The sequence below is a fragment of the Cyrtonyx montezumae genome, unplaced genomic scaffold (genome assembly GCF_038088225.1).
Source record: "Cyrtonyx montezumae isolate F1298 unplaced genomic scaffold, pur_monq_1.0 scaffold_34, whole genome shotgun sequence".
In the NCBI taxonomy this organism is placed as follows: Eukaryota; Metazoa; Chordata; class Aves; order Galliformes; family Odontophoridae; genus Cyrtonyx; species Cyrtonyx montezumae.
In genome coordinates this window covers 1,534,608-1,656,503 of record NW_027072039.1, presented here as the reverse complement: position 1 = coordinate 1,656,503, position 121,896 = coordinate 1,534,608, and the positions used below count along the sequence as shown (strand labels likewise).

Sequence of the window (121,896 nt, the reverse complement as noted above, 5' to 3'; positions counted from 1 at the left end):
CTTTGCTCTTTAAATCGCCGTGCTGTAAAGCGGCTTTGCGGCTGATCTCCGCCACGTGACGCCGCGCGGGGGGCAGCAGCCGTCGCCGCCGTCCGCACGCTCTCTCCGGCCGGGCCCCAACTTCGGGGAGGCGGAGCGGGGCCGGGGAGCTGGGCAGCCCGGTGCCGGCGCGCTGGGCGCCCGCGGAGGGTGTCCGATGCCGGGCGGGCTGTGAGCGGCGAGGCGTTGCCGGGCACCATGCAGAAGAGCGTGCGCTACAACGAGGGGCACGCCCTGTACCTGGCGCTGCTGGCCCGCAAGGAGGGCACCAAGCGCGGCTACTTGAGCAAGAGGACGGCCGAAGCCAACCGCTGGCACGAGAAGTGGTTCGCCCTCTACCAGAACGTCCTCTTCTACTTCGAGAGCGAGCAGAGCGCCCGGCCCGCCGGCATCTACATGCTGGAGGGCTGCAGCTGCGAGCGGGCGCCGGCCCCCAAGGGCGCGGCTGCGGGCAGCGCGAAGGACGCGGCGCTGGACAAGCAGGTGAGCGCGGCGGGAGGGCGGGAACGTTGCGTAACCCGCGACGGAAGGGCGCGACCAGCGGCTCTCCCCGCTCCCGACCCGCGCCGTCGGGTGCTCCTTCACGGGCGGGGATCCGATCCCCCGGGTCGGGCCGCCCCGCGCGCCGTCTGCTGCCCCGGCTGCTTGACGGACGCCCGTTTGTTTTGGTAGCGTTGTGAAAGCGTGGCTTGTCTTGAGGTTGCGCTTTGTAGGCGATGGATGTCGGAGCCGCTTGTAGTTAGGTTTAGTGGTGCGCGGATAGGGTGAGTCCTGGACGGCGTGCAGCGATTTGCTTCCCTCCTAGCGTCGGTTGTGCTTACATTGTTGTAAGCGCCGTCTTAGAAGACGCGGTGGGCTGCCGGATTGCTGCTGAAGATGCAGAACGCCGCTTCGTTTTTTTTTCACTTGAGGTCTTAAGTGTGAATTTCTCGGGCAGACCTGCAGACAGTGCCTTTCTCTCATTCATCTTCCGCTTGATTTTCACGGGAAAAAGCTTCTGAGTGCTGGCAGTTTTTTCCCAGATGGTGACTCTTCAAAACACACCCTTGCCTGCATCTTGCTGTAGACACGACTGTTTTCTAAGGTGTGCCCTCACAGTGACCGAAGTTAACCCAGAAGAGGAAGTGTCTGAAAACCTTTAGCTTCTTTCTGTTAAAAAACAGTGCTTGTCTTCTTCCAGGCATAAAGTTAAAAGACGTGAGCCTTCCGTTTAATAACAGAGGAAGACACATCTATTTTAATCAGATGCTAATGAAAACTCAGTGTTGCACGTTTTAACTGCTGGCAGTGTAAGAATGCCGCCTCGATTTAATTTGCTTTGATTTAGCCTCACAAATGTAATAACAGAATGAAAAAGAACATCAAAGTTGGACCAAATCTTTTCACAATTAAGATCAGTCTTCTCAAGGGGCAAAAGTAAAAATAAGCCCTTGGAATTTTAATTGGTGAGATAATTTAGACACCAGAATTATTTGTGCAAAGGAATTACACGAGTGTAAAAACAATTACACGGATCTTTCATCATCATCTTTTGAGTTAATATTTGGAGCTACAACATGTTTCCTGTAAGTTACATAGCCAAAGATTGCAGAAAATGCATGTGGAAAAAGTATATATTTTATTTTCCATAGTTTTCCCATCCTTTTCCTTTTAGTTTGACGTGCTTTAGTCTTTAGCATCACTTGGCAATTCATGTGTCAGATCAGAACTCTGCTGAGAAGTGTTTGGAGTTGAGTGGGGAGAATGCTGGCACTGTGCTTTGGTATCCAGGAGCCTGTATTTTAGGCAACAGATGCATTTATGCTGGAATATCTGGCTCCCAGCAGGCACAGCAGCTTAATTATTTCACATTGAGCCATACTGGTGCTGTTAGCTCATCCAACGGTCCGTCACGAGGGAACATAAAGTATTACCAGAATGGTCATGCTGCTTTGCAAAAGATGCCAGTAAGATGGTTTTTTTTAGGTAACCGAAAATAATCAGAACCTTAAAAATTACAAAAACAACGGGATTTTTTTCCTTTTGCTTAAGATATTAGTGTATTTTTTGCTTTGGAGTCCTTCAGGATGCTTGTTTTGAAAGTACAGTGCATTTCTCAATATTAAGAAATTGCACGGTTGATAGTCTGTGGGTATGGCGTTGAACCAAATGTGCCGTAGATAGTCATGATTTTCAGGGAGAGCTTTTATTTAAAAACAGTGTTTTAATCTCCCTCAAATTTTAGGAGAGATTTAGTAACTGCTAAGCAGTTGTTGCTATCCACTCTGATTTTACTTCAGAATTATTCCAGGAAAAAAAACCCTAAACAAACAGATTGTTATTGAGAAAAGAATGTGGAAGGAACTTTGTTTCAAGACAGCAAATTGTGACATGAAAATACTACATTTGAAGAGCTTAAATTCTGATAGCTAAAATGCTTCTCCCTGCAGGAATAAAGCAGACAAGTGCAGGTCCCAACAAGTACTCCACTGTGACAGTGACTGAGATGATGGGAATGAGTTTCAGCTTTTCTTTCAGAGATTCTAGGAAGAGGTTGGTTTTGTATCAGTGAGCAGCTTGTCTCTTTCAGAAGTAAAGTAACATCCCTAAAAAGTAAGCTTTCTCCGGTGTTTCATGGGAAGCTGTTGCTTGTTATCTAGATGATCTTTTTTTTTTTAAGACTATCAGAAACATGCATACTGGAATACAGCTATTTTTGACTGCATAGGAGGAGATAGTGTTTATTTGTTTTGTAGCTGTAGATATAATAAATTAAAATATTTGGTATAGTAATTAATAACTGTCCTAGTGCGTTTAAGTTTGTGAATTTTGATTTGAGCAGAGACTATTGCTTGTATCTTGCCTAATCTTCCTCCCACTTAGCAAAATTAAATGCAGCATTAAGTCCACGTCCCCACAGATTAACAGAATCCAATTATTTGAATTTTTGCTGCTTACTGTGGCTGCATATTTATTTTATAAAGGACACTGCATGTTCTTTTCAATGTGTGAATCCTCACTGTTTTACATACGTTCCTTGAATTAATGCAGGTGTATACTACTAGCAGCTTTTGCTGCACCTCTCTGCTAATTCAGTGTACATTAAAACTGCAAATGGCACTTAAAGGTCGTTTTATACAATAACTTAAGAGTTCATCTCTTCCCCTTTAATGGGACAAGAAAACCCCTCTGTCACTCAGCATCCTGTGTCTGTCACACTACTCCTCAGGCATGTGTAAGGTGTTATCTTTTTGACAAGACAGGTTACCAGGTTCAGCTATAGTACATCCACAAATCTTACTGCTTGTGTGCAGGCACATGGCTTCTTTGGAAGTTCCAGAGGAGAGGTCCAGCACTAATGCCCAAGTTTTAGACATTTCCTATTGTTCGAAATAATAGATGAATTTGTTTTCTCAATGTCTGGCTAGTTCAGTGGTTCTTGTAATAGGTAACGCAGTTTTAGCAGAGGTGTTGGTTTGAATAAAAGCATTCTTGCAATGTAAAATTTGTTGGCCTTTTGTTTGTTTTCTTTGGGTTGGTTGAGGGTTGTGGGTTTTTTTTTTTTTTTGTGGATTACCTTTGAAAAAGTGAGCAGTGGACAAGTTTTAAGGTACAGAAACACTAATCCTGATAGCATTAGTAAGACCTTCACATAAAAGGCTCTTGCATGAAGACAGTTTTCATGTAACTGGCTCTTATTTTTCCAGATAAACTCGATTCCTCCCCTTGTCATTTCTGGACCATTGTAAGTCCCTGTGGTTTGTGGACATAAGTGCAAAAATCTTTCAGATACAGATAAACAGTAACCAAGAAATGAGTTGCTGACGTGGCTTCCTACTTAAGGCACACTGCATTGTAGTAGTTACCTCTGGCTCTTCGTGGAGAGTTGTGAATTGGATTTATGGCATGCTTTTTGGCCTAGGGCAACAGGCAGTACATAAATAGAAAAGTGTAGTGCTTCTGATCTGTAAATTGATTGAACTTTTCTACCTGATAGGATTTCTGTTTGCTTGAGAATATTTTGAAGATAAAGAACAGAAAGTAAGTACAATGGCCATACTTACTTTGGCATACCGCTGAAGTGTAGGCATGTTTATGCATTTAATTATAACCCTTAGAATGATATTAGTAGATGTAGTATTAAAAAAAAATAATAAAAAAAGCTACTTGTAGTTATGCAAATGTGGGGAATGTTCCTGTGAAATGAATTACAGGTAGAGTGAGGTTGTTTTTGAAGTGCCTTCCTCTTTAAAAGTTAGCTAATCCACACAGGCATAGCTTGTAGAATACAGATGTCCTTCAGTAGTTAATATTAAACTTTTGGCTACCTTAATCCATGATAGGTGACTTTGGTTTGGAAGGTGACAATGGTCTGGTGTTTTCTGTCTTCAAATGTCAGTCACACTCAGAGCAAGAGACACGTTAAGAACATTGGGAGTGTGACAGGAAGACCAAAATTAGTGAGTATGAAGAACTATTGAAAAGAAATCACAGCATGAGGGCCATAATAACTCTCTGTGAGGTACTGTAACATTCTGAAATACTGCAGGACATTATAATGGAAAAGTATCCTCAATTAAAGGATTGGCAAAAATAAGATCCCAAATGACAAACATCATTTGGCAAAGCCTTGTTAAGGGAGATGCTGGGAATTCCCTGTAGCCACGCTGTAACAGGTGAAATATGAACAAGTGAAAGACTGGAAGCATGTAAAATTAGAGTTTCATCCCAGAGCATCATGAACATAATGTTTTACAAATACTTATGGTGTAAGAATGCGTTCCACCTTTGCAGGCTTCAGCATCACACAAAGGCCATACAAAATGACTGGTACTAATGCAGGTGCAGCAGCATAATTCACATTTAAAATGTGAATAGTTTCATATCTGTTTAACATGAATTTAATTCCTCTTTATGGTGAATACTGATACTTTCTTTTTCCTTATTTTATCTCCGCATTTCTGTTAGTAGAATTGCACACATTTCTCTTGATAACGTTTGATTCCTCAAGAATTTTTAGGAATTTGCGAGAAACAAATTCTGAGCATAAAAATAGCAAGTCTGTCCCTAACCTACTGGATAATTATGTTCCGTCCATGTTCATTTGACTTCATTTAATTGTTAAAATATATATTGATTTCTCCATCATTGTCCACACATCTGTAAGAATGTAACTTGCTTCCCAGCTGCATGTTGTCCATACCGATTTCTAACTGCTTACTTGAGAAGTCAAGGCAGATCTTCCTCTATTTCTGTAGTAATCAGACAACATTATTACAGTATTTTCATATTCATGTGTTATGTACTGCAGTGTCATCATTAGCAGTGCTTTTTTTGATCAACTTGATGAAGATTTTCAATTCTAAGAATATGTGTGTATAATAAAATCTGCTAGAGTTTCTCACTTTGGCCACATGTATTATAATCACCAGTCTTGTTTTGTCACTCGCAATATGTCTGCATTACCAACTAGATTGTGCAGAGAGGGAAGAGACAGGTCTTGTTCTAGTGCATCGTTTTGTCATTCCTGGCGCACATACCCACAGTGCATCCCTACCTGCAGTGATGTCCTATCCAGCTGGTAGTGAATACTGTCTGTGAGGAGAGCTGATTACTACAGGGCCTTCAACCCTCACTAAAAGTGACACTCTGGGTTATGTCCTGTTTTGTTGCCTTATCCTATTTTGCTTGGAGGATGGCTACTCTGGGCATCTGTGCAGAGCTTGTTCAGTATTCTCCTCAACTCCACATATAAATGTGGAGCAGATTTACACAAAAAAAAAAAGTGCTCTGGTGCAGTAGTAAATAGTTAATGTAGACTGCATGTGGCTGGTGAAGATAACGAGGTCTGAAAATATCCATCCACAGCTTTTGACTGCTCTTAGCAACAGATTTTGCTGCTAGCTGTGGTGCGCTTCTCTAGATCCACTGTTTTGAAGCAAGTTTGATGCAAGCATTGAAGCAAGTGGCTGCAATGCTAACCCGTTTTTCAATGTGAATGTTCTAAGCTTTCTCATTTTGTGCTTACAAAGTGGTGATGTTAAAATTCAGGTACTGTTTGATAGATCTGATGGAGTGCTGTAGGGTTTGATTTCGTATGAACTGAAAATAATACGAATACTTGTTGCTTTCTTTTTGTCTGTGATAACCATTTAGGAAGACAATGTCATTGCTCTGCTCATAAAGTTAAAAGCGAGTGAGATTCCATGTTGTACCTCTTCTCAGCTTTTCTGTCTGTCAGCCATTACCGATTCTGACTGGAGGATGGGATTTTATTTAGCATACTGCCTCTGCACTAGGTGCCTAGGAACATATGCTTACAATTGAGCTTCCAAATGCTTTTTGACTTGCCAATCCCATAAGGATTTCTGTTTGAGATACAAAATCAGTATACGTAAAACCTGAGGCTTTCCCAACTCCATCTAGCCATTTCAATGTCTTCATTATCTTTTCCACAAGTTCAGAACTTAGCATTTTGTTAGGAAGTGATTATAAACTACCAACTCTGAATTCAGCTCTATTGTTGTAGATGATTTTACTTCCACTGTATTGTAGTGGAAACATTTATAGTGACAGCTTGACTCACTTCCAGTTCTTTTGTAAATATGCATTGTCTTCAATTTTAGTGCCTTATTTATTGAAAATAATTGGAGTTATTTTCCGTCTCTCATAGTTCTCCCTTTTCTTCTCATGATGCTGTTGCATAGTAACTTTTGTACATTTTTGCCTGTTGTACCTTTGGCTGCAGTATGATGCCTGATTAGTGGAAATAATCTGCTTTTTAGTCATCCTGTGTTGTGACTTAGTGTGACTGAAGTTCCTAAATGACTGCAAGATTTCCATTGCACAGCTGCATCTCTTGAAGTTTACCAGATCATTATGGTGCTTTTGTTAAATACTGTCTATTTAGCATTCTTTGAAGAAATTATAAGCACTCCACAAATGTCCGTATATTTAAATTGGCACAGAGTAGGATGCTGCTGGTGTAACTCTAGGCACCCCATGTGAGCTGACAAAGGGAGAGCTAGAGAATGATTCACCCCAGCATAAAAGAGTCATCAGCACTGGTAAAACTGAATGGACTCCACTGGCAGTGTCTGAGTTGGACCTGGCTGTAATATCAACTTAGATGCCTGGCATGCAATCACCTGTATCCCAGGCATGTTACACGATGTGTTCTGCTGCTGGCATGAAGAACAGGCTTTTTATTTTTATTTTTTCCCTAGCCAAGCACGAGATTTTAGTGCTTGTGGGTGTAGACAGAGTTCTGAAATCTCCCATGTTGGGTGCTAAGATATACAACAATGCTGCTGTTTTTTCAATATTTTTGTGATGTGCTGGATTCTCACATGTTGAAGGTTCAGAGAGATTGAGTAGAACAGTATTCTTCCATCAGCTTTTCTCGCTCTCCTTTACACAAATTGTTTCCTGTTTCAGCACATGCTAAAGCATATATATACTTCCCTGGAATTGTGGAAAATGTTTAGTGATTGTGACAAAATCTCTGTGATGTCCTCTAGAATTTGGGAATCCATTTTTAACCTCATGCATTCAAGCGTGTTCAAGCATGACAAGAGAATTGCCACGTTCTTTTATGCTAATTGTATCCTCTTCCATTTGGCACGAAGAGCAATTTTTGAGAAATATTAAAAATGTTTCTTCCTAATAGATTCTTTGTGGGGCAGTTCACAGTTGTGGACCAACTGCAGAACTCTCTTAAGAGAAAGAAAGAAGAAAAACTCTCAGAAGAGTGGAGGAATCCATCACTGGTTGCAGTGCAATATTGTCAATAGTCATGCAGGTGTTTGTGTGTACAGATAAAAGGAAAGACAGTATTTGAGATGATGATACTGCTACTGCATTTGATGCAGAAGTGTTCTTGCCTGTTCCTAGATCTTGACCAGGAACATCAGGCAAATGAGGGCTGTTGAATCATATTCCTGGGTTGGTCCTTAACTGTGTCACTTGTCAGTTATCAGGAATCTTGTGACTTTTGGTTGTAGCTTCCTTGACATGCCAAGTATGTGTTGGTTAAAGACAATACAAGCTGAGCTTGGTAATAGTGGGGGGAAGAGGACAAAGAAGAATTTGTGATTTCAGACTTTTTTTCTTTGAGCTACATACTAGCGTGCATGCTTACATAACTAGTGGGCACTGGAATCTATTGTGTTTTGAGTGCAAATAGGGCCAGAGTTTGGTAACAAATCTCCCTCTTCTTCCCGACTGGTCAGTTTCACCATGGCACCTAAAATTCAGATAACAAGGGAGCAGCAGAACTGATGTAACTCGATAGAAACGCCTAGTTAAACAGGCTAGACAAGAAGAGGCTGTAAGCACCAAGCTGAATGCCCTTCTGATTCTGGTTGGGATAGTTGTCAACTACTGCTACCACATTGTCAGCTCAGTTTGAGTCTCTAATTCTGTAGCTGTTAGAGTATGTTTAGGTGAAGTGTGTCCTTTTGCTTTTCTGTGAAGCCCAATGAGTTGTATTCTCAGATCGTATGAACAGACATTAGAAATCCAATGTCAAGGAACCAGTAGTCCAAAGAGAACAGAGCTGAGGCTTCTTGAGCAGCCGAGTAGTCACACTTTCTTCTATGTTGTGATGTGATCTGTTCCATCAGATATGTTTCTTTCCTTGGACTCCTTTCTGAGAAAAGTATACAAAAAGAGAAAAAATGGGATTGTGCCCCAAAGATCATTTTCTGTTAGGCTTTCCTGTTTTTTCTCCTCCTTCTCTGAGCAGTAGTATGAGATGTGAGACAGAATCACAGAATTCCAGGGGCTGGAAGGGATCTCAAGAGGTCATTGAGTTTCAACCCCTGTCCTAAAGCAGGTATTCTACAGTAGGTCACACAGGAAGGTGTCCATATGGGTCTTGAATATCTCCAGAGAAGGAGACTCTGCAACCTGTGTAGGGAGCCTCTTCCAGTGCTCTGTCACTTTTACCATAAATAAGTTCTTCTGTATGTTTGTATGGAACTTTCTATGTTAAAGTTTTAGGTCATCGCTCGTTATCCTATCACTACGCACCACTGAGAAGAGCCAGACCTCGTAAGGAAAAGATGGTAAGATCAGGAAATCCCCACGGGAACTGGATCTTTATTGCCTAGAATCTCTGTGAAATCTTGTGCAAATCACAGACATGAGGTGCTTTACAAGGGGTTATTAATTATTCCTTATTTGGTTTACCTGACGTCAGACAGGAGCTTGGCAGTCAAAGGTAGAACTGATTTCTCTGTAAGTTGATTAAAACCAATAGAAAATGTCTTCTAAACACAACAGGCTGTTGGTTTCTCAGATCAACATCAAAACTGAGTTGCTGTTTCTGAAATGACTGATTCTTGTATTGACCATTTTTGCGTTGCTGCTTTCTTACCTCACAAGCTGCTGTGAAAATAAATGTGTTTATTCTAAGAAAGCATCTGAATGATGTAATGAGGAATGTCATAGGAAAGCATGTAAACAGTTTCTGAACTCTTCTAATTAGTCTGCAATAAGACTGGAAGTCATACATTCAAGAATTAAAGAGAAAGCAAAATATGAAATAGTGTAGTAAAAGATTATAATTACTACGCTTACAGATATGGTACTAAACTAGTAATGCACAAATCTGCTTCAAATGTGGCACTTCTAACCTCTGTTTTGGCTTTGTAATCTAATGACAAAGACTGAAGTGCCTCAGCACGCCTTAACCAAGAAACAAATCTAAAGCACGAAAATCATGTATAAACAGATGTAAAAGACGAAGCGTTTTGATCCACATGGAATTGAGCAGACGGAGACAATTCATTTTGCTGCAGATTTGTTATTGTGATGGGTGTGAGCTTGCAGGTCGTAGGCTAATTCTTTTCAGATTTGTGTTGCCTGCTGCAGATGGAAGTTTCATAAGTGCATTACTTGGTGGCCTGAGGGAAAGCCGACTTAGCTCGTGTCCAGTATTGTACAGTCCAAAATGTTCAGCGACCTGAGAGAGTGCTGTCATCAGCAGTATGAAAATTGCTTCAGACCTACAGAAAAGTACCGTCTGCACAACATATACTAATATCAGAATGCTTTAAAGGGAGACATTCTTCCCTTAATGCTGCACTGCATTCTTGTAGCTTAGCAGCAGTATGTTGGCTGCATGCCATCCAAGTGAACCAAGTAAAGGCAACTACTCAGATTGACAATTTTAAGTAATGCCAAGTGGTTCCATGTGGAATAAATAAATAGATTTACCTTCCATAGAAGGGCAGAAAATGCAAGTACGTTTCCAGCTTTGGTTTTAAATAGGTTTTCTTAAAGCTCATTGCCTTTCTGCAAATACTGCTTCAGGTTTTTTTTTTTACTTTTTTTTTTTTGAGGACATCTAAATGCATACATGTCGTATGTGTGCTGATAGGCTGGGTGGTAAGGAGTGGAAGGGTTCATTGGAGTAAGTATGTCCTGTGTGCATTTGTATACTGAAGTTCTTGCTGACCATGGCCTCTGCTAAATCAACTTCTTGACTGCCCTACTTCCTCTGTGGTACAACAGGCCTAATAGTGCTTCCCGTATGTTAGCATATGGGTAACACCATCTGCATGGGGATATTTGTTCATCCTTGCAGTATTTTAAGGTATTCATCTGTGGTTTATTGGGAGAACACAAAAGTAGTTAATAAGTTAATTCTGAAGTAGTGTGTGTTATACCTAATTGCAAAACATACAGCTGTGGTCTAATTGTAATTAATGACTTCAGTTCCCTTTTCTGGATACACCTTGGCAATAAATACTGCAGGCAAAATGTTGTTATTGATCTTGTTGACCTGAATTGCATGACCTCTTGTTTTGTTTTTTTTTATGCACTTAATTAAAGTTGGAGAGTTTTTCTCTCTCTCTCTCTGTTTTATTTATGTATTTTCTTACTACTGGAACAGTGACAACTAATGATTAAGAACTTTAGTTTTATGTAATTATAGCATAGTATCTGTTAATGGTACATATACTAGCAGGATGTTTCTTCTCTGTTGAGTGTGATTTTTTTCTTTTGTCTGTTTTGTCTGATTTCTGCCTTGTGAATACTAAGGCAATGCCTCTAAGTTGCTTTGTGGGTACAGCTATAGAAGAGTGCAGTGTGAGTTTGTGTAGTTTCCATACTCATTCATGTTGTATGAGAAAATGCATCAGCATGCTACCACGAGGGAATACATGTACAAAACCAAGGTACTGCATATTTTGTTACTTGTGGCCTTCCTCATGGGTTTCCAAATGCTTTGCATTTTTTTTGTACACCTGTTTTGTACACCTAGCTTCCATGGCAAAAACATTTTATTTTTTAGTTGGCTGAATAATTCTGACTTTCTACTGTTGTTTCCAGGGGCAGTGGGGAAGTGTAAACAATAAAATCTCTCTGTTCTGACAGTGGTGTGGTGTACTTTGCATTACTGAAACGAAACAAAGGATTTCATTTGATTTACTCATCTTGCATGAAATAAGCTTGGAAGAAAATAGTGCAAGACCTAAAAAGTGTGGAGAGTACATTGGAGAGTTTAGGCTCTGCCTCACAGAGTACAGCTGTAGTATTTGTAGTTTCTTTGGGAGCTTGTTTTCATAAAATCATAGAATTGCTTGTGTTGGAAGGGACCTCAAAGGTCACCTAGTTCCAACACCCTGCAACAGACAGGGCTGCTGACCACTCCTATCCCATGCCTGTGGGATGTTTCCCTGTGGTTGGGCTCCCTGGTGACCACAGTCTGTTTTATTATTCAGCCCATTACTTTCTTATTTCATACCCTGGCTACTTGGTTATGCTATTACGTTTCCTTATCTTTAATTGTCTAAGTCAGGTGCTATGTAAGTACAACCAATACAAAGAACTCAATAACGCTTTTTGATAGAGCAGATTCTCAGCTGTGAAATGGTATTTTTCAACACAGTCACCATCGCTATGTATGCATTTCACCAGTGATGAAAAACCTGCATGTTGCTCTTGTAACAGTCTGCACCAGTGCAAGTGACCTGCTGTCACTATGTATACTACTGAAATGCACCAGTCACTGCCTCACTGTGCTCACGTCCGGTGGTTGGACCCTGCAAATGTTTAGCAAGAGTCAGGAATGTCAGTGGGTGCCATTTTTTCTGCACGGAGGAGTTCAGTGATGAACCTTTGCTCCAGATGCACTTCCGCGCCAGATGCCATTCTGTCAGACTGCCCCTCTCGTGCCATCTGTCACACAGCAACAATGCAATGGGAGAGCAGGGTGAAGGTTCAACCCCTGCTTCCATACCACCACCGTCTGCTTCAAACGCTGTGGGCCAACATCGTAAAATAGGAGGCAGTACATTCAGAGCAGCCCTCATCCATACTTGTGTTACTCTCTATTACTATTTCCCCTTGTCCTTTACTTACCTGTACTGTTTGTTCCAATGTTTTTTTAATTTTTTGTTTGTTTCTTAATGTTTCACTCCTGAAGGGAATGCCTACTGTATCATGTATACAAAGCTAGAACATCCCTAGGCAGTTAAACCTCATGAGGCTTTATTCTTAATGTATTTATTTTTACAAAGATGAATGAATGATAACTCTTCATGAGAAGCACAGAATTAAGTATTTCTCCTTTACATTGTGTTAATTCACTGTAATTTCACTGGAGTGGGTTATTTAAACTAAGTGAATCCTCTAAATATACCAAGTAGGACCTGGTGCCTGAAGATGCCTGATCTGTGCTAATAACATGTACCTTTTATTTAAGGTTTGATCAGCTTCCATTTCCTTTTTTTTTTCTTTTTTTTTCCCCTGGTGCTCTTTCTTGATTCAAAGTTATTTTTAAGTAACCTGGGTCAGGAAGGATATGATTGGGTGGAGCACTATGGGAAATACAGACAATTAATGGAAAATATTTGGGAAAGAGTCTGGAGAGATTCCAAAGAAGAAAATCAAATGCAATTAAGTCACTTGATTACAGATGCTTGTCAGAATCAGATTGGCCTCTTACCCTGTTGTGGAAAAGAAAAGAATAAAACACTCACGTAGATACAGCAAATTATTTTATTTATTATTTGTATCACTAATAGTATCCAATTCTGCATTGATTGTATATATGAAACCTACACCTTTTAGTGTGAGTTACTCATGTCTTGAGGATGTCAGCATATGTGAATTTTTCAGTTATTATTTGGGATCCTGAAGTATGTCAGATCTGCTTCAAACACAAGCAGTTTTCCATGATTTGCCTGGGAATAATATAAAGCTGCTAAGGCAATAATATGGATAGTAAGAGTCTAGAGCTGCTGGCATTCCCTCATTTTTGGGATTAAAATTTAGCAATACAGATTACGAAGCATCATCATTTCATGGGTGTTTTTCTATTTTTCAAAGTAAGGAATTAAAAGTGAATAACCAGTTTAAAACCCATCCTGTCACTAGGGGTGGGCATATGTGATTACAGTGTTTATGTTGAACAAAAACTGTTTCCTAGCACCAGTTTTGATGTTTATAGCTGTGAATAAAAACAATCAAACAAATTTTATTTTCCTTTCTCCCAGCAAATAAAAACTGTCACTAATTCTTCTGTCTCCTGACCTGTCCCTTCTCCCTTATCAGTTAACTGCATTAGGCATCTTGGATCTGTCATTGGCTTGAAGTGCTATTTGACAGGAAGTGCAGAATTTTATTACGTAGGTGTTGATATCTGTTACTTAAGCTGTCTGCTCTGGTATTTGAGAAAATACACAGTATTGTAAACTGTTTTGAGATAAATAATTTTGTGTGTTGGTCAAAATGTTACTAACACGTTTTGTTCAGAAGTCAGAATTGTGGTGGATAACATTTGAGTTCATCTCTGTTTCTGGGTAGGAAGAACTTCTTACATGTTTCATCAAAAATTCCCAAATATCCTTCCTCTCAGGTGACAGTAGAAGAATCTTTAGTGGGGTTGATGCATTTAAACCCATAGCAGCCATTTGGGTGTACAGAAATTTTAGTGGCCTCTCTCAAATATTCAGAGAAGCTAAATTAGAAGATACTGCTTGCATGTGTTGAAGCTGGAGTTACGTAACTGTAGGCATCTCAGAGCTAGGTGTGCTTAGTTTATCATACACAGACACAGGAAGATACAGCAGACATGCCAGATTGGATTAAATGGAAGTGTTTGTTAACGTAATAAACACAGTGCATATAGCAAAAGTCCTTGTGGTCACCAAAACAAAATACACTATATAGATTTAGAAGATGCTTAGCTTTTTTTTTTTGTTACAGAAATTGCTGCGAGAATATCCTTAAACATACCATTCAAGATGCTTGTAAAAACTTACGCTGAATTAATTATTCTCATGTACAACTCAAGCAACGTCAGCTTCATTTTCAGAAACATTTGCTAATGTTAATTTTAAATTATTTATGTATCAGGAGCACACTCCCTGAATTCTGATGTTTTAAAAATCTTATTCTGTATATTATTAAATTAAATTTAATGCACTTTGTATTGTTGAATATTGAATATTCTCATATTTAGAGCAATGTAGTATGCTCCAAAAATTTAGAAAATTCCTAACTTAAGTTTACAGTTAATAGGACTTCTGAAATTTAAATAGCTCACCTAGAATGGTTTGTTTTTGCAATCCTAAATGTACTCTGTGAAATTTACTATATAAAATGTATCCTACATAACTGCTGTTGTCAGAGTTTGAAACGTGGCTGTAATAGTTTACTGTAATAGTTTAATATGCTTACTTAGCACTGAGCAACTTTGAATGTACCCTGAGTAACTTCTTAAACAATATGTTATCTTTCAGTCCCTAGCACGAGTAGTGTTTTAAGTCTTAACACTTGCATGTCTGTAGTTTGCTTACTTGCTAGTAATGTAGCTAGGTTTTCCAGAATCAGCTGGCAGTTGGCAAGTAAGATGTAATTACTCTAAGTGCATACTATCTAATGTATTAAAAATAATTCTTGAAAACTTGAACTGAAATTGGTTTCCTAGTCACACACCCACACCAAGATCTGGAAAGTGATGTCAAGTGCCTTGCCTAGAGATGTTCTGCAGCCATCAGAACACTAGTTAACTAATAATTACGATACTCTTATCTAGCCAAATATTTCACGATAAAGAACACATCTTTCAGGTTCTCCTAGTTTTCTATATTCTAGCAAGTATCTTTGTCCTGACAGAGAGAAATCTTGCTACCTGTCATTAGTTTAGTGTGAACCCTCACTGTTTTCCTGAGAATGTGTTGTTATCCTGGTGCATAAGGTAATTACACAGAAATGAACCTCTCTAGAGAGCCTGTGCCAATGCTTCATCACCCACACAGCACAGAAGTGCTTCCTGGTGTTTAGATGGAACCTTCTTTTGTTCCATGTTGTCTTCATTGCCTCTTGTTCTTCCATTGGGCACCACTGACAGGAGTCTGGCTCTGTCTTCTCTGCATTCTCCCTGATGGCATTTTTAGATATTGGCGAGATCACCCAAGTCTCTTCTCCATGCTGAGCAGCCACAGGCTCTCTCAGGCTTTCCCCCCTGAAGAGGTGCTCTAAGTCCTTTGTTATATTCATGGTCCCCTGCTGTACTCTCTCCAGCTTGTCCATTTTGTTCTTGTGCTGGGGTACCCAAAGCTGGACACAGCATTTCAGGTGTGGCCTCAGAATTATTGACTAGAAGAGAAAATCACCCTCCTCATCCGACTGGCAGTGCTTTTCCTGGTGTAGTTCAGGATATCGTTAGCTTTTTTGGCATTGGGAACATTGCTGGCCCATGGTTGAGCTGATGTCCACAAGGACCCCCAGGACCTTTTCTGATAATCTGCTTTCCTGATGGGTAGCATTTGCCTACTTGGACTTGTTCCTCCCTAGGTGCAGGACTTTGAATTTCTTGCTGAATTACATAACCACTGTTCTGATGACTCTTAGAGCTCCACACAGATGCAGATGAACATACAAAATCCTCTCATCCAGGAAAATTGTTAGAAATTAAGTTTAACAGGCATGTGATAAACTGTGATTGTGAAGAGGACATTGGCAGACAAGTGTGCTGGCCAGACTGGCCCTCTTTTTTTCCTTTTCCACCATTTTTTCCACAATTGTTCCTCCTCAGTCCTCCTTGATTCCTCACTTGCAATGCCTTCATTTCTTCCTGTAATCATCCCTTAACAAGAATTGCAGAGTCCCAGAATGATCTTTCCTGCATCCCATAGGTGTAGTAATCCATGTAGGTAGTTACTTTCCATAGCTTGAAGAGTTTTGAAGAGATTATTTCCACTGAATACTTTTGATGGGTTTCTCTCTTCCCCCCCTCCATTTTTTTTTTGGGGGGGGGGAGGGTATCATATGATACATCTGCATTTCAGTCACACATATGACTGTTTAGTAAATCAAAATCTTGAAGTAATTCTAGTAACCGTCCAGTGACGATGATAATAATAGATTTCCTGTGACAAACTGCCTGGCCATTCATTCAGTGCAGGTATATAGTTCAATTCCAGATGCACATTCTCTGAAAAATTTTTCTTTTCTTTTCATTCTTTCTTACTTTTTTTTTTTACTTTTTTTTCTTTAGATACCAATATTTGGCAGAAGTCCACTGTGAAAAATTTCATGAATCACTAAATCTCACCACTGAATGAAGGAGCTACTAACTTGTAGTTCATGTTTCTTAAATGAAAGATAGACTAAATTGTTAAATGAAATTTATCTTAAAAGTGAATGCCTCTCATTACAGAACTGTTTTCTATGTTTAAGTCAAGATTTGGGGAAAGATCTGTGAAACTGACATTTCAGTTTTATACAGAATACCTGATTGACGTAACTAAGTGGAGCCTTTTTGTATCTTTGTAGTTCTAAATAACAGTCTCATGTATGCAGACAAATATTGAAGTGATTGATGGTGATCCTGTGTCAAAAATGCATCAGTAGCTTGAGTGCTAAGTTTTAGTAATAATCATTCCTAGTGTAGGAATTATAAGACATAATTTTAGTAAAATGAACCCAAGTCCTCAGGTCATAAATTATGTGTGTATAAATACACAGACAGAAAAGAGCTTTGTTTGAGGGTGTTAGTGAGAAACCTGTCAAATTTGGACCAAGATGATGATGTTTAAATTACCTACAGTAAGAATTTTATGTTAAGCTGAGCTGAAAAGAGCTCCCTTTCACACTATCTTTGGGGTCCAGTCTGTGTTAATGAAGGTTTTATAGTATTAAAAGCGGTACTTCCCCCTCCCCCCAAAAATGTTCTCTGAACTCAGCTGCTCTGCTCATCAGAGTGCGACAGCATTCCTTTCTGCAGTGGCATGAGGATGTGCAGAAGTGTTCCATGCTACTTTGTCAAAATCATGCCCAATGCATTTTCGTCTAGTGCAGTATGTATTTCTTTTATGCTTTTGTGCTACTGATATGTGGGTTTTTATGTTGTTTTATGTGCTACCGATATGTGGGTTTTTATGTCATGTTTTTATGATCTTTGGTATTGGTATTCCACATCATAACTTCATGTAGTGCATTGAGAATTAACGAGTTAATGCTCCAGCTCCGTGGATCATCAGTAGTTACGGGTATACCTTTCTCAGAACAGAAGAACTGTGTTCCCCAGAGGACTTTGTGTTGCTTTGTTATGTTTTTCCATTCAGAGGGAAAGATAAAAACTGTTTGTGTGTCCAAGACACTCTCCTCACTCACTTCTGTCTCGCGTTCAGCATTAGTGTAAGGCCTTCGGTTTATTGGACACTCTCTTGCTCATTTTATTTGTTTTATTACCTTTAATTCCAATTACATTGTATTGTATTGTGTTATTTTACTTTCTGATATCTTATTTAGTAAGTTAGCTTTCCTCTTCAGATTGTTGCTCCTTTTTTGTTTCTAGGCTCATCTCCCTTTATCCTTTTTCCTTTCCCCTTTTCCAGGGCATGGATCCACTGGGTCTCCTGCACCAGTTGTCACAGAACCAGCCCGTAAACCATTGACTGGGTCGTAAATGGAGTAGGAGCATCCAATACAAATGCTAAATTGGATGGAGCCCTGGGCAGCCTGGTCTAGTACCAGATCTGCAGGTTGATGGCCCTGTCTACAGCAGCAAGGTTGGAACTTGATGATCCTTTGGATCCCTTCCAACCCAAGCCATTCTGTGATTCACGTTCCACAAGTTTCTCCTCAGTAGACTTTCTGCAGAGCCCATGCATGTGGCTAGCACTGTTAGCCTGGGAAGTACCACAGATGTGACCCCAATCAGCAGGAGGAGATTAGTCCTGGATCTTGGGGTCTCTCTTCCCAAAACTAGAAAGTGCAATCTTCAGTGCCTTTGAATAATAGATTTTCTCTTCCACAATCCAAATAAACAGTGTATACTAGGCATTGGCAGTTTCTTTTGAGTCTTTGCAATTGAGCACACAATGTGAACCACAAGCTCCATGTCTGCTCCTTGAATTTGTCTACACTAATAATTTTGAAACATTTTTAGATGGTGGCCACATAGAATGAGAGTGGTTCAGTGAAGAATATTAAGGAGCTGGGCAAAGAGAAGAACTGATTTTATGTTTTTCCAAGCCACATCCTTATCTTCACAATGGAGGGTTATGAAAGCTGGACTACTTGGTGGATAAATAATTTGTTAGATGGTCTTAGACAAAGGGTTATGTTTAATATCGCTATGTCCAAATGGAGGCTGGTGATTAATGGTGTTCCCCAGCAGTCTGTCTTGGGACTGGTGCTCCTTATCAATAACACACACAGTTGGATCAGCAGGTTTGTAGCCAACCACCCTGTGTGGTACAGCTGATACAATGGAAAGAAGGACTCACATCCGGAAGGGCCTGGATAAGCTTGAAAAGCGTGTCAGAATAAAGTTGATGAGATTCTACAAGGGCAAGCATAAGGTGTTGCACTTGGGTCACTGCAATCCCAGATAAGGGTGTAGCCTGGAAGAAGAACTTGAGAGCAGCCAGTCAAGAAGGACTTGGGGGGTTCTGGTGGATGAGAAGCTGGACATGAGCCAGCAGAGTGCTCTTGCAGTCTAGAAGGCCAGCTGTATCCTGGGCTGCATCAACAGAGAGAGGCCAGCAGGGTGAGTGAGGGGATTGTCCACCTCTGCTCTGTTTTCATGAGGCCTCATCTGGAGTGCTGCACCTTGGCCTGGGTGTTCCCCAGCGTAAGAAAGATGTGGATCTGTTTTGGAGCAGGTCCAGAGGAAGGCAGCAAAGATGATAAGGGGGCTAGAGTACTATGAAGAAAGGTTAAGGGTGCAGGTCATATTTAGCCTGGAGAAGAAAAGGCTTAAGGGTGATCTTGCTGTGGCCCTGCAGTAATTGAAGGGAGCCTGTGTGCACGAGGAAGGCCAACATTTTACATGGTCTGATTGTGACAGGGAATTATTTTAATCTAAAAGAGTTGACATTTAGGTTAGATATTAGGAAGAAGTTCTTTACCCAGCGGGCAGTGAGGCACTGGCATGTGGTGCCAGAGAGAAGCTGTGGATGCCCCATCCCTGGAGGTGTTCAAGCCCAGGTTGGATAGTGTCCCCTGCAGCATGATACAGTGCATGATTTACACAGAATCACAGAACTGTAGGAGTGAGAGGAGACATCTGGACCAAGTCCACCCCCTCTGCCAAAGTTATGTTCCCTACTGTAAGTTGCAAAGCAAAGCATCCAGACAAGTCTTGAATGCCTCCGGAGAAGGAGACTCCACAGCCTCACTGGGCAGCCTGTTCGTAGTACTGTGTCTGTCTCCCAGTAAAGTAGTTCTTCGTGTTTGTATGGATCTTCAGATACTTCAAACACGTTTAGTGGATAGCAACCCTGCGTGTGGCCTGGGGGTTGGAACTGGATGATCTTTAAGATCCTTTCCAACCTAAGCCATTCTGTGATTGTATGATTTGTGTGCTGTGACCTTCATGATGTGACATTTTCAGCTGTCTAGAAACTTGCTTGGGCATTCATGCAGCAACTAAGTAGACTTAGAAGAAACAATGGGTGATGCTAACTGTATCAGTTTTACCTCAGTGTGATTTAAATCAGAGTTCTAAAGAATTCTAAAGCAACTCTGCACGATTGGAGTTGTACCACTTATTTCAGTAGTCATGAAATTTTAGCCCAGCAGTAATAGTTTATCCAGCTAATTGTTAGGAGTTAAACTTCTGCTAATTTTTCTAGTAGTGCTACTAGTGCTTTATGATCTGTGTTAAACAGTAGTGTCTTGATTATCTTCATTCCAGCTCTCTGCCTAGCTATGTAAGTAGCTGTGTTGGTATTATTGACCTTCTTAGTAGGACACGGTGTTTTCTTTTACGCAAGCCTTAAATTATACACTGGTGCATTTGCCACCTTGTTATATTGCAATGTTGCCTTCAGCTTGTTTTGTTAGAACACTGGTTTATAACTACTTCAGCTTAATGGCATTATGATACAGTTTAGTAGAACAAGAATAAACTGCTCTTTGGTGTTTCAAGTCTAAAAAGCAGTAATTTAGCTGGAGAAATTGTATAGATTGGTACCAGTGCTGTGAAAGTTTAAAAATTATCTGATATAAATATTTACAAGAGAGAGGTCTCAGGGGTAACTTGAACGATCTAAAAAGCAAACCTTTAAAGATTTAAACAGGTATCTACTTTCAATGTTAAGTTTTGATCAACAATCTAAATTACTGTTGTAACTCAGAAAAACATTGCTTTGTGAATGTGAAGTAAACATAGTTATGCTGCAATAAAAAATGTGCATGTACATTTTAAGTGAAGAACCATCTACTTACAGAGCTGGTAATGCAGATAAAATATTTACATGCTGTGAGTTCTAATAGGACTTGCTCTTTATAATTTAAGAAGGAATATAACATACATCCCAATCAGACAGTAGCCACTGACAGCAGCCTCTAATAGCAGTCAGCAAGGATTGCATTTTGCTAATTGGATTGCCTATTTTCAGCAATAATTTGTTCTTCCCTCTGTTTCTGAATCATTTAAAAACTGAGAAGGGGTTGTGGTGACAGGATAATAGGTAGGTGGTTTGAATCCATAAGCAGAATGTGTAACTGTCTGCCTTGCCTTCAGAGTTATGTTTTGGTTATACAGAAATGATTTTGTAGCACTGTCATATACCATGTTTTTAGCTCAACAGATTTAGAGAGGCAATAGTAACCAATCTTCAATTCTCTGTTGTAAAGAAATGCACTCGAAGCAGAATGATCCTGTGGGTCCTCTTGAGAAAATTCAAATTAGGTTGTCAGCTTAATGGTTATGTTTTGAATAGGTTTGTGGTATAAGATCTGAAGCAGGCTTTCATATGTCACTGTTTACACTGGAGCTATTCAGGTTTTGCATCTTGTTTCAGTGCTTATCCAAGATTTGTGTCACTGAGTCCATGCTCTTAACCTCTCCATGCAGTCCATTTGTCAATCCATAAATGCAGCATGCTTTCAGCTCTGTACATTACCTCCTTTTTTATTTTTTTCCTCCTCCTTTACTCCAGCTGGCTATGTCATTCAAGTCTCTGAAACAGCCAAACAGATTTTATGCCATGTATATTTTTTTTTCCACGGGAATGAAAAAAATATAAAGTATTTTCAGTGCTATAGCTCAGTACACCTAATAATGCTTAATAAACATTTGCATGTTACTGAAGAAGCAAATGTTTCTCCAGTTGTATTCAAACTGAGAACTTTGAAACTCTTATCTTCACTTACTGGAAGCACTAGCACACCTCTTAGATTGCTTTATCTTTGGTAAGGATAATTTTAATGATCTGACAGGGGCAGTTTATGGCTAATTTATTTTATATCAACCTGGTTGAGGCTGTTTTTCTGACACTGTCAGGCAGGAAGGTGGCAGTCAGCATGGTTGCTGCAATTTCTCCATGAGAAATAGCATCCCATTTTTATGAAACTGGTAGAACAAGTAGATGTTCGTAATGTTTTACATTGCAAATGTTAGAGTGGAGGTGTTAGCAATAGAATTTTACAAATTAAAGCAAGTAGGATGGGAATGTGGGGAGGGGAGGGTTTCAGCAGATACTGACCTTTGAGCTTCTGATAGGATAATTATTTTGCATGGCCATGTAATTTCAAGAGACCTGAGTATCTTCCATTTAATTTACTGCAAGATTTTCCTGTGTGACTGAGTAGTTAGTTTTAAATTGGCTTCAGTTGATAAATCAGATAAATCAGTCTTTCAACTTGCACATTGTGAAATGCTTGTTTTTGAATGCAAAGCTGTTTTAACCTTTGTTGGTCTGCAGTGTTTCAGTGCCTCAAATAAGCTGTATGTGATGCTCCATGGATGTTACATGAAGGCATGTGTATGTTACTTTAAAGCAGATCTCAAACCTGTTGATCTATCACTGTTGACCAATTCAACACAGATAGATTTGCACTGAAATATTTTTTTGTTCTTTTGAGTATGTTTCTTATTTATGGGCCAGAGCACTGTAATTTTCTATGGGATACGGAAGTATTTTTTGCCTTACAGGTACCAGTCCTGCCCCCGTTGCCCAGTGCTGGTGTAGAAGATGCAAGCAGTATTTTTCTTCTTATTGAAAACTTTCCCTCAGAAAAGATTACTTAAGCAATGTTTTGTCCATTCCTGTAGAAAGAATACTAAGTTTTTAGCAGGAAAGTGGGTGAGGATTTTAACAGATCTGAAAGTCGCAGTAGATCCCTACTGTATTCTGAACATGGCTTTACATGCCTGTTGATGCAGACTATTGTTCTCTTATGGCTTCCATAGTACATAATTTCTTGTTGTCAGTGGCAAAACTGGGTAACTTTTCAATCCATCCATTGTGTTCCTGTGGCTTTGAAAAGGATAATACTTACGTGGGCTAGAAAGCTCCAAACATGAGAGATCTGTGTGCAAAGAAACTGAATTTCAGGCATAGTCTTCCCACAGTAAATTCCAAGAGTTGAAAACAAACAGCAACAAAACTCATCAGAATGTATTTAATATGCAGCTTTGGATAATAAACTGTTTCTCATACGTTTTTGTTGAAAACTACCTAAATATGTGGTGGTTGTAGTGCTTTTTTGTGTGTATCGTTTTTTAAAAAAGGATCAATTTTAGTTGTTAAAAAAACAAACAAGAAAAGGGTAATTTCTATTTAGTTGAGAGGAAAATTAATTCAATTAAAAAAGTGGGACATCTGTGAGCAAATGCAAAGAAAAGACATAAGGCAAATTTAATTTCAGCATTTATTATGTGAATACTTACTTGACATTTACACGCAGTTATTACCTTACTTCAAGGAATGTGAATTATTTTTATTATTTTGAGAAACTTTGGTAAAATAATAGCATCATAACTTCTAAAACATGACCTTAACTGCATTTGAAGTGTAGTAATGTTCTTTAAAACAATTGTATTTGTATTCAAGCTGATGCTGATTTACTTGATCTACTTTAATTGCCATTTTAGGCTTTTCAGTCATGTATTGTTGAAGATGTTGTGAAGCAAACAATAGAAAACAGGAAGGCTTCTTTGATTTTATGGCAAGTTCAGCACCTAGTGAACTGCTGTTTTTTGTCAAACTGTCAAGAAATCAATAACATTTGGCCATTAACTGCTGCAAGAGAAAGACCAGAATGCTGTTTTGCACTTCTCAAGCCAAAGCTCTGTAGTATTTCTTGTGCAATACCAACATTGCTACCATCATGCAAAGGTTTTTTCTGTTTGAAGATGATCTCTCTCAGAAGTTCACTCCCTGTTCAGGTGAGCCTGAGAAATCTATTGTTCTTGAGGATGCAGTTAGACATAGCAAAATGTGATGTTGCTTAACAAGAAACACAGAATATTCTATGCGAAACAGAAAACCTCCTGGTTTTATGTAAAACCTACAGGTGTTTTTTGGGAAAGTGATACTCGTGGTTTTCTGCCCTTCTCCCTCCACCTGTCCTGTGACTCCCAATCTGTTGTCAGCTTAGAACTGCTCTTAGTTCCCACAAGAGCACTCTGACTGCAGGGAAGCGATGTTTGGCCAGCAATCCTGTGTATGTTTTGACATCTTCAAATCTGTGGGCAGCAGAGTCAGCCTTTGCTGCTATGCAGAGTTTGTGCTGGATAGCCTAACAGCAGGCTGGACTGAGGTGTTGTGGCTGTGGTTACTGAGCCTAAGCAGTACCTGTGAATCTGAAACAGAGTTCTGATGTGCCCCTAGCAGCTTTGCAAAAAGCGTATGCTGGCAGTTGCAGATTTGCTGCAGAAAGCTGGTAAGAGAAAATGGTACTAATATAAATAAATGTAATGTTAAATGCTCTAATGAGCTGTGTTGTTCAGGAAGTATAACCATGTTGCCTACCCCTTATCCTGAGTAACAAAACAATATAATCTGTGAATTAAACACAAATATTAATCCTGTCCAAGAGTTGTGGAACATCTGGAAATGTATCCACAATCAGAAAGATGCTTCCAAACATCTATATTAGCCAGTGCAGTGCTAGAAATCTGTCATGGTTGGAAAACGAAATGAGTGCCTAGCATGAATAAAAAATTCTTCAACTTTTCCCTGGGTTGTTATATTTTAGTACGTTACAAAAAAAAAAGCATCACAGCTGTTTATTTGACATCACAGTTCCAGTGAAAAAGAGTTGATGGAAGTTATTATCACTAACATGGATACTGAAAAGTAGTTCTGATAGCTCCTATTGAAATATTTGCTTTAAATCCTTTTTATTTCTACACATAGTAAAAATCAGCGCACAAAAGATAATTCTGATTTGCATTTACTAACTTGGTTCATGTCGTCTTTGAAGATAGGAGATGGCTGCCTGCCTTCAAAGTAACTAGCTGGATGAAGACAGCACTTGAAGTCAGATGTAAAAGATCTGTTTTACAGAGGAGACACTGATAATTAAATGATAAAAATTGATATTTGTGGACAAAAAGGGGACCACTTATTCATACACTGGAACAAGTAATGTTTTGCTAGGATGTGTATCTTCTGGTGCCTTCATGCACTTTAGACACGATATCTTTTAACATCTTTTTTATGCAAAAGATTTTGTGAAGCCTTCTCTTCCATGTAAACTCTCCTCAAAGAGAGAAACTCTCTAGAAAATAGGATCCCTGCATGTGAAGCTCGTATACCGGGAAGATTCTCCTTTCCTTTGTCAAGGCAGTCCTATATAATGGTGGGTTTGAAACACTTGAAGTGGAGGAGAGAAAAAATGTTTTCTCATATCCAGAGGCTCAGCTGAGGTAGTGTTGGTGTTTGAGTGGGTAGAAAGTCCTGCAGTTGAATATTAACATTTTTCCAGCAAAATCTCTGGCTGTGTGTAAAGAGAAGTGCTTTTTCTCCCCTCTATGCTTAAATAGTAGGTTATGGTCATTAACAAGTGACTTCCTATTGCTCTGATTGTGCACATTATATTGTTTGATTAATAGAGGTGGAAGGACAAGTATGATTAAAACCATTAAAACCCTTTGCTCTCAATTTTTAGGGGAACCAATATGCAGACGTTTCCTAAAAGTCATGAAACATTTATATCCTGTTATCAGAGAGTACCAGTAGATGCTGAGTTACTCAAAAAATAAGAAACTTCAACATGTCCTTTGCTGCATGCATGACACTCATTGGGTTAAAAGACAGATACAGTTTCTTAAGTTTTAAAGTGTTTCACGTTGCATGAAATCAAAAACCTTTGTTACTGACAGACAACCTATTGTGTATCACAGTTAAAAGTAATTGAAAGATCTTTATAAAAATCTGAGAACATTTGCTATGGGTGTAGTTGGTGAACTTTTGAAAACTGAGTATTTAAGTGTGTCTTTGACACTGGATGTTGTGAAATGTGGGTTCTATCTCTAACGCTATTGGTTTTAGCAATCTCCAGACAAATTCTGAAAAGCAATTGTTGGCTCTCAAGTTCCATAGTACAATCCAGTTCTCTCTCTCCCATTAGTAGATGTCTTACCAATCTGAGGTTTTCATATATAAGTGTGTGGTGGGTTAATTGATTGTACTGTGTAAGTTTACTGTTAAATAGGGTCTAAACAGGTTCATCAGCTTAATGAAACCTCAGTAAATCCTTGCACAAAAAATTTGTTGACAGTGGATAGCTTGAAGTAATGCTACTGAGGTTAGTAAAATATTATCTTATGGAATAGACTGAGTCATTATAATTGGTGTTTCAGCAAAGTAAGCTGCATTGGATTTTATTTATTTATTTATTTATTTATTTTGCCATTGATGAAATCTCAGAGAACTGAAAAGGCTATCCATTGTAAGAGTATATATAGACATGTCACAGAAATCTGATCCAGTCCTTTCTAAGCAGTTCTGCCTGTTCTGACAGAATTTGTCCATGGGATGTCTGGTACCTAGGGACTTGGAAAACTCCTTGAACTGTGAGCATGTTCTGTGTGCTGAGGTCATGCTGAGACCTTTGTCAGTTACTGCTGTGGTCCTGGATGTCCAATCTAAAGGCCTGGTTTTAGTTTCCTCTAAGGAGAGAAGTGCTTCTTAATTACTTAGAGTCTTTGGGAATGAGATCACAGAGTATGACTTCAGTGAAGAATTTTTCTGTGGATTAACATTAGAGAGGCTCGGTTTTCAGCTCTACAGAGTTCACAGAATTCATGAATGCAGTTCCCTGGCATCCTGAGTTTGGATCAGTCAGTGCTCCTGTTGGTGAAGTATAAGCAAATGTACAGAAGCTGTACAGGCAGTAGAGTGTTCTTCTCATGCTGGAATAGGCTCTTTTTGCATAAAACAAGATTCTGTCTTCCAGAAATTTCTACTGGCTCCAGCCCTGAACTAGTGAACTACAGAATTGTTCAACCCTAGTGAAGTATGAAGTAAAGCTATTGGTTGGCTTGGTGATTCCAGAAAGACATTTTTCTATGTCATAAAGTCATTCAGGTTTGTTAGGAAGTTTTGAAAGCATTATACATGACTGTTTGCAGTGGTCTTGTCTTCCATCAGAGCTTTGGCAGGCTCCCATTCTAGAGAGTGGACTATACCAGTCTTGCTCCTCATCTCACAGAATGCTGCAGCTGCTTGAAATTTTCAGTGTTTGTTTTCCCTAAATCTGTTTATATATAGAAATGGTTATATATAACAGAGATGTAACAAGGTCTAGGATGAGCTGACTTCTGATTCTTGCTTCCTTATCATATGTTGGCTCACTTTATGAAGAAGAGCTCTGTTTATAGCAATCTTGTGTTGAATTTGTTCACAGCAGATCTATATTTGGGCATCTATGCACATATCCTTATGCCTAAATTAAGCACTATAATTCTTACCTTGTAGAGGAGTTAGAAGATTAGAGATTATAGAGTCTCATAGAGCTTCAAAAATGACAGATTTTCTGTGTATATTCATAATATAACTAGAAAGCCTGCCAATTGATCTGCTCATTAGAAATTAATACTTCAAAATAACACACTATGTAAAAAACTGTTTAGGTGTCTCATATTCGGTATATACATTTTTATGTGTGTGGTGGCGGTTTTTTTTAAGTGATTGAGTTTGCTGAGAAACTTGCTAGTACACTCTCTTTTGAATGGAATACTCAAAACTGAGACTTATTATTAATTTCATTATTTAGCTGCTCATTCATTGTTTTAAGTAAGAGGCATGTTTCGTAGTAAGTGTAATTTGACATCTAGAACAATTAAACAAGACCTTAGGTAGATTTTCCATTACTTATTATGTTAGCATTGATTAAGGAGGTTCTGTGGCTCACTGTGAGGCTCTTCCATGCAGAAACAGTCTATTGAGTTTTTTCTGGCATTACCCAAGAGTTCTCACTAGAAGATTATAAATGTCCCTTCTGGCCTTTAAAATCTTACCTTCTGATTAAAATACCAGGATTAATTTTGTGGAGCAAAACAAAAACAGAGGTTATATACAGCTGAATTTATCTGAAAGATAAATTAATTATCAGATTCCAGTCAGAAAAGTTGGGTGACAGGTACTTAGGATATTTGTTGGACAAGGAGAGAATGGCTGTCAGCACTTGGAGAAAGGTTACGCTTGCTAGGAATGAGATGCCAAAAAAGAAAACCTCAAAAGGTCTAATTTCTGAAATGTATATAAAGCCGTCACTGACTGTAGTATTCTCTCGTGTCTCTTTCTAACCATTTCTCCCATCTGTCCTTTCTTTATCAATCTGGACAGCACAGTTTTCTGCTGTTCCATGCTAGGTTACATGGTAGGGCTGTGCTCCTTTTCTGTTGCTTGCATTCGTAGTGCAGGTGATGATGGTTTCAACATAGGTTTCTGCTGAGCTACACAGAGATCGAATGTAAACATACTGAACATGTCTCAAACTATGAGTAGAAGGAACTTTATCAAAGCAAGTGATGTTTTCCTTTTGCAAGGGAATTAGGGAATATATTATAAAGAAACTGAGGTCTGGAAGCGATGAGAAACAGTGCATGTTAATATGGTAGCTAAAATTTAGAGGTTAAGAGAGAGAGGCATACCCGAGTAATGTTTCTTTTTTCCAGTGCTTGCAAGGCTGAGAATCCTTTGCAAGGGGTTCATGATTTACAGTGAGAAGCAGAAGAATATCAAAATCAGTAAGAAAAAAACCTCTTCCTATCATTTGGTTTTAGGTGGATTTTATTTGTGTGACATGTACAGAAAACAGTTTTCACTGTATAGGTATTTGTTTTATAGAAATACTGTCAGGGTACTGCAACCCCCAGAAGTTAGATAGAAAGGCATATCAATGTCAGTCTCTTGAGGCCTTGCATGTGGGAGGAGAAGCTAAGGATAAGCAGGAAAGCAGCTGTTCTGGGAATGCTGTGAATATTTACTAGTGAATATGGTAGCATCACAGTGCAGCCTTTCAGCACCCTGAAAACTTAGGTGAGTGGCTTTGTAGATTGCTTTGCCAGAAACAGGCATATTGATATGGAGTTCAAGTTCGTTGCCAAAAGGCCTTAAGAGCTCTGAGTTATACACAGATTTCCCAACAAAATGAGATGTTTAAAACGATTGTCCTGAATTCCAGTCCTTCATTATAGACCTCTGTTCTGTGCCAGGCTCTGGGGACAGCAGCAGTAGAGAAATGACTGTTGAGAGGGGAGGAAAGATGTCCTGCTGCTAGGTAATGCACAGCCTTACCAGGTAACCAGCCTGTGTCTTCTGACAGGAAATTTCCACTGGACAGGGACAAATGAATTTTGAGAAGATGGTTACTCTGCTGTATCAGTTACTGTAGTCTTTAAATGTGGAAATCTCCTTTTGTGTGGCAGAATTTTTCCCTGATGATGATGTGTTGCTGAAGTACAAATGGTCTGCACTGAAAATTTAGCAGATGGGGCCATATTAGCCTGATTCTCTCATCCGTGGAAACAAATGCTATAACCATTATAATTTGGCATCATTTTTATTCAAGTTAATGCATTTGCAGGACTATGGTCTTCAGTAATGATTATGCATTCCTTTTTTTTTATTTTTTGTTTTGCATGCTAGTTAGGTATATTATTATTATGATTGTTATTATTGTTAATATTTATTCATTTTTAATTTTTTTTAAAACCGATATAGAAAGAGTATATAAAAGAGAGTAGACTTACGTATATCCTCTCTACATTCAAACTACTGATTGTTTGTTTAAACATACTGCTGCTGCTTTTGGCCTAGGCATTATTTGCAGAATACCTCAGATGTGATTAAGTGACACAGGCCAGAATAGATTTTATGCTGCAATTTATAACTTGATTTAATCCAATATTAGTTTAAGAGGAAAGACAGCATAAAATGACTTAATTGTCTTTTATAGCATTGCTGTTTGTATTTGACTGGTGTTTAACCAAAAAGTGGGATAGATACTACAGCCCACCTCTGAATATCTTCAGTGTGAGAGGTGGCATTCAAAAAAATGCCTTCTAACTTGCTCTTGATCCAGTGGCTTGCCATGTTCTTATATTTGCCTTTATTTGCTATGAATTAGCAGATTCCTAAGCCTCTTTCTTAGTTACTTTCTGAAGTTTTTTCTTCTCTTGTGTTGTTCAGTACCAGATTTCTGTCTACCATGAGTGATAAAGTGACATTTAAGATGATATAAAAACCCTAATCCCTGGTTGTGTTCTGCAAAACGGTGCCATCAGAAAGAAACATGGAAGTTAAAATGCTGCAGTGGCTCTCTACCAGCCTTACACATTTCCTCTTAATTTCTTTAAAGAATTAAAATCAATGTGTGCAGCTGCAAAGATTAAGTATGTGTGTAACTGCATACATTACTCAAGATGTTTTATAGCCTAAAAGTCTTGTCTGCCCTGTTCTGGTCCTTCCCTAATCATCCCTACCATTCTCATTTACTTTCTTGGCAGCTGCTGAGACAGGGCTGGTGTGTTCATGGCAGTATTTGTCATTATCCTAGGTTCTCACCCCTGAATGGTGGTGCCAAGCACAGAGCTCATTTTTTTTTCACATGTGAAGCTTGGAATATATTCCCTCATGTATGTCACTTTACATTTGTGTACCACAAACTTCATCTGCTGCTTTATTGTCCAGTAACTCTGGCATGTCAAGTCTGCAGTTCTTCACAATGGTTCTTGTCATTACTATCTTGAATCATTAACAAACTTTGTCATCCTTTGTAATCTGTTTTTCCAGTTCTCAGAGCAATTCTCTGTGGAAGTCCTTTGGTGACCTTGTTCCATTGTAATAACTGACAGATGGTCCAATATTCAAATTCTTATCTTTCTTTTGATTAGATGTATTTTTTCTTTTTATTTGTGAAAGGACCTTCCTCTTGGAATTCCTGGATGCTTAATTCTTCTAAAATCTGTCAAAAACATCTTGGAAATTTTATCATTGTAATCCACATGCTACTTGAGTCTGTTGAAGAACACTGAGGGCATAGAGTTGATGACATCATTATAAGTATGTGATACTGGATTTTCCAAAGTACACCATATTAATTCAATTATCCACTAATTCTGTTCTCATTATAGCTTTTAGTAGTTGATGTGATACAAATACGAAGTGCATTGGCTTTGTAGATCTCCCTGGAAGCTTTAAAAAACAAATTATAGTAATTCTAATCCTTCTTACTGTTAGTTCATTTTCATGCTAATTTAACAGTGAGCTACGGATTTCTTGCCAGTGTTAGTGGCACAGCAAATTTTGAGACAGGGAAAAACCCAGCCTTGGCATTTGATTTCTTTTGTTTTAAAGGAAAATAGCTACCTTTATGCTCATCCTGATCCAGTCCACTGTCTTCCTCACCTCCATACCCTCATCCTTCTGTACTCTTTCGTTTTTAGGGATACTTCCTTGTTCCAAAAAGACTTCTTTCCCCTGCTATCCAAAGGATTTAAGAAATAGAAAATGCAAGGGCTGTTTTATATTTGAGAGCTTGGGCATAATACTGACAGTAGGAGATATCTGGAAACTTTACGAGTTCATATGTCCTTGTATGTGCTGCTTTGATTTAGAATGCAGTTTAATGCTTTTCTTCCAAGGACTGATGAAGAATCTTAGATCACTGCAGTGATTGTGCTCCTCTGTCCAGTGCTTGAGATGACCCCCAGATTTCTAGATCCTGAAATAAAAATGCCCCTAGTAGTCAAAAATGAGATATATTTCTGACCTGTTTCATTCAGTCTCAATTAGTAGCCATTTCTACCTTTTTTTCCTGTCAAAGGATTTTTACCATGCTAGTGCAGTCCTTAAGGATAAGGCAGTTAATTAAACTTCCTCGTGTGTAACACTGAAATCAGCTTTTGTTAAGGCTCCTAATTTTTTGTGGTAATCTTCATGCTCAGACTAACTTTTGCCAGCTATTTTGCATTGTTATTACTATTCCTTTCAATATGATGGCTGGAATTTTTTTTTTTTAGATTCTTATCAAGTTACTGGCTTGAATGTGAACAGAACTGCATAGTAAGTCATTGACAGATCAGGAAATAGCATTAGGTCACTCCGCACTCAAGTTCTAAAATAATATATTATGAAGGGAATAATTTTGTTTTATGTTTAATATGGAAAGCTTAGGGAGAAGCAGTGCATATACAAGTATCTGTTGTCATACTATAATCATTTACAAGCCCACAGTATTAAAAAAATTGGTAGTCACCTCAGAAACATACTTCAAATGTTTTTTATACCATGCTAATGAAAGGATTAGGTGCCAAAAGCACATGCATCCTTTACCTAGTACTAGTTTTTCTATCCAGTCACTAAGAGCTGACCAAAATCTTGAAGGAGCTGGACACAGGAGCCTGTAGTAGGAAATGTCAAGCAGTATTATCATCTGTGGGAGTAGCTTTTTCAGTCTTTGATGTGCAGCAGCACCACTATGGGAAGATAAGTGCTTATTCTTCTTGTTCCTTTCATCTTGCAGTAACTCGAAATTGTTACTTCCTTTGTGAGCATCAGCAGTAATTTACTAACAGAAAAGATTTTTCAGATTGCTGCATTAGTAGGGGGTGGAAAGGAGTAAACAGATGATAGAAGCATGGTGATGAGATACTAGGTGACAAAGCAGAGATGTCCTTTGCAAATTCCTTGTGAGCTGGAGAGAAGAGTGAGCTGTGGTACCATCCCTGTTTACTGGAAGTGCTGTGTCTGTTTGTGTGACTCTCACTTCATAAACAGCAAATTCTTATGTCAGTCAGAAGGGAAACAGCATGCTGTTGCTGAGAAATTTAGTCTTAAGGGTGTTTGAATTGATGGAAAATTGACCCTAGTATGCCACAAAAGGGATGTTTATACAGGGTATGGGTTTTTTTTGTTATTTTCCCCAGAATAAAGCTTGTTTTTCTCCTTAGGAAGCATGGCAACATTAAATTTTTTGCTGTCTTATTTTGAATACAGCTGTTATCTGGGATTTTACAATGTGTGTACATATACGTATGTATCAGACTGTCAGTGGAGAGAGCTCAGCATAATAATGAGTGGCACTAAATGCTCTGGGAAAGTACTTTCCATCTTAGTCTTGTTCTGGTTACTTCTCTGAAGCAGAGGTACCAATCAGCTCTCTCCGTAATCTTTCATTCTTTCCTCAGTGAGGAACTTTGGTTGATACAGGCTGGAGAAGTGATGCACAGTAATGTTCTTGTTGCATCTTGCTCCTGTTTTTCTTTCTTTCATGGTCAGTCAAGATAGTGCCTTCAAAATTATGCAACTAGTAATAACTTTCCCTTTTTTTTTCAGGCTGTGTTTTAGAGAATTTCCCCATCCAGATCTGCTTGTATTAAGATAAAGACTTCTGTTTCACTTGTGCATACATGAATACTGAAAAGACACCTTAAAATGAAATGAACATGTATGTTTTACATCAAAATACAGAATGTTCATTTTATCTTCTGTGAGACTGAAGATTTTAGAACAAACAGAAAAAAAATCCAAAACATGCATTTATTTTGAAACATGAGTGCCTACTTGCTAGTTCAACAGACACGATAAATGATGATATTGGTACCTGGTGTAAATGTGTCCTGTAGTGCATAAATATTTACTGTCATCAGGAAACCTTTGGATGGATGCAGAAAAGTGTTGAAAATATAGTAAAGCATCAAGGTTACCATCATATTTTCTTACAATGCTGCTTGAGAAATGTTAATAGAGGAGATAAAATTCAAGCATGATGTAGAGATTCTCTTTGGAGGTATGTTAACGATAATTTGCTCTTTTCTTACCATAGAGTTGACTTCTGGCTAAGTCAAGTGATAGTTGATGCTCGTGTTGGAAGTGCAGTACTCCCACATCAATGTGTGATGGAGCAAGTAGGTGATTTTCTGAAAGCAGCTTATGGAAACAAGTGCCTTTTGTAATTTAGTTGTATTTTTCATTGAGTACAGCCCTTTGGCAGTAACATTCTAAAATTTGAATTTGTGCATTTTCTTAGTCTAATGAAAAAGATTTAGATCTGTTACAGCAATAACTGCATAACTCTAAGTCTAAATTTTGTGAAATGAGATCACTGCAAATCTTGCTTAAATGAGGTCTGAATTAGATGACTTCTAAGAGATAGGGAGGACTGCAGTGCTGTCTTTTCTGTTAACTTGAAACACAGTGGGATCTTAATCCCGTGCTTGTCTATACTTGTATCTGTTCTTATTTATATGTCAGTTAGCAGCTTTGTGAATCACAAATAACTTGTTATATAAAATATATCTCTGATTGGTGTGATTTATCTTTAAATATACTTTAAAAGAAAGACATATCCACTCTATAAACAAAGCACATTTGTATGAAATCGTGCTACACTTTTTTCCATCTTATCAGATATGGAAAATCTTATGGATGTCATTATTTTACTTTGGTTCAAGGCATTCAGATTTGAGGGACACACATCATTGGAAGACTCATAGGGTTGTCCTTTGAGTGATTTATTCATTCTTGACTGTAAACAGGAGTAGTTTTCTTTCAGAAACATAACTGATGAAAGCCCAAGCTTTCTGTAGCCTAATATATGTGAGTATTTCTGCTTATTTTGCCTTGCCTTGCTTGTTTTGATTGCCTGCTGCTAATCCTGCAGTACTTGTGATCTTCTGTATGAAAAGCATTTTGTATGCATTTAACAACTTGTAGTAAATAATAGAATGCACAGGCAAATAGATTTCTCTTTGTGGAATGACATTTTGTGTATTCACATTACCTGATATGAAATTAAACATAGAACTGTACTCAGAAGCACAGAAGCAGTTGGGTTTTATAGATGTGAGGCCCAGGCACGCACCTAGATAAAAGCACAGGTGTGCACTCAGCCCTAGTGCCAGTAGTGAATGCAGTTCATGCTGGGCTCTGTACATGCAGGCTGCCAGATGTTTCAGAAGGGCTCAATGAATGGATGAAACCCCCTCTCTTTTTATATGGACAAAATTCATTATAAATGTTGATTGGAAATGTATGCAGCCACTTCTCTGTAGGTAAAATTTAATCCCTCTGTTTCTTTTTGTGCTTCTGTTCCTCCTGCTCTTGAAATGGTTACTAATTCTGAAGTGGTTTATATCTGCTGCATCCACAGCTTTGTGCTTGGCTCTGAGAGGTATTTTCAGCTTAACTGCAGGGTTGACAAGGGAAGCAGAATGTTTGTTGAGATCACTTCAGGTCACTTACTGCTGTAAACAATGGCTAATGGAGTGGTGGGAGAATGTAAATTACATACCTCACTTCCTAACCTGTGTGAGTTTGGAATTTGCCATTAGAACGTAGGAAATAATTGCTATCATATAGTCACAGTCAGTTTCCTGTTAACGGGGATGATGTTGGAAGACAAACTGAGAAATTTTAAGTAATAAGAACTGAATGATCTGGTATGGAAATGCTTTTCTCCGAGTCCTCCTGAATGACACAGCCTAACTACTGGATGGCTCTGTGCAGGGTCAGATCCAACAGAGCTAAATCTGCTTGTGAAACAACTGACTACCTAATGGCTGCAATCAAGGCATCTACTGAAATTAAAGGTGTGCGTTTAGTTAGAATATTTTCTCACTTATTTTCATCTGAATTGCAGGAATACTGTTTGCAAGTAGCCTTATGAGATGAGTTTTGAAATAGATGATGAGGTTCTCAGGTTCTTCTAGATATTGATATTATTATTGGTATTACTTGATTGTGAAAGGAGGAAAAAATTCCTGGAAATTGTACATTCCACAGAACATACTATGGGCAAAATCCTTCATGTGAAAAGGCCATCAGAAATATGATGCTTCTTTTGTAAGTTTTCTTATTTTCTTAAGAACATGAAATGTGCTGTAATGATAATTATGGCGGAGGCTTCTTGAAAAAGAGAAGTGTTCTGGGAGTGTGAAAAATCTGAAGGAACACTTTTCTTACTATTTTGGAGTAAAGAAGACATTGTCTGGACCAAGTGCATTCTTGTGATGAAGTGGTGGCATCACCAGATTTGGTATCCTAAGAAAAATGTTAGCTGAAAAAATGCAAGGAAAAAAGAACTACAGATAATCTACTACAGTTACAGTATTGTAGTCAACTGTAGAAGCTTGTCGCCTTGTGTGTGAGATCTTAAGAATGATCTTACTGTATCATGAAAGCTATTACCTTGATTCATAGGGGAGTATGTTACAGTTTCAACTTCAATCCATGTTTCATGACTAATATAAAACAGATCATCACAGGCTGACAACAGTTTGGGCTGAATTTAAAAAGATACCTTATATACCTTTTTAACAGTAAACGTTTTTTTTTCTCATTTTAATTTGCAGTATTACTTTACTGTTCTATTTGGCCATGAAGGGCAGAAGCCACTGGAGCTCCGTTGTGAGGATGAAGCTGATGGAGACGAATGGGTGGAAGCTATTCACCAGGCTAGGTATGAAACTTGATCATTAATCTTCACCTCTGTTTCACTGATAATAATTCGAAAATCTAAATTCACCTTCTACAATAGAAATACATTTTACAATGTGTTAGATGTGTATTACTTGCAATTCATGGATATGCTCAGTTCATGCTTACAAAGCTGTATTTTATCATTTGCAAGTGATTGTATTCTAGATGAAATACACTACAGAACACCCTTTTATTAGAAACAGCTCCTTGGATTAGTTTCTGCTAAAAGCAAAGTGTTTTATATGCATGAAGAAATAAGTGATCTTCAAATGAATAAATGAATGTTTCTTCAAAAGCTCTTATTCAGGAGTAAATGTAAGAAAAAGAAAATCAAACAATCGGTATGATAAAATATAATGAAGAAAATTCTTCTCTAATTTGAAGTTCTGAACAGTGCCTTTTGAAAAGGGCATGTTAATACTTCCAGCACTGCAATAATTTCTCAGAAAAAATTACAAAAAAGGTCTGATGGGTTAGTATTCAAGGTATAGTATAGTTACAGGTTATAGTATATAGGGTTATAGTATTATTATTCAAGATATAGTATAGTTACAGGTTATAGTATATATATAGTACAGGTTATAGTGTATAGGTTAGTATACAGAAAATCAGCCAACTGAAGCATGGAGAAACGGGTAGCAGAGGCAAATGTCTGCTGAAATGTGCTTTTTCCAGCCTCTTATATGCTAACCTCAGCTAATCTACTATACCATGGTAACACTTTGAGGAAGGAGACAGTTTCTGAGTTGCTCACAACCTAAGCCATGTAAACAAAAGTCATTGGGCTTCATAACGAAAAATTAACAACACCAGATAGCAGTTTAATTTAGACTTTCTGAAATTAGTCCCAGAAGATCTAGCCCTTATGTCCTCTAGGCTTCTACTGTTTTTGTTCTTATCATTTTCTTAGCATTGGTGCCTAACTGAACTGTTTTCACTCTTTCTTGGAGCACCTGCTGGGCTGTGGTATTAGATGAGCCATATTTTGCATGGCAATCCTGTCAGTGAGCAACACATTTCGGGAACTGAGAAGCTATAAGATTTCTTCCCATATCACCTGTGTTATTAAGGGGAACTGTTCAATTTGTTATTGGATTTAGGACAATTTCTGCTGTAATTCAAGCTAAAAAGGAAATGAGAGAAGAAGACTGATTTTTTTGCTTTCTGGTAAGGGCATTCAGGGTAACCAGGATCCTACACTGTGTTCCTTATTCTGAGAATTTTCTTCCAGCTTGTTGCCTGGTGTAAAAGGCACATATGCAAGAAGAGCTTCACAACACTGAGTTTAAATTTCTTATTGGAAGGTTCAGTTCATAAACACTTCCCACATGAATTTCCAGGGTAGCAGTTAGCAAAACATTAAACTAACCTTAAAGAACACACAAATGAAAACATTGACAAGCTTTTCAGAAGAAGCTAATCTTGAATTGTTGCTTGCACCTATCATCTGGAGTGACAGGTATAGTAACTTGGAACTATGGACACTGACTATGAGGGATACCCTTAGGACCTTGTGTCACCTGAGGGATTTTTAACTGTGCTTTTCTGCATAGGTTCTGTATTTCTTGGCAAGGTTTTCGATGGACTTGGACACTGTTTCATGTTCTAGTGACAAAAAATACGTTGAAATTCAGCTAATTCAACACAAAACATAAGACAGTACTGTTATTACATCATTATTCTTGAGTGTAAATTACTTTTCTTTGCTTTGTGCTGTGCTTAGCAAAAACACTTGTGGATATACATCTAGTTGTTTAAGCACTGGGTCTTTTACCAAAGATACGGGAAAGTGAAAGATAGTAGTTTTAGGCTGTCACTTAAGACTTTTCTTGCTGTCTCAAATAATACAGTGTTGTTACAGATTATTTTTTTTCCCTGCATCACCAACGTAGACTTTTTTTGCTTGAATTTGTCTATATTTTTTACATATGGGGACAAGCTGCAGCAACTGCTTGAGTCTTACTGCTTGTCTGACACTAGTCTAAGACATTCGTGACCCTTTCATGTTTTTGTTTCGGATTGCTAGATGACAGTTTGCGCTGCACTTTGAAGATACTTTTCTCAGAATCTTAGATATCTTAGGTAAAAAACTGAAGAGGTATTAAGAACATTTATCCTTCCCTTAAGTTTAAAGCCTGGGTTATCTTCTTTTGTGTGAATGTACTAGAAATATTTATTTACTTTCTGGAGGATGTCTTTGTTATCAGAAGCTATGATAATCGATGTTTTAGGTAAGACAAAACAGGCTTGGAGCTTTTTTTGTTTCGTTGTTGGTGTTGGTTTTTTTGGTTGTGGATTTGACTTCTTTTGTTGGGTTTTGTTTTTGATTGTTGCACACAAAATGTGATTTTTTGAGTGCTTTCTCTGACTTTTTTCTAAATGCATATTTACAGTAGTGAGAATCTTTTCTGTGCTTTATTTAATTTGGAAGCTACAAGCATACAGCTGAAAAAATAAGTCATTCCATCCCAGTACACACTACAGCGCTCTTTGCGAATTAGGTATTTGGTTTGGATGCAAATTATTGTTAAAACAATTTCTATTGTGAAGGGCTAAACATGTTCCTTGTTTCTTGGAAGATTTTGCTGTGGTGGAATGCTACTGCTTATCATTCTGGGGAGTGCTGTACACAGTCATTGAGAGCTGACATGCTTTTGTGTGCTGCAGCTAGATGCTGCAGTACTTACCCCTCCACAGTACTTCCTCCTCATCTGAGAATGGATGATCTTGCAATGGCATATGCAACTCAGGATATTTTACTGGGACACAGTTCACTGTGAGCTATATGCTCATACCTATTTTTCATCTCATTTAGTTTCAGTTCTCAGTGTTCTGAGTTTTCAGTAATAGAGTGGCAGAGAAAGGTTTACTTCTTTGGAGTTACATTTCTGGACTGGAGGATTTATTCTTGGCAAATGCCAGCTCCTCTGTCAGTGACTGCTTCTAGGATTTCTATCTTGGGCTTTTTTTTTCTGGAACTTGGTCCCTTTTGAAAATATATTTCTCTGTCAATAGACTGAGGTTGATTTTATATATATGCATATATAAATACTTGCACATGTAACCTTATCTTATTATTTCTTCTTTGATTTTAGGTTGTTTTTTTTTGTTTATTTTTTCACTTAACTCAAAACCTGTTAGGTTTCTTTTTTATTATTATTATTATTATTTTAATGTATGAAATACTCATCAAATTTCTACTCTAGCTTATTTGAAAGTCTTAAATAAGTACCCCAAGCAGCAGTTTCTTGTATGTTTTAGACCTGCACAAGCATACACTGCTGCTGGAAGGAGCTGTCATTTTTGTACATCAACTGTTCATTCCCACACCTTTGCCAACTCTTCCCTCGTGCTGCCACAGGCATGAACTTAATTGAGAAAGTGATTTGCACTAGAAATGATAATGTTTTGCATTTTTTTTGCCAGTTTAGTTTTAATCTTAGTTCTCCAAGTCTGTTGACTATACATCCACACAGTAAACATGCATTCACCACACAAAGGAATGGGAAGCACATGGTTGGAAAAACTTATATAGGGAAGAAGAGTGGAGTGTTTCTTCCAGCTAGATTGCTGTTTAAAACAAATGAAGTGCCATCCAATCCACAATCCTCAAAGAAAAGGCTCACTTTTCAGTCATATCACCTGCTAATGCAGAATGTATTTCACATAGGATTTTGCAAACAGTTGTTAGCTCAGTGTGCTAGCACAAAGCTGCCTGAAAGCTCAGAGCAAGTTCCTTTGCTGCTAATACCTTAGTGCTGGAAAGGCAATAACAACCATGATTTTGTACTTTCCAGTTGGCTGGGAATGGGCCTGAAAGGATTTGAGTAATGCTCAGAACATAAGCAAAGCAATCTCATATCTGCTGTTCAAGTAATGTGTGGCTAAATGCGCAGAACAAAAGGACAGGGGATACCAGATCTGAGGCAAGGCTGCCTCTGTCCCTGTACCCAGACTGAACCAGAAGTGAGCCTCAGCATGTGTTCTCAACACAGATGAACTCAGATGCAAACATAGCTGGCCACATAGATCAGTACAAACATTCAGTAGACTTGCAGGCACAGACATCACCAGCAGCCTTATCTTATTCCCCTCCTGATTGATCAGATTGGAGGCATACTTCTGTAAAAACGTACATATGCACAATATGGAGCCCTTCACTAAATATCCTAGATATGCAGGCTGTCCAGGAACTGGCCCTGGATCCTTGGACCTCCATTGCTGGCAACTGGAAGCATGACCCAAAACCCTCAGTCCCTCTTCAGCTGCTGGTCTTCAGTCCTCCTCACTCAAAGGTGAGGATGTCCTGTATCAGGCCTCACACACTCAGCCTAGCTGATAACTAGCTGGTGGATAAGCTCATTTCCAGAAATCATACATACAGATACATATTTCAGTTAATTGCCCAGCTTTTTATGGTCTTTGCAGTGAATGAACTGGGTCTTCTGTGACTTCCAGAGGCCACCTCACTGACTCTGATTATTGTAGTTCTTGCACACCCATCAGTACCTGGCTTCCAAGGGGCTAATTGTACCCACTGGCTAGTTAGGCTTAATACTCATTAGTGATGACACCCTTAACATGCAAACCCACACCACATGCACATACTCCTTCTCTCCAGGTAGCTCCTGGAACTGCAGGCACACAGGGTCTTATTGCCTGTTGTGCCAGCTGCTGGCACTTAGAGCTCCATGAACATGTGTACAGAGTCCTCTCACTCAGGGAAAGAGTAAGAAATTGAGTTTACTGAGAAGATAGAACATACTGTGGTGATCAGGTGTAGGGCACGGCCAGACAACCTTACTGACAGTGAGGCTGATGACTTCTGCAGCTAGCTGGAGTCTTTTTCTTGTCTAGGTCATTGGTTTTCCCTGCCTGTTGCCTGTGCTTGTGGCCATTCCTGTAGAGAATGACCTTTTATGGGCTGATTTGTTTCCTGTGATAGCTGTGGGAGTAGCCAGACCAAGGGGCTCATTTATCTGCTTAGATTATTTGTGTTTGTTAAAATTAGTCTGTTATCACACAGCCTAACATTCCTAGTCTCAGTAATAGAGCTAGAGAGATCTGCATCACCTATGCTCCTTGCATGTAGAAATTTGTTTTCTCCCCCAGGAGGGCTGTGTTCTTGGAGCAGACATCTAAGTGCTGCTGCAAACTACTTCTTTAGCCCATTAAGGAGACTTGTACATCTTGGCAGACAGGTTCCTATTGTGTTTTCCTTTTCTGTCATTCCCACATCAGCACAGAGCACATCAGATAGACACAGAACTCCAGAGGCAAACATTGTTTATTGTTGTTATGGCTGTCCAGGTGATTGGTGTGTTAGTTGTTTTCTAAGTGAGTATTTGAATTTTCACCAGTCCTTCCCCCCTCCCCTCCAAGAGGTATTAGCTGCAAGTTCCCTGGAGCTCAGTGAATCCTCAGCTCACACAATGAAGAGTTTCTCTTCCCTCTGTAGTTGGACTTCTCCTCAAAAACTACTGTTGAATTCTGACTTTTTTTTTTTTTTTTTTTGCATAATGGGGTAATGTGCCTCTCTATTTGAATTCGTTACAGATTAATTTCTTTTGTCAGATTTTTCTGAATAAGGGTGCTGGGACAATTGAAATAGCTTCCCTTTTAGTATGAGTTGTAGTGGGTCCTGTGTTTTGGAATTTGATGGATAATGCATTGATTAACGAGATGGGTTTTCGGGATTGTCTCATTGTTCCATGAGAGGGTAGCATTGACCTCTAACATATCCTTCATCCAAAAGAAAGCCAATCCCAAAGTCCATTGCTTGGGTGCACTAAGCTTTCAGGGGCTCTTGGGGCTACCTTTTTGAGAGATTGTTTCACTTTTTATTTTTATATCTCAATTAGAAGGTTCTTGTACTAAAAATAATGAGCCATTTGAGGTGCAGACTAACCATGTTTCTGGATATATCACACATCCTGCTATGCCACCTTCTCCATCCTGATTACTATAGCCATACATAGACCAAATGCCATTTCCCACCTGCATGACTGGAAATCAACAGACATTACTTTTACAGCCTTTCTAAACAATTGTCCATGTGTATCTTTTAGTTTTATATTTCCAATAAACCACAGCCCTGTAAACTCTCAAAGCCATTGGTTGTCTTTGAAATCCCATATGATCAGAAGTTCATTAAAGGTTAACGGTACTTATGTACATGTGATCTCACAAAGACACATTGATTCCAATCATAGGGATGGATTATGTAGGTTCTGTTGTAACTCTTATCATCCACAATGTGGCTGCTAATATGACAGTAAACTTCAAAGCCTGTCTGAAAGCTGTTCCTCCTTTGATGAGAAGTCTAATTGCTTGAAGGTAGTTCATATGGACAGATGTGCAGGCAATTTCTTTTGCATGCCACACCATTAAAGCCATCTTGCCTGCTTTTCATGCGTATTTGAAGAGGTTGCATTTTGCATTTCAGATCTTAGGGGCGATTTGATACGGCCATAAGTATTTCTGGCAAGGTTCACTGCATAGTGCTTTTGGCTGCTTATGTAGTTGTTGTACAGTTAGCATACTGAAGCTTTTATCTTCACCTGCTACCACAAAAGGAAGTTCCTAATAATGAGACACCTCTCAAGTTGCTCTGTTTCTGATGTTTCTGAGTCTTGCTACTTATTGTTAAAACCTTACAGAATTACTTCACTCATTAAATAACACTTTATAGAAAACAGTGATTCACAACAGTTTGTTTTTTTTCTTTTAAACAATACCTAAACAAGAGAATGAGATCCAGACTGTTTATGCATTGTTTTATGATTTTTTCATCTTCTTCTGACAGTTGAAGGCTTTGGTGTCATTTTCTTTGTAAATGGATTTTGTATACATATGTAATCAATTAAATTAATTCATTTGCTGATTCATTACTGAAATCATGCTGTCTTTGAAGGCTCCAGAGATTATGCTTGGTACACAGATTAGCAATTTAAATGTTATATCTAAGTCTTAAATGTAGAGACGGATGAGAAGTGGAGAGAAAAGTGTTGTTGGAATTAAGTGAAGTTTATTCCAAGATCCTGTAATTTTCATTTCCCAGAGCAAGTGCAGATTTGAGAAGGAAAATGGTTAGCCCATTCTAAGTTCAGTAGTTACATAGGCTTTTCCAACTAACATTTCCTTGTACTGCCAGTTACAGGAGTGAAGGAAATGTTTGGTTTCCATCCTGAGACTGACATTTCATTCAATCAAAACCACTAACTAGGCAAAACTGTCTATATACATCTCAAAAAAAACCCCAAACTTTTCAGTCTTTCATTGTAAAGTTCTCATGGCCTTATAAAGTAAGACTGCAAAGGTATAGCTTAATGCATTTTAAGAAATTGAAAAATTTAGATGAAGTTTCTTCCTCTAAAAGTGGAAAATAAAAATAACAAAAAAAGTAGACAAAATTATTATATGTACTAATACTCCTGAATCTTATGTCAGTTAAGGCTGCAGGAATTGTTTGCTCTTCATGATTCTACATCTTGATGTTTTCCCTGTCCTTAAAAAAAAGCAGATACAAATTTATGAAGGTTTTATTGGAAACATTTTGTAGTGAGAGAAAGAAAGAAAGAAAGAGAGAAAGAGAGAAAGAAAGAGAAAGAGAGAAAGAAAGAGAGGAAGAGAGAAAGGAAGGAGGAGAGAAAGGAAGGAAGGAAGAAAGGAAGGAAGAAAGGAAAGAAAATAATTTTGAAAAGGAAAGATCCAGAAAAAGAAAAAAAAAAAGTGCTTGTCACCTGTCTGGATCTAGTTCTGGGTAGAAAAGGCCACTCTTCATATTAAATGTGGATTCCTTGGTGCTGCAGGCAGTAAGGACTAAATTTTCTTCTCAGTTTCATTTGCTTTTGTTGTTGTAATACCTCTTAATCATTGTAAATGTGCATGTGCTGTCTGTTTCTAACTCAGACACTTCTTATCATAGTTCTTAAGGTAAGAAGAGATTAAGAAGTGTGGTTGCTGAAAAAGTGGAATTCTGGTAAACCGAAAAGATAATTAACAAACATCTGTAAAGCACTAGATCTCATACTTCATTACTGTTTATTTCACAAGAAATGTATGTTCTGCTCCATTATGGGTTTTCTTAGGGATTATGTTTTATTTGTTAGACGAGATGTCTAGTACCCTTTTTTGGCTATTTACTTTTTACTACTGAGTTAGTTAAAATATTTTCAAAACTGCGACAGAATTGAATTCGCTTCTTATTCTTCTCATAATGCATACAAGGAGGATAAACTTTTGCTTTTTAATAGCTATGGTAACTCATTATAACTATTTTAAATCTAAGTTTCCTTTCCAGGTTAAGCAATAAATTTAATCGCTGTACTAAATGGTCTGCACCTCCACTATGTGATTACACTTATACTGATTGAATTAGCAGTAAATAAATATATATATAAAAGATTAACTGGAGAGGATGAACGTTTTTAGGGCAGCATTTAATGGCAAATATTCATTTAAAAATAAATACTATAGCGAGTAGAAAGAAGTTTAAAAGGAAAACACGTGCAGTCCAAAAATTCCTTCTGTCAAATCCTGTGCTAACATGACAGTAGGAAAATGTGATAGTCAGCATTTTCAGTGATTGATTATAGATCATAAAATAATAAAAGACCCTTTGCCAAAGATTTGCACCTTAGTTCTGCCATGTTTTTACAATTTGGTCTTTGTCTTACAAACCATAGATCTGTAGCATGGGTTGAGTTGGAAAGGACCTTACAAGTCATCTAGTTCCAACCCCCTGCCACAGACAAGGGCACCTCACGCTGTGCTCATCCAGCCCAGCGTTGAGCACCTCCAGGGATAGGGCATCCACAGCTTCTCTGGGCAGCCAATTCCAGCTCTGAGTGAAAAAATTTCCTCCTAATATCAAATCTAAATCTCCCCTGCTTTAGTTTAGAGGCATTACCTCTTGTCCAGTCATTACACTGCCTGATAAAAGACTCCCTCCTTATGTTTCTTGTAGGTCCTTTTAGGTACTTGTAGTCTACAAGGAGGTCTCTGCAGAGCCTTTTCTTTTCCAGGCTGAAAACCCCCAACTCTGTGAGCCTTTCCTCATAAGAGACATGCTCCAGCCCTCTGGTCGTGCTTCTGGCCCTCCTCTGAACCTAACAGGCCCCATATCCTTGTTTTGGGGACCCCAAATCTGAATGCCATACTCTACATTGTGTCTTGTGAAGGTGAGGGGAAGGATCACCTCTGTTTCCCTTCTGACCACACTTATTTTGATGCAGACCAGGATGCACTTAGTTTTCTGGGCTGAAAGCACACATACCAGGTTATGCTCACATTTTCATCCACCAGTACTAAGTCCTCCTGAGTGTTACTTCCAGTCCATTCACTGCCAAGCTGGAACTTGTGGTTGAGATTGTATTGTTCTGTGTACAGAACCTTGCACTTGGCCTTCTTGACTTTATGAGCTTCACGCAGCGTCCATGTCATATCTGTCAAGATTGCTCTGGCTGGCATCCATTCCCCCCAGTGTGTCAACCACACCAGTCAGTTATGATGAGTGGTTAATTATTTAACTCTTAGGGGAACAAACTCCTTCAGACCTAGGTAAATAGGCTGTATGTGTCTCTAAATTTTACTACATTGTTTCTAGCAAGCAGGCACTTCATAGGACTGTGCTTTTTATGCATATTTAAATTATATTTATCAGAGAGATTGAATCGTGAAAAAAGTCTGATTAAGATGTTGTAAGATCTGATTTCTTCTTTAACTGGAGTTCATGATTTGGCAAATGAGAGTTAAAAGAAAGGACTGATATCATAGTTCCTAAGTAAATTAAATACACTTATTTAAATAAAACAATGAAATAGGTATTAGCAAAGCAATATAATGGTGCTGAAGATGATGATGGGAGCTCTTTCATAGAGAAAGAATTAGAAGTATTTCAGATGAGGTGCTAAATGCTGTACCCACATGTCCCCAAGTAACAGAAGGAAATGCAACCCTTTAAAGTAAATTAAGAATTTGACTTAAGAGAATCCTCGAGCTTAACTTGAGAATTAGAAGCTTTTAAAAAGATGAGTGCAGTTGTCTTGCTCAAGGGAGATTTGGTACACTTCTATATCTGAAAAGATAAGCGAACATTTTGTAGCTTTGAATTATTCTTTATCAAGCTATTCATTAAATATTAAGCCAAACAAACAAGGTTTTTGCTGATTTCTTGTCATTCTTTGTGATTTTTACTCTGTCAATATCCCATAAAGGGATATGAAAGAAAGAGCAAATTCTGCTATTTTTACTAAATTAATTGTTTTCCTTTCTAGTTATTCAGATATTCTGATTGAAAGGGAAGTATTGATGCAGAAGTACATTCATCTTGTTCAGATTGTAGAGACTGAAAAGATTGCAGCCAATCAGCTTCGACATCAACTTGAAGATCAAGACACAGAAATTGAAAGACTTAAATCTGAAGTATGTGGCAAAGTCATCAAGTAATCAATAAATTGCAATATTTTGCTCTGTGCATTATAATAATTTTCAATATTTCTGTAGTTTTTGTGAATGATTATATATTTCTCCTATGAAGCTAGATTTTTGTCTTAGAACTGGTAAACTAATTGGGTTACTATTTGGTCCAAGAGTTTAAGATGACACATTGCTTTGCAATAAGAGTACCACTGATAGTATTATTTCTACATGTCTTTGGACAATTAATTTGTTCCAAACTACTGTATTTCACTGAGTATTAGAAGTTTTGTTGCAGTTTTGATCTGAGGAAGTGTGAAAGGCACATTTCACTTTGGGAGGAGAACCATCTTTCCTCTGGCTCCTCTTCCATATGGATCAAGAGCCTTTTTGTTTCCTGAGAATTGTTATTTATGTTCCTTTTATCAAATATTTGCTTGTCATCCTGTGAAGCTTAAACAAACTTAAGAGCCTTAGAAGATAAGGAAATTATTTTACTGCTAGTTCCATAATGTAACCATTTCATTACATCTGGAATGCATTTAATGAGTGATTGTTTTTGTCAGATTATAGCTCTAAATAAAACAAAAGAAAGAATGCGACCTTATCAAGGCAACCAGGAAGATGAGGATCCAGATATTAAAAAAATTAAGAAGGTAAACATGCACTGTTCTGTGTTTGAGAGGAGAAAAATGGAACGGGGAAGGTGTTCTATTTTAGTCTGTCTAGTTTTGTCTTTCACTAGTTTTGTCTTCAGTTACTGTTTAATTAAGCACACTCAACTGTCAAGGTATCTAATATCAATTTCTATTTTTCAGAGGTGTATTTATCCCATAGTATATTTCTTACTTACTTAAGTGTTTGTTTTTACTTTTGTATATATTTGGTTTATTGGAGAATTTCATTGAACTGCTTGTGAGGATTGATGTTAGGTCACAGGCCACATCCTGTAAGAATCAAGCATATAGTGAGTTTATATTCCTGTCTTGTAAAAAAGTTTGTAAAGAAATAAGAGAATAATGTACACTCTGTCACTGCATATGGAATACTAATACTGAAAATGCGGACATCTGTATTATGTCAGTTTTTCTGCTGGTCTGTATTGGTCATCCTTGGAGAATATGGCCACTGTTTTTAATACAGGGGAAGAATTGTCTCAGTTTATGTGGTCTTTACCTGTGGAGGGTATTGTAATACTGCTAAAGGCTGTATATAACTGCTTCCAGAACTGTGTCCATAGCTGACTCCCACAAATCCTAATACATGAGTATAAATGGAAATCATGCTTGAAGATGTGGTCCTGTATCTGTCACCCAGATTTTCACAGTGCTTGGTTTCTCAGATTACGTAATTTCTTTTGCATGGACTTCATTTCACTAAGCATTTCTGTATCAGATAGTCTGAGTCAGGCTCAACACTGAGCTGGATACCCTTATGTGAATATTCTTTTTCATTGTAATAAAGCCAGAAATGTCTCTTTTAGTACAATGAGAGTTCTCATTCTGATTCACTGCTCTCTACATCATGATTGTTTTGACAGTTGGGCCTTTTTTAAGTTGTTTTTTCAGTGTAATCTGTTACCAGTGAAATTTTCAATTTCTCTTTCAAGACAAATGATTGTCACAGTGAAGTCAAGGTAACTGAAGTTTTCTGTGGCTAGAAGTAGATGTTTAATCCACTTGTAACTTTAATGGATATTATGCTTAAGTAGGATTTTCTGTAACAAAGAGAATCACTTTAAGAATGTCCCAAATCTGCCTTTTCTGGATAATGGTACTGCTGGTCTAGGTGTCTGATATTAAACAGAATGTGTAGCTTTAGATACAAACACTAAGTGCTATCTGTACAAAACAGAAACCAGACTGAGCTTAACAGCTTTTTCAGAAATATGTTAATGCTGATATTGAAGTCTGTCTTAAAATACCTTACACAAAAATGTTGCACAGTATGATCGGTAGTAAAGAAAGTGAGAAATGTGTAAGGAGAGGTCAGAGGAGTTTAAACAAGCTGTGTGTAGGATAATTGTGGTGACAGGAAGAGGTTGAACTTTTGAGACTGTAGTAAAATCTTGATGGGTACATGACATATTTTTAAATGATTTTGGAGCAACAAATATCATGAATATTACCAAATGCTTGTGGGATTTAGATTAAAAATAGATATCTAAAAGAACAATTAAGGAACAGTTATAGCTCAGTAATGCTTTAGAGGACGACAGATTTTTCTGACAGAGTCTTTTCATGTAGAAGATTATTTATTGAGAGAACTTACAAGTAATCATGAAAGTTTTCTTCTCATCTGTTTTTCTGCCTGGTTCCCTTTTAGGTTCAGAGCTTTATGAGGGGCTGGTTATGTAGAAGAAAATGGAAGACTATTGTCCAAGATTATATTTGCTCTCCCCATGCAGAAAGTATGAGAAAAAGGAATCAGATAGTTTTTAACATGGTTGAGGCTGAATCTGAATATGTGCATCAACTTTATGTTCTTGTGAACTGTTTTCTGAGACCTTTAAGAATGGCTGCAAGTTCAAAGAAGCCACCTATCAGTCATGATGATGTTAGTAGCATTTTCCTCAATAGGTATGTTTATTTTTTCTTGCTTTTGGAGGTTTCTCTGACCACTCCTTTTCATTCTGTCTGTATTTGCAGTAATGAAGTTTGGCTTTTGTTTATTTGTTGTGATATAAGTAATGTGCCTGAGTTGGACCTCATTCCTTTGGGGTAAGAGGTAAGGTGCAGTCTGTGATTCTGTTTGAAGCCATTTAGTCCCCTTTGGCTCCTTGCGTTCTATAGCTGCTGTGCTAGAGGAAGAAAAACACAATTAATGCCTTTTGGAACATCTCTTAAATTTTCTGTCATCTTTCCTGTTTCCTTTTTGTTTAAGAGAGTGAAATTGTATTTACTGGCCTTGTATGATTCAGATAAGACCCTGAGGATGAGTATATCTTATTTTCTTTTTTCTCTTGTCGTGCTTAAGGAGCCTCCTTTTCTCTTGCTTGTCTTTTCATACCCAGCAAAAAAAGAATTGTCCTTTGCATTAAGCATCCTAGTGCTATTGTAATGAGTATGTAAAAACAAGCCAGCAGCCATCTAGAGTTTGATACAGGATTGGGACCACATCCAAGACTGCCCCAAACTTCTAAGAGAGCAACTTGTGTTCCTTCAGTTGTGAGACAGACTTTCATAACATCTTATTCATGATCACTGCACTCTTCATGATTTCACTTACTGTAGGGATGCCTCTAAAGCTTTTTCTGCTAAATACATGAGCTCAAGTACAGCATTAAAGTTTATGCTATAGAAAAGCTTTCAGCTTTAAATATTGAAGAATACAGTGTAAGGCTGGAAGCCTTTAACTTCCATTGCTAGAGTTGTTTCTGAAACTGTAGATACATTATCAAAGATACTCTCGAAACACTTATTTCATAGATTATTTTATTTTAAAAATTAAGTAATTAAGAAATGCTTTCTACAGTGTACACTATGTATTTTGTAAAGATAGTACACTAAGAATTCTAAAGTGTATAATAAAATGAATTGTTTACTTCCATAATAATAGTTGTATTCTATTTTCCCTACTGAAGTGAATAAAAAATGCTGAAAAATGTACCAGTGTACAGGAAGGAATGCTTCTTTGTGAATTATTAATTGACAAATGGATCTGAATTGTCTTTTTCTTTCTTTAAATACTTGTTTTTCAGTGAAACAATCATGTTTCTTCATGAAATATTTCATCAAGGTTTAAAAGCAAGAATTGCTAATTGGCCTACCTTAATTCTAGGTAAGTGTATTTTTCTATTACTGTATTTTTACAAGTTATTGTACTTTCTCAATTTTTGTAATTATTTTTTGAAATTACTGTGGGTTTGATTTTTATTTTTATTTTTTATGACAGTTTCCTTTCTGAGTGAAATGATTTTGCAGAACTAGTACCATGCAGTTTGGTGCAGTGAGTGTACCATGTGAGCAGTGGTATGACACTCCTTATATCCAGATATGAAAATGCCTTTGACTTAGCCTCTCTGCTAAGTGGTGTTTACACGTGGGCCCCTACATTTTCAGTGAAATTATCTGATTATTAACTAATCAGAAAACTATATTTTGACAGGTGAAAGAACCAAGTATAATGTTTCTGAAATTTCAATATATTGGAAACAGAGCTGATTACAGTAATTCACTTCCATAGAACATAATAGTCTTTTGTTTTTTTTTAAATACATTCCAAGACATGGGTAGCTGGAAAAAAAAGCATTTCTTGACTTTTTCTAGCTGACTTATTTGACATTCTGCTGCCAATGCTGAACATATACCAAGAATTTGTTCGGAATCATCAGTATAGTCTACAAGTACTGGCAAACTGTAAGCAAAACAGAGATTTTGACAAACTCTTGAAGCAGTATGAAGCCAACCCAGCATGTGAGGGGCGAATGCTGGAAACTTTCCTTACTTACCCCATGTTTCAGGTAGTCTCTGTACATCTTTTTCACTCTTTGTTTTTAATGTTTTATTGAATCATTTTGTATTACTGAAATGATGATTGATAGAAGGTATTTCTTGCTTAACTGAAGGTAGTCTCATGCAAACTAATTTAGTTTTTGAGTGTTTCATTATTATACTGAAACTGCTTCTAGAGATCTTTTTTCTGATTACACTGACTCAAATCTATTAAGAATCCTGTATATGTGCAAGGAGAATGCTGGTTGAGGACTAGTAACAGAAGAACAAAAAAGGAAGAGTTGAGAAACAAATTCTTGACTTCTGTCTGCTGCAGGAATGTGCAACAGTCCAGCCAGGGGCAATATGACTGGTATAGCAAGGTAGAGCAGTCACAAACATGAGAGAAATATTTTGAAACCTTCCTCCTACTTTTGTTCTTCAGTGACCTAGTCTTTAGAAAATGAAAAATATACTGCAGAAGTTTTGAAAACTTCATTAGCTTTTTGATATTTTGTGTTAATGTCTGGATTAATTAGTTTTAGCTGTTCACAAAGGTCTTTGAAACACTAGTATGATGTTTTTGCAACTTTTATGTTTGACTTACTTACTGTGACAATGGTGAACCCCCTCAATTTTTCCAGTAATTCGCAAATGGAGTTCTCCCCCCCCAAAAAAAGGGTCACTGTCTATATGCTAAAAGGGCACCTGGATTAGAAAAAGATCAAGATGCTTGTAACCTATTATAGTTTTAGTAAGGTGTACATGGACCTCCCAGAATGTTTTGAAAATTATCTGTTAACACTTGAATTGTAGCAAGAAAGTAAGATATTAAGTGTTATACTTGTCACTGTCTGTGATCTGAATTTTTTCATAGGATAATGAAGTGAACTTACGTTTCCGCAGACTGAAAGTATATGCATACAAATTCAGCCTCTGTAACCTAAAAGTTCAGTATTTCAGCAGTTTTGTTAGATTGTATGTATAATCACCTAGTTGTGGATATTTATTTTAAAAAGACAAAAACTTTCCCAACCATTGTAATAGCTCATATTAAAAAAACAAACAAACAAACAAACATAAAAAAACCTCTATTGGAATAATTTCTTTAAGGATTTACTGATTCTATACTTAAATTGTTTTAAGATTCCTAGATATATAATAACACTTCATGAACTCCTGGCTCACACACCACATGAACATGTTGAACGAAAAAGCCTTGAATTTGCAAAATCCAAACTAGAAGAGCTTTCAAGGTGAGAATTTTCACCCTTTTATTCAATAATTCTGAAGCAAAGACTCTGAATTGTAAAATTAATTTTCTCTCTTTTGTTTTGGTTTTCTTTTTTAAAAAGTTATTTTAAAGAAAAGGATCAAAACAGAACCAAAGTCTTCTAGCCTTTTGTTTAACAGAAATCTACAAGTACCTTGTATTTTGGGTAGGGGAGAACAGAGTTGCTGTAGAAACCACCTACCCTTTGGTTATGAGCAGTTTTCTTTATATAAAGAAATGTATATGTTTTTTTCACTTTTTTTTAATATTCTATAGCACTGGAGATTAGTCTTGAGAAGTACTGAGTTCTCTATCTGTGTTACAGTTTGCATGTGTTAATGAAATAACTGATTTTCACATATGCTTTTAAGAATGCCAAATAAACAGGAGCTGAATATATATTTTCAGAATTGGTACTTGAGATAGAAGCCTGTAAAATGAGTATCTTCCCAGGAAGTCCAGGCCTATCTTAGATGCTTCTTTTGTCAGCCAAGTAAGAAATTTGGTTGCTGTCTTACAAAACAGATCTTACAAAACAGTCTACATGACCAAGAATGTATGCCTTGAAAATCTGGAGTATTCACCAAAAATGTCCCTGTAAAATATATAGCTATGAATACATGATTATGTTTTAGTTCTTGTTAATTGCATTCTTTTGACTAGTCAGATTTCTAATGCTTTTAAGACTTAGTTTGGAGCTTATTAATTTTTCTTTTTTGTCCTGCTACATCTCCACTGCTGTCAGCTTTCTGAGTCATCTAAATGTCATGTCCTGCCACCTTTTAAAGCTCTGGCTTCTTTTGAAGAGTCTTTTGAAGAAGTAGCTGTGTTTGCTTCTTGCAGTGTTAGCAGGTTCTGCCATGTTCTGAGGACATTTGAATCAGGAGTAATGTCTCCATTCCCCTTAGTCAAAGCCAGAAATTTCTGTGGGTAGGGTTATATGTATATGTGTATAACCAGATCAAATAGCTTTGACTCCGCTTCATCTCTTAAGTTAGAGTTCATCCAACTAATTTATCTCTGAATGTTCAGAATTGGATCATATTGACTGATCCTTCTCTGCCCACAATAATGAATCACATGTATAAAACTTCATGGGTCATTTGTTGTAAATGTGAGGGAAGAGTAGCTTCCAGACAGTGAGGTCAAGTCACAGTTCAGGAGCAACACAGCACAATATAAGCTTCTCAGTTGAGCTCAGTCTTGGAAAAAAACTATGCTATTCTGTGTAAGAGGAGGATACCTACAAGAAGAAGAGGAAGAAAGTAAGGGATGAACCTTTAAAGCTGTGATTGTTATGGGAAGCGATGAGGAAGTGAAAGGTACATTCAAAAGTAAACTGAAGCAGGACAGACTGGGAACATGAAATCAATGTCAGGGAGTCTAAAATGTGTTATATAACACAAAGAACTAGGAAACATTTCTAGTTTTGTGGATGCTATTAAGCATCAAGAGGTACTCTTCTAGTAGCTGCGAAGAGTTTTCCTTTTGGTGGCTTCTGTCAGATGTGTTCAGGAATAGTCTAAAAACAACTGGCAAAATAGGTTCAACTGCTGAAAAAAATAATCACAACTATGGATTGAAAGAAGAAAAAATAAAGCAAGGCAGTTGCTCTGGAGTAGTCGCGTACTTTATGTATATGTTTGTTTTGTGGTAAAGGACAATTACCAACTCTTTATACATGCACTGTCAAATTTCAAATAAAATTAGTTAAAACATTGCCAGATACATTTCAGGGAGCTTAAAGTACAATTTGCACTGTGTCTAACAGGGTGATGCATGATGAAGTGAGTGACACAGAAAACATCCGGAAGAATCTGGCCATAGAAAGAACAATAGTAGAAGGCTGTGATATATTGCTAGATACTAGTCAAACTTTTATACGCCAAGGTAAGACTTCTCTTTTCAAAATGCCTGTGTAATCATGAAGATGATTTCATTACAAATGTAAGGGTTCATGTTGCCATCATTGGGCAGGTCACTGCATTGGGCACAGCTAACACCCTGGAAGTCTGTTGGAACATGTAGGATAAGTTTAAAAAAAAAAAAGCTCAGATAACTAATCTGAGACTATGGTTGAGTCCCATTACTGAACTGTTTTATTGAGGAGCCATGAGAAAGAGCAGCATAGTAATGGTAAATCATCCATGGCACAGTGTTACACACACCTACCAGGCTGTGATCTTCATTTGAATTGTAATTACTTGCAACTGCACAGAGACCAAGGCTGTCTGGTCAGCCAAAATGATAATTCCAGCTGATGCATCATTGGACAAACGTGCATGAGAAACTTGAGATTTTGTCAAATAATAAAGCAATTGCTAAGAAAGAAAAGAGATGTCCATTGTTTCCATTTTAATCAGTTCTTCAGAACATCTCAAATTCATGGTGCCAGATTCAATACCTGATATACTAGCTCTGTCCTGTCTCTTGAGAGGTACATTTTTGGACTTCAGCAGAAGTTCAGGATAGATACAAAATCACTTCTACAGGAAAGTCACAAAGAAAAGAAAGGCTTCTTTTTTGTGCCAGAAGTGTAGGATTGTGTCTAATAAAATGCAGTTAGCAAAAAGAGAGGGGGAGAAGCATTCCATATTCTTTATGCGTGGTGGTTTTGGAAACTTTTCCCACTGAAGCTTAGGAGAAGTGGGAAGTGATCATTACATCCCTACTCAGTATCTGTGAGGCTGCATAGTATGTCCAGTTCTACGCCACCCAGTTGAAGAGTAACATGGTCAAAAATGGAGAAAGTCCAGTGCAAAGATGCTGAAAGGCCTAGATCACCTCTCCTATGAGAAGAGCCTAAGAGAGATTGTAGGTTCAGGGAAGATCTTATCAATATGCATAAGTAACCTAAATGAGGGTGCAAAGAAGACAGAGCCAGACTCTTTTCACTGGTGCCCAGTGCCAGGAGAAGAGATGCTGAGCACAGCTTGGAACACAGATGGTTCCCTCTGACCATCAGGCAGCACTTCCTTTCTGTGGGAGCCCTGTCACAGGGATCCACAGGCTGTGGAATCCCCTCCTTGGAGATCTTCAGAAGCCATCTGGGTATGGGCCTGGGTGCCCTGTTCTGGGTTGCCCTGCTCGATCAGGAAAGGTTGGACCAGATGAACCCAGAGATCTGTTAACCGTTCTGTGATATCAGTAGATAAATTTGTTATTGAATTCCATAAAATTGTAATATAAAGTAAGTGATAAATTTAACCAGAAACTGTAAACATGTTGCATTTCTTGGTGGGGCTCACTGTAATGGTAAATCAACAGATGTGAAAACTTCATAATTGAAGCCTGTTTTTCATTTATATGAGAATTTACTTCTGGATCTTTTGTAACAGGGTAGTAGCTTTGTATGGAGTAGCTACAGGTCTGTAGTGGAGGGTTTTAACAAAGTACAAGCTTCTTTTTCTGGAAACGATTACGTATATTTAGGGAAGGTTGAGAATTTAATTTAGGTATATCCCTTCATGAGATCTTTAGATAGCATTATCAGAACATTTGGTATTTAAATAGAATTACTTGCAGAGCTGGCAGTTTAATAGGCTTTGTATACATTTTGAAATCCATTCTGTAGTGTTCCCATAGTTATTTAGCCAAACTATGACACTTTCCATAATAACTTCTAAGATTGTTTGTACAATGGTCACATTTAAATTACTCTGTTGTTCTTTAAATGTACGTGTTTGTTATAATTGAGGTGTTCAAGGAGTTATGAATGTGTAATATAAACACAACATTATTACATTGCAGTCACCTCCAGAGAATTGCAGGGCCGCTTCTCCTTTGCTGACTTGGAACATGAAATTTTCTTAAACTGAGTATTTTTTTAATATGACTACGGTATTTTGTATTTAAATGCATATGATGTTTTTACCTTAAAATTGCCTAATGTCATTTTGTCTGTGTGTGCAGTGTTCCGTAAGTAGAAACCTATTATTTTTTAAGTGGGAATCCATCTTAGAAGGTCATTGTTGGAAAGCAAGACCCAACAAGAACGCGTGATTTAAGTAAATGAATTTCAGGTTAAATTCTGAGAACACTTTTAAGAACAGTGGGATAACCTGAGTGTTATGAAAGACTGCATCACAATTTACCTTTTATAACACCTAAAGCATATTACTTTGTATGAGTGCAGAAATCTGACTTGAGCTAACGAAATAATGCCAAGCCCATTTTCCTTTCACTTCTCATTGTAAGATCACTTTAAAAGGGTTTGTCCACTTCTTCTAATTTCAGTTAAGCTCCTTTTCTTTGTGCTGATTGTAGAGAGGTAGAGAAAACTTGTTTCTGACCATTAAAAAAATAATAAAAATAAAAAATAAAAAAAAACCCCTAGTCTTTATTCAGGTTTATTTCTATCAAGCATTTTTTGTGAAGGTTCACTTCAACTTTGGCACCTGTGTTACATACTTTATCTTTCTAAGAAAAGATTGATTCTCTTAAGCTATAGCTATTGAGATCATAGAACCATTTCTGACAGTGCTTTGCACAGTAAATTATGAATTCCCCTTCAGATTTCAGAGTCTCCTTTTATCTCTTACTTTGGTACAGACATTATTGTTAGGCCCTTTGTCAAGGCAAACAATATCTTCTTTAATAATCCTAAGGCAGTGGAGACCTTGATCTGCCATCTAGCATTGGCTGACACCCAGAAAACTGGCTTCTGGATGCCCCTCAAAATCCATCAGATACGTTATCTGATCTTCGTATCATCAGCTGCACTGAATTTACCTCTGCTAACAAATATATCACAATTTCAAAGTTATGGAATAGTTGAGGCTGGAAGGGACTTCTGGAAATTGTCCAGTCCAGTTCCACCTACTCAAACCATTATCAACAGGAGCCAGTTACTCAGCATTGTGTCCAGTCAAGTGTTGATTATTTCAAAGGAATTGAGATTTTTTTTTTTCAAATCATACTATTAATGAACATTCCAAAATCAGTCTCACTTGGTTGTGGAAATTATACGCTGGCCAGTCGGTACTTTTTTTTTTTCCTAAAGAGGAAATCCGTAGTAGAACTTATAGCAGGCAAATGCTGTTTCTTTAATCACAAGAGCTTGAGGAAGTGCAGTATGTCCTTGCTAGATTTCAACGGTATAGAAATCTGTTTGGTTTTTTTTTCTGTAAATATTGTTGAAAGGCGATAATGCAGTCTCTTTTTGTGCTATTAAATAGTAATATTTCAGATCCATACAAAACAGTGTTTAGCCTTCTGCAATTTTAGCAGAACAGAGTATGGCATTTCTGAAACCATCATTAAAAAAAAAGAAAGAAAGAAAAAAAAACACCAAAAAGTTGAGTTGCAAAGCTCTATGTACGCGTGTATCTTATTTATAGATAGCTTTTTTTTTTTTTTTTTAAGAAACAAAGACAACAAGTAGAATGTTGTTACCAAAACGTGTGGGAGGAATATCAGGAGAGAAAAGTAACACTTAGGAGCTTTGGAATGGGAATTTGTTTGAAACTGCTTTGTGTATACTACTTGGCCTAGCACTGTGAGCCAGAAGGCAGCCAGCAACATGCAGAAAAGTCACCATTCCAACACTGGCAAATGAGCTCTTTACCTTTTACAGTAGAAAATATTGGATAGTTTCTTTTTCAATATAATTGTTCAACAAACAGTAGTAGGGTGAGTTGTTTTTTATTTTTCTTTTTTTCTTTTTGTAGAATATAGGTGAACCCAAAAAGTTTTGCACGTTTGCAAATTTCTAGAGTATAACTTTTCTTAGTGTTTTATTGCAGTGGCACAAATCATTGTGTACTCATTTGTCTGAAAATGTAATGGTTATTGAAGAACAATAAAATGTAAGTTGATCAGTATATATTTTGCTCTTTCAAATATATTAATAACTTAATTATTAAGCGTAAATAAGGAAATAAATGTAGGAAAAAAATAATGTGGAAAAACAGTAGCTATTTCAGAGAGTAATCTTAATTTCTGCATTAGTTTGTGTTTATGAACTTCAAACTGTGCTTCACTATCACATTTGATTCCAGACCCAAAATCAAAAGCAGTAATGATGCAGAATTGGTCAGAGAATAGTTTTGAGCTATGAAGCAATATGGAAGCATAGCTTTCCCTGCTCTATAGTTCTCTAGAGAGCAAATTCAAACATAGCGTAAGGAGATTCAGTTTAGTCCTTTACTGATAATACATTTTAGTTGAGCTGTGTAGCACTGACACACAGTGCAAGATGAGATCTGCTTCATTTCCATCTCTTTCACATAGACATACATATATACAAACCTTTTTCCTTCAGAGCCTTTGTTTTTCTTCCTCTGTCTCTTTGTCTTGAAACTGCCATACCTTCACAAGTCCAGTAGTTGTCATAAGTTGAGCAAATGGAGCTTGCTGTTCAGCTTAGACAGATAATCATTTCATGCAACTCTAATGAGCTAATGATACTTTGACCTGTATCTAACCAGCTATTGGTTTAGACTATGCTTGCTTTATTCTAAGGCTGTGGTTACAGAGATAGATTTACTACTTACATTAAAAAAAAGTACATTTTTCCTAAGTCCCAAAATGAACTGGTACAAAGAAGATAAATGATTTATTTTTTTTTAGAGGAAACTGATGTGTATTAATGCTTACTAGAATGGAAAGTTGTGTGATTTAATGCCAAAATGTTTAGTGCATTAACACTTCAAACACTGCTTACTAAAAGTTATAGTTACAGCGCATTTTTTATTTTGATTATTATCAGGTTCCCTTATTCAAGTCCCTTCAGTTGAAAGGGGAAAACTTAGCAAAGTTCGTCTGGGATCATTATCTTTGAAAAAAGAAGGAGAAAGGCAGTGCTTCTTATTTACAAAACATTTTTTAATTTGCACAAGAAGTTCAGGAGGAAAGCTGCATCTACTTAAGGTACAGATGTTACGATAACTGAATTTATTAAATGAAAATAAACCATCAGTGAAAATTTAATACTTTTTTTTTGCTCTTAACTCTTTTTTTTGCTCTTAACTGAGATTTTGTGTTATTATAAACAGAAGTGAGGTAGTGTATTTCTCATTGCAAATAGCAGAATTCAGCTAAAGACCTTAGTAACCATTTTTATTCCAGAAGTGTGTAATTTAATAAACTTGGGGCTAGAAACAGTAGTGTCTATGTATAAGCCAGTAGTAACTCGAAGCCCATTTACAGTGCAATAATCAGCCAGTACTCTGCCACAGAATTACGAGAGAACAACTTTCAGAGCTGTAATAAAATTGGTATTTAAAGTCCTTGTTTTCCTGAGCAGCATATTGTGTTATAGTGAATGTTCCTTAAAGAACAACATAGTTACACTGGTTGAGAATCAGCCTTTCTTGGATTGGTTTTTGAATCAACGTGGAATGGCTGTTTACAGACTGATGTATGTTGAACAAAATTTTAATGTGACTAAGACATATCTGAGATATTATTAAGAATGCTTAGAAAGTCTCTTTTGTTACTTTCTGTATGCATTTTCACTCTGTACTCTTCAAATACTTAATGTATTTTGCAAAGTGAATTAAGCATAACTGAGTCTTTCAAAAAGTCATGTATTAGTTTTATTTAAATTCAGAATAAAATGATGAAATTATAGTTACCATTTCTAAAACTTGTGAAAAAACCTCTACTGTGAGACAAATTATAGTATGGTAAAAATGAAATAAATCTTGCACATTTAAATGTATTATTGATTTGCTTGCTTAAGGAAAATGCAATATCTAACCTAGCTGGTTTTAGTTCTAGAAAAACATACATCATGAAACTGATGTATCTTCCTACAACCTCTGGATTGTATAGAATCTTACTGTAAGGTGTATCAGTATTTTTAAAAAACTGTAATAACAAATCGGAACAGATGTGTACATTTTATGAAAAATGTGCTTTGTTTTCATAGACAGGAGGTGTTCTGTCATTAATAGAGTGCACATTGATAGAGGAGATAGATGCAGCTGAAGATGACTGTAAGTTACTTTCAACTGCTTGCACTAATTACAGTTCTAAGTATGTTAAAAAAAAGTTTACCCTTGGTTTGTTTTTCATAACAAATCAGTATATTCTTCCAGTTCATGAAATCAGAGAAACATCTGTTAACTGATTGAGTAGAATAAATGGTTTAATAATGGATGTACTGGCTTGCATAAGGATTTGTTTTGCTGTGTTTGCTCTTGCTGTTGACATCCCACATAAGATTTCAAAGTACAATGGCTGAAGGAATGTGACAAATTATTTGCTGACTTCTGTATACCACATCACCCTGAGGATCTTAGAAAGAAAAAAATGTCCTGAAAGACAAAACAGATAATTGGGTTTCTTCTTTCATGGAAGTTGAGAGAGTTGGCAGAACCTAGTGGACAGTTTTTGTTTTGGACTCCTTATAGATTTTGACTACAGCTCTGATCAAGTGAAGTAACTAAGCACATTCCTAAGCTGGATATTTTGTTATTCATTTTAGCTTCCACCCTGTAGTGTTAGACTAGTATTACCCATTAATTGTGAAAGTAGTTTCATGAATTTCAGTGATCCTTCAACATACTGCAAGTGTGTGAAACATAGTAGTGTTAGAAGGACTTCAGCCTTATTTGGCATTTTAACACATAACTTACATCAACTCCCACTGTTGTATATTTGTAACTTTTTTGTGTATGTGGAAAACCAAAATGAATGTTTTGTTTTGAATTCCCAGTTGCATTTGCTCTTTTTCAGAGAAATGTTTTAATATAACTTTCACTGTCAGTGGAAACAATATTATCTTTATGGTGTGGTTTGAAATCTTACGTTCGGTCATCTTTTTCTACTCCTCTCACTGTAAAGCAAAAACCTCTGGACAGGTGTTTGGGCACCTTGATTTCAAGCTGGTGGTTGAACCGACAGATGCTCCTCCTTTTACTGTTGTCCTCTTAGCCCCTTCACGTCAAGAAAAAGCTGCATGGACAAGTGATATAAGTCAGGTAGCTTTCTGCATTCTTTGTCTTGAGATCTTATTTATTCTATGTTTCTGAAAACTAACACGAGAAAACTCATTTCTTCAGAGCTGTTTGACTGCAATGTATTTGAAAATCCCCTAGTGTTACCTGTTAATTTTGCTTTTGCTTTGGAGTCTTCAGTGGAATGTGTGTCTCTCTGTGAGCTGAGAAGCTGCATGACTGTGTGCTGCATGCCTGCAAAACTTGAAAGTGCCCTAATAAGGTATAGGTAAGCACAGCAGCTGAGAGAGGATAGAATGAAGCAGTCAGACTACCAGAGGAAAGCTGTAAGAAACTTTTCTCCTTTGATTATTCCCTATTAAGTTCTGAAGAGATTTGAAGACAACAATTAAGATGAAAATTATGAGTAAAAGCCTGGGAGAACAGATATTTTAACAGTGTGAGATTGAAGATTAAGCTTCTTAAGAAAGCAGAGAAGCTGAGTGATAGAATCACCAAAGTTGGAAAAGACCTTCAAGATCAATTAGTCCCACCATCAACCTAACACCAATATTTCCCTGCTAAACCTTATCCCTTAGTACAACATCTGAATACTTCTTGAACACCTCCAAGGACAGTGAATCAACCACTGCCCTCTGCAGCCCCAGCCTGTTCCAGCAGCTCACCACTCTTCTGGCGGAGAAATTTTTCTTAATGTCCAACCTGAATCTCCCCTGGAGCAACCTTTCTTGTAGTCCTACTGCTCGTTATACAGCAGTATATAGTCCTTTCTTGTAGTCCTATTGCTCGTTATACAGAACAAGAGTCTGACCCACACTTCACCACAACCTCCCTTCAGGTAGTAGTAGAGAACTATAAGGTCTCCCCTGAGCCTTCTTCAGACTAAACAATCCAATTCTCTTATCTTCTCCCCATAAGACTTGTGCTTCTGTCCCTTTACAGCTTTGTTGATCTCTGGATGCTTCTATGCCTCACTGTTGTGATGGGCTCAGAACTGAACACAGCACTTGAACTTCAGCCTCACTAGTGCTGAGTATGGGGTGTCAATCAGTTCTGCTCCTGTTGGCTACACTACTTCTGATACAAGCCAGGATGCCATTGGCCTTCTTGGCCACCTGCACACAGTGCTGGCTCATGTTTATCCAAGCATCAACCAGCCCAGGTCTGTTTCTTGCACACAACCTTCCAGCCACTCAGCTAAATCTTGTAGTGTTGCCTGATGTTGTTGTGGCCCAAGTGCAGAACTAGAATTCTAGTTCGCCTTGTATTTCATCCCACAGGCCTCCAGCCATTGATCCAGCCTGTCCAGATCCCTCCGAGGTGTCTTCTTACCCTCAGACACATTTACACTTCCTTTTAACGTGATGTCATCTTCAAGGTAGACACCACCTTAAAAGAAAAGGGACTCAAGACCCTGTGCAAACATCATGGGCATTTTAGAAGTGGCACTGCTGAACCTCTAAAGAACTGAAACCATTGGCCTTCTGAAAACAAGATCTCTTTTCTGACTGAACTCATTACTAGAAACCTTGTTATAAAAAATAATGAGCTGCCTGCCCAGAACCTTTTTTTCTTGCTTTTTGTCCCTAGCTGCAGTATTCAAGGACAACACAGGAACTATGTTAACAAAAGAAGAATGTAGAAAGCCTTTTTTTTTTTAGAGGATGTATTCTAACAATGTTTGCAACTGAAGATGTATACATGCCATTTCAGTTCAACAGCACAGTACACAGTATGTTGTGATGTCTAGAATTCTGTGTAGCTTACTTACTTACATATTAGCATTTATGTATGACAGGTTAGTCTTATTTGCCTATGTGTTCTTAGTAAGTCTGCTTAAATTTATATTCTGTTCATCCAAACCATACATTTCCTATGAAAAATGCACTCTTTGTTGCCTCCAAAGAAATCTCCTCTCTCCTAGTTCAGGCTCATCTTTTGGCCCTAGTTCCCTATTACTTTGATTCCTTCGCTAGAAAGATTTTATCTGTCGAATACTGATAAATGCTAGGACTGTGCAGTCTAATGAAAACAGTGCTCAATCTTCTTAGGTAGTTTCATGCGAAAAGCTTCTTTGCAACGTTTAAAGCTCACCTGGGGGAAACCATGTATTATTATTAGATATGTGTTTGGCTTTTTTCCTCAGTACTTTAAAGTAAAAATTTGGTGAAGTCATAATATGAATTATTATAACTTTCAAACCATTGCTAAATACCTGAAATTGAAAACGCATATAGTTACATAAATCACAGAAGACCAGAAAAGGCCTCTGGTGATCTTCTTTGACTGATCTAACATCAGTCATTGTTTTGCTAGGTGGTATTTCAAGTTCAACAGATTATTCTTAAACTCAGTGTAAAACTATATGAGAATTTTGGAAATTCTTTCTTATCAATGTGACGAAATAGCATTGCCTGCACATATATAATAGTTGAAAACAAAATTTGAAAGTATTATAAAAGCAAGAGTCCAGTAGGGGCATGTATATCGAGATTGTTGATTGTCTGAAAACTGAGCTGCTTTGGAGCTTGAATAACAGCTTAACCACCCGTAACTTGTAAACCTCTATTGGCCACAGGACAGCCTGTAATTTCAAACTAACGTGTGCTATGAACATGTCCCAGAGGAGTCTTTACACCTTGTGATACCTAGCTCCTTTACCTAGCTACCTTTATATAGGAATTTTCAATTGACTGCTCAGGCAGAAGCTTCATAGCTGTATTTCAAAATAATAGCACAATTTCAATTTGTTTTTAAAGGGTGTGTGTTTTTATGAACAATTTGTTTCCCACTATATACACACATATATATAATCTAACTTTCTTCCAGTGTTGATTTTTCAAGAGATGCTAGAGGTATTTAACATCATTCAGTTTTGATTGAACTTCATGGTTATTTCATTTACAACTGAAAATATGTAGTCACGTAAAAAAGATTCTGGGCTGTATTCTCTGAGCATGCTGGTGAAGATGCATGGACTTGAGTCTGCAGATCAAAGGAAGATGACTAGAGAATCATATTTGTTATAATTCCTTCATTGCTGCTTTTCTTTTATGAAAATACCTTGTACTAGTCTGTTCAGACACTGTGAAAGCTGTTTTAGTGATGCTAATGCTGACACTAACAGCACAGAAGTTAATCCCTTACAGTGTGTTTTGATAATAACAGTTTTCAATATTTATTTTCACAGTGCATTGATAACATAAGGTGCAATGGCTTAATGACCATAGTGTTTGAAGAAAATTCTAAAGTCACTGTGCCACATATGATAAAGTAAGTGAAGCATTTTATTCCCAGTGAACATAAGTTCATAAGTTCATAACAGAACTCATTTGTTTATTTTCTTTTTGATAGAAGTTTTAACAAAAGAAAGCGTGTTTCTGAAAAATAAAGCCTTTTCCCTCCCATTTTTGTTGAATGGAATTAATTCTTCATTCCAACATGTATTTTTTTCAATCTGTTTCCTGAAATAGTAGGGAAAACTGAAAATGGCCAACTCTCAAATCACAGTGTTGAACTGTAGAGGATCACAGCTCAATTTTCTCTGTTATTTCTGAAGCTGCTGTAAGTTATGGTTTGGATAAGTTGTTTAATTTTGTATTAGGAATTTATTTTCTACCACTCATCATTTTATTGAACGGATTTTTAAATGTTTGGTAAACCTACACTGAGTGCAATCAAGTATGCCTCTCCAAAGCCAAAGTTTTGTTTCTCCTGCTTCTGAGGAAAGCAGAAACATTATCTTGAAATTGTAACATCAAATCAAGGTAGTATGATTATTCATAAACCTGCTTCTTTCACCCTACATTAATCACTTTTTTTTTTTCCTTTCTTTTAAAGTGATTCTTGGAGCCTGGGTGCAGGTACTAATTGTGACGGAAGCCCTAAGTTTAGCTAAAGGGTTTATTTTAATGTCTTTCATTGGGATCCCTTATAAAGCAAGATCCCAGCAGAAGAAGCAGGTTACTTGACAAATTCAGTCTTCTTGTAATGATAAAATACAAGAATGCAGATAATATTTCCTGGTTCTGTGTTGGCAAAAGTAGCTGAAGTGGTACCTCAGCTGTACCATAATCACTCTGAAATGTTCTGTTCAACTTTTATGTAGGTCTGATGCTCGTCTTCATAGAGATGACATTGATATCTGCTTCAGCAAAACTCTGAATTCCTGCAAAGTACCTCAGATCCGTTATGCAAGTGTTGAACGCCTTTTGGAGAGGCTAACAGACTTGCGATTCCTGAGTATTGATTTCCTGAACACGTTCCTACATACTTACCGCATATTTACCACTGCAGCTGTTGTACTGGAAAAGCTTTCAGACATATACAGACGGCCTTTCACTTCCATTCCAGTTAGGTGAGCACTGTCTTTTGTCTTCTATGATAAATTCCTTAAAGAATTACCAGGAAATTGTTTTTAACCGTAAGTTTTAGTTGTGTAAGTAATCTGAGAGGAGAGTTCTTAGTCTGTAAATATGATGTATATTCTTTGGTAAGTCTATCTCAATCTTTTGCTTAGGCTTTGAGGTCTAAATATCATATAGATTTTGCCTTCACTGAATTTGTTGGCACGTGTTTTTACTTAAATCTGTTCTGCGTTCATTTCTACAATCTTGCTTTTATGTCTCTTGCACTCAGGGCTTTGGAGTTATTTTTTGCTACCAGTCAAAACAACAGAGGAGAATACCTAGCTGATGCTAAGTCACCACATCTCTGTCGCAAGTTTTCTTCTCCCCCTCCACTGTCACTTTCCAGGACATCCTCACCTGTCAGAACTCGAAAATTGTCATTGACTTCACCACTGAATTCAAGAATTGGTGCCCTCGATCTTTCTACTTCATCTGTGGCAAGCAGTCCTACCTCAACCTATAGTCCAGCCACCTCTCCTCCACCAACAGGTACCAAAGTACCTCTGGACCTTAGCAAAGGACCGTCCTCTCCTGAGCAAAGCCCTGGCTCCATAGAGGACAGCTTGGAGAACCCTCGCATTGACCTCTGTAACAAGCTGAGGAGAAGCATTCGAAGAGGTATTCTATATTAACAGAACAGTGAATGTTACTTTTGGGTAAATGGAGCAGTCTGAAATTAAAGTTCAAGTTTTATCAGATTACTGCATAGCAGTTGTTTCTTTCTTCTTTTTCCTTTTTTTTTTTTTCCCATGATCACAGTAACCTTCATGGGGAATAAAATACACTGCTCGCTGTTTCTTTTCTAGTGGCTGTGATGTGTTTCCTCTATTGGTTGTTACTTTATTTGCAGGGATAGTATTATGGCTGAGTGGACCTGTCTCTTTTCAGTCCAGTGTGGTGTTTCAGATAAGGTCAAAAAGAAGTACTTTCTGCCATTTGCATTTCCTGAGGTTGAAGTAAAATACTGAGCTAAAAAAGAAGCAGATATATAAAACTGGTGGTAGTTCTCCAGAAGGATATAGTTGCTAATTCAAATGATTTATGTGAGCACTGGGTGCATTAGTGAGATTCGTATCACCTGATTGTTATCAGTCCAGAAGGTAGATGTCTGAAAAAGATGAATTGCTCTTGTGCAAATGCTTGTTGGCTTTTTTAAGGCACCTTAGAATAGGTACTACTTTCAGAGGAATAAAGCTGGTTGGTAGAAACCTCACTGTGGGCATTTAGAATGAGAGCATTATGCATAAAATCACAGAATAATTTAGATTAGAAAAACACTACAACTCCACCAATAAACCATGTCTCTAAATGCCACATCCATGCATCTCTTAAATACCTCCAGAGAAGGGGACTCCACCACTCCCATGGGCAGAAAATAGATGATAAAGCAAGAAAGGAGCTCTGTTTTTGTAGGGTATGCATAGGTGAGTACTTATTGCTGTTTAGCAGTGGAGGTATGGTATTCTAAATTGGAATAAAAGCATACTTTTTTTTTAAATCGGATTACATTAAGCAAAACTGTTTTATTCATAAAAATCCAAGTCTTTCAGGGCCTGACTGACACCCTGAGTAAGCAGAACATAGCTTGGTCTCTTTACAGGCACTGCAACAGTGGTTATTAATAAAACCAAAGAGGAAAGATGAGAAAGACAAATGTAAATTAAAAAAATATTGAAGCTTTCTATCTCCTTCTTACTGCTGCAGAGTGTAGTATATTTTTCAGCACAGAATCTTTTCATCGTGCAGTGTAACCACATTAGCATTCTGAGAGCATGTGCTTGCTTACACTTCGTGATTTCATTGAATACTGGTTGGCTATTATATTTAAACATCATTAGTGTACAATGGATATTTTTAGATTAATTACATAACAGACTATTTAAATGTCTGAAATACTGTATTTACTATTGGGCAAATAGAATTGGGCAAATTCTCTATGTTCCCTAGGTTAGTCATATTCAAGTCTGTATAATAGCATATTCCAAAATATAGGCCAGGTGTTAAGGTGAATTGTAAATAGGTAACTGTGGTCTTAGATGTTTTTTTTTTGTCTTATGTGTACACCTATTAAAGAGGAGATTATTCTGACCTAGCTTTATCACTGCACATTTTTGCAGAAGTATTCCATTACTGCATTCCAGTCTGTCCCAGCTGTGTCACCTGGGCAGCATGAGGGAACATTTGGAAATGGCAGGAATCTCATATAAATGCTAAATGGCTGTCTCTAGTCCCTTTGGAGATCTCCAGCTGAACAGTTTGCACACAGTTTAGAGCAATTTGCAGCTATCTAGCTTTGTTCTCCAGGGGAAAGTCCTATTGTCACAAGGCTGCTTATAGCATGTCCAAGAAGAGGTGTAACTTTAAAAAGAAATTGCTCAAGGAGAATGGAAATGAGTAGCAGGAGAACAACAGAATGCTGATCTGCACATCATCTTCCACATCATTCCGACAGGGTTCTTTATTTTTGAAGTTTTCTGGGTAAGGAGACAAGTTCTATTTAATCAGGAGCCACCACCTCATAATCACTAATGCTATTGCTCCAGCACTTGAGGATTTCCAGGAAAACAAAGGTATTTTACTCTAAATCCAATATAGCTGTACAAATTCAGTTTCCCACAACCTATTATTATGGTTGCGGTTGTTCTTTTTGAATATGGTTCATTTATATTCCAGAATTTTCACCTCCTTCCCCCACTATCAAACTTTATCTATATTTTTATAGTACTTACGCTGAAGACACAGTTGTAAATATAAAATACAAAATATATTTTATCAGCTTTTTAAAGCGCTTGGTTTTCCTGCATTGAGGAAGTTGTTGGTTTTTTTTTGCTACTATTCTGAAGTTATGACCATTTCTTTTAGCGTGCTTCTAACAGAAGGACTTCTCAACAGACTGATCAGGGCTTCAGTGTTATTGGCCATTCTCTTAGGCAGTATTCTGACTGCAGGTAGTAGTCATCAAGTGTTTTTCCTCATGAGCTCATATGAAGCTTGTGGCTTCAGGTGCTCTTATTACATAGCATTTTACTGCCTGTTCTGCTGACTTCAGTTGCAGTCATAACCAAACTATTTTTTAAAACTGACTGCTTTCCATTTCTCACCAAGTTCATTATTTATGAGCTTTTGTGTGGTTGTGTCATAGGTATAAAGCCTTAATTCCAGACAGTAATTATTGCTGAATCCTATCACAGAAGATGCATGGCAAGTCCCAAAAGCAGTACTGTGTAAATGTACCATTATACAACAACTGTGGAATGTACATTAAACAAGAATATTTTTGTGCATTATATTTGGTATTTAAACATTAGTACAAAATGTTCTTAATCAATGACCATTTTTAAAATACTGCTTTTCATGAAGCTCATTTTGGCACACAATACTCTCGAGTATTGTTGCAGTCAGATTGCTCAGATGTGACTATTTGCAGATTTTCTGTCTTTTCATGTTCATACACTGAGAGTTCTGAGTCACTTGCATACTCTTTATTCTCTTCAGAGCTGTACCATATTCATATCTAAAACAAACTAACCTGACTGAGCTCTGTACTTTTAAAAAGCATGTCACAAAGCCACACATCTGTTCTCTCCAAAATCTCCTAGTATGTTGTAAATGTTGAGCAATCATCCTGTTGTTAACATCTGCTCTCTTTTAAAGCAGCAGTTCTAGAATCGGTGTCAGTGGACAGAACTATTCCTGAAAGCAGCTCAGCAGTGGATACCACGGAACTTTCCCCATGTAGATCCCCTTCAACACCACGTCATCTCCGCTATCGTCAGTCAGGAGGTAAGAAACTGAAGTTTCTGCCCTCTGTACCTTGCAAGAGTTTAAACATAATGTAGACATAATCTTCGCAAAATATTAGAATTCCATAATTTTTCAGCAATATTGTTTTGCTTGTGTTTTTCTTATTTCTCAAGTATAAAAATAAAAGCCATTAAAACATGAATTGCACCACTCAATTAATATATGTGAGAAGCTCAAAAATTAATCCTTCTTTTTTTATTATGATGACCCTCTGTGTCAAAGGCAGATGTTGTGTTGCTGGTGGTATGACAGCAGAGTTTGAACCTTCCTGCCAGTATTCTGTTACACTTTGTTGCTGTGTGACAAATGGCAGCAGAGGGGCAATCTGACAGAATGGTATTTGACATGAAAGTGTATCTGGAGCATTGCCACCCTCCATGCGAAAAAAATAGTACCCACTGACATACATCAATGATTGCTGAATGTTTCTGGAGACAAAAAGTGTACGTGAGCTCAGTGAGAGATGGGTGGTAGATTTCAGCAGTAGCAACAGTGAGATGAAAGACAAGCCTCATTTTGGACAGTCATGCACAGCTGTCACACCATGAAGTGAAGAGTGTCTTGATGTGTTCTTCCATGTGAACTTGCATATTATGATCAGGAAACCGTATTTGGAGCTGAATATCAGTACACTGGAAACAATGGTACCAAAATTGGAATATCACAAAGTTGGAGCCAGGTGAGTTGCGCAATGCTCAGACAGGAACTGGAAGAACACTGTATACAAGTTTGTCAGGATCTGTTGAACCAATATGAGGCTGAAGGTGACAGTTTCCTAGGTTGCATCTTTACTGATGATTAGATGTGGTGTCACAACCACAAGCTGGAGTCAGAATGGCAGCGTGTGGAGTGGTGACTTGTGAATTCCACATTGAAGACGTTCAAGATGTGACTTCCTGTAGATAAAGTGATGCATGCTGTCTTCTGGGATAGAAAGGGGTGATCTGATTGGATTTCCAAGCCATCATTTACTGATTACTACTTTGTGATGCTGATAAAGCTGAAGGCTCAAACTCCAGAGCCAGGTCAGAGAAGAAGAAAACCTTTCTCTTAAAGCACACTGATACCACGCCTCATACTAGTCTGTAGGCCATGAGCACACTGCCAGCCTTGGCTGGAAGGTCCTACTACATTGACTGTAAACAGTCTGGATTTGATGCTTTTGTCTCTCATCTCTTTGGGCTAATGTAAGATGGACTGTTTGAGCAACATTTTCCTAGCAATGATGCTGTCGTGGCAGTTGTGAAACAGTGGGTCATCACTGCTGCAGATTTTTGCAAGTCTGGCATGCAGGCTCTTGTTCATTGCTGGCAAAACTGCATTGCTAATGGTGTTGACTGTGTTGAAAACTGGTGCTTTGTAGCTGAGTATTTGCTTGGTCAAATAGCATTCTTGTGCTCTTTTTATCTTAGTTTCCATGAAAATAAATTGGAGGCATTACTTCTGGAGAGAAGTATGTAGTAATAACAGGAGACTTGGAAGCATGTTGGAGCTTTGTGTATGATGGAATTTTCTTACACAGCTGGAACAGGGTATACCCAAGTTCAGAACTAAAACTGAATCAGTCTTATTGTTAAAAAATTCTCAAGACATTTACTGATCTATCAGCTGCTAAGGAAACAAATTTTGGACACAGTATGCAATCATGAAATACACAATACTCGTTATTGTCATTGGGAAGTGACTGTGTGAGTTACCTTCTATGAAACTGAAAATTTACAGATGATAGCAAATAGGTTGTTCCAAAATTTGAATAAACTGCTCTATTGAAGAGGTAAAGGGAGAGCTCCTCAAATAGCTCTCACAAGTCTATTCAGTAAACATAACAGAGCTGTGAAATCCATACATGATCTCCATCCACTTAAGATGCTGTCTTCTCAGACAAGCTAGATCTCAAAGCAGTTGTTGGATACTTGGGTATGGAAACAGAACAGAGCTTTGACACACTTCAGTACTCAACCAATAGTAATCCTTTGCTATTGGCCATAGTTACAGTAGGATGGCAGGACTCGAGCTGAAAACTGTGGGGAGCAGTAGTATATTATTTTGTGTACTAATCAGAATCAACATCGACAGAACTCTGTGAAGAGGAAATCTGTCAAATTTTGTGAAACTGTTCTCAAGTGATGAGCTAGGAACATCTTTAAACCTCATCTGATTTGTTAACATGCTTTGTCCTTTAATATATTGCTGTGTTTTTTTGGTTTTTTTTTTTCAGTTAGTTCTCTGGAAAAGACCTTCAAGATCAAATCAATATAAAATCCAACAACATTGAAAATATAAAATGTTCATAGTATATGAACATTAGTGAAGATTTCAAGTATTACTCTTGCTTACCTGAAAAAATCTAAGGCATGACATCTCTGTCTGTTCTCTTTACAGTGCAAACTGCTGACAACAGTCACTGTGCTGTTTCTCCTGCATCTGCTTTTGCTATTGCTACAGCTGCAGCAGGACATGGGAGTCCACCAGGTGAGAAAAATTTACTGTACCAAATATTACGATACTTAGGTCTCAAAAGATTAAGGATTTCTTAGGAATTTATTTACCTGAATCCTAAGTAGCCTTTGTTACTTTTATCTCCATGGTGTCTTATCTTGGCTGGTGGTTTGGTCTCCAGTTGAGGCCAGTATGAAATATTTGTAATGTAACTCCTTTAAATTAAAGGCTTTTCTTAAAACTTTTCAAAATCATGATGAAGTGTCGAAAATACAAAAATTGAAATACTGAAGAAATTAATAAAAATGTTATTTAACCCTGTAAGATTTTACAGGAGAAATTCAAACAATGGTTTTTATCTCACGAAAGAAGTGTAAAATGATGGAATTGTGATTATGTTATTTAGTTGACTTTAACACGTAGTTCAGTTACAATAAAAAAACAACTTGAAACAACTGATAAGTTAAAAAAAAAAGAAAAAAAAGGAAATCCATTTAAAAACTTCTCATTTAGAAGAAAGCTGAGGCTGAAATCCTTACATATTACAACCTTCTACATAATAAAAAGTATTTACAAATTTATTAGAATGTCTTTATTTACTGCACATCAAGAGATCAACAAGAAATTGACTGATAAACATGACCAAAAAGAAATACATAAGTGAGAGTGTTCAGGTGCATCCACACATCCATTCTGTACTGTGGCAGTTTGAAATTCAATTTGTAAATACATTTATATCACCAAATATTAAAATTATCTGTGATCTGGGGAGCTGTCAGTACCCTTCATCATGTCTGCATGAAAGAAGGAAAGAATGGGAATGTATTGGGTAATACCTTAAAAAAAAAAAACCATGAACGTTGAAAAAAGAGGACTTTTGCACATATTTAGTAATTTTATTTTTTTAAGAATTTTGTTTGCCTTGAAAACAGGCATAACCAAGAAAACAGTGACATATTTTACCTTATGAATTAATTCCATTGTATTCACAGGTTATTCACATAATACAATAAAAGGAAAAAAATATGTTTTTTATCCACTAGGACCAATACAGTTTAAAATCCCAGCCTTTAAAGCACAGGTTCTCGATACTTACGTTACAAGAGTTAGAGAAAATAATGTCTGAAGTTACTCCATTGAGTGAACGAATTTCAAAGCACTGAAGGAGCAAGATGCATCTCAAAAAGGAATACAAAAAAGTACTAATATTAAAGATAAATTCTGCATAAAAGGCTATTTTGTAAAAAACAAACAAACACAAAAAAGTCTGCATCGAAACTGAAAAGAAAATTGCATAGTTTGGGAAGTCAAGAGGCATGGCTCTCTGTCTGGACTTATTGTGTGAATTTCAGGCTACAAAACACAGCTTAGCTGAATCACCAGCTTTGTAACTTGAACCTGCTGATGCAATTAGCAGCATAGCATTTGAAATGTTAGTGTTTAATTGATTTTACACAGGTTAAAGATGGTATTATATTTCAGGAGATGCATAGTTCAAATTAGAGTAATTCAAATAATTTTATTTCTTCCCCTGATATGTTTTATCAGAATTGTATGGGTTTTTTTAATGGCATCTTTCTTATCCCCTTTGGACTCCTGTCTCATTCTAATGGGCATTAATCTTCAGTGATTTGGGTCTAGGTAGTGAATGAGATTCATCTTTCTTTTTTACTTTTTTCAATTAGTCCTTTGTCTCCATGCTGCAGGTATTGTGAAGTATGCTATTTAATGTAGATCACCACTGAATTTAAATAAAACATCAGATGACATTCAGTCTTAATATGTGAATGCACATGAGGAAAAATAGTGCAAGCTTTACACAGTCAGAAAAGAGTTGACTTGAAGGGTTGCTGAGAAGGTTTTTTAAAAATACAGATGCCATCAGAACAGTTAAATAAACATTTGTTGCCTTTTCTAATGCCAGAGGTTCGAAGAGTTTGGGGATCTTGTGGATGTTGTGAGCAAAAAAGATTTAGGCAGATTTAAAAGGTGGGTGGCAGTATGCAAGTGAGAGTCATTGGTAGCTACTAGGAAGGCAAGCGTAAGCAGCTGCAGGAATAGAAAACAGCTGGAGCATGTGGGAGAATATGAGGAGGTAAGAATCATCTCTGTAACTTCTATCTCTGCTTCTTAAAGTCTGCTTGTGGCTTTGTTTTGCTTTATTTTGTTTTGCCAGGATAAGATTTTGTAGCTCGTCTCTATTTTCTGTCTTCCAGTTTTAACTGTTTGGGGTACTTCAAGACTTCCTCCAGTCTTAGAACTTCCTTTAATTGCAGTAAAGCTCATTCTTAGGCAAGGGAAGAGAATTCTTGTTACACAAACATCTTTCTGCAGAACGATGTAATATACCTGGTTTTCCTTACTAGATGTAAATTGTATGAACTCAAATTGTTGATGTGGGGGCACGTATTGTTTATTTATCTTGGATCACCATTTCCATTTCCTCATACTCTGTCATTGCTTTTGAGGATGTCTGTTCAGCTACGTGCTTCTTGAAATGATAGGTAAACTCTGAGCCATCAAGAACATATGGATGCTCAGTGGCATTAACTGCTTGAGCTATTTCTTTTCTCCTGTTCATGCCTCTAGAAAAGTGGTTCTAAAAGATCTGCTTTTTTCTTTTACATTGAGAAAGTTCCTGCTAAAAATTATTTTTAGCCATCTCAGCTTAATTAATGTCCTGCCAATGTCTTTTTTTTTTTATTTTAACTTTGCAGTGAGAGTTGGATAGTAATTAAGTGGAATTCCAGTAAACTGTGGTGAGCCACATCTCTCTTTAGGAGTGATTTTCTTCTCTTCTGAGACTTTCTTTGATGTTGCCTATCACTGAAAAGGAAAGAGACTTTTATTGTGCAAGAGGGAATTCCTGCTTAAGTACTCACCAATAATGGTAAAAATCTTGTCATGGGATACTATGAGAACTAAGTAACAACATTGTGATCTATATTGCACCCATAGCATAGCACTAAATTAAAACAATATAAAAACCAATTTATTATGTGGAATATAATTAGAGTATTTCTTTCATCAGTTGCTTGTAGGACTTGTGAATTTCCCTGCTTTATCTCTGCTCAGCACTTTCAAATTCGTTACTGCTTCTTTTTCTCCTCCTTAACTTTTATTTTTCCCTGTTTAGTGCAGAATCAGTACACAACCTCAAGATAAGTAACATTATCTTGCATTGATTTTTAAAGAAAAAAAACCATCTTCTTAGCGTTCATTTACTGAAATTGTTTGCTTTGCATGCAGGTGCTCATACTTGGTAATACTCATAAACCATGAAAGTGGGGGCAAAAAAGATTGAAATTTTGCTTAAAACCTTGAGTAATTGTATGGATGAAGCCAAATTAGCAAAATAATGCTGTATAGTTTTTGGGGAATTATAGGATGGTCTGGTTTAGAGGGGACCACAAAGACCATCCAGTTCTAACTCCTCTGCCATGGGCAAAGACACCTCCCACCAGATGAGGCTGCCCTGGGCCCCATCCAACTTGGCATTAAAGCATGCAGTGGGGCATCTACAGCTTCTCTTGGCAACCTCTTCCAGTCCCTCACCACCTTCACAGTGAAAAATTTATTCTATATATGCAATCTAAATATCCTGTCTTTCAGTTTAAAAGTTACCCTTTGCCCCATCACTACATGCCCTCGACAAAAGTCTCTTCCCATCTTTCTAATTAGCGCCCTTATAAAGCCCTTTTGAAAGGCTGCAGTAAGGTCTCCCCAGTGCCTTCCAGGCTATACAGCCCCAACTTCGTCAGCCTTTGTTCATAGGAGAGTTGTTCCAACCCACTGATCATCCTTGTGGTCATCAAGGGCATGTCCTTCTTGTGTTGAGGACCTTGTACTCACATGCAGCAGTCCAAACGGAGTCTCATAAGAGTGGACAGGAGGGGGATGATTACCTCCCTCTGCTGGTCATGATTCTTTCTATGCAGCCCTTGGGTTGGCTTTCTGGGCTGCAGTTGCATATTGCTGGCTCATGCTGAACTTTTCATCCTCCAAGTCCTCTTCTGCAGGGATGCTCCCAGTCCTTACAGAAGTCCAGGTGGATCACATCAGTTCATCTTTCCTTGTCCAAGTTATCACTTCATCATAGTCCAGCAGGCTGATCAGACATGATTTGGACTTTGTAAATTATCAATAAAACAGAGTACTTAACACCATATCAATCAGTGATTTCTGTTTTAACCAAGAATATCTAACACAATTCTAAGAAAAATAGTTAATGGTAAATTGTTTTTTATTTTGTAACAGTTCCACTGAACATGGGCTTCAGGGAGATTGCCCTGACAAAAACTGGATTCAAAATCTAAATTAATGTTGTATATTCTGTATATTTTGAGAAGTGTATTTCTTCCTCAAATTGAATTTAAGACCCAACGTCTTCTGACACAGAAAACAAACATTTGACAAGAAGCAAATACTTAATCCCAAGCAAACATGCATATATTATTTAATTGTGAATACAGGATCTTATTTCAGCAACTCGGACATCCCATTTCAAGTTGGATACTTCGGTGTTTCCAGCATCCTCCATGCTGCAAAGCTGCCTTTCTCCTCCTACATCATGCTGATCTGCACTGTAAAGGATATACCATTTTTCACAAGAATAAGGTGACATGTTAGAAGATATGAGTGGGATGAAAGCTTGGGGTTGGCAGGAATGTCTGGCTTCTTCAGTATAAGCATTTGTTTTTTTAAAATACGTATGAAAGGGAGAGGAGAGAAAGTGAGAAAAGGAGGAAAAAAATGTTTGGGGGAGTATCTCTGACAAACATGATTTGCATGCAGGAAAATAAACTTCATGCTAGTAAGGAGATAAGATGGTTTTACTCTCTATAATTTTAAGGACTAATTAGAATAACAGCTGGAAATTTGAAAGAATCTTCTCAAAATTGAATTGCTTATGTACTGTCCCTGTCAATTAATTGCCTGGACATATCTCTGTTGGTAAATTATTTTTGACTTGAATTGTTTACCTGAGCATGATTCAGGATAGAGAATATTTTCCTAAAGCCTCTGTGTTTTGCCACTTCTGCCTTGTCAAAGAATATTTATAAATACCACTCAAACAGTTGTCCTTCAAATCAGAAAAATGGTATGGGCCCCTCAAGGGATTGAACACTTCTATGAGGGCGGAATGAAAGAGCTGGGGCTATTCAAAGTGTCGAAGAGAATGCTCCAATGCAATGTCCCAATCAGTAATTGAAATACAAAGAATCTTTTATTTTGAAGTTCTGTTGTTTAACCCAGGGAGGCTGCTTAAGTACAGACTGGCACAACTGCATCTGCAATCCTGTTTGAGTTGTGTAACTTTCCAGTCCCTACTTTGTGTTAGTGGTCTGCAGTGTTCACCTCCACAAAAGAAAAGGGTTTGTGTGGGAATTGGTGTCCTCCCCCGATCTTTTCTGCAGGACAGGCAAAGGTTGTTTGTGTTCTTGTTTTTATTTTCAGTTTTACTAATGACTTTAGCCAGAAAATGGAAAAGTGAGTATGCTTGTTTCCTCCTGGGAACATGTTATAAAGAGATTTCCAGACCAATTCATGCAGACTTAGGAACGTTTGAGAAGCATTGAGACCTGAATATATATACCTGAACTATATAGCTTGCTTGTGTTCCACATTTTTATTGAAGAGCTACAGGTAAAGTTGGTTAGGGAATCCTCTATGCCTGACGCTGTTCTTCATTAGAAAAGTTTGTGTGACAGTTAGCATAAGTGTAGATCAGCCAGCTTCCTTTCCTTGTGGCTGGAGAGTTGACAGAAATTGACCAGATGGCCTTTCCAGTGTTGGACATAGCTGGTGTTGGCATTGCAGGGCAGCAGGGGATGATGATGTTGTCATCATACAGAGACAAACTACCTTCTGTTGTAGGCTGCATCCTTAATACATGTTCACCAAGCTGCTTTTCTGAAAAATTTGTGTGTGTTTTCGTCTGCCAGAGGATATTGTACAGGGAAATCAGTAGGGAAATGAAAATAGAGATTAAAACTAATTTGTTTGGAATCTACCTTCTAATTTGATAACCCTAAATGATATTCACCCACTCTTTAGTGAATTTGAAAAGATTTCTATTTTTGCTCCTGAATTAAAAGCCCTTTGAATTCAACAAAATTGTTGCTTAGCAATTATAGGTAACTGGCTAAACATTCAAATCGAGATGAATCTTCCCTTGCAGTTTTGATAGAACAGTAGCTTTGAATTGAAACAGTGGCTTCAAAGTGAAATTTAGTTTTGTATCAGGTGACCCCTGCTTTTGCAAATTAAGAGTCAGAGGAAAACAATGATTTTTCTCACTTTTCCAGAAAATTCTTGATGAGCTCCCCTCTCCTAAATTATTTTCTTGTTCAAGCTTATTAGGGAGAGTGGCTACTCAGGAAGAACACATATGTAGAGTACAATTCCTGAGTTGTAACACCATTAAACATATGCTTCCTGACATAGTGCACTAAGCTTGGAGCAGCTGCAGGGAAAATTGTTTCATAGATACATGCAAGCAAACTAGCAATGGGATAAAAACATTTTCTTATCTGAGAAAGGAGAGTAGTGTAGTGTTTGTTCTTGAACCCCAAAAGTGGATCAGCCTGATTGTACTGTGATTAATTGGATGGGCTATGTTGAACATGCAGTTTCTCACACTGCTTTCCCACTTCAGCAGGTAAAAACTGCCTATATATTTCCTGAATGCTGAGAAGCATAGCAGGAGTTGAGGCAAACTCACTTGGCTGACATACAAATTAAAAGATACATCAGCTGCAATGTTGCTATTCTTGTCCTTATTCACGGAAGATAATTCAGACATTACCGTAGTAAAAAACTGTTTAAGATGTACTAAACCAATTATAAATATAATTGTTAAGATAGGGTGGTCAAGAAGTCATTTCTTTGTCAATTGTTTCCTATAGATATTTTATATAAATATGTCATAGGAAAAAGAATTGCTGTGATATTGCAAATTTTTCACAGTATTCACCAGTGTGTAAATGTAGGTGGCTACAACGGCTTTTGAAACTGAAGTTCTGTTCTTTCCTAGAGATATGTTTATAAATACAGACATGAGATTGTGATGATGTGGCCTAAGATTTTACTGAAAAGTTGGACTAGGATGTTCCACTTACAAGCAAATATGCATACAACATCCATGCAAGCAAATATGGTTTTGAATGAGTAGGCAGTGTTTAGCATTGGGTTTTGGTGAATTGCATTAATTCCTTCTCGACTCTCTTTGTTGATGCTGAAAGAAGAATAGTTTCTCTACCCTAGTGGAATTACTGCTACTTCCTATATTGGAAAATGTATTTTAGAATGTACTGTAGACTAAAGTTACAGATACTCATTCCCTGTTTGGGTATAGCATATGGAAATATTAATACACACACTCATTTTTATCTACCTAACAGAGGAGTGAATTGTGCTCTTTTCTTTGAAGCCATATATTCATCACAGTGCGCCAAAAATAAAAAACAGAATTTTATATTGCTGCTGAATTTTACTTACAAAAACGTTCAGATTGTGATTGTTTTTTGCTTTCTAAAGTGTTTTTTTCTAAAAGAAGTTGCATAACTTCATTTATACTGTTAGTGTTGAGCAAATTCTAAAGATTTTCTGACAACTGTGACCTTCTGACACGATCTCCGAAGAGAATATCTTAATTGGAAAAAAAAACCAAAAAACGCAAAAATCCCCAAAGTGTGAATCAGCCTACCTGTAGCAGTAACCTTTTTGGAAAGAAACATAAAAGGGAGAATTTTCAAATATGGATAGTTGACTTTAAGGGAGGATTTTCATTCTTCATTATACACATGTTTTAACATCTAATGTTCTAGATCATTGTAGTTTGCAACCTTAATGTTATGATTAGGACTTGTAATAGTATATTGATCTAAACCATATTATTTACACATCTATCTTTTTTCCCACTTGTTCTCAAGTTATTTCACTGTACAGGCAGATTTTTAGACTTTTGGATTTTGGTTCAAGTTTACAATTTAATAATTTAACTACTTTGTCTCAGTTACGTGTTCTTCAAGTTTCTACTATCAGAAAAAAAAATTCTTTTTATAGCAGGAGTCATTTAAAAAATAGTTTGCCAACCTTTCCCTTAAATATTTTGCAGCAATGAAAAACAGGAACTATAGCTCTATCTGAGTTACGCTATTGTACATCAGCTGATGCATGTGAATCCAATGGGATTTACTTTACTAAGACTATAATCCCTTGACTTGATTTGATAGTTAGATTGTATTTGCTGTGGAGGCTTTAGGCAGAAGAATCAAATATATACTTGGAATTACTTCTGACGTGGGTGGCTACAACAGGGATTTTCAGCAGCATATTTCTTAGAATGAAATGATTTCAGAAGTCCCAAGGACCAGTGAAAGTGAAATTGAAAGCCTGAAATGCTTTGGACACTCGATTTCTTCTTTTTATAATAATCACTACTTTTGATACGGTATGAGCTGTTAACACTATGAAACAAGCCAAGCCGTGGCACAGTGAATGATTAAATATACCTCTCTCAAGCTAAGGTAGCCTGAAGATCATGGATAGACTTGATAATTCCTGCTTTCAAGCCATGGACTGCTCATATGACCTGTTCCATTATAAATCTGAATGTTCACATTTGGTAGTTCCTGAAGAAGGACTATATTATTGATAAAATTTGCTTGTCTTTATGCAGTGAGAGGGAGTTCATCATCTTTGTCTCTCAGTTAATGTAAATGATGTTATTTTCCAGTTTCACCATTCTTCATCTAGCCAATGTATGGCAATCTAATGTCATGATTAAAGAAATGAAAAGAAGAGCAGAATCCTTCATATTTAGATTTCTTATAAATTATTAGATTGCCTGCTCCCTGATGCTTTTCTGTGAGAATGTGTGAAACTCAATTACTTGCTTAAGAATCTGTGACCAATAAACATGTATAACTTTAAAATTAGGTGTGTGTATGTGTGTGCTACATATATTGCAGAGGCTTTTTCAGTTTTAATCTGTGGATGAAAATCGCTCTGCGCACAGCCTGGGTGTTGCATTTATTCTTTATCTAGGTCAGAAAGTACCACTGATGTTTCCTGACCCTGAGCTTTCAGGATTTGAGCTGGGCTGAATCATGAAGCTGGCTTATAGCCCACAAGTGTATTTATCAGAAGAAAAAGCACACAAGAAAGAGAAATGTATTTTACACTTATTTTAATTATTGGTTGTCTGTTTTATGAGCAGTGGGCATTCCTCTTCCACCTTAGTGAGACTCTGAGGTTTGCTGCTACCTCCTCACATGTTGGAGTGCAGTTTTTTCCCACGTTAAATACCAGTGCAGCTTCAGTATAAGATTCCAGGGCATTTCATTGAAGCTGACTGGCAAAATGCTTTTTTGAAATGAAGACTTTTTTAATTAGAAAAGTCACTAGAAACAAGTTGTAGTTACTCTTCTTAAGTACAAACAAATTTCCCCTAATTTGGGGAATTATTATTAATTTAATGTAGGTAAGTCATTACAAATAGGAAATCTATCACCAAAACTTCTGACAAGTTAGTTCCTGTGGTCAGGGATTATGTCCTACTGTATTAACACTGAAAAATAAAATGAAGGGCAGTCCTTAGGGGTCAGGCAGGTGAGCTGCTCGATGTGGAAGTGGTGAAGGGCCACCAGACGCACTGTTGAGGATGTAGGTGAGCAGTGAAGCCACGTAGCTGCAGTAAAAGCCCTTCAAACCATTGACCTTGAAGAGCTGCACCACAGTGTCTTTGGTTTGGCTGAACACCACCACCCTTGTGCCATCCTGGCCATGCACACCTGACCTTCCTGTCCCCCTTCCTCTGCATCATGAGGTGCTGGGAGACAACATCAATGGGCTCTATGTCCTTCTGTGTTTTTGCTTTATGAATGGGATAGACAATGACATAACCACTGGAAAGTGTCATAGAGTTTCTCTTGAGAGAAACTACCTATCTAAAAGATACTGTGATAATTTATCTGTTTGTCTTCAGATGTTGAGATTCATATTTGTTTATTAACAAAGGAAACAAAGGTGTTAGCTTCAAAAATAGCAGTTTTGATAATAGTACCTGTAATAAAAACATCTGGAGGTGAAACTGGATTGTGCATAACAAACTAAATGCAAGTGCATAAGCAGGATGATTAAATTATATTAGAAGAAGTGTGATACTGAAACTAACAATGATGGAAAATCAGTATAGTTTTAGACAGCATGTGGTAAAAGTTCTGTGTCAACAACATGTGCAGTAACACGTGGAAGCAGCCTGTATTCATCTCAATACATACTACAGGAAAAAAAAAGTTGCTTTGATGTAGCTGCTCTTTGGTAGTGGAATCACTTCTTTGTTGTCAGTTCACCTTTTTGTCTTCTGAAATGGAGTTACAGTCTCAAATGTTGTATACTTTCTGCAGTCCCTCAGTAGATGTTATTTCACACAGGAAAAACAAATGCTGTTTTGGCTCTCATCTACTTTTTGCAGTATGTGTCTGATATTAGTGTACAGTTCCTGCTAGACTGGCACTAATACCACCTGTTCAAAAGTACTTAGGACTGAAGGATAGCTAGAATTTGGATTTTCTTTAGCAGACATGTGTTTGTGGTTACTTTTGGCAGTTCCTTTTCCACAGACCACATGGATTTGAAAGTTAGGAGGAATAAAAACAGTGCTAGCCAAAAACTTGTTTTTGCATGTCTCTGCTATTATATTGATTTTGCTGCGGTAATAGGTTTCTGTTGTTTTTTCTTTGTGTTCTGTTTAGACCTTTCCTTTAAAAGTTAGAAGACCAGAAAGTAGCAATGCCTGGTAATCTTATTTGCTTACAGCTTCTACATTTGCAATTTTGTTCTGAGTCTTATGATTCTTAAAACTATAAGCACACTTCTGTGCAACTCGTATGTTCTAGAGTACTGTTTTTCTTACATGTTCTCACATTCTTGTTAATGAAAAGATCTATATAGTGACTGTAAGAATAATGGTATTTCTTTTTCTTGCACAGTCAATATTCACCAACTTTCATTTAGACTGACAATACATCAGAATTCTCATAGCATCAGGAATAACACAGTCCAGCATTTAGCTGTTGCTGCACTGTCTGGGAGGGAGTTGTCAGAATTAGTTTTGAATAGGACTGCTGATACCTATCTACATATACTTCACACTTGCATCTTCTGAAGCATAGGTGGATAGATAAAAATAATAGTAGCTCTTGTCTATGATTGTAATGGAAAATTAATGTATATAGTCACTGAAGTTTATCCAGCAGTCATTAAAAAAAATTTTAAGTATAATCTAAATAACTTGTGCTTGATGGGCATGCTAATGATGTGAATGGTAACCATCTTTACCACATGCTGACAGCCCCTAGCTCCCATTTCAGTAATCAGTTAGTTTGGAATTTAAAAGCAAAGAACCAGCGTTGTGCTGAACACCATTCCAAAGGGAATATGCATACCCTAAGTCAGCTTCAACATTTTACACCAAAACTTCTGTGAGTCTTGCAAATGTAAGGTGGAAAGAAACTACTGTAGGCAAGGAACAGACCAGGGTAGTGGTGTAACAGTTTTTATTGTTTGTCTTTGTGGTCTCAGATAGAAGACACCAATATCCCACTGTGACTGGTGCTCTTTTTGGGAATTGTGTGATGCATCGCATTTCCAGATAGTTTTTCAGAGACCAGAATATTTCATAAGCACAATTTTCTTCAAAATCAGTTGGCATATTTAGTTAAGCATTCCTTAAGTGTTCTGGGGATCTTTTTTTCCAGAAAGAACAAGGAAAGAGAAAGCAGCACATCCTGACATTCTGAATTGTTTGGTATTTAAAAACAAAGTGATAATGAAATCAATAGATTTTCAGTTTACTTTTGAACAAATATATTACACAGCTATTTATTTGAAGTCCTGTATCTGTGGATGTACAGAGGATTAACACATGGAGTTCAGTATAGCTCTACACCTGTACATTTCTGCTCACCTAAGTTCTTTTCATACATAATTGAGGCATCTCCATGTATCCAGTCAAGACATCAACATTACCTACTGATTAGGTGGATCTGACTGAAGGTGTTGCTTAAAATCCATAAAAGCTAATTACTGATAAAAAAAAAATTGATGAAATTCTGAGAACCATAGAAATTTGCTTTGTTTTTCCTTTCTTCCTCCTTTTATTCTCTTTTTGCAGCTAGCTGGAAACTGTCTCTAGTTTTCTCTCCTTTTTTCCTTTCAACTTACCAAAACTTCTTTTCCATAATGTTACTTTCATAAAGAGTCTGCTGCTTTAATACATAATTTTCACTGTGACTTTCATTGCTGCAATTAAGTGGCTAATTGAACAGTTTATAATGTGTATGCCTAATTGCTTCTGCAAGAGGTTAACTGCAAAAAGCATAGAAATTAACACACTAAATGTTGCCTAGGTTACCTTTTACTAAGTAAAGCCTCAGAGATTTTGTTTACTTTCGTGTTTATGGGCACTGAAACTCCTGAAGATATGTTAATATGAAAATTTGTTTGGTACTGAATCATAGATATCAACTACGATGTAATATGTCATACTTCTAGAAAACTTCTGTGACATAGAGTAAAAGAGGATCTGGTTGAGGTCTAGCCTACAGTAAAACATACATAATTGTAGTTGCACTTGTTTGTATCCTTCTGTCTAAAAAAGCAGAATTTGCAGCAATTTGGATTTGGATTGTATTAAATATCTGTAATAAAAATAGAATAACACTAATACTAGCCTCTGAGAATATATCCAATGTTCTTCTTGCAGAATAAATAGATGCTTAATCCCCCTTTGCTATTTTTAATAATATACAGAACTCAGAACAGCTTTTATGCCAAAAAAATTGCAAAGCTCTGGTCCATACGTAAGAGAATTTCCAGTTGTTTCCTGGGCTCTGCACTGTGTGAAATGGAAAACAAAGCAGTGTAAGATCAAATTCAGCAAAAAACTAGAGTAAAAATACATTAACTTCTCAAGGTTTTTCAGAGTTATTTTTTCTTGCTTTTTTTTTTAATTGGAGTATTTGATGTAATCATTTTATTAGTAAAATACAGCTACCACAAAACTAGGCAAGAAAGAAACAATGGTGTAAATGTAGTAAGAAAATTTCTTGAACTTTAAGAACATTTCTGGATGAGTAAATATTGACGACTGAAAACAAAAGTCCTCATTATAAGGTGTGTGGGGAAATGCTGCAATTGGCAAATTGTTTCTTTTAGTCTGTAAATGTGTTTTCTGTATACCTTCCCACCTTCTTGTCACTACAGTGGTAAAAAAAAAAAAATAAGCTGTTTGTTTGAATGCTTTGTTGACTAGTGGAGCCTGTGCAATACTGCCTTCATGAAGGGAGGAACATTTCTTGTGTTGACCTTTTTCTCCTCTGTATTTAACTATTATCCTCCCCTGATTCCTCACAATGTACCACTTCTATGATGCACTATTCTCCTACTTCTGAATCATAGTTGTTTTCTGTAGCCTGTCTGATTACAGACTCTGCTTTTGGGTTAGTCATGTTTTATATTGTTTCTTTCATACTGAAGAGAGAGAGACCTGTCTTGATGTTAATGCTACAAGCCAGTACTCTTCTTTCTAAAACTGAACAATGAACCAAGCAGATGGCTGTATTATTTATGATGGGCAAGAGTATATTATACTGGTTTTGCATAATTACAGTGGTCCAAATGATCATGTTTGAAATACAAGCTTTCTTCCTTTCATTATTCATAAATGCTCAAATAGGCCTTCTATTTAGCAATTATTAATACAGTATTTGAAGAAAATCGTTATCTCTAATAATTCTAGTTCTTGTATGCATGTTTTTTTCCTCACAGGTTTTAACAATTCTGAACGCATGTGTGACAAAGAGTTCATAATACGCAGAGCAGCCACTAATCGTGTCCTGAATGTCTTACGTCACTGGGTCTCCAAGCACTCTCAGGTATTCTTGTGTTGCCCTTGTCCTCTCCATATGTAATGAATAACTGGAAGAATGCAAGCTGACCTCAGTCAGCAAATGGAATTCATGTGCTTTGGTTCTCTCTACAAAATATTGTGGGGTTGCTCAGTTAAGTTACTTTGATTGAATGTGTTGAAATGCTTGTGCTCATATAGTGATATTAATGTATTTGTTCTGAGGCACCAGTCCTTCATTTTGTAGACTGTACAGTCCGATTCATTGAATCTAATCACAAAATGGACTAACTAGTAGAATTTATTATATAGCAGTGTCTTTTAAGCTGCTAGGTAGGAAAAACGTTGGAAGATTTTGGCATGCATGCAGAAGACTATAAGGAAAATTATTGAATGAAACAATGGAGGAAAGGATGGAAACAGGGACAGAAAAAAAAAAAAGCTAGCAAGAGAGCATTATGGAAGCATATGAAACACCTATGAGCCTTGGGCAGATGGTACCTTTTTGGTAATTGTTGACTGCTTTAACTCATGTCAATAATCAGTGATCAGTCACTTGATCAAAGCATGGTTCACTGCACAGCTGACTGCAGCACTCTCCTCTGTCGAACACTATTCCCTTTTTGTCCTTACAAAGGGTTTGGTTTTCATAGAGATCAAATTTGCTAGAGAATGAAGGCAGTAGGAAGTGCCTCAGTGTGAAAACTGAAAAGCTGAATAGCCAAGAAGAGATTTTGGAATTGTACTCTACATGCTAGGTCCCTGCCATAGTTACCAATAAGTGAGTGCTATGATTTGATCTTCTGTGATAATTAAACAATAGAGTCATCAGACTTTTGTCTACATGAAGTAAGTCTCTACAACTTGTAAAAATGATGTTTCAGTTTCAAAGCTGACCCTGACGGAGTTGTGATGATTCCCTAGCATAAACACATAGTAACTGTGAAGAGTGCAAGCACTCTCACTGTGTCAATTCAACAACAATATTCTTTCTCTTACAGAAATGAATATGTTCTCCGTTCCCATATCAGCAGCCCCAAATGATATGAAAAAATACAATGGTGTCCTGATTTTTTTTTGCTCCTACTTTTACAGAGTATTACACAGTTACTATTCTTTTAAAAATATTGTGAGAATTAAGGTAATACATAAATGTCCAAAACAATTAATTTTCAAAGAGGAAACTGTTACTTGAACTCCGTAATCATGACTGCCTTTTGTTTTTTCCCTTGCAAGGGAATTTAATTCTCTCTCTTAATTCACTATTCCAGTATAGCAAATAATTTAAAATGCAAGGGCTTTGGCACAAAAAGTAATGAATGCTACAGTAACAAAGCATGTAATCAGCTGTTTGTGTTGTTTACTTACGAGAGGAAGGAGAAAGAAATGACACAAGACCTAAGCAGTACAGAAAAGACCAGCTAGTTTCTGCCAAATAGAAAACCAAGGACTGCTTTAAGGAGGGTAAGTGAAGAATTACTGTCTGGCCAAATAGTATGAAATGTTGCCAGTGAAGATAGATAGTCCTTAGAGAGCAGTAGCTCAGAGCCTCATTTTACAATAACAACACAAACTGCAAACCAGAGAACCCCTAGCCACCAGTGTCTACTGAAGAAATGCTCATTTAGATTTCCAAAATGACAAAACAGTGTAAGCACAGAAATTCAGCAGGTTCAACAGACATACAAAAAACTTGATTACATTTTAAGGTATTCACATCATTTACAAGACATCAGTGTACTTGGGACATCCTTTACCTTCATTGGCAGAAATGGGCTGATTTTATTCTCTTAAAAGAAATGATAGTAAGAGAAAAAGGTTGACAAAATAAGTTGGTATATGCAAAGTTAAGCATGCGACTCGGTGTTTTCCTGATAGCATTTTCTCTTCACTTGACTTTGAAATTGCTCTTGCTGCAAACACTCCCAACACCAAGTAGAGAGTTTCTGTCCTCTGCAGAAAACCCTTCTCCTTGTGATATGCCTAGATATTTGTCATCATTGCTAATCTGTGCTGCTGAAAAAGGTTATCTTCTTCTGCCAAAATGCCATTTCCTCATTAGTGGATAAAAAGATGCAAAGACATTAGATAGGTGAAATGTGGAGCATTGTTTAGCACTCTCTTTAGACTGTTGGATGTCACTGCACACATGCTAAGTTTCAGCTTATGGCCATCTCTGCAAAATGTAAATACCTTGGTTCTGGTGTTCTCTGATCCACCAATAATAGTAATTTCTTTACAAGTTATTTATTTGTCTGAATTATTGTACTGATCTATAGTGTTTCAGTGCCAAGGGAATACGAGGTGTTGTACAGTAACAAAACAGTATGTAGCCTATGTTCAGAAATGTATACAACCATCTGTCTTAAGTCTGCTTGCAAATTTTATCCAAGTTATTTATTCCCTACCCTCCATTTCTCCCTCTGGATCCCTTTGGCTCACTTTAGTGTTATACTCCCTAGCGTGTAATAACACAGGTCAAGGTTAGTACATGAACCGAGAGAGATGCTGTCCAAACAAATGTTTTGAAGCTTTGTATTTCCTTACTTTCCTCCATCCAGTTCTTGGCTAGGTCTTGAAGATGTTTCATCTGCTGGGCTGTGGAATTAATTAGCTTTCTACAGCATCTTGCAGTTGTGTCAAAGCCACAGTTGTGGATGATTTGAGTATTTCTTAAGCAAGTATTCTTAAAAATTTGTCTGATTGTTGATGCTGTTTAATACGTAAACTTGTCTGTGTGCAAAAAACATAATCATTAAAATTAACATCTCAGCCTATTGGGAGAGAATATGCTTTTATGAAGCCATTTTGTTATCTTGAAGTGATCCTAAATAATGTTTAGAAAAAGGACTAATTGTTTTTCAAAACTTGGGTCTTTCACTGTAGAAGCCTCACTTAAATTCCGAGTAAATATATAGCAATGCCAGATCTGCAGCCCTTTCAGAAGGGCAGAAGGAACTAATTAATGCCTCCAAAAGTTCCCAAGGCACAGATGAAAATTTGGAACAAACATAGTCATGTAATGTGTTATATACTTTTTGCTTTTTGTTTTTACCACACTGAGCAAGAGGAATCAAACTTGTATTGCTGAACTTTTTCTTTTTTCTTTATTTGTGCATGAAAGACTTCCCAGTTTTTAATTTACATTTTCATTCTCCTTAACTCCTTTTTGTTACATGCTCTTTCCTTCTTCATTCAAATGCTGATAGTCCAACGAAAGTTTCTTTTTCCCAAAATAACAGCTGATTGTTCATGTTTACATTTTGTTTTTAGAATGTAACTGAGAGGAACAGCATAGGATTCTCTGGCTGTAAACAATGAAAGCACAAATGCTGAGCCAGACAGTTACTATGAATACAAGAGCCTTGATGAGAATGGAAAGGACTATGAAGGCAAAACTCCCACTTAACTCCTGTCAGAGATGGAAAAATAGGAAGGGAAAATGAGGCAAAGAGGAGAAAGTTCAAGCATGATTTTCATTTTCCTGGTGAGATCTTGTAGCCTCTTCTTTGTTTAACAATACTTCCTTTTATCTAAACACTGCAAGATAGAAATGAATATTTTCTGCTTCTGTGGCAAGCAGAAGGGAATGGAGTATGTCCAAGAAGAAAAAATTTGCATCTGCTGATGAGGAAAGAAGAGCTGGCCTTTCCAGACTTTCCAGTTTTGAATGACAGTTCGGTTCTTGTTCCCACTGGCTTCTTTGAAGATCTCAGCTGGAATGACTTGGAAAATTTTGACTCTGTTACAGACTGCCAGATGGTGTCAGTGAGTTATGAAGTTACCACAGGATATGGGGATCAGACCAAAACTTGCATTTTGGGAGTATAGGTCATGTTTTTGGTGCCTGACTTCTGTATTGCTCTAACTGTGAAATGACTTTCTACAAATCGTCTCCTTGCTTGCCTGATTAAACCCTTGTTGGGTTTTCCAAGGAAGTTTTATCAGATGTACTTACTGGTCTTGCTTAGGGAATATGGAAGGAGGACACCTGTAGATGGAAAGTTATCCAAGAAAGTAGATTGTGGTTAGGCACCAATAGGTTCAGTACATCTTGCCCGTTAATTAACCATTCACATTTTGTACAACAACAAAATAATAGCAAATTAATTCATATGAGCTCCACTTGGCTCTTGTTTAAAGTATAGAGTAATGAATATTTACCAGCCACGGATATAGTGAGTTTCTTGTAGAAATGTGAGCAAATCAGAGGTATGCCACATAAACTCCGTGATAATCTGTATTTTTCTTTCAGAAAGATATTCTGTGTTCTGACTACATGTGAAGTAAACCCTTAAGACCTGTGTTCTCTGTCTTGAAACAACAAAGACTTTTCTGGTGCTCTTTCTGAAGTAGACATGTAAAAATATTAATTGTGGATTGAGGAAATAGAGGTTGCCACAAGGAGAAGTATAGGAAGGGAGCTGTGAGTGTTCCAACATACTTTTGATCACTCGGTAAAGAAATCAAGTTTATATAAACTTACTCCATGTGCAGAATACACATGCGTATTCAGTAGTAACGTACTTAATTGTTGTTGTGCTTTGTCCAAATACTGCAGAATCATAAGGGTTTGATACTTCATGACCCTTTAGGGAGCATGAATCACCGTCAGAACAGTAGCCAAGCTTGCAATCAGTCAACTTAATTAGAGGTACACTAGCCTTACTTCTGCCGGATCATGACAGATCCACCCTCACTGAGGTCTTCCTGCAAAGCTTTTTCTATACTAAGTCCCAGAACTTAGAGGCAGAGATGTCACATTTCCTATCAGTCCTGATTACTTTAATCTGACAGTACCTAGTGGCTAGATTCTTCTTTCAAGGTTCCTTTATACTACTGGGTTTTACAGTTGTTGAATAATGAAAGGTTTGTATTGTATGCACTGAGTATTACTCCGTCATGCTATTAAAGTAGCTTGTACTTTTTTCCTAATTATAATCAACCTGGAGTGACTAACATTGATACTATAGAACCAGAACTGGCATTCTTCCCCCAGATGACGATTATTTCTTGGCACTTGAAAGTAACTGGAAGACAAAGCTATTGTCCTTTTCCTTTCTGAAATAAACTGGAAGTTTAGTGAAGCAGTGATGTGTTTTTCTGACTGCCAGTTTTAGTATCCTTCATCTGTTTTTCTTCCAAAATATGTAAACGTTCTGTTACAAGTATATTTATAAAAATTTAATGCAGCAGAATTATACATGATAGTTATGTTTTTATGCATAAAAAAGGAAATAGTGTTGTATAGTTCGGCATCACTGGTGTAGTTCCAGTTAATTGTGATAGAGTTTGATCTTTTGTGTAGAAAATGAAGAGTTACCACGCTGATGTTGTTGAAATGGTTATCTGTTTACACTTTGGCATAAAAACAGATGTATTAAAATTGCAAGGATAAATCCATCTATTTAAAAATATACCAATATAATTGTTAACAGTCTTCCATTAGATCTCTTTCTGCTCCTGGACATCTCTAGTGTTGGGCTCCCAGCAAGATTTTATTGTTATCCCGTCACTTTAAAATAATCAGTTATAGCCAGCAGCAGTGCTAGTCTTTCTCAATGTCTGTGCCCGTCTGCTATTTTCAGTTTGCTGCTGGCTGTGAGGGCAAAGGACAATGAGTCTGCACACAGTATATCCACGTCGTATGAATACTCATAGAGACATCCAGAAGCTGACTCTAGATGTAAATGTAGTTTTCCCTTCACATCTGATATTTTTCAACCTTCATCAGATTTTTATTCTCCCTTCACTAATTAAACTATTTTTTTTTCCACACCATTAGAGCATTTTCAATTCAGAGCTCTCTAAAAATTTCCTTTCTCATAGCCATTCTGCCACATCCCCAGAAATTTCTGTCTCCACTGACATTTCTTCTTACTTGGTGCCTCTCTCTTAACCTTCCATTTTGGAAATGTGACCCCTTCTTGTTCTTTCTACATGTTTGCCCTTTCCACTTCCCTGTGTTTCCTTCAAACACATCTCTCTTCAGTTTCTCTTGTTTATCCTTTATGGACTGAAAGATCTTATTATACAGTTATTCAAAAGATGAAGAGAATTTGCTAGGAAAAGACTTCAGTGCGTTGGTTCTTCTTGCTTGCAGTGGAAATATCAACTGTGTCTGGAAAACACCATAGGTTATGAATCTGAATTGGAAAGCAGAAAGCTTCCCAGCTTGAAAAAGTTTTCCTGCTTCAGATACATTCTTGGTCAGTGGACTAGTTTTCTGTCCATTTGTAGTGATGCAGAGCCATGCAAGCTTTAAGTGTGCATTCCCAGTCAAAGTGTGCCTGACAGATCTTTTTGAGCAATTTTCCTGTGCTTCCTCAGAGCAATAGAGAGAAACTAATAAAATCGGTCCAAATGAATTCAGCAAAGACTGTCACAAGGGAGTAACATTATACTTATTGTGACAATCTGTACTTGTCCTACTCCTCTTCACATGGCAGTCAGAACTCTGAAGCCAGTCTCCCAATAGTTGTTTTCTGTTCGTCTTGTTTTGTTTTGTTTTTTCTTGCCTTGAAAATAGATGTCTGAAAATTTGAAAACTTGGCTATATTTTGAGAGCAGAGCTTACATGAAGTTAATTTTACAGAGAGCATGTATAGGTTTGTTGAAGTAGGATAACAGAATTCTGTGAATCAGGATTGTTCCCACTGGCTCCTTTGAAGATCTCAGCTGGTTCTTCACAGTTACTCCTTGTACAATTCCCTTGCCTGACCAATTGAGCGGCCTTCTACTGTGGAGTGGTGGCATCAGTGGACAAAGAAGGGGTAACTGATGGACCTGCAAGGCCTTTGACGTGGTCCCACGTCCTCATCTACCTGGAGTACTACATCCAGATGTGGAGTCCTCAGCATAGGAAAGATACAGACTTGTTGGAGTGTGTCCAGAGAAGGGCCACAAAAATGATTCAAGGGATGGAGCACCTCCCCTACAAGGGCAAGTTGAAAGAGCTAGAGTTCAACCTGGAAAAGAGAAGGCTTTAGGGAGATGTTAGGAAGAAATTCTTCACTCAGAAGGTACAGAGACCCTGGCACAGGGTGCCCAGAGAAGCTATGGATTCCCCATTCCTCTAGGAGCTCGAGGCCAGGTTGGATGGGGCCCGGGGCAGCCCTGCCCAAGGCAGGGGGATTGGAGCTAGGTAATCTTTAATGTCCATCCCAACCTCAGCCATTCTGTGATTCTGTGATGTACTCATATATTTTCCAAATAAATTATTTTCTCAGGCTTTAGCTCCCTTTTGTTTGCCTGGGTTATTCAGTGTTTCCTCACATTGTTTAAATGAAGAATGTTTCCTCTCACTTAAGAAAATTTAAAGAAAAGGAGGAGGAAATGTTTTGGGAGTTTTACATGGTGAAACTGAAAAATTATATAACTACCACCTGTAATAAATCTGCGTATCTCTACGTATCACTGGCACATCTAGTTATTTTTCTTGCTTTCTGCTGCCACTGTCAGAGACTCTTGTATTCTGGGCAGCGATTCTAAATCCAACATCCATTCTTTTTTAAATTTTTCACTCAGCTGGATAGCAATGCTTACCTGAGGAAGCATTTCTTTTCTGAAAGAGTGGTCAGGCACTGGAATGGCCTGCCTAGGGAGGTGGTTGAGGCACCATCCCTAGCGCTGTTCAAGAAGCGTTTAGATGAGGTGCTAAAGGACTTAATTTAGTAGTTGGGTAGAGATAGTGATAGGAGGATGGTTGGACTAGATGATCTTATAGGTCCTTTCCAGCCTTATGAACTTATGAACTTATGAACTTATAGGTTGCTCCTGAAGCACTCTCATACTGCAGCACAGCTTTTTTAGCTCCTCCTGGCAAGGGAAGGCATATGTACATTCTGTAGAAAACAGTACTGTCTAGTCCTGTGGATGGTACTGATGAACATGCTGGTTGCAAATTTACTTAAAATGTAATCATACTGAACTTGGTGCTCTTCAGCTATAAAGGGATGATGCTGTTTAACCCTGATAATCAGGTAAGCACCATAGTTGCTTGCTTACTCTCCCCTAGTTCTCTTTCAGTCCATACATGACAAATTTAGGAATGAAGACAAAGACAGTTGCTCACCACCTGCTGACTGATGCCCAATCCCCATGCAACGATAGCATGCTGGCCAACTCCCCCATATCTGTCATTCTATATGACACCAGATGGTATGGGACATCCCTTTGGCCAGTTTGCTGGTTCTGTTCCCTCACAGTTCCTTGTGAATTCCCAGCTCCTCACTGGACGAGCAGTGTAAGAAGCTGAAAAGTCCTTGGCTCTGTGCAGCACTGCTCAGCAGTAAATAGAATATCAGTCTGTTACCTCTCTTCCTGTACTGCTCTACTGCTGCAAACTTAAATAAGTGATGCTGACCATTGCTCTTTTGAACAACTGAGAACTTCATACATCCTATTCTTATCCTGTGTGATGCCTAGAAATATCTAAGGTGCAGGAGGTGAAGGGACGAGGCTGGACTCATCTCAGCAGTGTGTGGTGATAGGACAAAGGGAAATGGCCACAAACTGATGCGTAGAAAGTTCTGCACAAATGTGTGTGGGAACTTCTTCCCAGTGCAGTGACGGAGCAGTGGCACAGTTGCACAGAGAGGTGGTGGAGTCTCCTTCTCTGGAGACGTTCCAGACCCACCTGGACCCCTACCTGTGCAACTGGGCTGGGGAGCTGCTTTGGCAGGGGGTTGGACTGGATGATCTCTAGAGGTCCCTTCCAACACCTACATTTCTGTCATTCTCTGACTCCAAGGCAGCCCTCCTACTTAACTTTACAGCTCTCATTATTTTTTTTTTTTTAGATTTGCACATTTCCTAAGTGATTCTGTACAGTAAATATTAAATAAAGAAAAAGCATCTTTCCCATTACTGACAGTAATGGACTTACAAATAAAAATTGAATTCATTCTTGGAAATCTTAGTTAATTTCTTTGCTTAAGCCAACTGTAAATATGAATATAAAACCAACAAATCTTTATACTAATGTGGACTCTAAATTATGTTAGAGTTATGTGCCATTTTGTAAAGAATTGTCACTGTCAAATTGAAATCTGTCTGATGGAAAACTCAAAACTTGAGCAGTTCTTGTCTGACTGACTGCATTCCTTCTGAAGGACGTAAATTCCAATTGAAAGTCTTTTTGAATACTGGCGTGGTCCAAATTGTGAGCAGCTGTTTAAATGTAAGCATTTATAGCATATAGCAACTTTACTTCTACTCGCCAGCCTGTACTTCAACAGAAATTAGGGAGTCTGTTTGCTTCTGCCAGACCTGGTGGGTGCTGCAGTCTGCCTTGTGCAGTTTGGTGGCATTCTTTTTGCATTCATTCTGCTGGCATGGTGGGAGACTATCAGGTGAGTAGTGCTGAAGAATTAGGGAAACATATAAACAGGTGATAACAAGACTTAAAATTCCTACAAGAATTTAAGTACATTAAGTGATTAATGAATTAAGCACATTAAATGATTTTCCTAGATTTTTTAGGCTTTCTTTACCCCAGTAACATCTCAGGAATCCATATTTCCCTGACATTATCTGAAAAATAGATTGCCTCTACAATTTCCTTCTGAATTCTGCATTTCTGCAGTGTTACTGTCTCCTCACAACATGAGAAGCAGGTCCCACATTGTAATAAAAAAAACCCCTCCAAGCACAAACAAAAGCCACAAAACAACAAAAATAACAAAAAGAAAAAAAACAAAAACCAACAAAAACACCAAAACACAAATTTGGGGCTGTTAGACAGTACCTGCTAAACTATGTCAATAGAGGGTGTCCCCTATCCAATGAAAAAGATGGTCATTTCTTGGATAGCAAGGACACAAACCACTGAGCTATTGAGCAGACAACATGCTGACCAGCAGGTCAAGGAAGGTGATTCTGCCCCTCTACTCTGCTCTCATGAGACCCCACCAGGAGTACTGCATTCAGTTCTGGGGCAATCAACACACAAGAAGGACGTGGAGTTGTTGGAGTGTGTCCAGAGAAGTGCCACAGAGATGATCAGAGGGCTGAAACACCTCTCCTGCAAGGACAGGCTGAGAGAGCTGGGGCTCTTCAGGCTGGAGAAGACAAGGCTCCAGGGAGGACCTTATAAGTCATCTTCCAGTACCTGAAAGGAATGCTGGGGATGGACTTTTTATCAGGGAAATCAGTGACAGGACAAAAGGAAATGGTTTTAAACTGTAAGAGGGGAGATTTAGGCTAGATATTAGGAAGAAATTCTTTAATGTGAGGGTGGTGAGACAGTGGAACAGTTTGCCTGGCGAGGTTGTGGATGCCCCCTCCCTGGAAGTATTCAAGGCCAGACTGCACAGGACTTTGAGCCTGGTCTAGAGGGAGGTGTTCCTGCCTATGGCAGGGGGTTGGAACTAGATGATCTTAAATGTCCCTTCAAACTCAAAACATTCTACGTTTCTAACACTAATATTAATTATACTGATCAATTAAGACTGTGCAGATTTTTTTCAAGAGTTCTGTTTTAGCTGAATTTTAATAACTACATATTCCAAATGGTTTTCTTTCAAAAGTCAATGGAGCAAAAACTACTCAGTTGTGTACCTCATGCTTTCACTGATTAGTCCCAATTTTATACCTCAAATAAATAAGCTCTTCTGTTTTACAAACAAACTAAAATAGTTCCTGAATGAGGCATTTTGGACTATGGTTAAAGAAAATAACATTATAAAACAAACTCAGTGCAGTACCTGGAACTGTTTGTACTTATTCTTGAGATATTTGTCTAGCATTCAGTTTTCTTGTCCAAATGCTAGCATTGAGCTCAATACAAGTATTTTTGGAGTCTACTCCATGACCTGTTTGTCCCTTACTAATTTAAAAATTGTTCTTTGATTTTCTCCTATATCAGATGTCAACAGAAATTGTAGTTATGTGTTCTTCAGTTGTGGTCCTGTGTAAGATACCGGTCTGCTTTAAAAATAATTAAAATGCTGTTAAATGTAGTGCCAGACAACTCGTCTGATTTATCAAGACTGTACTGATTGTATACTTCACTGTGTCAAACAAAAAGCAGATCATTCCTAAGAGAAGAGCATGGAAAAAGAAATAGCAGAGGTTGAGAAAGGTAAATAGAGAAATTCAGTAAAAGAGTGTGGAAAGAACTGTGTCCATCTGTGCTAGATAGTAGTCTCACTTTTGGAACTAAATTGTTTTTCCCCTTTTTAGTCATTGTAGGCCAAGAGAAGATAAGGCATAATTCGTAACAGAAAGATTGTAATTTGTCCAGTTCACCAATAGATAAAACATCAGAAAAGTATATAGTATTTCAGTTCCCACTTTTGTATCTTGTTCTTTTCAACAGTTGTCAAAATTTACTTAGGTTTTCATTACTAATAGCACACACAAAAAGAAATAGGAAACAATCACCAAAATGTATCCTTTCAGTTACTTGATTTAAATAGTAAATTAAAAAAAAAAGAAAATAAAATTGTTTTCCTTTGTAGGACTTTGAACTAAACAATGAGCTGAAAATGAATGTGTTAAATTTGCTGGAAGAAGTTCTGCGAGACCCTGACCTTCTACCACAAGAAAGGAAAGCTACTGCAAATATATTGAGGTAAATACATTTATATAAAGTTAGTCTATCCGTAGCATGTGGAATAGATGTGAGAACATGCACTGTAGAATTCACATGATTTGTTTCACTCCAGAGTATTTAATTTTGGAGGATTAGTAAGTGTTTTATTTGCTGTAAGGCAGAAGCAATTCAAAGTACATCATCCAGCAACAAACAGCATACTTTCAGGTTAATTTGTAGTGATTATGGCTAAGTATACACACATTGCTCATACTGTACAATAGGATCTAAAGAATAATTAACCAAAGAACAATTTGGATATCTTCAAAATGGACTAGGGAAAACTTAACCATGTCTATTATGAGAAATGTTCTAAAATTCCTTTGTAACTTACTGAGTCTACACAAACATCAGGTATCAGATTGTTCCAAATTTTATTGAGAAAATTGTTTCTTAAAATCTGGCAGCTTTTGGTTCAGTCTTCATGTGATAGGGAAAAGTGTTGTCTAGTAAAGCAGGAAGACCATTCACTATAAAACTCTGAAGAACTCTTATCTCAGTAATGAGCAGTCAGTGCTGGTAAGCTCTTGAGAGGCTGTTGATAGTCTAATGTGTCATGACATAGTCACTAGACCGTACTTGCACATTGCTTTGTGTTGACAGTTGTGTCTTAACTCCTTTGGGTAGCTTAGAGAGAGAAATTCTTGTTTAATTAGTGCCACAGAATAAAAGATTCTCAAACTCCTGCATGACCAGAATTGTTTAATTTGGGGTTTTAATTCCTTATTTTGAAATTTAGTGGTGTTGTCACAGAACTGAGTGTCTAGTCATGCCAGACAAAGCCTTGCATACATTTATCACTGAAAATAATTCATTCTAGTAAGTGTGGATGTTTTACATTAACTTCTTATCAGGTACATTATTCTACATTACGGAGAGATAGTAAACATTTAAAGACCAAATAATTCTTAAAGTAAGACAAAAAAAAAACCAAAGATAAATCTATGATATGTTTAGTATTCTCATAAGTATTCTGCAGGAGAGCTAACAGAGGTGTAATAAATGCTGTATATCTGAATTTTCCAAGAACATTTGGCTGGTTTGCCCGTCAGATATTGATGTGTAAAGAATATCAGAAGACTAACGCTAAGTTGTTCATCTGGTGAAAAGAAAATCAAATTGGAGAAAAGAAAAAAGTTCTGTTAGATTGCTCATAGTGGAGAGTTACCTTAAGACCTTTCGTTTCTTGAGAAAATATGAGTGCTCCTGACAAAGTGGAACAGATTTATAAGCCTACAAGTATACACGGTTGTTATCAATTATCTAGTTTCAAATTAGCCATTTTCCATTAGATGTTGCATCTAAAAATGATATGTTGGTAATTAAGTGTAAACTGTCAGTTGCCCCCACTTACATCCTGCTATTCTGTGAAGTGGTGTATCGCTTTTCATCCCTTTGCTTTTAGTAGTTGCCACTTCTGTATCTAAACACATTGTTCTGTGATTTTCAATGTTTCTTGTGTGAAAAAGAAAAAAGTTGAAGTCTTTAAACGGTAGAAGTTCTGTAAGTTACCATTTTAACTGAGAAATGAGTAGACGTAAAAGCAGAAAAAAAAAGAATAGTGAAAAGTAAAATGCTAGTAAAAAAATATAAAAAAATGTAGGCACAGAAATGGAACAAAAAATTATTTTTAATTAACTCATTTAAAATATTTTGTTGAACAAACTGTTCTCTTAAAATCATTCTTACATAGCCACTATGGAGTGTTTCTGAAATGCAGTATGGCACTTTACAAGAAGGCAAGTAAAGCACAAGTAAGATGATCTATTCAATTTCTTAATAAGAATTTCTTTTGGAGACAGGAAGAGAATGAAGATTTCCTGAGATAAGGTCTTCAACAAAGCTATCTTTCATCAGGGTTTGCTGGTGCACACCCTCATCCTATCATATTTTTCAAACAAAGTAGTTTGTTTATAGATTTCATCATATATTACGGTCACAAATATTTGGTTTCAACTTACAAACTATTAAAAAAGACATTGGTGGGTCAGCATGTAGAGCTATTTGACCAAAAGAGGCATGAATGCTCTACTTGCCTTTAAAATGAGATATGGAGTTTGAGCTTTGGCTAACAGTGTTTATCAAAAGTCCTGCATTACTTTTCAAGACTAGCAGTGTTACATCCTGAAACAATTGACTATTGAATATTTCCTTTCTTACTGCCTCATCAAAGTCCAGTAAACATCAGCGATGCAGTGTGGTTGTCTCTAAGGACCAGAAAACTTCTGTGTTCCATTTTCTGTGGAAACCATATTTCTGTAGCATCTGAAATTACTCCTGTTTCATATCTGAGCATTTGTCATATATACAAACTGCATGTAAACTTTCAAATACAATAAAATGTGCTTTTCAAAAACTTTTGAAATACAAATACAAAAATGCTTCAGGTGAACACTTGTGGAAATTTAACTTCCATCATGTAAACTGTTGTTAAGGTGCAGTGAATAGAACCTCAGAATGTAATCTCCAAGTTAAAAACATTAGTAAATAAAAATATACTGCCCTAAAGACTGAGGAAAATATAATTGGAAGTTCTTGGACTGCTCTTTTCAGCCACGTACGATGCAGGTATTTGCCAGACATACCAAATTTGTTAACAGTCAGCTGTTTAGGGTAAATTAATTTTCCAGGAATGGGAACTGCTTTGGTGACTGTGAGAAAAAGTGTTGGAGCAATTCTGATATTGGATGAAAATCATTCAGCTAGGATGAAGTACTCAGATGTGTCATATGTGTCATTCACTAAGAGAAGGAACTCTGATTCTCAGATCACCTCAGGAAAATGGGCTGTCTGCTAATGAGGAGCAGTTTCTATGCTTTTGAAAAGCACTGTAGTTACTCTCAAAGTTATGTTCTCATCAAGTTTACATGGTTAACTGAGAAGAGGAAATCATAGGACTTCAGAAATAATATCTGCAATATAAGGAGTTTTTTGTGGTAATGTCAGAAGTTTGCACATTCCTTTACTTTTCCACAAGTCTTCATTTTTATTGCATATTATTAAAATATGAGTGCTTATAAAAAATAGTTGAATTGATACTTCTATTCATTTGACCTGTTGTCCCACAGAGACTGAGCAGACGCTTTTGGCTGCCTCTGGAAGCATGACCACAGGAACTGTAACCAGCTAGACAGATCCCACTCTGATTCACCAGTTTCTTAGCTTGTTAGTGGATTCACAGGTCAAGCCAACTCCTGGCTGTTTTTAAAAGCTTAACTTTTTAATAATCAAAAAAATAAAACTGAGCAATGGATTCAGTCAGGGATTTGGCTTTTCTGGCCCATTGAAAAGGCCATTGCTTGATTTGGAACTGGTTTCATGAAGAATGAGAAACCAGCAGAAGCAGAAAAGACATTATCCACGTTTGCCCCCTATCTGGTAACATGATATACATATATACATATATACATATATACATATATACATATATATATATATAAAAAACATGTTTTATATATATGATATCATAACTATATGAACCAAGTATATATGTAGACCTTTTACTGCTAGACAGATTTTTTGTATGTTTGCACTAGGCTCAAAGATATAAGCACTAAAAAGAAAGGCATTGTTGGTGCAAAAAGCAGACACAGTAACATAGGTGGTTCTTTCTGCTGAGGTTACTGTCTGATGCCTTCTCTAGTGCTATGTCTGGCTATAAAACTAGACCAAGAGAAACGTTTAACTGGGAGTGTTTTCTGTGTTCACTGTCTCTGAAAATTACTGTTTCTTGTAGTAAAGGTGACCAAGACTGTGTTCATCTTAAACAAAAATTGACAAGTTTTAAGCAAACATTTCCATACTACACCAAGATGTTGTAAAGGAGTATTGTGTTCAGCGTGAACGTATCTCTCATCGTTGCAGCTTTTATCTGCCTAAGATTACAGATTTTCTATCATCTGCCAACATGGCAGATTAGAGACAATGCCCTGAATGCTTAGAGGCCTATAACGAAAGAAAGGCTATTTCATGAGTTTCTTTAAGTGTCTGTAGGTTATAGTGAGAGGTTAAGATGAGAGGAAAATTGCTATGGTAATACTTGTGTCTGAAGAACCTCGCTATGAAATGGGTTGTAGACAGGTAGTGAAGCACCCATACCAATAAGTCATTGTCTCTTAAGTAAGATAGAGATTCTGTCTACCAGAATGGTCTACAATTAGGCATACTAACTTTTCCTCTGGAGGTTGTGAGATACCTTCCTCTCACTGACAGTTACAGAGCATAGGCAGTGACTTAAGGAGAATGTGAATTCCACCATAAACGTCCTAAAGACAGGCAGAGTCTTTCTTGCTGTAGAAAGTTGTAGAGATGTTCCAAGGTATTGTGTTCCTGTTGAGCTCAAGTACCCTTGTTTTGGACAGATGCTGCTCAGTATCACCACCACATAACCCATCCAGGGAAAACTATTACTTGTTTGCTTTTCTTCAAGGTGGGGGGCTCCCAGCTGATTCTACTTAAAGGGGAACTATAAGTTACCCACCTAGAAGTTTTTTACTATTACTACATATTAGTTTGAAGACTCTTGATAGCATATTTTATATGCAAAAGTACAGATTTATGAGAAGGTTTTGATGAAACTTTAACTCAGAAGTCTTTCCTGGGCCAGGATGAAAAGAGCACATAGGGGTAAGCCAGTAAATATATCCTCCATGCAGACATCATCCAGTTGTGATGTGAGTTTCATAAAACAGATTTTGTAGTTATTCCAAAGAGGTGCTTTCTGCCTACTTTTAGATCTAAAAGACCTAGACTGATCAAAATACGTGTATCAGAATTCTTGACTTTCATTCCATCCCTCCACTGTAGCTCTTTGTTTCCCTTTTTATAGTTCACTCTCAGTTCAGAAAAGCAGAAAAATTCAGAGTGAGGATTTCTTACTGTAAACATAATGTTCAAACACTTTGAGACTCTGCATATGAGATTATGCTTGGGGTATCTCTTTGAAGGAGCCATAATGTCTGAAACCAGAGTGCTTTGAGACCTTGTCAGCCATGGAGCTTGCAGAGCAAATAACTCTCTTAGACCACATAGTTTTCAGAAAGATACCCTATGAGTGAGTGTTCTCCGACAACTGACTGAAGTGAGTGCATGGTTATTAACTGATTCTGGGCACCACACTAATTCATGCTACTGACATCCAGGCAAACAGGTTTGCTTACATAACAGAGTGAATTCTTGGGCTGTCTCTGTTATTGTTTATGATTCCCCCATAGTTTGATCATTTGAAAAACTATTTTAGCGTCTCCACATGCGTATATGCCAAGGTCTGTCTCCTTGAAGAATACTGGATACAAATGTCTTGTTCTAAAATCTCATGCAGGCTGAGAGTTTACATACCCACATGCTTGTATCCATTTCTTGGAAGATCGGTTCCTTTTAATCATTCTTGTTGGCACATATTAGAGGAAGAGATAAGAATGGTTTGCATTCCAGAAACATTATGCTAAGCTCTAGGGGAGTCACAGCACAGAAACTGAATGGCAAGGAAAGTGTTTATGATATGCTGTACTGGTTGATGGCTTCTTGAGTCATTGGAGAGACAATCTGGTATTTCTTTCACATGGGAAATTTGGTGAATGAACTAACAGGGTTTCTCTGTGGAATAAACAATATTATTTTATAAAGCTAGGCAAACGTACCAAAGTATGGTTTGCTTGAGATTTAACCGTCCTTTTTTAGTAACCCCTGAAATCAGTGTCATTTCAATGACAGTGAACCAGGAAGGTGTATAGGACTGCAGCAGATAACTTGGTTGGTGGTTGCATGTGAGGAAAAACAGGTTCAAGAAACACTTTCTACTTCATCTTCCTCAGTATCAATGTAAATGGAATCAAGGAATATGTGGAGGTCGAAATTTGATCCATGACCAACATTTTACCCTGTATGATCTCATCAGACAATACATTTGAGGCTGTATAATTTAGTCCAGCTTTTAAAATATTTTGAAAAATATTTTATGTACAGTAAAATAAAGAACAGGTAATTTGGAACAAAATTTAAAGTTGTATGTTGAAAATTATTTTGATTAGTCAAGCGTGAAGAATAGTTTAAATGACAGAATTTTAATTGTAGCTACTAAGTGTAGGAATTAGAAAGTTATTTCCTACATACTTACTTTCTTCATTTGTAAGAATTTTACCTTCTTACTACATATGAATAACAGTGAGTTGTCATTCCATTCACTCCTGCTGAGAGACATATTGTCTAATAGCCTTGCAAAATGTTTCCTTAGCTCTGCTTTCTTTTGTCTTTTCACATGAACCTGAGCTTCTCTCCTGATTTCCAGGAGGTATTTAATGGCAACTGCCCAAGCAGAACTGAGGAGCTCAGCATGTGCTCCTAGACCTCTGTTGAAATTAACTGTCTTAAGCCCAGCAGCAGTGCAGACTGAAATGGAAGCTACTACTGATATTAAGAAGTAATTTTATGCAGTCTAGAGAGAGGTGATATCCTCTGAATATTTAAAAATTGGAACATTTTTTTCATGAACACATCATGTTAAAAGTTCAAGCCATCTCTGTAGAGCAAGGGATTAAAGGCTATATAAATAATATGCATGTCATAAAAGGAATATCAGAAAGTAAAGAAGGGGAGAAGTTAAGAATTTTGAGCCTTTTGAGAATCTCATATCTTTTAATTGCTATTAAGCAAATATAATCTTTTCTGTATCAATGTCAAGAACTCCAATTTATTTAATGTTAAATATAAGGAACTCAGATTATGAGGTTTGTTATCAAGATTACTGAGAATACTTGTGACAGGAGAGCAAGCCCTCCGTTTTTTGGGTTGTTTTTTGTTTGTTTGTTTGTTTTAATGCTAGGGATACACACTCATGCTGCATGATGAGCTTATCTTTCTAGAGGCAGTCAGTTGTACGATGCAGCACAAAACGAGCTGCTGAAGAAACACAGACTGCCAGTCTATTTGAGTCAATTTGCAGTTGCTGAGACTGCAAAGAACTGTGTTGTGAAGAAACTGTGTTTTCATGACATTCAAGATTCTGCATGGCTTGCCCATTAGACATAAACATTTCCAACTGTTATGAAGGAATGAGCATTTTGTCTGGATTTGATAGGCGGAAATGAAGGCAAGAATCCTTAGATTCTTTTTCTGTGCATCTCTGCTAACCTAGCCCTTCAGTTTCGCAAACCAAAAAGAAGCTCACAGTGGAAGAACTAAGCATTAGTGCTTCCTCTCCACCCACATAAAACAGATTCCATATTTTACACTCACTGCTAAAGACCCTAAGCAATATAGTCCTTTTCTTTCAGTCCTTTCTCAAGTGGCACATAGAAAGCTTATCTATACAGAGTGCTAAAAGAGGAACCATGAGAAGACACTTTTCTCCAGTAGCTGATTTATGGAACAGTCAGTGAAGCTGAAACTTCTTTGATAACAGTTACCTAAACTTTCCTTGAAAACTTAATTGATAAATATTCTATGAATTCTGCAGAAATCTTGTCTCAGTGATTTCCAGCTGTAGGTGAACATTTGAACATAATGTTTACACTAAATCCTCTGTAATCTGAATCAGTCTGGCAATCTTTTGCCCTGTCATTTTGTCTTTATAGACAATCTTTTAGATGCTAGCATATTTTTTCTTTCTCTGTAAATATTCTTTCCTGTATTACATACATCCAGCCCACTTGAAGTTTGTTTGAGTCTATACTTCCCAAAAGCTTTGTCAGACTTTTTGATTTAGACTCATACCATGTTGTCTTTGTCCTCTTGTGATGTTCAGGGCTGGTCACAGTACTCCACCTGGAATTTAAGCAGTGCCAGTGGAGTAGAATTACACGTTACATGTGCTTCATATACGATAATCTTGACAGTCGAGATGTTTCCTACCTTTTTGCAGAGAATATATTATAACAATAAATCCCTGAAATCTTTTCAGACAGGATCCTCCCAAGAGTGAAGACCCGTTAAACTCAACACTGAAACTGATTGTTTGCAGGCTAAATAGCATACATTAAAAGCAAGGGATAAGATCTTAGAATTATGTACTAAGTTAATGCTTTAAAGAGGATGGGCTTAGGTAAATACTTGTTTCTTCCACGGGGTTCATTTTTGACCCATTATTCTGAAGTAATGTTAAAGGATAATAATCACAGGTTCTACAGGAGGATTGAAAACATGGTTTAATGCTTCTGTTACCGAAAGCACAGCACGCGCTTCCTACAAGTAAAATCTGCTGTTTGTTGTCTGCTTTTATGTTCAGAGTTCTTGGTGTAGATCAGTGAAGAGGACTGTCTATAGTGCCAAAAAAACAACACTTCCCTGTGAATCATTCTTTCATGCATGCCTGTTGTACTGTGTTTACTTCTCAAATGTTGATTACTCAAACATTTCTCCAAAATGTCATTTAATATGCCATTTGAAAAGCAAAGGAGGCTTGAGATGCAGTTCCTCTCCATAACTGGCATTTTACCTAACATAATGCTGATATACCATTTGTATGCTTTATTGAAATCAGTAAATTAGTTTTTAGTTACAATATTATTATTATTTTTTAATTCACATCTTCAATTGCAATTTAAGAATTTATATTAGGTGAACTTGTTTACCTGTTTCTGAGAAGGTTTCTTATAAACACAGGTTAATTTTATTAATATACGATGTTTGCTGCTTAATTTTTTAGAGCACTTTCTCAGGATGATCAAGATGATACTCACTTAAAAATAGAGGATATCATTCAGATGGTAAGTTTATCCTGAAATGTACATGTAAATATGCCTATAAAGATTTTGCATATTTAATAGGCAAAAATTAATACTAAATTGTATCTCTTCTTCATCTTTCCAACTCAGGACAGAAGTTGTATTCTTTTATAACATGAACATACATAGCAGTTTAGAGTGAGAATTTGGTGCTCATATCAAAGATAGTTAGGGCAGAACTTTAGGATTTGGTGTTAATGACACAGTGAGAAAATTAAAAAAGAGAAAGATGGAAATATAATTGAAGTAATAAATATCTACCACCTCAACAGCCATCAGAACCTTAGCTGTCTTCCACTGATGAGAACTGTCCTCCAAATTTGTAGTCACCATCATCTCCTAAGCATTAATACAGCTAAGTGTGTGAGCAGTGTGTGATTCCGTGGAAAGTGGCACAGAATGCTTAGAATTTAGTTAACCTGCCTACATACTCATAAGCTTGTATGTGCCTGTTTTCATGTGGGTTTCCAGCCTTGTGTTTATCCTCACGTTTTTAACAATTTTTAATTCATTCTTATTTATCTGTCGCAAATAATGACAGTTCTATATTGAAAATGCACATGAAGTTTTTAATACACTGTTCTCTGAAATGCACTTTGATGCAGAGGGAGATCCTTGCATGTTTTTCTTGTTTTTGCAGTCAGAATGTCCGAAACCAGAGTGCTTTGAGACCTTGTCAGCCATGGAGCTTGCAGAGCAAATAACTCTCTTAGACCACATAGTTTTCAGAAGCATACCCTATGAGTAAGTGTTCTACAACTGACTGAAGTGAGTGCATGAGTTACTAACTGATTCTGGGAGCTACATTAATTCATGTTACTGACATCCTGGCAAAGAGATTTGCATATATAACAGAATAAAACATTTTGGTTGTTTCTGTTGTTGCTTATGATTCCCCTGTAGTTTGATCATTTTTTGAAAGGCTGAGTTTTTCAGTCTGTGGCTATGAAAAAATCTGTGATGTAAGTGAATAAAGAATGGAAGTGCTCAGTGTCTGGGGAGAGAATGTCAAAGAAATTTTCCTCATGCAGCAGTTTGCAGTTTGTATAGTCGTGTAAACTAATAAGACCGAATAGGGTCATAAAACTTGCATGAAAAAATTGGAGGATGGCATTAAAATCATCTTTGTAATACTTAGAGCTTTCTTTGTTACCATTAATAATGTAATAATGGAGTGCTGGAATTAGTGTAGAGCTGTGTAGTTAGCTTCTAAAAATATGAGGTGTACTTGAATACATTTAGGCTACAGTTAACAGACAAAAACTCCGTGGTGTGTTCATTAATTACGTTTTTGTTTTTGTTTTGTCTCTCCACTCATTATTTAGAGAGTTTCTTGGGCAAGGCTGGATGAAACTGGATAAAAATGAGAGAACACCCTATATTATGAAAACTAGTCAACATTTTAATGATGTAAGTACTACAAGTATGGATTGCCTTCTGGGAACTCTTCTGACACTGCCTGTGACCTCTGGAACAAAAATATCATTTTTACAACCAACATTTTATAATTTCTTATCTAGCAGTGGCTGAATGCTGTAGTCTTTTTCTGAGAAAGTTTTAAAATCAATGCATACCAAGTTTCTCCTTTTCATTAATTGATTCTCAGCATTTCAGTAGCTATAAAATAGACTAAAACACTTTGAACTATTCTAGACTGTTTTATTGCTTAGAGAATAAAATAATTTTTTCATAGTGAAAACATAAAACCAAATCTATTTAATGAATGCGCTTTCAATCTCCATCTGTTTGAATTTTCCTGACATTCCAATCAGTGTTACTGCTGTTGGCTTTAAGATGCACCACATTCTTCTTTCATATGCTCATTCACATCCACTGTCCTACAGCAGTGTTCTCAATATGCTTTTTCTGATGTTATTAAGAGCTCTAATTTCTGTCATGCATCAATTATGTTTTCTACCTTGTTTATCTTTGTTAAATAATTGTTTCTAAAGTGATTATATTTAAATGTCCCCTTTGTTTGGTCAGATAAGTTCAGAGTCTGAGGCACGGACTCAGATGTGACCAATCCAAATCATTTATTACAGGTTCTAATATACCTTACATACATTCTTGTAACTTTCCCACCCCCTTTACATGTCAACAAAGCATTCCACAGATGCTCCTTAACCCTGCACACAGGCACAATCAAGGTCATGAGTCGTTCCAAGCCGCACAGTCTTCCTCCAGACAGGTTCATTATCACACGGCCATTGTGCAGCTTACTCGACTAAGTTTTTATTTTCTTCTGGAGTGTCCTTGGTTCCCAGCCTCTCATGCCATTTATCGTGCTTCACAGCTCCTGCTCTGAATAGTCTTCCTTTTTTTCCCACAGATGAGTAACCTTGTTGCCTCCCAGATAATGAATTATGCCGATGTCAGCTCCAGGGCTAACTCAATTGAAAAGTGGGTAGCAGTAGCTGATATTTGTCGATGTATGCACAATTATAATGGCGTGTTAGAAATCACATCAGCCTTGAACAGAAGTGCAATCTACAGACTGAAGAAAACTTGGGCTAAAGTATCCAAGCAGGTAAGAAAGATACTATTACACTTAACAGTTTCTAGATTTCTGTCATCAGTGTGTTGTTCAGAGAGCAGTGTGCTGTAGGATTCCTCTGATAAATATTTCTACTTGACAGTACTCTTGATGTTTTTGCTTGAAGCATCAGGTTGTTCTTATATGTCATATCAAGGTGTTTTTTTTTTTTAGCCTATTCTCTTTTTGGTGTCATTAATTATTTGTGAGAACAAACCAATTTCAATTGAATTAGCATATCTGCTTTAAATGGCCTGTAAGCAATGTAAATCTCATCTTTCTGCTATTAAAAGGAAATATTTTATTGTCGTGCTGTGACAGTGTGCTGAGGTCAGTAGGACAGAATCAATCACTTGTAAGTTAGACAGTATTGGATAAAGAGTTATTTCATCCCGTTGAAGTATCTCTGTAATTGATATGCAAGGTTTGCCTTTATTAGTGCGTTTTCTCCTCAATATGTTTCTGCAGTTACTGCAAAGCAGTCAAACAGCCCAAATAACAAAATCAGTTTTCTGACTGTGCTGCACTCTCCAGTCAGCTTGTTCTCAGATGCATTTTATCTGTGGCTACTTTGTTTTGGTTAAAAATATCTTTCAGTATAAACTCTTGGGGTAAGAGCTTACCTGAAAAAACAAACAAAACAAAAAACAAGGTATGTGTAGGATTTGTAAATGTAAAGTGAACAAACATAAAGCCCAACAAATTAATATTATTGCATGATTCTCCAGTGCTTATTAGAAACATTATTGGACTGTGTCATCAGCCTGAAGAAGGCTGTGACTGTTTCTGCCTACGCCTTCCTGTTAATTGGAGTTTCAGTTATTTCAGTTTCAAATATGACAAATGCCTCAGGATTCTCTCTTTTGTCATCTGTACTATAAATAAACAATGAAAACAAAGTGAATTTTCACTAGTGGAGTAACCCAGCTGTGATGATGCCCACTGAAAAATCAGTCTTGTAAGGTAGAAATAGCATTTCAAATATACATTCAGCTTTTATCAGAAACTTGAGGCAGGACCAGTCTGGTGCAGACTGCAAGACTGCATTCTTTATTGTCCTAGTTTCAGTGAATCCAGCTGTGGAGCCTCAGCAGCATGCAAAATAATGCCTCTAATATTCTTGTATCACAGTAAATTGAAGTGCTGGTCATTAATTTAACGAACATAGTTTTTTTTTTCCTGGATTTGCAGGCTAATAATATCACCATAGATATATATTCTGTGCATCACTTGAAAGTTTCTAAGGCTGCCTAGCTGCATTTTTCAGAAAAGCATTAGGGACTACAGTGAGACTGGATTTGTTAATACCTGTATTGTTACTTTTGAAAGCGTGGTGAAGATGCTAAATGAATTACATCTTTAAAAAAAAATCTGATTCCAAGTCTTCTGTGAATGATGTTTGTGATGTGTTCTCCTTCTAGGCAAAAGCTCTCATGGACAAGCTTCAGAAGACTGTGTCATCTGAAGGAAGATTTAAAAATCTTAGAGAAACACTCAAAAAGTATGCTTATCTATACAACACAATTATGTTTTGTTAGAAACAGTGGATAGTGTATGTTATAGATGAAGTGGCTTCGATTAATTTTAATATTCTAATGTTGGGTAACACTTTTCCCTAATACCCTTTAAAATTCTTATTTGTTCTATTTGGATTTTTTCTTTTCTCCTTAATATCTACAGTCTAGCACTGCAATAAGGTAAATATGATAGCTGCAGAGAATTATTGAAAAAAAAATTCAACTGTTATTCTGTGCAGTTTTGCTTATACTGATAAACGTTTTCAGTAAGTGTAAAGCCATGTTTATAAATAAATATTCAGAGACAACATTGACACTTTTCTTGCTTCTGATAAGTTTAGGGCTGATGAATAAGCTTTAGTCAGAGCAAAGATCCCTTTACCCCTTATGTCATCTCTGACAGCACCCTTAGCTGGTGCTTAGAGGAACACAATGCACACAACATTGGTATTTCCTCTCCTATACCCTTCCAGCCCTTTTAGTCTGCCACTCTGGAAAATAGGCTGTATATTTCTACAGTAATCCTTGATTTATTTATTTATTTTTCAATTTAAGTGATTTGCTAGCTTTACCATTATACAGTTTTGGTATCCAAAATATACTTTGGCAAGGGATTCGTGGTTTGTGCATATCTTGACTCCACTGCATACATACAAAACCCATATTTTTATAAGTTTTGTATTTAAAGGTAAGCTTTCCAGAATGGAGAATTGGAACTACTTTAAATGGTCTTAAGACAGTCAAAGAATTGAGCTATTAGAATACAAATGTTAAAAATAGACATAATATAGCTCCTGTAAAGCTGTGCACCTTTCAGTGAATATAATGCTAGCCTGTACACAACAACCATCCTTATATTATAAAAATATTCATAATGAAGTGCTTAGCTAAGCAGAGACAGCAGTTTGACAGTGCAGCCTTGGCCCTTTTTTCTCATGCCAGAGCTTCAGAAAACTGGTCTTGCTGTTTTTTCTGCTGAGATAAAAATCAACAAGTGTGGAGTACTGATTATTGCACTAGGAAGCAGCAATCATTATGCCATTCTTCCTGCCATCATGAAGAAAAGCTTCTCCCAATTGTCCAGACCATTCCTACTTCTCCAGTTCATCCTTCCTATCTCTCTATTGCTTTCCTATATTCACTGTTGAAGACTTAACTGAAAAATTGCCATGTATTTACACATGCACATCTGTGTATGCATGTCCCCACAAGGCATTCACACACATGCACATGGACTTTTGGTGGCCTAGCTTAACACTGACGCGTAAGAGCACCAGCCACTCAGAAGCATGCCCCTGTGCACTTCTTGTTTGCAGGACCTGTTTCTGATATCTCCTGTTGTCTGGGACTGAAATATGCTTGAAGGTGTTTTCTGATTCCAGAGTACACCAGCCCTTCTTCTTCCTTCATCTTACTTTAGTGAAAGGCTACCTGGTTTTTATTTGAATAGATACTTGACGCAGTCCAATCAGTGTGTCACAAACTGAGCAAATACAGCTTAAGTGAAGTCAGTTTTACAAACAGATGTGATCCACTGTATAAAGTTTCTTCAAGTAATTAGGAGTTTGCATGAGTTATAAAATTAATAGTTTATAAAATTATTTATATGCAAATACACTAATCTCTTGGTTTACAGTTGTAACCCACCTGCTGTTCCATACCTTGGAATGTACTTGACAGATCTGGCATTTATTGAAGAAGGAACACCAAACTTCACTGAGGAAGGCCTTGTTAATTTTTCCAAAATGAGAATGGTAATTTTCATTTCCTTGCACGCTTTTCCAACAGATGTTTAATTATGAGCTAATTACTGATTTAATTACATCTGCTTTGAATGTAACTGCTAAAACTTACAAGTATTTGCATCATGCATGATAGATAGCTATTTGAAAGCAGTTGTCCCAGTCTTCTATCACCACCTTCTGGTAAACTGAGGATTTCTGGCGTAATTTGTCTCCAGTTTGTTCACTGAAAAGTCATTGATAGAAAAAGCAGCTGCCTTAAGACTGTGAAAGAGCAGCAAAAGGAGCAATACTAATTCAATGAGAAGAATGTAATGATTCATCAGAAAATAGTGTTCACAATCTTCAAGTTTGCTAATATCTGTTTAATAAAGCATTTCAAAGTTGATTCTCTCCAGCTGTTGTATTATAAAGCCCCTTGGAGAGAAGCATGGAAACTTCTCCATTAATGTTAATTTCATCTTCATGTAACAATGCACTCTACAACAGTAACTCAAGGCAAAGATAAAGGATTTTATCAGTATACAGTGAGAAGGGAAAGAAGATGGATCACTTGCGACTGATTTTACAACAGAAGGTTAACTTAAGGAAGTGAAATCCTTGGAAGCCATTCAGAGATGATCTCTGCCCTTCTTTTCCCCACTCCTTAAATAGCTGCAAAATTTGGCAAAAATAAATATTGTATGATGGGCCTAACTGAAGTAAAAATGAAGTTGTACTCACTAGATTTATGTATTCTTTTGAAAGATCTCACACATCATCAGGGAGATACGCCAGTTCCAGCAGACCTCCTACCGCATAGAACATCAGCAGAAGGTAAGGCACTGTTACCTAACAATGAAAATAAAGCAGTTAGATGCGAGACACTGCTGTTGTTGAAAGCCAAAGTGAATATTTTGTGCTGCCAGAAACAGGAGAGGACAGACAAATATGGGCCATCAGGTTTGTAACGTCAGGTTTCCTTAGCACTGTTAGTAGGTGCAAGTTCTCGCCATCCTTTGAGAACTCTCTTGGGATTTCAGCCAACACGGTTTTGAAGAGTTCAAAGAGAAATGTGATCTTCCTGCTCAGTTAGAACCTAATTCCCCACCGAATTCCAGAGTACAGGGATTAGAGGATAAGAGATGGCACAGTCATGCACTGATGCTGTGTTCATCCTGAAGTTATTTTTCTCTTGTCATTTACGGGACCTATGAAAAGATGTCCAAAGTCAGCCTGTGTCTTCAAAGAAAAGACTTTTCTATGTCTCAGACCCCAGAAATTGAAGAGGAAAAAGGGGAAAAAAAAAAAGCAGAGAAATTATCTGTTCAGCTGTGTTTTCTGCATTTCAGGTCACTCACTACTTACTTGACAAGACACTCATCATAGATGAAGATACTTTGTATGAGCTTTCCCTAAAGCTTGAACCCAGACTCCCTGCCTGAAGATCTAACTTTGCCTCAAAGTCTACAGAAAGCTTTAATGTAATGAACAAAATTATGCATGCCCAGTCCTAAAGACAGCAAGGGAAATATTGAGAAGAATGCAAGCTCTCTTTTCCAGTAAGAGATACTGAACCTCACAGCATTTCCCTCTCAGGCAACAAAAGTTTACTGTTGGACATGGAAGACAAAGATGCTTTCATATATGCATTAAGTGATTGCTGTTTTGCAAAGATAATGTTTTGCAGTAAGACCATCCCATCTGATGAAAAATAAGAGGCTTTCCTCTTAATTCTAGTCATCTTAGTGTGACATTAAACTAAAGAGACAGATTTAAATGGTGGTAATATATGCAGTTATGTGAAGGTAAATGAGCAGAGTGAGATGGCTCTGACGTGGTCTGTGTTGATAGCTGACAACACAGTCACTGAGGCAGTAGTGGTAATGGTCCTCACGTGACTTCAAATCAATTGAAAAAACAGGATCTTAACAGTCATCTCCTAGCCTGGAGTGACTCCAAGGTAGCATCTAGTTTCTCTCTCCATATCCGCAGTTGTTCTAAATGTTTGTTTAATTATATCCTTTATAGAATGTTACCTTCTTTAAATGTCTTATCAGCCTTTTCTAAAGTGACTGACTTTACATGTAAATAGAGTGTAAATATTTTTTCATTAATATTCTATGAGAGTATTTTCAGCACAGAATGCAAATAAACTAGATGAATAGTTGTATGCAGTTGCCAGCCTTGCAAACTTCATCTGGGAAGTATGAGGCTAGGAGCTATAGCTGGACATGCAGTGAATGGCATGGTTTGTCATCTTGCAATGCAGTCCTGAAAAGGCACTTTATTTTTTCTGCACCTTCTGCAGTTTCTGTGACAAGTCAGGCAACAGAGCACTTTCTGGACACACTGTGGAGAGAAGTATATGTCTGGTCTGGCAACAGGTAGTGATCAGCAGTGGCTATTAGAAGCTGGAATGACTGTTTTGCTTGGCAGATGTCTGTTTTTTCTTCAGTCATTCAGTGCTGACTCAGCTCTAAAATCTTATCAGTGGCAAACTTGGAATGGAACAAACACATGCTATACATCTTTATTTGAACTAGGGATTATCATTTGTGTAGGGGCACATGTTTCCAGGCAATGTAACTAATGGTATCTGATTTTAAAGCCTATGTTTTTGTGATATGTACCAGGTAGATCGATTTCATTTCTACAGCTAGTTGATACTTCCTAAAATTTACTGATCATAAGTGGCCTGTTGTAGCTGCATGGCAAGTGAGCTCAAATGCATGCTGTAAAGTACATCAGCATACAAAGCGCTGGTATTAGCACTGTAGAATAACTTGGCTGGAAAAGTGTCCTTACTTTTCCAATGGTATTCAGCCAGTTGAAGAAATAGGGCTATATCACTGTATACCTCCCTTAAATATTCTCAGGGAGACAAATGTTTAAAATGGATTGTGACCTAGGCCTACTTGATCTGACAAGTTCTCACTACAGTCAATATACTTCTGAATGCTTGCCATGAAAAATGGATCTGCCTGGCTTGTGTGCTTTGTCTTTATTTGCACTTTAATTATATTGTTAGTCCAGCCAAGAACTGCACAGTAAATTAATTCATTCTGCCCAAGTGTAAATGCAAGCATTTATAAATGTACCTTAGCAACTGTAAACTTAGTAAAGGTTCTCCATCACAAGGACCATCTCTTTGTGAATAACTGCATGAGTAAACAACACAAATAATGGCAAGTTCCTTAATTCTTTCCTAAAAGCAGACAGAGAGAAAAAAGAAAGGATATTCCAGAAACATCTAAAGTATTTCAAGTGATTGCTGTAGAAATGAACATGGAAAATATTACTTACAGAAGCTTTTCATTATCAGAATGTGCTTGTTCTTTTCCGTAATTACTGACAAAAAGCTGGTTGCATCCTAGTGCATGGTAAAATGAAAAGCATGGTTTGTTTGGACCACAAAGCTATAGCTTCTTGTATATTTTCTGTACAAAAACAAATACTGTATGTTATTTTTGTTAAAGAGTTCAGAGTCAAAAAGAAATGGGGGAAAGTGGTCCAAAATACGATTTCTTTATTTGGTTTTGTTTCTCTGTTAACACATAAAATATGTAACAACCGTCAGTGTGAGTTGGCACCTCTGTTGTATGCTATGAACTGCTGCTTTATCTTCCTGTATCCCACTATACCAAATTTCCTTGATGTTTTTAGGGTTACAGGGTATAGTTATTTGTCTTGTTTTGTTCATAGTTTGTTGTTTTGCACTTTTTGTATGTATAAAGGTTCTTCTGAGTTTAAGAACACTTGACTGCATTTTAATGCTTGCTATACACAGAGGTGGTGCTGTACGAGTGCTACAGTATTACAAATGGACCTAGGCTAGGAAGATGAAGGATTTAAGATGTTTTGTTTCAAAGGTGCTAAGCATCTGTATCTTTAAGTCAGTATACAGCATGGTTGTGCAGCCCCTCTGGAAAGGCGTGTACTATTTACATGCCAAAATTTTCCTCTTGGGTCAGTGGCAGCATTTAGGTTAGCATCATTGGAGTAACTAGATGCTCATTCTGTGTTCAGAACGAGAAAAAATAAGGTCAGAGCAGTGTTAGATTTGATGATAAATGATTTAGTAATGGTTTTGGATGTGGATTCAACGTGTTCCTTCAAATAGAGGAGGTGGTGGCTCAAAGAACTGAGCATATATTTGACATCCATAACTCTAGCCAGTCTTTGCAGTCCTAAATCTGAGCTGGAAAAAGCTATTGTGAAGAAGTCCTATGCAGTAAGTGTAAAGTGATGTGTTTCGCCTCACACTCAGGTTGTGTATGTATTTCAAGTGTAAGCAGCCTGAGTGCCTCTGCTACAGTACTGCTGCAGTGCTTGAGCTATGGCTGTAGTTAGCAGGCAGTGCCAACCTGCTTTATGTGAGGCTTTGCCTAGTTCACCTATATAACCGGCTACTGCAGTGATCTATCTCCCTGAACTGCACGGGGGTTGTGCTGCTCATTGCTGCCAGTTTCTCTCTGCCCCTCTACCACAGCTGCATAATGTAGTGTACTGAGATGCAAATCCCATTCATCAAACACCCCTTTGCCACTGGTGTTTCAGGAAAGATGCTTCCATGTGAGGACTTTGGCATTTGGACCTTGCTGTCTTTTAGGATCTTGTCCGTTGTAGCTTTTATGCCATGGAAGCAGAGTGGACTTACTCTTCTGGAACTGGAGCTGAAAAAGCCCATCTGATTTAGGATTTGTGAGAAAGAGAAGGGCTGGAACATCTCTCTTGCCTTTCTTAGCTCCTCAGCACTGCTGCACCAGTGAGATGCAACAGCAGTTCTTGCATTGTGAGGGGTTTCTCCCTTCAGTGCTCTCTGGATAAAAATGCCTTAGGGCGTATGGGCTGGCTTGCTGCAAAGGGGATAGCATATTTCACCCACTGGTTCAGCAGTGGGCACATCTGCAAGCAAAGTCCAGGGGAGTTGTGCAGTATTTTTACTGCACAAGTAGCATCCCACAGTCAGCCTGCAGTCAGCTGGGAGCCTGGGCAGCAGCACAGGCACTGACCCTGTTCGTGACACCAAGCACATGTGATACGGGGTTAGAGAGCCTTCACCCCAGCCTTCACTCCCTTCCCTTTCCCCTCCCTTCCCCACTCAGCTCACTAGTATTGTTCATGGCACTCCACACCAGACAGTGGATGGAGGCCATGATTAGGCATTGTGTGGAAGCAAAGTGAATCTGTTGAATTTACAGTTGCAGTGAGTGTGTTCTGCCCTTCTTTCTGCTAGTCCTCTAGCACACAAACATGCTGCTTAGTAGTGAGAGATTCAGCCACGACTGGTAACTGTCTAAAAGCAAGAAAGAAATCTCTGTCCTCTTCCTTCTTTTTCTAGTTCTTGCTGCTGATTGTTGTTCTGTAGGGTAAAAAGGAACTTTTTATTTAAAAGTATTCATTAAATGTAGTCATGTTGATTTTGATTCCAGGACATGTCCATTTTCACAAATTTTCCTTAATTACCATTATTTATTTTAAGGGATTTTTAAAATGTTTCATTTGTATGGAGATTCAGTCTTTCTTCCTTTCTCTCTTACCAACAACATTAAATTTAGATATATAATTTTAAATTCTCATTGATAAGAGACATTTTTACCCAGTCACAATTGCTTTCATAGAAGGCAAAATCCTTCAGACCTCATTCTGACAGTACATTTAGGCTTCACTGAGAGCTTTTCATAAGTAAGTTTTTGGGGATCTGGCTCTCAGCTATTTGCCTGTTAACAGTTTTTGCCTCCAAAGGTCAAACGTCTGTGTAGTTTGCTTTTTGTCCAATATGCTGCTCACCTATGGTGGTTTTGTTGTACCTTTACTTTTGCAATTGTCTGTGAAGTTCTGTTCTTTAGATGAATAGATGTATATTTATTTGATAGATGTACCTATATCTAACACTGCTTGGTGCACATCCAGATGTTTTTGCATGTATTGTAACTTTTACCTAAGGTTATTGCTTTGTATTGTTAGTAAGGCATATCAGGCAAGATGTTGTGCCTGTGTGCTGATTAAATTTTTTTTTCCTGAGTTTTAAGAGTTCTTACTGGTTTCTGTTTGTTTTTAACTCCTGGTGGTTGAAAAGTGGGATCTTAAATCTCCCATGTCTGAATGCTGAGTCTTCTAGACAAATGTGAGACGGGAAGGGACAAGCCATTAATAAGGACAAAATCAGAGCAAATTCTGGGTACTTGACTTTGGGTTTTGACTTTTCTCCATTTTATTCCTTGCTTGTTTATGCTGCACTGCAGTTGTGGGCATAATGGGGATGAAAGCTGATTTTAACTTGGAGCAAAGAATGAAACCAATTTCATACAGACCAAGACACACTAATCCATTGTGATGTGTAATGGCTAAGTAACTAAATTAGACATGGAGCAGACTGAACAGGACCAGCTGCACGACTCATTTGCCTTCAGCTGTGGAAATCCTCTGTGCTTCTACACCTCTATTCTCTTTGTATTCCTGTAGGTAATTACAAGGAGCTGGAGTTTAAATTGCATTTCAGAAGGTATTTAATGACTTCCTAGTTAAATAGAACGTTTTTTTCAAACAAGAAACAATTAGTTATTTAAACAGAAAATAGCATTGTCCTTAACATCTTGATGCTTTGTTGTTGACCTTTTGACTAAACATCCCAAACCTTTCCTTGGCTACTGTTCTGCTCTGGTCTTAAAGGTCATATAGCCACGTACTCAACACTAGTCAACAGAAAACATTTCAGGTTTGTAAGTAGGTTTGCTTTCCTTTGTCAAATTAAATTGGACATAAAGGTGCCAATCAAATCTATTTCAAGAAATAACATTAAATCTATTTCAAGAAATAATATCATTTAAATATATAAACAGGGCACAAAGTGCCGTGTTAAAATCGGAATCCATACAGTGTTCTGTAACCCCAAAATCATGTTTTCTGCAATCTTTTTATATTTTCAGTGTTTCATATGAAAACTGAAACTGATCTGAGAGAGCAGCTTACTCTTGAAGATGTCAGATGTTTTCATTCAAGAAAAAAATACAACCTGCCAAGCAGCTCTTTTAAAACACCCTGGCTTTCACAAGATCAGTTGAAGTGGTTTTCCCTTCAATTTTAAATGTTTTGTTAAGCTTATATTGATACGTTGGCTGCTTTTGTATTTTTCTCTTACTGTCGTAATCACAGATTGTTTAAGAAATATGTTAATGTTGCAAGAAAGCAACTGCTAAATGTTCTCCAAAGTGGTATACTTGCTGTAATAGTCAGAAGATCCAACAGCATACTGCCTGATTAATTTGGGGCATGAAGAAAGAGAGGGAAGCTGTCAGCTCCCCTTTGAAATCATCATCTCTTTAAAGAAGAACCTGAGCTGGATCTTGATTGAGTGAAGGTAGTGAACAAGAATCGCAAAGACTGAGCTACACCTTGGAAGCCAAGTTTGAATATTCTGGCCCTATATTTGTATGTCCTAGAAGTAAAACTTGAGAAGAGCTTGAAATTTCAGGTTTCAAGGAGCACTGAAACAATCCCTGGTGTTTGTTCCAGTTTCTGACTACTTGAGCCAAGTATGCATGCTTGCCTTGCTAAGTGTTCTAGCAGAAGCTATTTAAAATTTGTCTTCCTATTGGTAGCAATTCCTCTGTGTAAGCTTCTTTGAACCAGGCACTGGTCTGCCATAGTCACACACCAGTTGTACACATGGCTGCATGCTGGAAACAAGTGATGCTGTTCCTAAACACATACATTCTCTCCCACTGCTCTTCCTGGAATCTGTTCATTTAAGCAGATTGGGAGCCAGTTGAGTATGTTTCAGATAAATAAAAACTACCAATTGTTCCAGACAAAAAGAAGTCACAAAGTCCTGACAATGCTTTTTATGCTGTTTTAAGTCTAAACATTTATACCTGCTAGATTACTGTTAACATTTCTAACTGGATATGCATCTGAAAAGAGGACACTTCCCTCACCATGCCTGCTGGAATTTCCATAACAAAAAGTATTGAATCATCATGGTGGAAAAATGGAACGTTTCCAGACTTAATCTTATTTGAATATGTTGGCTGCACTTCTCTTCAGAATTCATCAGATCTCAGAACTGATTAGTTAATCATTTTAAAGTTAGTTCAGCATTTTGTGTATTGTTTTATGAGAATAACAATCTTCCTTTGAATATTACAGACTCAAGTCCTTATTTAAAGTGTGTTTTGAAATGAAAGGAATGGCTTCCATCACCAACACCAGCTGGCCATGCAGGAGTGACAGGAGAAAGAGAGAATCGTGTTGTCTGAAAATAAATGACTGCCCCTTTCACACGTGAATCTACACTAAATAATTTCTACCTTCAGTCTTTCAGCTCTGGTCCAAACACATGCATTGTAGAACTCTGCCATGCAGTCTGTGGCAAAAAATAGCATGGTCAATTTTTAGACAGTCACATGATTCTCTTGTAAGGATCACGGATATTCCTACTTTCCCATAGGTCAGGCTCACTTCTAGAAATGTCCTTTCTCCTCTCAGACCAGAAAACACTTTGCTAATTATAGAGTACCTTTCATATAGAACGTGGTGGATGTCCTGTTGAGCGCAACTTTAGTAACTTTAAATAACTGGGGTTATTTTTAACTAGTTGGCTGGATTCTGCTCAACTTCTTATTGAGCAGACATGTTTTAGCACTTAAAAGTAAGCTGAGCAGCCACAGCTGTAGGAGGACTGCTCTGTGCCTACTTGAGCACCTGGTCAATGGAAAATTTTTGTTCGTGTTTAGCACCAAGCACTTGCTTAAATTCCATCAACTTCGATGGGATATAAATGTTTTTTGCCACCTCAAAACAGAATTTTTTTTTTTGTTTGAGAACTCAGTAAATTGCAATTGCAAATTGCAAGTGGATAATGAACTTCCGCAATCTAAATAAGATGTTTGGTAATCATGTGGTATTCAAGAATATTTCTTCCCAAGATTGTGTGCTTCACTGTGTTGTCATATGACTGCCTTAGGAATCTGAACAAATAAAGACCAGTGATTCTTATTGCACTGGGGCAGGCTGACTGCTAGCTTTTGACAGCAGTGTGAGGACGGGCTCTCTGCAGCTGCGTGACACTGGGACTCTGACTCCAGCAGCAGGAGAGGTAATAATGATGTGTCCTTGCAAGCTCTTCACCACAAACTTAGCATCCTATAATTCCTTACTCGGTCTCTGTAATAAGCAACAGCTTACAATTTCTGTCATGGTTGCTTTCATGACTTGAAAGTTATTTCTCACATATATGGAAATCTGACTTTATAGGAATTTTCATTGAAAGAAATGTGCTAATTTGGAATGCCTTCTCATAAAACAAAATGTCCTTACTTGTCATCTGTATGGGTAGATTCTCTGTCCAACAGCTTCCACACAAAAATCCTCAAATAGGGCACAAATTACAGCTGAATTTCAGCTGAACTCCGTGCAACAGGGACAGATGGCATTAATATGACTAGCAGTAGAATTTTCACTCACCTACTGCTACCTCACCAGCACAAGCACAGAAACCAAGGTAGCATCTTAACTGGGAGGTTTCACATAAATACTGAGGTTAGATAGAGATGAAAATAGGATATCATTTACAGGTGGTTCTTAGCATTCCAACTGCTTCTGTAGCTGAGTTCCTCAGAAAACAGCTCGAAGGACAAAGCTATCAAGTACTGAGTGATGCACTCTTTGGAAACTGCAAGGGAACTTACTAACACTGCCTTCACTGCTTGTGAAGTTTGTTAGAAGCCTGAGGTTCGTTTGCATCTTCTGTCCTGCCAGGCTCTAATAAATGGCTTAGACATTGGAGTATGTCACAAAGGTGCTTATGTTCATGGTGTCAGCTACTTTGAGGGGGAGATCTTTGTGACTTCAAGGGCTTCATGAGAAAAGGCAAACATTTAAAATGAGGTATAAGCTTCAGTCTGCCTTGCTGGCAGAATGGTTGCAGCCAGCACAGAGACATCAGCACACAGAGCTTTGTGCTGCTTGCAGATGGGGGCTCATTGCCAGAGCAGAAGT

General features: G+C 37.4%; 1 protein-coding gene across 2 annotated transcripts; it reads left to right on the top strand.

The window, feature by feature from the left end:
- Window positions 1-237: 237 nt before the first annotated feature.
- Window positions 238-114,132, top strand: RASGRF2 (Ras protein specific guanine nucleotide releasing factor 2). Of its 2 annotated transcripts, none has more exons than XM_065745231.1 (27): window positions 238-522; window positions 36,083-36,189; window positions 46,487-46,634; window positions 47,195-47,284; window positions 48,954-49,207; window positions 50,329-50,408; window positions 50,897-51,090; window positions 52,208-52,317; window positions 54,106-54,224; window positions 59,044-59,204; window positions 60,208-60,274; window positions 61,125-61,261; window positions 64,428-64,510; window positions 65,346-65,594; window positions 65,876-66,264; window positions 69,304-69,429; window positions 71,833-71,922; window positions 85,726-85,832; window positions 97,267-97,379; window positions 106,042-106,102; window positions 106,761-106,864; window positions 107,446-107,530; window positions 108,453-108,650; window positions 110,078-110,157; window positions 111,810-111,927; window positions 112,663-112,731; window positions 113,247-114,132. In XM_065745231.1, the coding sequence occupies exons 1-27, from the start codon at window positions 238-240 to the stop codon at window positions 113,337-113,339; spliced, it is 3,717 nt and encodes a 1,238-aa protein (XP_065601303.1). In that variant the 3' UTR covers window positions 113,340-114,132. The 2 variants fall into 2 exon arrangements, with proteins under 2 accessions (XP_065601303.1, XP_065601302.1); XM_065745230.1 differs by having other exon boundaries at window positions 69,301-69,429.
- Window positions 114,133-121,896: the final 7,764 nt, after the last annotated feature.

What these genes read in the sequence shown, in the direction of transcription:
- RASGRF2 (XM_065745230.1), top strand. Translation starts at nt 238, where the DNA reads ATGCAGAAGAGCGTGCGCTACAACGAGGGGCACGCCCTGTACCTGGCG. An exon ending in TTGGCCTACCTTAATTCTAG is followed by an intron (nt 50,409 to 50,896) that starts GTAAGTGTATTT and finishes GACTTTTTCTAG; the next exon opens with CTGACTTATTTGACATTCTG. An exon ending in GAGGAGAAGCATTCGAAGAG is followed by an intron (nt 66,265 to 69,300) that starts GTATTCTATATT and finishes TCTCTTTTAAAG; the next exon opens with CAGCAGTTCTAGAATCGGTG.